The sequence below is a fragment of the Rhododendron vialii genome, chromosome 6a (genome assembly GCF_030253575.1).
Source record: "Rhododendron vialii isolate Sample 1 chromosome 6a, ASM3025357v1".
Taxonomy (NCBI): domain Eukaryota; kingdom Viridiplantae; phylum Streptophyta; class Magnoliopsida; order Ericales; family Ericaceae; genus Rhododendron; species Rhododendron vialii.
In genome coordinates, this window is record NC_080562.1 from 6,519,674 (window position 1) to 6,641,814 (window position 122,141).

At 38.7% G+C, this 122,141-nt stretch overlaps 10 protein-coding genes and 1 long non-coding RNA gene across 11 annotated transcripts; 2 read left to right on the forward strand and 9 right to left on the reverse strand.

Moving 5' to 3' along the window:
- Positions 1-5,412: 5,412 nt before the first annotated feature.
- On the reverse strand, positions 5,413-7,289 carry LOC131331236 (WUSCHEL-related homeobox 4-like). The gene is made up of 3 exons (XM_058365120.1): positions 6,887-7,289; positions 6,017-6,313; positions 5,413-5,764 (listed from the first exon to the last, which is right to left on the reverse strand). Exons 1-3 carry the CDS (start codon positions 7,139-7,141, stop codon positions 5,603-5,605), a joined length of 714 nt encoding a protein of 237 aa, XP_058221103.1. The 5' UTR covers positions 7,142-7,289; the 3' UTR covers positions 5,413-5,602.
- Positions 7,290-33,735: 26,446 nt separating this feature from the next.
- LOC131331237 (ethylene-responsive transcription factor ERF011-like) lies at positions 33,736-34,789 on the reverse strand. The gene has a single exon (XM_058365121.1). The coding sequence runs from the start codon at positions 34,553-34,555 to the stop codon at positions 34,070-34,072; it is 486 nt and encodes a 161-aa protein (XP_058221104.1). The 5' UTR covers positions 34,556-34,789; the 3' UTR covers positions 33,736-34,069.
- Positions 34,790-51,912: 17,123 nt separating this feature from the next.
- On the reverse strand, positions 51,913-55,530 carry LOC131328316 (uncharacterized). The gene is made up of 5 exons (XM_058361273.1): positions 54,988-55,530; positions 53,849-54,006; positions 52,676-53,183; positions 52,340-52,571; positions 51,913-52,205 (listed from the first exon to the last, which is right to left on the reverse strand). Exons 1-5 carry the CDS (start codon positions 55,354-55,356, stop codon positions 51,913-51,915), a joined length of 1,560 nt encoding a protein of 519 aa, XP_058217256.1. The 5' UTR covers positions 55,357-55,530.
- A 795-nt stretch (positions 55,531-56,325) lies between these two features.
- Positions 56,326-61,651, forward strand: LOC131331238 (uncharacterized). The gene is made up of 2 exons (XR_009201338.1): positions 56,326-57,584; positions 60,089-61,651. It is a non-coding gene; the product is annotated as an uncharacterized LOC131331238 (long non-coding RNA).
- A 935-nt stretch (positions 61,652-62,586) lies between these two features.
- Positions 62,587-64,498, reverse strand: LOC131331235 (uncharacterized). Its single transcript, XM_058365119.1, has one exon. It carries the CDS (start codon positions 64,242-64,244, stop codon positions 62,979-62,981), a length of 1,266 nt encoding a protein of 421 aa, XP_058221102.1. The 5' UTR covers positions 64,245-64,498; the 3' UTR covers positions 62,587-62,978.
- A 645-nt stretch (positions 64,499-65,143) lies between these two features.
- Positions 65,144-72,510, reverse strand: LOC131328317 (uncharacterized). The gene is made up of 14 exons (XM_058361274.1): positions 72,217-72,510; positions 71,420-71,712; positions 71,227-71,279; positions 70,822-71,110; positions 70,630-70,727; positions 70,332-70,521; positions 70,205-70,283; positions 69,997-70,129; positions 68,447-68,604; positions 68,247-68,367; positions 67,907-68,165; positions 67,626-67,729; positions 67,106-67,140; positions 65,144-65,261 (listed from the first exon to the last, which is right to left on the reverse strand). The coding sequence occupies exons 2-14, from the start codon at positions 71,709-71,711 to the stop codon at positions 65,144-65,146; spliced, it is 1,929 nt and encodes a 642-aa protein (XP_058217257.1). The 5' UTR covers position 71,712; positions 72,217-72,510.
- Positions 72,511-83,293: 10,783 nt separating this feature from the next.
- LOC131331239 (uncharacterized) lies at positions 83,294-86,623 on the forward strand. The gene is made up of 2 exons (XM_058365122.1): positions 83,294-84,695; positions 85,889-86,623. The coding sequence occupies exons 1-2, from the start codon at positions 83,762-83,764 to the stop codon at positions 86,404-86,406; spliced, it is 1,452 nt and encodes a 483-aa protein (XP_058221105.1). The 5' UTR covers positions 83,294-83,761; the 3' UTR covers positions 86,407-86,623.
- Positions 86,624-88,804: 2,181 nt separating this feature from the next.
- LOC131331241 (scopoletin glucosyltransferase-like) lies at positions 88,805-91,193 on the reverse strand. The gene is made up of 2 exons (XM_058365123.1): positions 89,224-91,193; positions 88,805-89,131 (listed from the first exon to the last, which is right to left on the reverse strand). The coding sequence occupies exon 1, from the start codon at positions 91,034-91,036 to the stop codon at positions 89,570-89,572; it is 1,467 nt and encodes a 488-aa protein (XP_058221106.1). The 5' UTR covers positions 91,037-91,193; the 3' UTR covers positions 88,805-89,131; positions 89,224-89,569.
- Positions 91,194-91,988: 795 nt separating this feature from the next.
- LOC131328319 (scopoletin glucosyltransferase-like) lies at positions 91,989-93,446 on the reverse strand. The gene has a single exon (XM_058361275.1). The coding sequence runs from the start codon at positions 93,444-93,446 to the stop codon at positions 91,989-91,991; it is 1,458 nt and encodes a 485-aa protein (XP_058217258.1).
- A 7,220-nt stretch (positions 93,447-100,666) lies between these two features.
- On the reverse strand, positions 100,667-102,121 carry LOC131328320 (scopoletin glucosyltransferase-like). The gene has a single exon (XM_058361276.1). The coding sequence runs from the start codon at positions 102,119-102,121 to the stop codon at positions 100,667-100,669; it is 1,455 nt and encodes a 484-aa protein (XP_058217259.1).
- Positions 102,122-104,938: 2,817 nt separating this feature from the next.
- Positions 104,939-111,594, reverse strand: LOC131331242 (porphobilinogen deaminase, chloroplastic). Its single transcript, XM_058365124.1, has 5 exons — positions 111,250-111,594; positions 107,896-108,301; positions 106,873-107,079; positions 105,891-106,068; positions 104,939-105,237 (listed from the first exon to the last, which is right to left on the reverse strand). The coding sequence occupies exons 1-5, from the start codon at positions 111,453-111,455 to the stop codon at positions 105,125-105,127; spliced, it is 1,110 nt and encodes a 369-aa protein (XP_058221107.1). The 5' UTR covers positions 111,456-111,594; the 3' UTR covers positions 104,939-105,124.
- Positions 111,595-122,141: the final 10,547 nt, after the last annotated feature.

Sequence of the window (122,141 nt, forward strand, 5' to 3'; positions counted from 1 at the left end):
TATTTTGAAAAATAACCAATTTTTAGCAAAAATAAAAATAAAACAGTTGACTTTTTTTTTTAAAAAAAAAGAGTGATTATTTCCCAAAATATTAGGATAAAAGTAATTTTTTTTTTACTTTTTAAATTTTTTTCGTCGAGATAAATCAATAATTCACAAAAATTTGGCGCAATAGAACACAATAGCATTCAAGTGCACTGGGCTTGCCCTTTGGGCTTTTTGGCGGATACAAAAAAAAGTGTACTGGGCGTCAATTTTTGTTCTGCCCTAGAAAATTCTGAAGGAGATTGATGGAAAGGGGTGGATATGAAAGCTACAGAAGCCAAAATCGGCTTTGAGTTTAGTTTTTTTTTTTTTGTTGATCCGCAAGCTTTGAGTTTAGTTTGTACCCCTAGAAAGGAGGGGGGTTTGGGGTCCAAGAGACTGAGAGCATCCGCAATCGGTGTATTATATTTGTGTATCAAAATGTTTGTTAAAGTATGTGTTAGAATAAAAAGTGGGTCCCACAAGTGTATGTTAACTTAAGAGTGTGTTAGTATATATATGAGTACCTCAATGAGTTAGTAAGAAGTGTATTAACTCTTTAAAATAACGTATCAAAACAAACTTTTATAATGGCTATATCACCAACGCTATTTTTCTGTAATGAAGGAAAGGCCAATGGCCATGTTCCTCCCACTCCACATCCCATTTAAAAGAATTATGTTCAGAGCATGAAATCCTATTATCTTCTCTATTTCGTCTAAATTCTGATCTTTGGTGTTCAACACATATATAGAAAAATAATGAAAAAGGCAACGGTAAATCAAGCTAATGGTAAGTTTTAAAAAAAGAAAGTAGTGTGGACATTTATGTTTTATGATTGAAGTTTGAAGTTTGAATTTATAGGGATATGACCCACTTATTGTTTGTTAACATCTTTGCTAAACTTGATAACCATATATACTAACACATTACTACATTTAGCATACTCTAGCGCACTCTAACACACAAGCATTGTGGCACAAAAAATACAATTTTGTTTATTAAGTCTTAACACACACAATTAACACACTAGTTAACAAACCCATTGTGTATGCTCTGACAGAGTGGAATAAAACCTAAGTTAGGGCATTCATTGGGCAATTAACCAAAAGTGAGAGAGCGCGCAGAGGAAATATCGATTTGGGGTAAAAAAAATTCATTATGCACCATAACCAAGCCTATCTAGGTTATGATGCAACTAGTGCAAGATCATGTCTAAAGGCACGGCGCAACACGTTTCTGTCATACGCTTCTTGGCGATAGGGGAGAGAACGAGGGAAATGAATGTGCTGGTCCTGTAATGATTTGATCACATTGTTACCTAGGGAAAGGGATGTGCCGGTCCTAACATAATTTGATTTGATCAAACAATACCATTCAAACGAAAGAGGAACAAAGTCCACAACAAATAAACTCTCAATTGGAATTCTTTTTAAAATGTGTTGAATTCACTTTGTCGTGTCTCCAGCATTTCCCTAGACATGTCTCCACATGTTGTTACTGTCATGGCGCCTGTCCTCAAAGTATCGGACCACAAAGTCTATCTAAAAATTAAAAAAGCTACACAAAAGTTAGCATAAAGAATTAATTTACTTCCTACTATTTTCATTCTGTCAAACATGCATTTTAACAAATACAAAGTGAGCATCTTTGAAAGACAAATAACAAAAGATATAGATAAAAAAATTCATACCCTAAATAGCAAAATCGATTTTCTTTTGAGAAAATTTCAAAATGACATATGAACTTTGGATTCAATGTCTCATAAACACTTGAACTCCACTTTATTTCAATTAGGCACTTGTACTTTACAAAACCCCTTAATTGAGGTACGGTGCCGTTAAATTCCATTCATTTTGTGGAGAAATGTGATGATGTGGTCTTTTTCTCCCGTTAATGCCCCATTGGCACATGACATTCAGCCTTTGCAACGCACCAAATCAAAGCCCCTCTTCTCCCTCCTCGCCTCCCTTCCCCTTTCTCCCTCGCCGAACAAACTGGTTCACTCCCAGTTGCTATTTTAGCAAACCTTTGATGGAATCATTAATGTGACATAGAAAAAGAAATGGGTTTCTTGCTTGCTCGCACAACTCTGTCGAGCAGAAAGAAGAATCTGTTTTTTCTTAAATTGCGCAGAAAGAAAAATCAAGTTTAATAATTTCTTGGAAATAAACTCATCATCGAAAGGCAACAGGTGAAACCCAGCTGGAATCAATGATCAGAATATGAGATAAAAAAGGTGAGATTCTGGGATAAAATAGGTGACTATCTCTCTCTGGTTTGGGGTTTATTGTTTGCATATGTTGTTGAAGTTGGGTTTACATCATTATCTCATCATCTTAGCGAAAGTTAAAGCAAACCAAACACAACGAAGAACAAAATAACACCCAAATAAAGATTTTGCCAACGAAAACAAATAGACAATTGGGAAAATGATTTTCGAATGCAAACGTTGACGTTCTTGTCCGCCCGCCGTGAGCCCGGTGCACACCACCGTCCGCCGTCGTCTTCTTCGTCCTTGACGGGAAGAACTCGAACCTTGTCGCCACGCTCGACGTCACGTTCCCATGAGAAAGGGGGAGGGAGGCGAGGAGAGAGAGAGGCGAGGAGGGGTTTTGATTCAGTGTGTTGCAATGGCTGATTATCAAGTGCCTAAGAGCATCTCCAGCCTTCACTCATATTTTTCCTCAAATTTTGGATAAAAATTCATTTTGGGTAGACACATCTCTAACCATCAAACTCAAATTTTACCCAAATATATATACATTTTATTCTTAATGGCATAATGGTAAATAAGGTAAAACAATCAAATCCAAAATAGGAGACCTGATATTTTTCTCTCTCCATCTCTGTCTCTCTCTCCCCAAGAATCAAACACAAAAAAATTTTCACACAAAACCCAGAACCGGACACAACACAAAAAAAAAATTCACACAAAACCCAAAACTGGACACAACGACAAAAAGACAACTCTGAAACTCGTTCATCATCATCGGAGGCCAGAAGATAACGACAATTCTAGAGGACCCAAGACGGCTTAGAGGTCACAATGCCATTGCCACTTTCTGCATCACCTCTCGATCAGACCGCCGGCCCTCGGCCTGCTGCCACTGCCGACGAGGTTCTCTCTCTCCCTCCTCCTCCCTCTTTCTCTCTCTCTAACTAGCTGTTGGAAAAATAGGTCAAGGCTAAAGTTGTCTCAGATTTGAGCAAAAAAATAGGTAAAATCCAAAATAAAAAAGGGTTTGGGTCAAAGATTGGAGAGAGATTTTTGTGATTTTTGTCCCATTTTTAAATTTGAGTCTTAAAATGGGTCAAGGCTGGAGATGCTCTAATAGTGCCAATTAGGCACTTATCGAAAGAAAAAAGCCACGTCATCACATTTCTTCACAAAATTGACAGAATATAACAGCAGGTGTCTCAATTAGGGGTTTTTGTTAACACATGTGTCTAATTGAAATAAAGTGAAGTTTAGGTGTGTATGAGACATTGGGTTCAAAGTTCAGGTATATATCATTTTGAAATTTTCCCTTTTATTTTTCTAAACAGCAAAAAAATTCTCATCCTAAACAACAATTTTTTTCCTGTAAGACTTCCATCAAAAAAATTCTCATCCTAAACAACAATTTAGGCCACATTATTTTTTCTGCAAGAAGACCCTAAGGATGATGAGAGTCGTACCAGAAAGGGAGAACCAAATCGATTTCATGGACGTCTGATTGGTGGGTGTGCGGGATGGCTAATTGGTAGAGGAGCTTTGTGGGCGCTGTTTTATTTTTCCGGAGCGTCAAGGAGTGGATTCTGCGGAAAGAGAGAGAGAGAGTAACTATGGAGGAAGAGAGGAGAGAAGAGGAAACACGATGGAGAAAATGAGGAGACATGATAGAGAAGAAGAAAATTGCTGGGTAGACAGGTGTGGGAAATAAGTTGGAATGAATGATTCAATCCAACGGCCGTAACCTATTAAAATTGCAATCCAATGGTTAGAAGGATGCTCATGTTTGTATGGATAAACCAAAGATCACTCTATTTTATAATATAAATATTCAGGGTTGAGATGAAACCGAACCTAAAAACTAAGGCCAACTTCTAATTTTCTAATTATTCTTCTCTTGTGGTGAAGCCAAAAACGAAACGGTTCCCTCTGGCATCATGTGAAGAAAATAGGAACATACAATTTAGACTTTGTTCCTGCTTTTGTCCATATGTTTCTAATACAAACATTGCGCACCCAAGAATGTCAAAATTTGTCAGTCATAGGGTTGAAAAAAAATCAAGCGAGCATCTCGAAGCTCGGTTCATTAGGGTTCGGTTTGATTCAATTCGTTTAGTAACTAAAGCTGAGCTTGAGCTCGACTTTTAGACTTATTTAGCAAATAAGACTAACTCTGGAATGATGAGTTCAGCTCATTTGTATACACTCGGTATGTTTATAAAGGTACACTCGGTATGTTTATAAAGGCTTGTTTGGTAAAATGAACCAGGCTCCGCTCATTTACAACCAAGTCATGCTCGAGCTAAAGTTTTTAGCTCATTTAGCAAATGGTCAAGCTTTGTTAGCCGCATTTGAACATACAAAGCTCAGCTCTGCTTGACTCGTTTGCACCCCTAGTTGTCATTGTCTCAATTTCAATTTCAAATTACACCCCTCCAAAATGAAGCGCCCTACAACCCATTTTGGCCCCCACAAACCATTACTCACCATTATAACAAAATTTGCGTGTGATCTCTTTGCTGATATGTGACTTGTCCCTTTATGAAAAAAGTCTCAAAAGGAGTATCCCAATATCTTTATGCAGTTGGTTTTGCTGTATGAAAGAGAGGAAACCTGTCTTTCCCAATTTGAAACTTAGAAATGTACACTACTCCGTAAGGTAGTGAAGAAAGGGAGAAGTGGACTTCAGTGCGTCCTTAGCTTCACCACTTTTCACCAAAAATAAAAACACCAGCTTGGTTTTCAACAAGTTCCTACAGTCAAAATGCTAAGATCACCGAAGCTCTCTAGAATATATTGATCAAGTTTGGGTGGCTTAAATGAGCGATATGGGACAAGTTTAACACTCTCCATCACGTGCAGTCTGGATGCACGTGGAGGTTGCAGAACAAAGTCTAACACTCTCCCTCACGTGCAGCCCGAATGCACGTGAAGGTGCGAATTGAGCTGACCAGAAGATTTAATTTGCTTCGGGCGATAGAGACTTTCTTATGAGAGGTGAGGTCACCCAAAACCTAGCTCAGATACCATGTTAGATTTTTTAAAAGGTTTCAATTTAAAATCAATTGATTCATTCACACTTATATTTTCATGCAATTTTAGTCGCAAGATGGCACAAAAGCATCATAAATTTCAGTTCGCGTGATTTGACCTCTAAAATCACCCCACCGAAAAACGAATAAAGATTCAATACCCATTTTCCAACTTCCAGAAGAGCACTTTGGTTCCATGGATCAAGAATAAACAAGGGGCCGGTCATCATCTTTCTTCTTTCTTGAAAGGAAAAAAGACATCGAAAAGCAAATTAATCACAACATGTTGAACCAAAAGCGATCGACGAGATCAATGAAAATAAAATCCGAATTAACCCTTCATTTTGCCTTCAGGGTGTAATGGGAAAAGCTCCAGAGTCTTGTCTCCCTCCTCTTTACAATATCTCTTGTCCTCTCCCAACCCTTCAAACGTCCACGTCCTGCACTTTCTCTTGTACGGACCTTCTTCTACTACTGATCTCTCCACTTGTCCCTGCGAAAGATTTGTCCGAAAAATGTTAAAAATCGTTGTTCTTATGAGACCCGCGACATCAAACCAAAAGGGTTAATGCTATACAAAAAGAACTTTTATACAGGATGATGAGATCCTTAACAGTAATGAGTCTGAAGAATTTCAGACTAATTATTGTCAAGGATCACACCATTCAGAGACTCTTAAACGAGATTTTTACACAACTTTTTTACTCTTCCATTGAGGATGGGTTTGGAGAGGAGACATGTTTACCCTTGTGTGATCCAAAGTTATAGTGGTAATGGGGGTGGTCGCCGTGGAAGTCCTAGGACAACTGTTGAGACCTAGAATACTGTTGCGCTTCTGCTTCTGCCTCTCCCGTGCTTTGTGGTTTTGGAACCAGTAAAACACATTCTTCCCTTCGATCTTGCCATACTTTCCGAGTTGTGCCGTGATTTGTTCTATCTGTTGCGCGTTGGGAGTGCGCATTCCGCCCCGATAGAGCATCTCTAATATCCCTATCTGTTCTTGAGTCGGGTTCCACCTTGTCCCACCGGGATGCATCTCCACCTGCAGAAATGTTTCTCAATCATTTACTCATTCCTTACGCCATTAACCAAACATTTTCACGGTTCTTTCACCGCTAGATTTGATTAAATTTTCAAACTAAACTTGAACAAGTTACGCTTGAGTCTTGACTCTTTCAGCTCATCATCAGCTTCATAGAAACTCATTTCAAATTGGTTCGACTGACAGGCTTGAACACTTTTTTAAAACTCCTTAAAATTTTAAACCATGCTTGAATAATACACCGTTCTACTTGTTCAACTCATTTATTTGAAGAAGAAAGGCACATATGTCATACTGGCCTCCTGGGAATTCCATATTAGAAGCTCTTTTTCTATCTATTCATGTTTTTATAAACACTATCCGGGATCACCTCAATATCCTACAATATATTTTTTTATATTTTTGAAGCTCGTTAAGTTCTGAACCTAAAGTTTGAACAATCCGTCCTTTGACTCGTCCAGCTCGTTATCCATTATAGATCAGTGAAAAGAAGAAAGACACATATGTCATACAGCTGCCAGGCAACTCTGTACATGGCAGTACATGTTTGCAAACATAATTCAGGAGGATCACCTGAGTTGCTTCCGTCTTGTGATCAGACGAACCGAGTCTTCGGGGGCCACTATCGGGTCTAATGAAGCTCTTCAGATCAAAAGCAGCGGTGGCGGCAGTGGCGGTGGCGGTGGCGACAGACTCGGTATTGTTGGGGAGTTTGGGAACAAGAGGGCGGAGCAGTAAGCTGCTGGTTTTGCAGCAGCCAAGCGTGAGGGAGGGTTCGTGCTCCCAAAGCCCACGTGCGAACTGGTGCACCTTCATGCTTGATCCCATATGAGTTTACTGATTTGGATCTGATTGAGAGAGAGAGAGAGTGCATGTGGGTAATTATATAGAGATCGAAGAGAAGTTTTTTTGCAAAAAGAGAAAATGAAAGGAAAAATAAAAGTGGGGAATTGAGGTGGTTGCCTAAAAATACCAAGACCAAATGATGAGGTGAGGTTGACTTTGATCAGATTTTCCATCTGAAAAAGGAGGGAAAAAAAAAAGATAAAGGCAGATAGATACACGTTGATCCACACTTTTACTATATAGCATGATTTTGGAGAGAGAGAGAGAGAGAGAGAGATGAGCGTGTGGGTGATTGTGAATTTTTAGTCCTCATTGGAAAAAGGTACTAGTAGGAAAGGGTACCAGCTATATAGCGTTTTCAAGACTAGTGTGCTTTTATCATTTTGATGGTGAAAAGTATGTGGAAGTGGAGGAAGTATTCTTTGTGCTGAAAATTTGTGTTTATGTGCCGATAAGTTTTTTGGTCGTTGGAATTAAAACGTAAAAAAAAAATCACGCAATTTAACGATCGAAAAATCCCTTAGCATATAAGTAAAGAGGTTTTCGGAACAGATGAAATTGAACCCATCGAAGGGTCGGATCACCCCATTTACAAACTTTTTCGGAAGTGAAGTGATCAATTAAAGTATCCTAACTCAAAGGGAAAGTTTGCGTACATACATCTACAAGTACAGATTTGGTTATAGATATGTATGCAACTGTTTGATATAAATCATGACTTGTAAAAAATAATGAGAATTTCGAGTGCACTAAGTGGTTCACGAGACATCTATATCCGAATCTACATGTGCACCTTCAGTTGTATATACAAATGTACCTCCGCCGCGTCCCTAGCCATGTCCCATAGGTGTCCCACCCGTGTCACTCCGTGTCCCCATCTGTGTCCCCCTCCAAAAATTAAATTAAATTATTGGACACGCCACTCGACGTGTCGGACACGTGTCCCATGCGTATCCGGACACGGCGACACCTCGACCTCTAGAGGTGTCGATACTTCATAGATTGTATATGTAACGTTGCTCTTACTAGAAGCCGGACATTAAGGGGTTCATTAGATATCCTAAGGCCCATCCTTGGATATCTTCGACTTCTGCTCATGTGGACATATAAGTCGAAGACATGAGCATAAGTCAAAGATTAGGGTTATATGCCCTCCCAAATGGCAATCAAAAGAATTGCATCCATGTTTAATTTCCTAATCTTTTTCCTCGCGCATAGTGAATCTCATGATCTTCTCTCGATCATATTTTCACGTGACCCGTATCGTTAAACAGTTGGTGATTAGAAAGAGGTTGTTAGGGCATATCCAAGAGGATCGTGAATAATCATTCCACCAGATCACATCAGAACATGCAAATTCGTAACCACATCGATCCCCCGGCCTACAGCAAACATTTTTGAAACTAATTTTTCTCGAGAGGGAAGGAATGTGTGAGATGAGAGTGTGCGTTGGCCAGTCTAATCGGGTCGGATTTTTTTCTTGCTTTCATGATAAGGTGTCCAATGCTTTTCGGTGGCCGGCCTTTTTGGCTCTCTCTTCCTAGCTAGCCTTTTTCTCTCTGCAAAGTGGGCAGGAAAGAGAATGAGAGAGGAGAGAGAGAATGGAAAAAGAGATTCCTCCAATCCCAAAACTTGAAAATGGCACTCTTTCTTGGCTTTTTCTAAGAGAGATACGGATGTGGGTAAGAGAATGCAAACAACTGAAGTGCCGTCTTTTAGTGGTAGAGCTAGCTCATGGGATGAGAACTCCGATCAAACCGTTGTTAATTGAACCGTATCGAACTATTTGGTGCGATTTTTAACCGAAATTTTAACCGTAGTTTTGGTTATTGAATTTTAAAACTTGGCCAGTTCAGTTACGGTTTTAGGAGATAATCGAATCGAAAACAATACCGAACCTAACCATAACTGAACCGAAAAATAATTACATAACTACCCTGTATGTTATGTTAGACTACAAAAACAAAAGGAAATATATCTACTAGCCTTATAGTACTGTATGTGATAGCCATGTCTCGATCATTATCCTCTTTTTTTTCTTTGGAAACTGTATGGCACTGATATCCTAAATAGTAAAAAACCACCATCTAACCTTTTATACCAATTTTATATACTACTATGCGCGCCATTGTGCTCCCAATCTTGTTCCCAACACTCAACACCCATTATATTCTATACTATTATGCGTTATTATTAATTGATTGATGATCATTGGTTATCTACCTATGTGGGGTGTAACTACGATTTGATAATTAGTTTGATCAGCACCATAGCTTCAAGTAGTTTTTGATGGCTTTTTTTTATTATCACTCAGACATTTAAGCTGAGCAAACTTGTCGAAGGCAATAATTGCATATTATTTCTCGTTGATAAGAGTCCATGTATGTTACTAGTAGTTTATTTATTTTTTAGTTATGTACTTACGTACGACTATTTCTTAAGTTATTGACATTGAGCTCAATTTAGCTATTACTGCAGGATTGTCACATAATTGATGTAGTACTCTAGTAGATCCAATGTGAAGCCATACACGGGCTCACGTGTCTCTGAATTTTTGATAACCCTGATAACAATCGTTTACAAAAGAAAGACCTCTCATATAACCCCCTTAAGAAATATTAGTCAGGTTCCGGTGAGGGATCCCGCATTTTATTAAAATGCGGGACTCCCCTTCCCGATTGAATTTCGATGATCCAAGCTGCTCAAAGTGATCAGAACGTGATTTTAAAGGTCTCCGCGAGAAATCAACAAAAAAAATGACCGGGAAGGGCTTCATCCGAGCAGTTTTCATTGAACGGTTCAAAAAAACCTGCTCGGATGAAGCCATTTCCGGTCATTTTTTTTACTAATTTCTTGCTAGGACCTTTAAAATCACGTTCTGCACACATTGAATGGTTCGGATTTTCAAAATTTGATCGGAAAATGAAAGTCCCGCATTTTAACAAAGTGAGAGATCCCTCACTTGATCCGTGGTGTGTGTTTGTGTGTGTGTGTGTGTGTGTGTGTATATAGTACTCTCTCATCGTAGTGGATCATGGAAAAAAACACTCTCAAATTTATGACCAATAGGTGCCCCTCCTGTACTAAATTTTGAACCCACCACTGGATGTAGTGTCTGGTTATTTAACTCTTACAATGTTTGTTGATATATTCTCCAACTGCTGGATACGATCACCTGGCTACGTTCGATTCGGCCGAAAATATTGGCAAGATCTAGAAGTTCAAAAGACATAATTCATGGTATAGTGCTGGCATTTGATCATCTAACTTGTATCCGGCATGCGCCTTGTTATAGATGCGCGTTCCTTGAGCATGTTCATTGTCATCAATTTGTCTAAGAAAGAGTCTTGTCATACGAAGATATATTTGGAAAATGTACATTCAGTATTGACTCTTAGGCACTTGGTAATGTATAAAGTCATGGCACGATGAAATTACCTAACCATTGATTTCAAACTGCACGGGGTTGGACAAATGTGTGGTACATGTTAGAATAACAATAGGAAATATTGTGATCATCCCCGACAAGCTCGTATATAGGTCCACCCTCTTTCAGAAGATTGTCTACAGATATCACGCGTTTCTGCGTTACCGTAATGTTTTTTTTTTTTAAAGTCTTTTCGCCCCAAAAATTATAGAAATATGACTGTGGAAGAGGTTTGAAGTTTGAATTTCGGTTTGGCAATTCTATTACTAGTGTTTGTACCAATTTTATTTTCACATAAATTAATTTTCTGCTTTTCGTTTTGACTTATGGTTAAAGAAACAGAACATAGAACTTATGCTAGTAACAAACACATGTACTTATTGATGGATAGATTATTTTATGCTCTCGAAACAATGTCACTTGCGTTATCTTTTAGCAGATGTGCCGCTTATCAATGCATGTTTTTCGCTCGGATAGACATGCACAAGCAAGCCGGTCCAAAAAAGGGGCTTTGCCTGGCCCTTTCTCAAAAATACTGTGCCGGAACCACACACTCAAAGATGAGATCCATTATCTATTGTAAGAGTTAAGAGCATGGAATAATTTGCACATATTCTTGACTAGCTAGGCCTTAATTTCTTTGTTGTTATGACTAGCTAATTAAGCTTTTTGGAAGGCAATTCTCTCTGTAAGGATAAATACTTGGACTGTTTAATAACGAAATTTCACCTACATGGGCCCCATTGATTGAAAGGCAACTTAGAAAGAATTCTGATTTTTATTATTATTTATTTGAGAAAGAATTTGAGAAGTTTTTGGGTACTAGGCGGGGACCACACACGTGGTACCCAGTTGGCGATCCTAGCCATTCAGACGTGTTTTGGATGGATCGAATTTTAAAGCGAGAACAATAGGAGAGAGAGTGGTCGAGTGAGGGGAGAGAAAGAAAATAAATCTGAACCACCAAAAACATGTTTGGATGGCTGATATTGTCGATAGGTACCGCTTTGTGGTACCCGTTTAGCACCCAGAAAATTCTGAGTTGGTTGCGAGTAATTGGACTCTCCTTCCAGCTTGAATCCCATTTCGTGGGATAATGATTTCCATGTTGACACTTTTGACATCCCATTCCACGTAACAGGATAGAGTCTGTTTTCTCGGCCTAACGTAAGAATATACATACTATACCACAGCGGATGCATATAACAAGATAGAGTCTGTTTTCTCGGCCTAACGTAAGCATATACATACTATACCACAGCGGATGCAAACGAGTAGAGCCAAGTCAAACCTAGCTTTGTAGTTCTCGTTCACTAAACGAACTCAAATTTCAAGTTCGAACTCGGCTCGTTTACAAAGTTCATTTACTAAACAAGACTGTATATATAAATGAGCCGAGCCAATACAAACCAGTCGAACTCTTTCAAGTCGAGCCAAATTTTACAGTATTGCTCTCGGCTCATTAATTAAACAACCTTATTACTAATAGCAAGCCCGGACTTGGCTCGATCAGAAAATGGGCCGAGTTGAATTAAGCCAAACTTTAACGAGATAAGTCTTGAATTATTCGTGAGCAGCTCAGTTTGTTCGTGGCATTTAAACCACGCAATTCACAATATATATCCACCAAGTTAATATCAAACCCATCAATCACGACAATAAAATGATTTTCCCTGTCCCTAAATCTCGTACCCTAGTCAAATAGGTGTTCATAATTATGCAGTTAAGTTGGAAAAAGAAAAGCTGTCGTCGTACTCCACCATTAACCCCCAACCTATGAACACAATTGCGTTTTCGATCGCTCGCCCACTTTTGACAAATTCTAAAAAATAAAAGTTAAAAGTTTGTTTTCTGAAAAAATATTTTACAAGGAAGATATTTTACATTGTAAAACATTTTACATCAAAACAAACGGAAACCTTAGATTTTTTGTTTTTTTTTGTCTAGATAAAGAGAATTACTCTCCTGTCTCTTTCTTATCCGTATATTTCCATTTTAGAATGTCTTAAAATATGTGTTCTCACTTTCAAAAGTCAAGCCAAAAGTTTTTCTAGTTGTCTGAAAATATACTAATCAAACAGGTATGAAAGTTGCAATTTTGATTAAAAATAATAATAATTAACTTTTGAGTTGATTAGAACTTATGCATTATGCATGTTCCCTTACGAACTTGGTACTTTCAAAAGAGACTGAAATTACAAGATGGAGGGAGTATAATTAAAGAGTTACAGCGACGAGGTAAGCTCCAAAAAGACGAGCTCTCTTATGTATAAGATTAGAGTGGAGGATTGATTGGGCTGAAGGAAAATCAATCGGTTCCAAACTGATTTGATCGGATTATTGATGAGTATAGCCTTGCATTCAGTGGACATCAATCGGATGAACCAAGATCAATAAGGAAATCAATTGTTGCCACTTCATCAAAATTGATCCATCGGTTTAAATTCGTTCTATCGGATTTCGCGCGTTTATAGCTAATATAAAAATGCATTTTCTTCACTTCTAGGGTTATCTCAGCAGCCAAAAAGATTGAGAATACATCTTTTGAGGAAAGGAAAAACCCTAGACCCTGTTTGTTTTAGGATTTTGAATTTTGGATTCTAATCATTATCTTATTTCTCTCCAATCATTACTCTCATTTTTCTCTCTATCTCTCTTCAATCATTACCCATGTTTCTAATCATTACTCTATTTCTCTATACACTTATTACCAACAAATCCAAATCCAAAATGCGAAAACGAACAGGGTCCTAGAGTCTGAATTCGATTTTGGAGTGTATACAAGATCTATGAATCTTTGATATTTCATTAGAGCTCCAAGAGGTTTCTACAATACCTACTCATTAATCTTGAGTTACCTCCAGTGGATTTCTTGAAGAATATTAGGAAGGCTTAAAGATTCAAGACGCACTAGGTGTGGTGAATGAGGATTAGACAATTGGTTTTGAATCAATTGTGAGGAGTCTCAATGGTTTAGTAAGGCCTCTTTTAACCACACAATAGTTTTTTTTAATAGTCTTTGATTCATGGGAAATTTTAACAAATGGTTCTCCTAATTTTATTCGAGTCTCATTTTCGTCATTCAAGTATCAATTACAACTCTTTTGACCTTCAAGTTTGGTTTTTGTACCAAATTGGTCCAATTGATAACTTCAGTCATCCAAACTGAACGGAAAAAATCAGATTAAGGGCAGACGTCATCAATTGGACCATCTTGGTACAAACTGCAATGTCCAAACTACCATCAATCTGATTTTTTCCGGCCAATTTGGCTGGCATATGTTATCAATTGGACCAACTTTGTACAAAAATCAAACTTGAAGGTTAAAAGAGTTGCAATTGATACTTGAAGGACGAAAATGAGACTCGGGTGAAACTATGAGGACCATTTTTATAAATTTTCCTTGATTCATTCCCATAACTTTTAGGACTTTTTCTTGTTTTATTTATCTTTATTCAATTTTTTTTTTCATGTTTGTTAGTTTTGTGCTTAACTTTTGTTGATTATTGATTCGTTTCGAAGAGAGGAATCGGAAGAGAATTTTTTTTTACTTTTATCCAAATATTTTCAGAAATATCCAAGAAAAAGTCCCAAAAGCCGACTTTTTGAGTTTGGAAACTGATTTTCGCGCTCCACTTTTTACTGACGCTTCACTTTTAACGTGAAATTACTAACAATTTCATGAACAAAGTGAAGTGCCATCAGTAAAAAAATAGAGCATGAAAATCAAAATCTTTTGAGTTTTATCTTGGATATTTTCAAAAACATTTGAGTAACAATCATGATTTTTTTTGTACTTTTCTAATTCATCTTAACAAGACGGATCAATAATTTACAAAAACTATACGTAAAATTAATAAACGCGAAAAAAAGGGCTCAGTGTCGGTCAAAGAGACAAAAGATGAGGGAGAAGTTTGGGAATATGGGTGGCATGATAGGAGTGGAACCCCACGGGCCACGCAGTGGAACAAGCGGTGGAAATCCATCATTTAAGGGAAGACGAATGCCATCATTTGCACGTGTCTATATGGTCCCACTTTTCCCTAAAAATTCCATTCGAATTACTGTAATTTTGACGCTCATATTAATTACAGTATCAAATTTACTGAGCTATTGATAAAAGTTTATGTGATGCTCACAGTATTAAGGCCCCGTTTCACGGGAAATAAATACTAATATAATATTTATTTTTTGAATTAAGAGTGATGTATTGTAAGAGAATTATTTGTCTTGTAAACATGAAATAGTACTTAAAAAATAAGAACCATAGCTGAACTTACCCTAATTTTAGTTAGGTTGCGTTCTTTTTGACTTTTATAAGTTTGGAGCTTATTTTGATGTTTTTTGCTTTTTGTAATTTTTTGTTTAGCTTTTAGTCGTAATTTTTGGAATTAATCGTTCGTCTCGATAAGATGAATCAAAAAAGTATAAAATTATGGACCGATGTTAAAAGAATTCAAATAAAACGACACTTTAGACAAATAGTTAAGACAAATGTTTGATACTTTTTCGGTCTTTAGTAAACTTTTTGGGAAAATGATGGCTAATGACGCGTTTTAATAATTAATACCCACCAAGGATATGCTGAGAACAATTATTAATACTGAAAATGTCATTGGCGGGTATTAATTATCAAAACACGTCATAGGCCGTCATTTTCCCAAACTTTTTTTTAGCTCTCGGTCAAAATTTTGTATTTTTTAGACTCCTCTCATCGAGACGGATGACTAATCTAACGAATATCACGCGAATCTAACAAAAATTTGAAAAAGATGAACAAAATACACAAAACATAGAAGAAACCCTTAGCCCACACATAAGGGTTTTACAGGAAATTAGCAACATTTCTATAGATCTACTAAAGCGGCACCCCATGTGATGCTTGAAAAAGTGAGAGAAAAAGATTGCAATTATAATTTTTTTTTTGTGAAAATCAATTTTGAGAAATTTAAGGAGACGTACTACTAATAAATGAGGTGGGGTGGGTTTTTCTTGATTTTTCTGAAATATTTTTCCAATTGTTGCAGGAGTTTGACGATATGATTGAGAATTGATTAAGCAATATACTGTACCAATGGTGGAAAGTGCAATTTAATTCCAGCGGCAGAAGAATTTACATTTAAACTGGAGTCTTACAATAACTGTATCACCGAAAGATTTGCCCCCTCATTTTGTCGTCAATATTGTTCACCGAAATACTATGTAGGGGTAATAAAGAGCGTATGAACGTATAGATGCACCGTTCTACAGAATGAGAAGAAACCTTCTAAAGGAGGACCAAAACCCCCAGGGAGAACTAAACCCCCGAAGGAGGACCTTATTAAAACAAATAATAAAATAAAAGACGAACCGCCGAGACATCCGTCGTCAGTCTTTCGCAACCACCTTGATAGAATCATGACCGCCACATCTGCTTCACAAAATAGGAAACACATTGTTGGGAGGTGGTCGCCCAGCAAACGTGGTAGATGGCGTCAGGTCACAGATTTGAGAAGATGGAGGCTGAGAACGGTGGTGGATAACATCTTACCCGTAACCACCGAAACCGAAGGCTCGGAACGTCACTAGAAAACGATCTGGCCGAAAAGTTCCCAATGGACGCCCGAACTTCAGTTGCGGAATTAAGAGAGAAGACGGTTCGACAGCGAGGGGAAGAAAACAGAGGAAGAGAGATCGGAGGGGAAGGATCCCTCCCCTTCCACCTCCTGAGAAGGGGGGAGGGGAAGGAGGGAAAGGACCGTTGACGGTTAGGATTTGGAGATTTTTAAAAAGAGAGCCTCGAGGGAGAGACTTCTTAGAATTTCCTCCTGGGTCAAACCGTTAGTTGTACTAGTAGAAGATAGAACAAGGCTATTATATATTGTTTACCGAAATATTTTTCGTCAATAAAACTCGCAATTCAAGAAACAAAATTCTAGTTTTAAAAAAACAACCAAATTTTTGTGTATAAGGTAGAACCGAAGAAGCTAGCACGCTTTTTTTTTTTTTTAATTCTATTTTGGTATACATTATCTTTTCTATGACCATTTATTATTTTACCTTACAACATGAGGTGTGACGAGTGAAGTGAATATATATTAAATAATACATAGCATTAGCATTTAGCACATTGCCAAGTGGTAATTCCCAATACATCATTACAAGTAGATACACATGACTTCAAACACGTGACATCAAATATCATCATATTAAAACTATGGTTACAACACTAAGTGGTTTCGCCAAGTAGGCATGAGTAAAGTAGTAAGTATTTTGTTCTTTACCAAGTTGCACATTCAAATTTAACGGAGGCCAAATATTCCATGTCCCGAGGCCATTAGATAGTTTGTTCGATCGTTAGTCGAAATCCAAGTTGATCCGGACATCCGATTAATTAAAACTACCACAATACATCTAGATATCAACGCAATGTCGTCAATTCACTCAGTTTTGCTACTGTCTTTTACGTTTTTCTATACTCTAATTTTCGGTGTGCTAACTTTGGAAACCTTTTTAGCTTGGAAATTGATGGAAAGGGATTGGTGACTCATATCATGTGCCAAATAAAGTGAATGAATGGGGTTGGCCATCATTATATTGATTGAAATTTACACCCATCTAGATTTAGATGAGCATCTTTACTCATATTTTGCTCATCACTTTTTGCTCTACAGTACCTTACGTCCTCAACTTTCCCTTTCTTTCTTTTCGAGGAAAAAAAGTCAGAAAATTACCCCTAAGCTCGAGCGGCAATATAGATGAACTGTAAACCCAGACGTTATGAATTCGGAAATTTTTAAGTTCTTGACGTCAGGCCGCAAGAGAGGTAACTCCCATATTCCTGGCGTGGATGACCTGACTTTCACTGAATCGGGGTGAAGAATAATCAAGACGTGCGTAAACTGGCCTGGACATCTCTGCCCGTCGAAAAAAAGGAAGAAAATTGTCTTGTCAAGAAAAAGGGAAGTGGGTGCAAATGTGGAGGGAAAAGGGATTTGTTATGGGGGTAAATGGATGACAGTCCAAAAACAATTTGGTGATGAATTGATGGCACTGAAAGATCCTCCCAATACAAACTTTTTCCTTTCCTTTCAATTTATTCTTTCTTTGTTTTTCTAACCTTTATTAATATTCTTCTATGTTTCTTTTAACCCCTTTGTGGTGGTTAAGCACAAACTCAAAAGAGTTAAATCTTGACTCTTTTGAAAGTCTAAAAATTGTCTTTTTCTCTTTGCTTTTGCTTCCCACTATGAAGTGCTAGTGCTGCTACTGCTGTTTGTTCAGCTACCAAGAGATCCCACGTGTTCGACATTCGTTTGGTGCTTCTTCCCAAGACTTTGCTAGCTCTCCCGCCAAAAGTACAGCAACCGCTAGGTGCTTCTTCCCAAGACTTTGCTAGCTCTCCCGCCAGAAGTACTGCGACCGCTAGAGTGCCCCCAAGCCCAAGGTCCAGGAATGGAGCCAGAATTTTTGAATTGTGAGGTCAAACATTAAAATTTTGCGGGATTTACTTTATCTATTTCTTTTTCGAAAGAAACAATTAATTAGATTAGCAAGTAAATCAAAAAGTAGATATATGATTCTGAATATGTGAAATTGAAATCAATAATTCTAACACCACACCTATTTACACACCCATATTCACAACAAGGGTGGGCCCGCACACACTGAGCGTGTAGTGTGTGCAGACTCCACCCTTGTTGTAAGTATGAGTGTGTGAATGAGTGTGGTGGTAGAATGACTCAATTGAAATTTGCTTTCAAAGTCTCCCTCAATTTGCCAAGTTATGATTCTGAGTATGTTAATTCGACAAAAGAAGAGGTTAAGCTCTAGACACATCGGACCTCTAGATCCGTTTGTGCTGTGAGAGAGAGAGGAGAGAGGGGGTAGAGAAATAGGCCACGAGAGAGAGGACGAGGAAGAAGAGAAGAATTCATCTTGGAGCTTACATCTGACCTCTAGTCAGTCTAGTGTGCCAGTGGATTTCCATCTCCATGGCAACTCAATCAGGGTACAAGGTTTGGAGATTTGTCTTTGTGGGAGAGACGAAACCTAGTCAAGCAAATTTCTATTTGCCCTCCTTAGTTTCCTAGGTACCAAACCTTTAAAATGTGTTGGGGCAAATTAAGAATTTAAAATTGGGTCAAATAAGCATATTTTGGGGGTAAACTATGAACAAAATCAATGGGTCAACTGATCCCATTTCTCTCTGAATATCTCAATCATGTCCCAGGTCACATAATATGCTTGCGTGAAGCTTTCCAAAATGTTTAAAACTATTTATAAGAGCAAGGAGCTAGTCTCGCTGGAGACTACTATAACCGAAGAGTGCTTGTCGCTGGAGCCTACTGACCATTGAGCGAAAGAAATATCAACTTATGCGTTTTGTGTGCCAATTCGGGGTTTCGACGGCACGCTCGGCGTGGCTCCCTTCGAGGATGCTGGTGGGTTCCTCGGTTTTGCTTAACGACTTGGTGAGCATCCGCGGCTCCGGCAGGTTTGTTTGGATGCCAGGTTTTGTCTCCATTTGGGTGGCCAGTGGCGGTAAGGTGGTGAACGGAGGCGGCTTAGTCTGCGGTTGGTGGTGCTGGTGTTTGTCCGGTGGCTTGCGTTGCTAGGCGTTAGCGATAGAATTTGTTTCAAGTGTTTTAGGGTTTGTTTTGGGTGTTCTTGGACTGGGCCTAGCCCATCCTAGTGGGTTAGACTTATTTTTGTGCTTAATTGTAAGATTTGGGCTTTTAGGCCATCAGATGTTATGGGTTATATTTATTTTATCTGGACTTTTTAGGCCATCAGATGTTTTGGGCTTTATCCCTTGGTTGTATTTTCCAACCCCCTATTTTTATTTATTTATTTTATCCGAGTATTTTCCAACCCTTGGTTGGAATCTCCTTTCCCCTTCTCCTTAATAAAATGTTATTTTTGCCGATAAAAAAAAACCTGATAGTCATTTACCTTGAAGATGAAACTACTTTGATGTCCTAATTGGCCAGTGTAACTAACATCTAGCTTGTTATGTTTTGGGTAGGTCTGCCCTTTCAGTATGTGTTCTACAAGTCTCCTAGGCTGAGGGTTCCTAATTCATTGGCATTGGAATTTTCTCCCCAGGGAGACCTTTTTTTGGGGCGGATTTCCTCGTTTATGGTCAGTCAATGGTTTATTGCTGGCTCGTGCCAATTGTGAACAGAGTTCAAATTTTATACTCGGAACCAAAACAGAAAATTCATTTGGGTATAAGATCATTTATAAGTTTCATTTGATGTCTAACGACTCTGAACTGGGGAAATTGTAACATCAAATGTAACGTGATCAATGGACGATAAAAGGTGTTACAAATTTTGAAGCAAGGTAAGATGTCATTCCATTGAGAATGTGTTGGTGAGATTGGCAAGATCAATTGCCAATTCTGGCAGGAAGTTTTATTCCGCCAAGCCATTAGGATCATCAATATGAATGTCACTATGTCGGTAATGGAATGGCTTCAGTAGAGGAGTTGTAATGTTATCTCACGCTGAAAACTACAACCAGTCTTCCATCTGTGAAATTGGTATCTCTTCTCATCTTGTCTAGCTCTCTATAAGGCAAAAGTTGTGTCGCATACCATGGTAGCAGCAAACTTAGCAAAGCAGGCGATAAAAACATTTCGCCTGGTGCTTTCCTTTCAGACTACAAATTTTGCGCGAGTCTTAATGTTCACTGCTTGTAGCCGATCAGAAAAATGTTCACTGCTTGTGTCAAACATCAGTGTACTGAACTGGTGTTCATTTGTTAGTGGCATACGACGCTGGGAGATTGAATTATTTTTCTTTACCGGAAGGCGGAATGGTATTAGATTTTTTTTCAGATTATATTAGACACGCTTTCTGCTGATGCAAAGCTGTAGTTGACCGACTAAAATACAGAGCAGAATACAGAGGTGCGTCGTTCATAAGTTCCCCTTCGGTCCTTGAGAAGATGAAAGTGAAGAAGGGGTAAAGTCCTGCTTTTACTATGATAACGCGATATCTGAGCCTAAGAATTTACCACCAATACTTTTCCATGTGTCGTAACATCAGTGTCATAATGCGATTCTCTCGGTGGATTTTTCGTGTTCTGATTGGCAGAGAATGGAGAAAGTGTAGTTCAAAGCCAAGGTTGGTAATAGTATGTGGATATGTGTTCCAATTCGATGTGATCTACTCGTAAGTTGTTCGAACTAATGCAAGACGAGCCTGACTTGTCCACAATATTAGATTAATTGAGGCCTGGAACCATCTTCTTTAAGAAAATTAATCAGTTATGGGCTTGGTTCGATCACATCTCCAACTTTGTATCTCAGAATATTCGGTTTTATCACTCATGACATTATCTCTTTTTCACCGGAGTATTTTTGTTGCCAAAAATATGGCCGTCCGTGCTTTTAATTTTAACTGCTTCCCCATATCATCCTGCAATCTGTTGTTCATTAATTTATGTTTGCTTCAATCTCTGTTTGACCATATGGTGGAATGGTAGAGGGAATGCACATTTGAGAGCAGGGTTGTCACTGTTAAGTTTTTTTACCTGTTCAGTACCTTTAGCAGGCAGCTTGCTTTCATGCGTGGACTCCGTGTTGTTGAACCGACCCCAACTAACTCACGTACACAATTGCAAAAAGAATAACCAGGCGAAGTACGCAAACAGAAAAGCACGACACAAGTATTCTCTGCGGTTTTTCAATCGGGTAGTTGGGAACATCTACGGCACCCATGTTGACACGCATCAATGAAGAAGAATTTTTCAAGTTGCATTGATTGCGTATAGCACATTATTTATGTCTTAGGGTTTTACACTGCTAGTCGAACGCCGTCATATATAGTCGGTGAAGTGGCAATTGATAGCCGAATCAGACTTCGCAAATCCCAACACTCCACTATTTTTCCTTGTAACCTTTTGGGTTCAGGAAACTTCAAAGTTTTGGAGGAATTTCGGTTTTTATTATGCTCTTCTAGATGTTTGATCCTAAGTACTTAATGGAATGTTAAATCATGTCATTGCCATCAACCACAACCACAACCACACCATCAATGTGAGTAGCTTTACAACAACACCATGTGCAGTGCAGAATCACATTGGGTCAATACATGGGGCATGCCAGCTAAAATATATACATGGGGCATGCCCATATAGTACTGTATTACTTTTCTGTATGAGAAGATAAAGAGTCATGGGCAAAATATCCTAGTTTAACTGCTTTTTCCCTTTTATTTTAAGCTTAATGCTCTATTTGGAACTTGCGAAAAGTGAGAGATGAGAAGCGACAACAATTAAGAAGGAAAATGTGATTTAAAGGAAGGGAAAAATTCTACTATGCTTAGAATTCTATTTTTGCAATTCTTCCCCCGCCACCCACACACACCCCCCCCCCCCCCCCCCCACCAAAAAGGGGAGGGAAATTATTTAACTTTTCCTTATGTAAGAGAGGTTGGATGTGTGGGTCAAATGTTGTCTAACCCGAATGTATGAGCGCCGGAGAGGTATGAATAATCAACAGTCAAGATGAGGAATGAGAGGATCTCTTGGGGGTGAAGGAGAAGGCAAGGGTGTACAGAATGGACTATGGCAGTCAATCTGTGTGACGTCGATTTTGAAAGCCTAAGAGGAAGACAATAGAGATATTGAGAAGAGAATATTTATCTATCAGAATCAACACTCACCAACTTCCTCTCTCTCTGGGTGTCTAATCAACCAATAACTCCGGAAAGTCTGAGGAGAATGTTTTGTATTTATAAACATCTGGGCCAAATACTCGAGCGCCAGTTGACTCTATGAAATATTAACACATGTCTTCTTCCGTAACCCTGACCGCGGGTCGCGCAAGTCTCTAGCTCGCCAGACCTCTCCTTCTCTTGCGGAGATCCCTTCTCCTTTTCAAGTCACCGCGCCACTAGATCTCCTCTAATTCCCATATAGGCAAGGTCACGACCTGCTCGGCCATGCCAATACCACGGCCAAGCCTCTAAGGGCCCTGCCATGGCAACCGGAGCAGAATAAAGAGTCTGGGTCATTTAGATATTCGGTGATCTTCTCGCTTTATCTCCCCTAATTTCTGGGGAAGCATCAGCTTATAGGTTGGCTTTTTCATATGTCTTTCTTCCTCTACGGAAACATACCAACATTTACCTCCCGTTCGGGCTGCCTTGGGACTTGTCCGTTTGGGCACCGAGGCTCGCGTCCCCCTGTGTTCTTGTGCTAGTCGCGCGGGATCGCTTGCCCTCACGGTCGCAACGTGGGGCCAGGTCACCCGCGCTGCATCTAACATTGCACCACGTATCACGCCGCTTGATCGCACGCCATATGTCTAGCGGGCTAGTCGCGGCATGTCAGCCCCGATTGGGCAGTCAATTGGTCAACGAGTCAACTATTCTTTCAGACGCCAACCTTCCCTACACCTTCTTTTTCCTCTCTTTCCCTTTGTTCCAAAAAAACCCAAGAATAATATACTTGTGATTTTTATGGAGTATTTTTTTTTTTTTTAAAGATCTTGCAATAATATCAGTCTGCACCGTGGGCCTGGGCCACTTCAATATGTCCAGCAAAAGGAATAATATCTCAGTCTGCACCGTGGGCCTGGGCCACTTAAAGTTTGTTACTTTAATCTATGTCATCGTGGGCCTGGTCTGTTTTTCTAAAAAGTAAGTTCAGAGACACCGCCTATCTAACCACACAAATCATCGCCTCTCTATCACACAGGCGGCGGCCCCTGCACAATGCGTACGGTGGTCCTCCCACAAGCTGTGTCAGAGCCGATGATTTATGGTGTGTAGGGGCCATCGCCTGTGTATGACAGCATGAGGCGACAATTATGTAGTGAAGCATGCGGTGTCGTTATTTTCTGAGAACATGACACACAGAATAATTGATTTAGGTTAAGTGGTTTGAACCACAACTAATGTCCTGTTTTGCAATTTGAAGATTGAACACGTCAAGAAATTGAAAGTCACTATTCTATTTCTAAGCAACAGTAGGACATGTATAGTACATCCCATTAATAAATTGGCTCCAAGATGATAAGTTATATTGGGAATAATAAACAAATTAGGCTAAAGCTGTCTGAGAGGTCCCACTGTTGCTGTTCTTTAATGACTTCCCTTAGTTTGAAAATATGCCAATCCTAAGTGGCAACAGGAATGAACTATAAATTCAGACATCGTAAGTTTGAAACTTGGTAGTCTCTCGTGGCCAGGTCGCAAGAGAGAAATTTCTTGTGAATTTTTTAGCCTTGACATTAATGGCCTTCTTTTGATCAGACCGGAGAGGGAAATAGTTGAGATACGCGTAAGTTGGTCCAGACGTACCTGACCTTTGAACCAAAAAAGAAAGAAAGTAAGGAAACGCCAATACCTGGTAACCACACATATGGAGCGAGAGAGAGAGAGAGAGTTTTCATGTTGCAATACTCCACTTGATTACATTTAGGAATTGCAGTAGTTTCACGTTGCTTTCAAATTGCTAAAATATTTCCTTGCTTACTTCCCAGTTCTGTCTTTTGTTAAATCATGCAAGTACAATTAAATTTTGTTGTTGTTGTTGTTGCTGCTGCTGATGCAGAGGTATAGAGTGAAACTTGCACGTGTTGAGGAGAAAGGAACTAGTACTATAAAGTGAAATGGTAGGTTAGTATACATTGTTATCCTTCTGTCGTAGAATAAGCATCATGCCATAAGAAAGACAATATTATATCCTGTATAAGATTCTTTTTCCTTTCCTGACTGAGTTTTTTTTTTTTATATTAAAGGAAGATAAGTTGCCCTTTATCCCTTTTCTTGTCACTTTTTTCCGTTTTCGCAAAAGAAATTTATTAATCTTAATTTGCTATTTTAGCTTATCCAAAAAAAAAAAAAACTTTGTTATTTTAAAAAGACTAAACAGACCAAGGACATGATATCCAAAAATAAAGAAGGCAAGACGCCAACCAAAAATAACATGGACGAAAGGACAATTACATGCAGAAATCATAGGAACAAAAGCCCAAACCAATCCCCGATACCCCATCCAACAGCAAAAATTAATAAACCACTAAACCCAATGACAATGACTTAAATTTTTTTTGTTTATTTATCACCCAACCACAACGCCTTCAGCTGCAGATCAAAAGCCATGCCAAACGACACAAAGCAGCAGAAAAACCCAAAAGCTGGAATTAATGCCCAGAACTTGAATAAAAAAACTCAGCCACATCAACGCCCCTTCTTTGATTAATTTCCAAGATTCATGCATCCTGAAAACTTTGGAACAAACCCCGAAGCTGCTCTACCAAGATCGTCTCAGAAAGCTATGATCATCCTTTGAACGTATGAAACCTCACCACGAGAAATGCTAGGTACACAGAAGATGTACCCCCAAGATTTCTCCGAAAATGTAAATCAACGATATTGATTCACTTTAGAGGATGAATTTATCATTTTTTGGGTAATTTCGGTCGGAGTACATTTTATGTGTACTTCGGGTAATTTCGGAGTACATTTTCTGTGTACCTAGCATGCCTTGGATAGTAGCGAATCAAAATGCATTTTCGTTGTGCGGATTTCTCACTCACATAAGTTGATGTGTATACTATTCTAGCAATGAATGGTTTGGGGATTTAAAATCAGTGGCAGATACACTTTTGTCAAGCATGTTGGCTTCTAGAACTGAGGTAAGTGTTAGGTTCTAGGAAATGATTTGGGAAGGAATGGAATCATCATTCCTCAGCCTACCAATGGTTTGGGGGTGCCGGTGTAGCAAATTATTAGTACTATTTATATGTGTATACATGGGGTGGTATTAGCAAAGTTGGGGGTGGCCCGGGCCTCTCCAAATCCAAAGGTAGCTCTGTCCCTGCATTCAAAATTTAATTAGGTGGCGAAGAGCTGATATCGAGATGTCAAACCTTCACGTCGATGAAAGCTCTTGGGAAAGATCAGCCTGTTATCCCTATCGTGACTTTTATCCATTGAGTGACGGCCCTTCCACTCGGCACCTATTTAAGAGTAAGTGGAGAATATTGCGCCAATTTATATGTTGTTACTTGTTAGTTTTAGTTTTCCGAAATGAAAACATTATATTAATTGTCAAAATGTACAACGATGTATTTAAGATCCCACAATAATGAGAAGACCGTAAACAGAGTCTAATTATTCAGTGATTTCTAGGAATTTTGCAGTCATAAAACCTGTTGAAATTAAACACTGGTGATCATGATCCATGATAGCCTAACTTGAATGCTAAGCCATTGTTGGAACCATGAATTTAGGGAGAAACTGAGCAATCACCAATCAGAAGGTAAGAAACTCATCTTTGGTAGCATATCCCTTTCGGAAAAGTATCCTCTTGTGTGACAATATCTCATGTGATCTCCCATGAAATGTAATATAAAATCTCGTGCTCTTATTTGATGATTTATTTGGTCTGTTTATTTTGTAGACCACAATGTGTAAATTGCCTAGTCAAAATATAAGCTTGATTGGTCCACAATAAAGGCTTCATTGAATCGGATTTATTTGAAGACCAATGGACGATTATACGTTGACTATTCGTTGATGTTACGATAGTTGTGGTTTATTCACATGGATATCCATGTTCAGTCAACTTAATTTTTGCATGGATAGCGTATGCATTGAGGGCCACAAATGCACATTTTGAATTCTTCGAATGAGACTGTGGTTACTCTCATTTTGTGTGACATTAAGAATCACACGACAGATGACCAAATCCCTAATGGAAGGTGAGAAAGCCTCTTGGGCTCCCAATTTCTTTTTGAAAAACCAGAGGTTCCCATAGTTTATAGGGTATATTGTATGAGGTATAAAAAAATTAGTCCATTATGAATGGAAATGATTGATTATGCTAGCATAGTTGCTACTTTCGCCGTTAAAAATGCAAGAAGCGTGATATTTGAAGGATCTGGCTTGTCGACAAAGGGACTGCATCGTGCAGTTGGCCGAATAATGGCTTGTATCGAGTTTATTTTCAAGATCGGAACCGTTCATGTCATAGAGCTCGTTGAGAACTTCAATCCTGTCAAAAATCATGTTAATTGGAAATTGTTTAATACCTTATTGGAGTGACTTTTTACTTTACTTAATTAGATTTAATGGGTTTGATCCAATGTGGCAATATCCATTTTCAGAAACATAAACATGGTCCGATTAGGCATTAAAAAGTTTTTAAATAAACATGATTTTTGACGTGGTTGAAGTTTTTGACGAACTCCATAACGTGAACGGTTTTGATCATAAAAATAAACTCGATACGAGCCGTTATTCGGCCAAATGCACAGTGCAATCCCCATAAAGCCAGATCCGTATTTTAATGATACTTTTACCTTCTTGTTATGATCATTACTTTCGATTTATACTGTTTATTTTGGGTGCTCGTAAATTATGAATGGACCCTAAACTTTGAAGCTCACCTCGGGCCCAAAAAAGTTAGGAACCACTGTGTAGATGACGACATGATAATAGGATGTTGACACATCATATTTCTTTAGCTTGATAAAATTTTAACAGCCTTGCTAAACTCTGCCTTTTACAGCGGATGTTAGCATTTTCTTCGGTCTTGTTAAATTTCGCCCACTACACAGAAGATATTTTTTTAATAATTTCAAACAAATAAATTCGGCTATCAATACACATTTTACATGTATTGATACACTTTTAGATATATCAATATATTTTTCTCGAATACCAATACATATTTTACCTATTATTCTTCGCCTTTAGAGCGGATGTTAGCATATGCCAATTTATATAATCCAGACGCAACATTATCGTCTTTACACCATCCAACCAGCTTCGAGAAATATGAATAGAATCTCTTCACTTTGAAGGGAAAGTCTTCAATACACACCCTTTTAAGGTGTGTACCATATGCACCTATTGTGTGGTTCATATTGTGCCACCTCATAAAAAATTACTTGTAGGACCGGTCATTCATAACATTTTATTTCGTATCGTAACTTTTATACTAAAAATTCGTAACTTTTCAACAATATGATTCGTAACTTTTTAGCAATAGATTCGTAACATTTTGGAATTCATAACATTTTGGTGTATTTTAATAAGGGTGCATATGATACACACCCAAATAAAGGGTGTGTATTGTAGCACTTCCCCACTTTGAAACATGTTTAGAGAAATGTATAAATAATGGATTTGATGCACGCACCTTATCTATTGCGGTATTCCCCAAAGACTTTCTTTCATGATCATCAATATTTTTTATTAGTCATATTTAATTGGTTTTATTTTACTGTCTCTATTAAATGTACCGGTACTGTATCCAGATCCTAAATTTTGGTCAGGTGGGTACGAGAAAATAACTAAAAAGCATGTAACCAAAGAAGTCGAGAGTTCGAATCCGACGAAAGCCTAACATTATAAATCTTGAGGCTAATAGAGGTTGGAAGTTTGCCCGTCATTTACTTCAGAACCCGGAACTAGTCGAGGTGCACGCAAGCTGGTCAGGACGTCCGGTTATTAAAAAAAGATGACTGTAATGTGTCCGAATACATCGAATTAGTTGACCAAGTTTTTGTGCCGGATTTCTTGAACAAAGCTATTACTCCTACATCTTAGCAGGAATAAACAAAAGGACGGTGTATTAGTTTAATTTGCACACCGACAATAATACTATGCTTCTTCTCTCCTGTTGTTTATCAGCCTCTCATAACTGGATATGGTCATTTAATTATCCAGCAGATCGAACTTACATCATCTTAGATAAGCCCTACCTCAGAGACCAGTATCAACAAATCCTACAAAATAACCTCAGGGGTTGCTTGGTGGTCTACGGGTCTCTTACGGGTTCGCTCTCTTCTAAGGTTTCATGTTGAATTTCACTTATTGGTAATATATAACTCTTGGGACCACCTCACAACCAATCGTTACCATGAGAAAGGGTTATGGGAGCATTGGGAGAGACTGTAGGAATCAGTCCGAGGTGCGCAAGCTGGACCGAGATGCCCGGCCTTGCCCGAAGTAAATCCTATACAGTATTTTCTATTTCTTGAATAGCTGGACAATATTGATGCAGATTGAAATTGAAAATGACATAGTTGTCCCAGATAGATTTGACCATCTTTGTCACCTACGTAAATGACAGTTGGCCTAGTAATGGTGGTTGATAAAATACTCTCATGACAACTGCTACAGACATAGATGGATGTGCACGAATCTAAATGAAAGTGTGTTGATCCTTTTAATTTTTCTTCAAACGAATTGGCTTAGGAGTACTTTATGAATTTTTTTTTCACTCACTATCAGATTCATGGTTGAAAAGAGAAATCGAATTTAGGCCTTTGCAAGAGGTGGAGAAGATCGATCCCTTCTGGGGCGCAAGCCACCGATGAAAGACTCATCTTGCTGAGTTACTGAACTGCAGGAGAATTTTTGGGTGCAATGGCCACCACGTGGCGGATCCTAGCGCCCATCTGTGTTTTGGACGGCTCGACTGAGTAGGAGCGAAATTTGAGATACCATGCAACCAACTTATTGAAGGTTTCTTGTGGAGAAATTTGATACAGGAACCAGCTGCATGTGTTGGAATCCAACAAGTGTATTTAGTGTTGCATATATTGTTGCGAAGATCACGAGCTCGGAAAATTAATGAATTTTTTTTGGTAAGTAAAATGAATGTTTTCTGTTCCTTAATACTATTGTTCAACCCAAATGTCAGTAGTTTAATTGTCTAGCCGTTAGCTTTAAGGTCCCGAATTTAAAATCAGTCGAGGTACGCTAGCCCGAACATCCGATTATAAAAATAAAAAATTCATTCCATAGTCCATTTTGAGGTTATGCTTAGGGCTTAAGACCATTAAGTATCAGAGACATTTATCAGCCAAACAACAAAATAGAAAAGAAAATTATATATATTGGAACCGAAGTGCAAAAGACCAATTGTTGAAGAAAAAATGTCAAAATCTTATTGGAGTGCTGATTGGCGGCAGAAAGAAACCATAGGAAGGAGGGGACCGGCCAAAAGTAAAATAGATTATATAGCCACTCCTCCCTAATTGTTTTGGCATTAGTTTATGTCATTTTGAATTTTTATTAAATTCACGTTAAATTTTTTGGATTAACCATTAGAGTCTAAAAGGTAAAAACTTACGAAGCAAAAAGAACTTCACAAAAGACGATTTTGTTTTGAAACATCTCCTCTTTTTTATTTCTTTAATTTTTTTTTTTGTACATGTGTTAGTCTATTTGAGTTTTTTTTTCAACTTTGGTTTGCATTTTGTACTTCTATATTTTTCTCTCGTGAGACAAATAATTAAACGTAAAAATTATGACAAACATCGAAAAAATATCATGCATATGCCTGGTCACCTGCAACAAAAAATGACACCAATCAAACACTCATTTGATTGCAATCGGGGAGTATTCTCTCCTGGAGGGCACTCTAATACAACTTCTTCTTTTTTCAAATTACAAAGATGCCGGTAAACTAACGCGAACACATTTTCAATAAAATCCTGGGTTTTTTTTTTGGGTCCATTTCATTCCTATCACGGGGTACCGCTTTAGATTTAGGTTTGGAGTTTTGTCTAGGTGTTGAGATGGTATTACATTGGAAATACTAGAAATAATTAATGGTGTCATGCTGCAATTAATTTCATGAATTGAACCTCTACGAGTAATGAAGCAAATAATAATAATAATAATAATGAAAAAGAATTTAAGGGTCTAGTGTAAAATTGTAACATAGATTCTAGAAGAAAACAATACTAAAACCGGATTTAATTTAGAAATGGGTTTAATTTAGCAGGCCACCAAAAGGGTCTTGTTATACTAATGCAAATAATTCATTCTGAAGGTCTTGATGTATAGATCATAGATTGAAAAAAAACAAAGTTAGTCTAAGAATAGTAATTTCACATATTAAGATAAATGAGCCATGAATACGACTTTGGAAATAAACTATAGGGTAGTGATTTGGCCACACCCTTTTTGATAATGCCACACCCCGCAAGTATATTTTTTGGTACAAAAATACACTTGCAGGGTGTGACAAAATCATTTCCCTAAACTATACTTCATTATTGCAATACAAATGTGATGAATTCATGTCGCTATGTTTACCCAATCAAACTTATTTATCATATAGAGATGGTCAGCGCATTGCTGTCCATTCGAGACGGATACAGAGTCAAGTGGTGTCACTTATATAACTACACGACTTCTTTCATATAATTGTAATCAAACGAAATTTTATTTTATTTTGTAAATTTGACCTAGCAAGTATGGTAAATTGGTAATTATACTAAGAATGAAGCACTCTACCCTTTTAAAAGAGACTTGTACCTTCTAATCCAACAGTATTATTAAGCCAAATAGGCCTACTATTGCGGCATTGCCTGAAGGGTGCCGTTAAGATCATCTATGTTACTTAATACTTCCTTAGTCCCAAAATAATGATTGCTTTTCACTACTTGGGACGTTTCAAAAATACTGTTTATATCTTTTTAGTATATTGTTTTTTTTACACATTATATGAGTTTTACTTGATAAATCTCAATTAATTTTATTATATAAAATTTTTAAATGATAAAAATCATATTATAAATTGCTAAATATAAAAGTTTTATAAATGACACGGCTGCTCAAAGGAACCATTATTTTGTGACGAAAGGAGTACATTATGAATTAGCATTTTTCTAAGCACCGACTCACTTTTCAGAAACCCTGACTCTATCACAGCGCCTACAACCATAATTAATACATTCTTATTTTTTCGTTAACGACATTTTTAAATATTGACCTTATTAGAGCATCTCTAATGGGGCCTAAAATTGAATGGCTCAATGGTAGTTTGTGCTAAAAATAAGACCACTTATGGATTGATAAGAGGTCATTAATTTATTGAGTGCATGGATGGTCATAAAATTCGGTTCCAGAGAGATAGGGGAGAAAGAGAATTTTATAGGAAGGAATGTGAAAAATATAGGAGCAGATTTGTTTCAATTGGGATTACACAATCCCGGTAATTGTGGAAACATTGAAATGGAGAAATTGCAGGAATTCACAATAAATAAATAAATATATATATATATATATATATATATATATATATATATATTTTAAACATAAATATTTTAAACCAATAGGATGGACACCTAAATAAGTTGGGTCAAGAGGATGGCTAATTAATTTTGTCTATATTTTAGCAACCACATTACCATTTTGAAGCTTCGATGGCAATAGGAGTACCATTTTGAAGTTTTTAAAGTACTAGAGCAAGGATTACAGTAGAGCAATCCTACATTTTGAAAAACAAAATACCTCAAAATATTTTCTTATACGTCCCAAGGTATACATTTTATTCCAACATCATTGTTTTGTTGCAACAACAATATTTTCTAAAAATTTCATTTTATCCTAAAATAATAATAAAAAGTTTTTTTAATCTAAAAATTGGACCAAAAAATGAGTGCATAAATAGGAGGCCAAATTTATAGGGTAAGTTATTGAGTTATAGATTACTGACCTAATTTATTTAAACCATTAGAGCTAGTTTTTACAACCATTAGGCCATCTACAGTAGTATAATCAAAAAAGGATAACCAAAAGTTGACACATCAGCTTTTGATTATTCACTTAAGAGGTTGCTAAGTTTAACAATGTTAAGCTTCACTATGGTCACTTCTAGTCCATAATCAAAATATGGGGTTCACTACAATTTCATTTTCTCTCCCCCTGTTATCCGTCATTCACTTCCCTCCATTTACGTTTTTTATGAGTTAAAATATATCGATTCCCTCTCTTAATTTTGAAAAAAAAAAATCGGTGACTTCCTTCTCTCCTATTATGATTTTTTCCTTTTTTTTTCGGGGGTAGGTAGTAGAAACAGGAAAGAAGAGTGAAATACCTTAATCCGGCGACGATGAATTGAATTGTAGATGATCGAGAGATATGAGTTTCACTTTTGGAGGAAAAGAAAGAGAAATAGTTTGTTGGCGAAGTGAAAAAGATATAGAGTAGCGAAAAAGCTTGGCTACATAAAATTTTTATTTTTCAATTTTATTTTTTTAACCAAAAAAAAAAAAAGAGTGGGCGAAGAATGGAAGAAGAAAATACTAGTCGAAACACATGTGTATACAAATTTTGGAACTAATTAACTTATGTGGTGTAGGATCCACAAATTTTGATTATGAAAAAATATTGTTAATTTTGGTTATTCAAAGCCCAAAATTTGATTATTTCTAAAGATGTTCCTAAGTTTGATTATACCATTGTGAGTAATCTTTTGCACCAACATTGTTAACTTTAAAAACAATTAGCATTTGATTATACCACTGTGGATGGCTTAGAGTTAGTTTTTACACATTCACTAGCTAAAGCCATTCAAATTCTTGAGTGTTTTATGGGATACATTAAAAATGCTATTTAACGTAAAATTGACGGATGTGTTTTATAGGGTCCATTAGAGGATCTTTTTGTAAGAATCGTATAAGAGTTTTCATCTAAACCGTCTATATTGGCAATTAATGGTCTGGATGTATTTGTATTTTTGACTGGTAATAATTAATTTTTACCAATCAAAAATACAAACACATCTGGATATTGTTGAAATAAACGGTCCGAATTCTATAAAAATCCTCACACACGATCCTCGTAGGGCTTCCTCATAAGAGGAACTGCAACTCGCCACCGGTAAAAAGAACACTCACCGCTCCATTAGGGAAAACAACCGCCTACCTCCCTTCACCATCATGCGCCACCACTAGTTACCAAACCTATCCCCACCTCCCACCATCTCCTGACGGCGACAACTTCCATCATCCAGGACCACTACCCCCCCATCTCTTGACGCCAACAATCTCACCCTGCCCCTGGACCACTCTCTCTCTCTCTCTCTCACACACACACACACACACACATGCCGTGGCGGTGGTGTGTCCACACTCCACACCAAACGACGTCAAAAAAACCGGTTTAAACACCCCAATCTCTGCCTTATCTCTTATCCAACTTTTCGGGCAACTAATTTGCAGCCATGTAGGCCATCTGCCATCATCATCACTGTTTCATTCTTTTCACTTCTGTTTCCATACCCGCCCCTTCCCCACTCCTCCGATAACACCCCAAAAATCATCGGAACCGTTCACTTTTTAAAGATTGCCGACAACATCAAAATCAACACAAACGGATGATATAGAGGAAGAAAAAAAAATTATCAACAAATCAACTGCATAGAACAAACAAACTTGGATCTCCGTTAAAAGCCTCTTTAATCTGTATTTGATACAACTATATTTACCTCGAGATATTTATACTAGTAGTAGTTATCTAGAGAGAGAGAGAGAGACGAAACTTTAATCGCAAAAGAAGATTCACTAATAAATCAAACACGATCCCTTCGGATCATGTGCAAAGACTTCTCTCTCGATCATGTTCAAAGACTTCTCTCTCGATCGATAGCAATTTCTGCACCGATCACGAAGTCGCTTTTTTTTATGCAAAAAAAGCCTTAATCCTCCGACACCAAACCCTAAAAAAACTCCTCTTCAATCGTCATCGTCCGAGTTTTCCGGGTCCGGGTACTCGTTCAGGTCGGGCTTCACCGACGCACGGCCCGAACGACTCTCCACCGCCTCCACCGCCGCCGCGTGGTGCTGCAGCGCCGACTCGAGCGCGTCGACCCTAGCACCGACCTCGGTCGCCTTCTTCCGAATCGACGCGGCCGACATGTCGTGGCCGTCCACCCCGTCTTCCTCGACTATGAACTCGGGGAAATTCAGCCTCGCCGAGGGGCCGCGGAGGTAGAACACGGCGGTGTCATAGGCACGGGCCGCCGCGACAGGCGAGGAGTATGACCCGAGCCAGATCCGGGAGCGCTTGTTGGGCTCTCGGATCTCGGCCACCCACTTGCCCCACTTCCTCATCCGTATCCCCCGGTACGGCTTCTCTCTCTGGTGCTGTCTCTGTTTCCTCTTCTCCGTTGTGCTTCTTGTTGTACTTGTGCTTGAACAATATTCTCCTGCTTCTTCCATTTGATTCGTTTCTCTTTGTTAGAGGAATAATTGGCTGTGTAACGGAAGAGGAGAGAGAAAGAAGGGGGAGGAGAGAGAGGAGATTCTAACTAACCTAGAAAAAACCTCCCTATAACCCCAGCTGTTGTATTTATATAGGGGGTATTGTGTGTGGGGGGTAGATGTATGTGGGTGTACGTGTATAGGAGGAGAGAGAGAAAAGGAGGAGAGAGATAGAGAGGAGGGAATAGGCAGCACGCATTTGAGATGGCGGTGGGTTGCTTGGCTAAGTAGTGTGTCGTGTGGGACGGCCGCCACGTTGATTTACCCTTAAAGATAAGTCCAAAACTGGCCGACATAATCCATCGGTCCCCTCTCTCCTCGATGGAGTAAATATTATATACTCCAAGTATTTTTCTCGAGATGATCCATTGTTCATTTATTGCAGTGAATCATTTAGTATTTTGAAGGAGTAGGTCTCAAATGGTATTCTTTCTGTTTTATTTTGGTTGTATATTTTTATTATTCATGTTATTTTTTAAATATTTATATTTCTAAATTTATAATATTTTTATTATTTTTGAAAATTTGTTGTTGTAGGTTTAATTGAGAACTACTCTCTCGGTCCCTTTTTAGTTGTCTATTATGGTTTTGCATACATTTTCAACGGCTTATATTTCTTGACGTATATTGCTAAAAATATGCAATATGGATTTTGTTTGATAGATTTTAATTTTTTTTATAAGACAATGATTTCAAAAACATAAAACATAATATACTTCGAGAGATATAAGCCGTTGAAAATGCACGTAAAATCATAGTGAACAATTAAATAGGTACGGAGGGACTATCAAATAAGATCCATGTTGTATATTTTTGGAGATTCATATTGAAAAATATAAGCGATTGAAAACTGATGCGAATATCAAAAAAGGACAAAGAAAATAGGACGGAGGGAGTAGTATCTTTTTACAAAGGTTTTAAATATTGAACCGGGTTTTAAATATCGAACCAGTTTTTAAATATCGTACTAGCTTGAGTACCGATTTTTCTACTTGCATGTATGGTACGTGTCGGTACCGGTGAACTATCGGGTACCTTAGATTTATCGTTATTAGTGTTATTTTCCACATAAAAGAATTTATAGTATAATATACACATTTATTAAAAAGAAAAAGTAGTCTGATATTTGTCCGGTACTTAAAATAAATAAATTAAAAGTAGTCCGGTATCCGGTACCATCCAGTATTGGCTGGTACCAACCGGTATTTGAGCCAGAATGAAATCGGAGGTGTAGGGTAACGGAATTGGACATTATTGGTATGTACTGGCCAATAAGGTACGAGATTCATAACCTTGATTTTTACGCAAAAACCAGCTTGATTTAACGTCAATAGCTATAACAAAAATTGAATTTTGATTTATAAAATAGATGATCATAGACAATTTAACTTAAAAGTTATTGCCACAGTCGGACCATCTATTTTAAAAACCAAAATTTAATTTTTGATATAACTATCGATGTCCAATCTCTTTAGCATAGTAATTGAATCAATGCTATATTGAAATTTGGAATTTAGGAAAATAATTTTTACACTCCACTCTAGTAAAAATACATACAATACAAGTACTAAATGATAAATTTGAAGCGCATTTATAAGGGGTGGAGTACAAAATTATTTTCATGAGTTGATGTTCATATCAAAAATTTATCTTTGATCGGTTCATTACTTTAACAAACCAATCTTGAACATTTTTTAAAGCTCGTTAGACTTTCAGAATAAGTTCAAACAAGCGATTACGAAAGAATAATTTTGTTCATCCTCCTATGATTGATGAAAATTGTGAAGGGTTCACAGAATCAATACATAAATTATTCTCAGCTATTGCTCGACTCGTTATGCATATATTATATAAGCACTTCAAGCTACTCAACATCTGCTCGTGTTTAGCTTGATTAAAACTCGTTGAAGATCGGCTCTATCATAAATACACTAAGCTCATACATACTTTTTAAGCTTGTTAAGTTTTGTTGTCCTCGACTCATTCCTCTTATTTATGAGGAGTTCTTGCACCAAGATCGCGTATTTTTAATTTTTATTTGGATCTTCTCGCATAAATACGTGCATGTATATTTTCTTATTGTATGTTAATGTGAACTTAAATTCGATCCTCCGAATTTGAATCACATTTTCATAGGTAAATATATTTTATCCTTTGGACTCCAAAGCTATCAACTCATAAAATTTCAAATAATTTTTTCTATATATGTTGGATTTGGGAGGTGACGATGATCAAGGAGCAAATAGAAAATGAGCTTTTGTTAGTTATATCTCTATGAAAATAGAAAAAACTTTTTCGTCACGTTTCGGTCGAATGTTTTAGGAACACATTTATATTAAGGTAACGGGTTAGAATTCAATGTTTCAAGCTTTATTTTTTTACCATATACGTATTCCGAAAATACATCAATCAATTTCTCATGAACATAATTTTTGCGCGATCGATGTTCTCAATGTGCACAAGTGAGAAGTCTCAAGTTTGAGCAGATTTATCCAACGTAGCGGTTTGTGGGGACCAGTGACGGAAGTTAGGCCGAGGCTCCACTTATTCTCTTACGCAAACACACAATTAATTCACACGGACCCCTCGTTTTGTTGTATGATTAGTATATTTCAAGTGGTGTCTGTTCGGCACTTCCGAGCCGTCCAATACACTTTTAAACGGCTCAGATTGAAACTTTTTCTCTCTTCTCATCCCTCCTCTTTCTCTCTCATTTTTCTCTTTCCAAATCCGAGCCGTGCAAAATCGCATCGGACAACTCGGCCCACGTGGTACCTGTCCAGCACTGAAAAAATTCTCCAAAAGGATGAGCAACAAATAATGGGAAAAGAGAAAGTGAGAAGTTTTGGATATGTTGGTGGGGATAGAATTTGAATTGTTTTTTGCGTTCTAGGTGATGATAATGGCGATGGGATCGATGAGGATGATGAATATGCCGGCTTGTTGACAAGTTGATGGGTAATTTTGGGGGTGGAAATTGAGATGGTGGGGTCTTCTGCTTTTTGGGGTTTTTAGTTTATTTTATTTGTGTCTGTGGTGGGAGGTTAATTACTAATTAGGTCGGTGGTGGATGAATAATGAAAGTTTTTTTCACCATTGGGCAGTCAAATAATTTGAGATCAAATTGGAAATGATGAATCCATGGAGTGCAAAATAAGAATGCCTGGTAGAAAAATCTTGATGAAAACGGTAATTAATTATGTTTCTCTTTTAAATGGAGTCTTTTTATCGTCTATTGAACTTGATTTAATTATTGCATATTTTTACATTTTCTAATATTTGGATCTGCATATACGTACCGAATATTGGAATATGGACAATACGAATGTGTTGTTTCTTGTGTATGCAACGGACAAGAGGTTTGTTGTTTGTGTCTCTCTCCTAAACTGATATTCAATACGAGCTAATAAAAGTTGGCTCTTTAATCGGTTGAACTCGGATTCTTAACATGCTCAATCCATCTCTATGTGCTTACCAGGCTTTAGAAGTGCAAACGAGCTCAACGGAGCCGAGCTTTGCTGTGTTCGAGTTCGGCTTGTTCGAGCCGAGCCTGACTAATTTACTAAACGAGCTGAGCTCATACAAATGAGCCAAGCTTTTGTGAACTGAACCGAGCTTTTGAGTGTCAAGCTCGACTAGTTTACTAAACAAGTCGAGTTAATGAACTAAGCCACAAGCTGCTCGCGAGCAGCTCGGTTCGTTCACAGCCCTACCAGGCTTTAACCTATCTTGTTAACTTGCCCCATTTGAATGGTTATCGAGCCTTATTGTTAATTTCACATTTTTTGGTTAATATATGCTTAGAAAAAAAAAAATTTGCACATGGAATTGAATTCCATTCTTAACTTTTTCTTAATAATTAGGTTTCCTAGTAGCCGCATGTGCAAATGAACTGTAATCCAATTACATCCTTAGCCGCAAGTGTGGGTTATGGGACACGATGTTTAGACAACTAACCAACTTCTCTATGTGTAGACTAATATATCCGCACTTCGACTAATTCTGAAGTTTACGACTGGAGACAAACTCTTCAGTATCACAAGGTTTAAAATGTTTGACCTCCGTTAGATTCGAACATGCTACCTTATAGAAAACAAACATTTACGACCTCATAGAAAACACAAATTTATATATATGTTTTCTCGTTCCTACTTGACCAAATTCATTGGAGTTTGACAACTCGCCAACTTGGGGCCGGGAAATTCAGTCGGCAATGAAAACAATTCCCAGAAGAAAAGAAATTAACAAAGCCACAACGCCTGTCCCACTTTTAGGTATGCTTTGTTCCAAAAAAGCCTCCAAAATTTGTTCACTCAAATGATAATGAAAAAAGAACGTTCCATATTTGGGGAGAATGAGACCATCTCCATATTAACCGTCTAATAATAATTGTACTGGTGATGGACCCATGACTTGAGCCACCAGCGTGCTTCCCACTCACTATCCTTTTGTCCTGGAACTCAGGCAACTGGGGGGAGTCTCTAGACCCCTCTACTGTGCGTAAAGGCACAAAACATGATGGGTACAGTGCATCGCGGGCACGTTTGGTGTATGATGTAATCGAAAACCTTCATCTTTTTTAAGCTCGTTGTCGTCGAGTATGCTATCCAAACAAAATTTCAAACCGATCAGAGATATCAATAACTTTGTGGTCGGACAATCGATCGATGCATTGAAAAAGGTCGACCGGTAAAATTATAGTCAGTTAAGACTTAAGAGTGTCAGATGCATACGCTCCAATCATGTACTCCTGCCGTCCGGATTTAATAGTTTTTTTTTTGGAATTTGTGTCATTTTTCAATCGATTATATTTTTCAATTTATAATGTTTTACGTGATTTCGAAAACTTTGTATCATGGAACTAATCGATATCTATCAAACAAGATCCATATTCGATATGAAATTCATTACGAATTCAAAGATATAATTCATTTTTTAGCCGGTTAGAATAGAACTAGGAACAATTAAATCCGGACGGAGGGAGTAGTTACCATTATTAAACCGGTGTGATTCATAAGTGAATGACCTTCGAGACGAGTTTAAAAAATGGGCTTTCTCGATTTCATGACCAGGTTTGAGACGGGCTCATAATTGCAGCACAAACACCCGTGGTGTGCCGTTGCGCACGACAAAGACCCAATTTCTTCAAACGCACCAATATATGTATGTATTTTAGACAAGGTACAAGGCAAACTCTCATAATATGATGCGACCATTTTCGTGGTACTTAAAGCTAATTAAGTAACGACAACTTTGCAGGTGGAACATCGATTATCACCTCTATTGAATTGTTAAAAGATAAAAGATGACACAGTAACACCGAAATTCCAAAGATGCTACGCGCACAACCAACACAACGGTTATGCGCCTAATTCTGACCGTCCAGATGTATTTAGACGGTCTAGATTTTAAAAAAACTCTTCCATGGAAAAGTTTAACTTTTTCAGGGAAGAATTTGAGCGAATCCTGACCATTTATTACAGCAATGGACGGCTAGAGATTGATTGTGTAACAGTGTTTTACACAACAGTGAGTATCATTTTCATTAACTGAAAATATGATGTACAACAATGCAGGTCATATGATACTCCAGGAATACGGAAATAACTGGGCCACAGTGAGGCATATATATGACCCAATAGGATCAATGGGCACTGCAAAGCTTCTTTTAGGGTGCCTAAAGGACATAAGCTATTCACCAAATTATAGAAAGAACATTGACTCTCTTCCTCTGCAAACCCCAGCTATAAAATTGGCTAACCCAATTATTTGGTAAAATTTTAATGGGTCCTCTGTATTGAAACTTGTGTGTTATTGTTAAAAGTGCTTGCTTTTGTAAGTAAACAAATATGGTAAAAAAAAAAAAAAATAGAGTCCAAAGTTAGAGTGGTCCTATTTAAAGTGCGTGTATTGATGTATGTCAATGACAACGACACTCACTAAAGGTTATATGAACAAAACAAAACATATTTGGAACCCTTCGCGCTCTCTCTTTCCCTCTGCTAGCTTGTTGCAATAAGTGAGCAATCCAACAACTGAATTAGCAATTTCATAGAAACACATTTCTCTTGTTTCATACGCCAAACTCACCAATATGTCTATTAACAACTGACCCAAAGAAACTAGCAAGTAGGAGCAGCCACATATCCTTAATGTGCCTCTAGAATCTCCGTCGCTTCTAAGGACCGAACATCATCATTGTTAGTATATTTCCGGCAGAGAGTTGCCCTTTTATGTCTAACTTCTCCATGCACTGAAAAAATACGAAATCTCCACATTCTTATCCTCATTATCAAGATTTGATCCACCGCAGTACAATCTTCCGCAGACATATCCGCCTTTAATAAAGATAACTGTATCATAATGTAAAAAATAATAATTAAGGACTTCGAAGTTTAACTCACAAATACAAGACCAAGCACACTACACAAATTATAAGACTAACTTGGAACCTAGGGGTTTAACTCACCCATGTGAAGCAAGAATTTTCCAAAATCGAAAGGATGGACTGACTATACCATTGTTACCAAAATGTCAGAGAAGTTGGCCATGTGTTATACGAACAGCTCCCCTTTCACTAATTTGTCAATTTCAAAACCTCGTAACCTCCATGTTGCATTTACTCCCAAAACAAATATACTAGCATGTAACCTCACGGTGTTAATGAGTTAAACCTCTAGGTCCCTATTTAGTCTTACAATTTGTGTAGTGTGCTTGGCCTTGTATTTGTGAGTTATGTTGGAAAGAGGAAGATGGGTTTTGTTCTCCGTAGCAAGCACAAGCATAAACCAAAGCAATGTAACAAGAGCTCATGCTTGACTTGAAAACTTAAATGGTCCCAAAAAAGCTTGACTCGAAAAATGGTCCCAAAAAAGTGGCGCCCAGTAAATGAAGTTAACAAATTCTCTGAAACAAAAGAAGTTCTGTGCGGATCAAAAAAAAAAAAAGTTCTGTAACGCCCCTGAATTTTGGTCAATAAAAATTTCGTTAAATATTTGAATTTTATTTGAATTACTTATTTTCTCTTAAGTGGCTATATGATTCTTGATAATTTTCGTCGTAGTTAGATTTTGGTCTCGACTAGAAACCCTACTTGACCAATTTAGTTAGTTTCTAACCAACTAGTTAAAGGAACCGAGCAACCAACTCACCTAGTTACTAGATGAACCTTTTGGACCTTTTGAACCTTTGCCTTTACCCATTGGTCCATAATGATTAGGGTAATCATTGTCCGTTGGACAATAAGCTTTTCATTTTTTATATTTTGTTTAGAGTACATGTAGTCTTTTCAAATCTTATTTTAAAGATAAAAGTACTTGTACTTCTTTTATCCATTGGTCTTTACCCGCTAGGAAAATTATTACCCATTGGTTAATACCATTAGTCATTCTTTAGTTGACTTGTACTTGAAAGACTTGAGATTTGACTTGTACTTTATTATTATTTTAATGAGGAGAATTCTAGCCTTTTTATTTAATTGGGGTACTTGGTACCACACCTATATTTAAATATAGGGCTTTTGTCACATACTTTAAAGGACTTTGATTATTTTAATATAAAAATTTCCTAGTAGCTATTGTCCATTGGACAATAAATGTTAGGGGATTTATTGTCCATTGGGTAATAGAGTTATTCTTTCACCAAGTACATGGGTGTATTAAACTAGTCTTTTTCTTAAACCCCATGTGATAAAGTACATAATATTTTATTATAAAAGTACTTATTAGCTTTAATAGCCTTTAAGGTCTAAGATTCTCGTAGTGCCCTTTTATTATTCTATATTGGGATTTTGTACCCGATTGGATTAATTTATTGGGGAGTTGATCTTCCTAGAGTACATTAGTACACTAGTTTATTTATTTAATGGGACATGTGCCTTATTGGAATTCTTTATTGGGTATTTGATTTGGTAAATCTAGTACTTGGTACTTTTTACTTATTCTTCTTGTTTATATATATATATATATATATATATATGTGTGTGTGTGTGTGTGTGTGTGTGTGTGTGTGTGTGTGTGTGTGTGTGTGTGTGTACTAGGGAGAGAGAGAGAGAGAGAGAGAGAGAGAAAGAGATGGGCCGAGAGAGAGAGATAGGAGAGAGAGAAGGAGAGATTTTTGTAGTACCTTCCTTGATCTTTCTTCATCTTTTCAAACCCTTGGGTGAATCTTTTTCCTAGCCAAAACTAACTCTCCTTTGTACTTCTATGATTTGTTTAAAGCCAAATCTTGTACCATTGTCTCCAAATCTTCCAACAAATCTCTCATAGTCCAATCCAAGGACTAACCTAGCTATGCAAGCTACCTTATTAGGCCTAAGTCTATTTTGCCTAAAGACAACCTATGATGGGCCATTAACCTAGCCTTTATTAGCCTAAGATTTGACTACAAGCTAGACCTAGGTTATAATTACCTAGATTCACCTAAAAAGCCTAAAGATCTTACTTGATTCTATAGCCTTACACCTAGGATATGATTGGGCAAGGCATGGCTTGACATGTGAGGTGATTTGATGACTTAATGGAGCAAATCCATGGAGGATTTGGAGAGAGAGAGGGCCGGCCTTAGAGAGGGAGAGAGAGCCAAGATTTTTTCTATAAATAGGACCCCATTCCAAGCATTGAACTCACACATTCAAGCCTTGCTCTTCCTTCTCTCTAGAATTTCCTTTGTTCTTTCCTTGTTCTTCATGTTCTTGAGTTCTTCAAGAAACTCATCCAAGACCGCCACTAAACCGCCACCCGACCACCCTTTGATCCATAAGTAGAGTAGTGTTAGTCAAGATTAGGTTTCAAGAGAGACCATTCTCTTTCGAAGCTACCGGAAGCAGACCGTAGGAAGTTACTCCGTCCGACCGCTGACTAACCTTCCGTAGCCGTTACTACCGCCAAGAAGTAAGGTAGGATCTCCTTATCTTCCACCCCAAGTATAAAGTAGGAATTTCTTATCTATATTCCTAAGTATAATATAGGTACCATATTTACTCAATGAATACGTAGGTTATTTATCATGTGAATCCAAGTATTCGTATTTTGATCTTTAATATGATTATGAGTATGCATATATGAATTGCTTGTATTACTTGTGGTGTGATAAAGCATAAGTGATTTCACTCCAAGGGCGTCCGTACATGTGGCGTTGTGCTTTGAATAAGCATAAGTGATACACTCCAAAGGCGTCCGTACATGTGGCGTTATGCTATAAGTGGTAATTTAGCGTGATAAGTAATATAGAATTGGATGATCTTGTTAGAATGATTCATGCTTATTTTTGTCCTACCGCGGAGTCTTTGCATGTAACGAGACATGAGAATCGAGAAAGTAGAAACATGACACCTAGGGTGTGGATAATAATGAGATGTGTTTTGAAACCGCAATGTGGCCGGACTTGGTAGCCCATTGTGTGTATGGAAACCCGCGATGTGGCCGGATGTGGTAGCCCATCGTGTGGATTGTGAAAACCGCAACATGGCCGGACTTGTTAGCTCGTTGTGTGTATGAAAACTCGTAATGTGGCCAGACTTGGTAGCCCATTGCATGGATTGTGAAAACCACAATGTGGCCGGACTTGGTAGCCCATTGTGAAGATTGCCAATGGGGCCGGACGTGGTAGCCTCATTGGTAATATGGCTTGGTTATCCGCGGAGAGGAGCCAATGCAAGTTTTGTGTGCCAATGGGAACCCGGGACGGCGGAACCATTGTGAGGATACTCGGAAGACCGGAACGGCGGAACCGAGGTTGGGTGTGTTAAACAAATGATTTTGAAAAGGTGATACGTTTATGAAATGTGAAAATATTGACACGGTCTACGATGAGTTGCGTAGGAGAAACAAAGAGAATCTTGGACACCAACGATAGTTGATTAATGAATGTGGATGTGTCATTGTTACTGTGTATATACGTATCATATAGAAATTGATGTGTTATTATAGCCTTGTTTGTAAGTTAAGGTTGGCGGGTAAGGATTTTTCTATTGAGCGTTGCAGCTCACGGTATTACCTTTTGGTGATCCTGACATATTATATTGGTGGTGACGCCGGTATAATGTGTCAGACCTTGTAGATGTTCAAAACGAACAGTTCACCGTGAAAGCTTTTGGAGCAGAGGAGCTTGCTAGGATGGAAGAGCAAGCAGAGTAGTGTTAGGAACCCTAGTTTCCTTCTTTGTTAATGTACCCTTATTTATGAAGTATTTATGATGTAATAATGAGCCAGACTCTTTTTATTATGTAATAAATGCCTCATTAACGTGCCCAAAATTCGAGGCGTTACAAGTTCAGTTAAAATAGAAATCTACCAATCAAATTAGATACCCCATGCCCAATAACCATTATTTGTGCTTTGAACTTTTTATTACAAGATAAGTGTCCTAAGGGACAACCTTCAACCTTTTCGCCTGAGGGCGACTGCATGTCCTGGTAAAACTTTGCAAGATAGAATTAGAAACAAAAACCTTTGTGATATGATAGGGTTGCACTGATAGAAGATAAATGCTTGCGACCCAACGTTGCGTCGTAGTAAAGGTTGTCCCAAGTGTAAGGCTTCGGTTGTAGCATGATAACTTGGAAGTCCGAAGTATAATCCACAGAGTAACAATGGTGGGTGTTCGTGTTGGAATGATTTTTCTGAAGAGGGAAGTGTACTTGAGAGTTGAGAGTTGAGATTAGAGTGGGGAAGTAAACATTTTGTATTACACTTAAACACAAATTTTTTGGCACCCATCTATATTTATCCTACCCCATGGAAGGTTCTAAATTTCTTCTATATTTATCCTTCCCCATGGAAGGTTCTAAATTTCTTCTGTACAAGATTTAGGTATGTTCTAGATTTTATACATGTGATAAATACTTAAAAACAAATATTTAGGATATTTCTTAAGACTTTTCTAAACTTCTTCTAGAATCTAGATATTCTACAACTCTCTTAGAAATGATATACTTATATCTCCTTTTCAAATATCTTCTGTTTTGGACTTCTTTGAACTTTATTTTCTTGGACAAAAATACTAAATCAAGTTTATGTTCCAACAAGTTGAAGTCAAGAACGAAGTTTTCGTTTTATACATGCAAAATCAAGGATAACTACTACTTCATTCTGATGATCAAGGATAACTACTACTTCTGATGGGTAAATCAAAACTAAACCCAATCGACTAATCCAAAAATCTAAAGAGGAATTTAGCAATATTGTTCTCCATCTATCTATAAGAAAAGAGTTTCAGCATTAGTACCAGACCGTAGTTTTTCTAGAGAGGCCAGGCCAAATCACATCCTCCATGATTGTGCACCTGCACCTCCCACGGCAACCCCACTAGGAGAAAGAAAAGGTAAAAAGCTATCATCATGTACTTGTCGGCCTTCCCTAGCTAGTGGGCTGGACTGTTTAGTCAAAACCTGGAATGACAATGTTTTCTCTCACTTCAGGGGGCACTTGCGCTTAGAACGGTAGAACCCCTTTGACAAGAAACAGCAGCCATACATAGACCAGCCAACAGATAGGTATATGGATATGAAAAATGTTGACCACAAAAGTGGTTAGGGGTCTACATGCGTTGGGTGATGGAAAAAGTGTTTGAAGGTGAGGACTTTGGGACTAGACCGGCTTGAAGCCAAAGTTCCCAAAGTCTACATTCTTGGGTCGGCTTCAAGAATCGAAGATGTCCATTTTTTAGAGCTCGTCTAAAACATCCAATGGACTTGCAGACCCTTTGGGCTAACTTGTCAATGTCTTTTTTATTATAACATGACACCCATGGATGCACAGAGTTGATGCCAAATTTTCGGATAACAAGTCTGGTGATAAAACTGAGGATGCTAGGGATGGTAGATTTGAGGGTCTTTCTAAAAAAGCTCGTCGTAAATCTAATGCTGATGGCTCCACTGCAGATGGGAAATCCAAAGACGATGGTGGCACGCCAAAGACCGGCTTGAAGCCAAAGTCGGGTACCCGAAAAACTAACTCTGAAGACGCCCAAAAAACTACCGCTCCGAAAACAGCCAGCAAGTCCATGGGTAAAGAAAACATAAGTGGTAAGAAGTTTAAAAATGGCTCTAGTGAGGTGGAAGAAACTGAGGGAAAGGAAGAGTAGTCACCTGAAAGGCCAGCAAGTAATGCAAGCAAGAGTGGTAACAAGTCTAAAGCTAATGGTTCTGGTTATGGCATGCATCTCTGAGGACTGTGGCAGGGCCAAGCATCATCACTAGAAACCAGCCAACAAACACCCCCTTTTGGATGGTGAGAAAGGAAGAGAAAAGAAAGGAGAGCCATTTCTTTCCAAATCTCACCATTTTTGGTGAGATTGGATGAGAAAGGGGAAGGGCCAATCAAAACGTTTCATTTTCATTCTTTTTTCTCACCATTTCTCCCCAAAATGTTAAATCCAAATGAGTAATTTCTAATGAAACCATAACTCTTTCCTTTCTTTTTCCATGAAATCACTCCATCCAAAGGGGCTGTAACTACTCTAGCAATATGAGATTCCCAACAGTGTGAGACAACATTTGAAGTGCACTTCCAAGCGTTAATCCAGGAACAGGTCATTGGCTTCGAAATTTTCATGCTATTACTCGTATTTATTAAACGCATCAAAGCATGGAATAAAAGTTTCCATCTTATAGTTCTTATGTGAAGCACACACATCCCTGTTTACCATCTCAAATTCCCAATAATTACCAGAAGTAGACCACCTAACAAAGGAAGCATTAGACAATTTACACCTACCATGTAACCAAAAGATGCTAACCGGTATGTTTACCTCCCGTGAGAGAAAACTAGATATTGAAAAGCTTATGCCGATGGTTGTAAGCTCCCCGATGAACCAAATGGAGTTGACCGAGGAGGTGGTTCAACTTCAGCCCCTGACCTCAGTGGTTGCCTCAAGGGGTTAATCTCTCTTGCTATTTTATTGCGGAGAATATATGTTTCCTATTATTGTGAGCCTTGATATTCAGTGAAATGAATGTGAGAAAATTGATGATGACGACAATGGGAAATGATACTTATTAACACTACAGAGAAGTAAAGCAGAGGCACCATGGCTGTTAGTTTGAGTGTTATCTCCCCACCACCAAGAGGAGGTGTCTGTTCAAGTCCAAGTGGGGCAGATACGTGAGTACACAAAGCACATAGTTTGTAGGCCCCACATAAGTTTGTTCTTCTTCTTCTTCTTCTTTTTTTCTTGATATGAAAGTTTTTTGCTACTAAGCAAAGTCCTTCTATTTTTATAGAAGGAGTCTTCCTTACTTTTGGCCTTGTAGAACAACTGCCAAGCGCCATCCCCTATCTCCAAGTTTTAAAAGCAATTAATTCTTGAATTTCCTTGAACGTATTGAAAAAATTCGATGACCTTTTGGCCACTGCATCTCAATGAGACAATGGGTTCCGCGTATGATTGTTCACCTTTTATTGGCACTTGGGAGTGACGATGTCAGAGTCTCAACTCATTAACAGTCTTGTCCTCAGGACTTGTTGGATGGAACCCAATGTGACCTATCTTTCCTACTTTCATTGCCTAAAATTGAGGTTTTTTTGGTTATGCGATTATTTTGGCATCTCTCTAATCTGAGACCTTAAAGAGGGTCTTTTTCCTTAGCAAGACAGCCCTCTGCCCAGCCTCTGAAAGAAAGATCATGGTTACTCCTGCAAAAGTCATTGGGCCTTTCACTAGTAGTGGGCTCAACTAGTAAGTCTGGATACCAGTATTTGCATCAAGAGATCTCGCTGCCTCCTAATCCTTAAGTTTGGCAATCCGTTGGGCATAACATCTTTAGTTTTGTATAAGAAATGCAACTTCTTGAGAAATTGGAGGTCTTCCTGTGGTAGTGTGTAAGTGGTATTACTTTTTCCAGTGAGAATTAAAGGTAGTGTGTGGGTGTTTGGCAAGATTTAGGAAGGAACGGAATCATCATTCCTTGGCTTGGCAATGGAATGACCCTTCCTATAAGTGTGAAGGATGATTCCTTTCATTATGTATGCCATTTTCTTTTAAGGAACCAAATGACGGAATGAACATCCCACTATAGTGAACCAAAAACAAACGTAAGTTCTTTATCTACTAGATTAACCTCGATTTCTTACATTGCCCACCGTGTCCTAGAAAAGTGGAAAGGCTCAGCCACCTAAAATAGTCAATGATGATTCCATTCATAACGTGCATCTAGTCATTTTCGTTTAATGAATCAAATATTCAAATGTCTGAAAGAACATTCCATTCAAGTGAACTAAACACATGATATTTATCTGCCAGATTAACCCAAATTTCTTGTGTTTGCCTGCTGTAAGGAGGAAAAGTTCCTCCACCTACTTGTCTATGCCATTTATCTCAACTTATTTAGTGTGGTTTGAATGTCAGAGATTTGTTGCTGCATTGCTCTCATTCGCTTAAACAATAATGATAATTGGAAGGCTTGAATTAATGTTCAGAGTTTCAACTTTCTAGTTCTTGCTACTACTTTTCTCCAATAAGCACGGGACTTCTAGCCATTTCTTTCGCCGTCTAAAGGGCTATTATGTTTCTAGCTGAGTTAGAATACATACACACTAATAGTCTAATCCTGCAAATTAAACTCTGTGCACCAGTACTCAACTTTTTGCTGAGGAACCATGTTTCTAGCAAGATATATCTGTTCAGCGCTTCATCTACTAGCCCTTTTGAAGGCACTTCTGGGGCTTGATTTCAACTGAAGCTGTTTTTTATATATGTATTTTTGTAACTTCAGTTTCATTTCATAGCTAGGAGCTGCTTTGTTGTGGTGGTTTGTTATTCCATTACTGTTCTGTTAGTGTCCATTGGTAGTTTTCTTCTTTGTGATGTACCTAAACGGGTAGATTTTACTCTTCTATCAATGAAGTTCATGAACACGTCGAAAAAGAAAGAAAAAATACTCCATCCCTTTCATAGTTTTCCAATTTTCAAAGATCCATCTACCGCACGGAGCTACTACAAGAAGATTACAGACATTTTGTATCTTTAATTCTTTGTTTTCTCCCCATCTCTTTTTTGGTGGTTGGTGTTTTTGTTCTTCAAATTTCTAACTTCTTCACCAGTCTACCACTACTTATCTGAAATAGCGATGCTGCCCTAATTGAATCTAAACAATTGAAACCACATCTTGGAAAGAGAGAGGTCAAAGGTAAAAAAGGTCAGAGGAAGGGATTTTTCTGCTGACAAGGTAAAACATCCTCATCTCCTTGAGGCATGATCAGATTGATTTCATGTTTACAAAAATGCACTGACAGGTTGCAGATTGATATCATGTTTACGCAAATGCATTGATAAGTTGCGTAATTTGAGGTTGTTTTGTTGATTCTGAGTCTCTGACGACCAAATGTTGTTACTTGGGACACCATAGTCATCGATCATTCATTTTGTTTTGTTGGATACAGTTTCGCTTCCTTAGCAAGCGATCTATCATGGAGATTTTGGATTCGAAGTCATGTTTTACTTATTTACTTATTCCTTTGAGTTTCTGTTTTATGGTTTCGTTTCTGCACTCAACCTAGCATCAAGAATGTCATGCACTGGAATATTGGACCTATATTTATTTATCATCTCAATTCACTTTCCTTTCTTCATAAGTTATACTATCTCAACTCGCTTGTGGGTTACTTTGTTGTATCCTGATTGATCAATGTATCGCTTCAACCTTGCGAACTTCGTAACCCAAAATATGCAATTTCTTCATAAATATCTTTTTACAATGATTTTAGAACTATTAGTTTGTATTTTCTTTCGTTGGATGGTGGACTAATTTAGTTTCCCACTTCCATATTTGAAATGGTTTCTATTTTCGTGCATGCAGATAAAAAGAACTACTGTACCTATTCACGTGTTGTCATGTCCATGTTTGACCGTGTCCGTCTTGAAAAATTACTTGCCGTATTGAGAACTTCAATTTAACTACATGTCACCTTTACCTTTTTTCTGGCATACGATCTACTTGAGGAGTCTAACAAAATAAAAATCAGAGATAAAATGGATATAATTTTGTGCTCTGCGATCGGTTTTCTAATTCGGAAGAACTAAAGATCCCCACAAACGAGGGGAAATGGGATCACATTATTCAACATTATAACTCAATTGTTCATTTTGAAATTGGTCTTTATAATTGTGTCTCATGCTAAAAATCGGATCCTGATGTGGGAAATAACTACAGAATATTTGTGTGATGAGATGAGAAATGAGAAGGAAGAGAGCGTGTACTTGGGATCAGCTCCCTCAAGATAAGGTTACTTCTCCAAATTTCTTATTTTCAAACTTATTTTTAAAACAAAAATGCCAAAAAGCATCTTTATCGAACGAACATTAATAGTCTTGTGAGCACCACATATTTAACCGACCGTTAAACATACTTAGCTTGAGCTGTTCATTATATAAAATATATTATTTTGTAAAAAGATAAATTATTTTTGTAGATAGATCACTCTGAAAAATGTATAAGATCAACAGTTTGGGTGATGCAATTCCAAAATAGACCAAAACGAGGTTTAAAAAAAAAAATACTCTTTTCATTCCTAAATGATTTTTACTCATATTTTTACTTGTAAAGGCTATGTTTGGTAATACTGTCACTTTTCTGTTTTCTGTTTTCTGTTTTCTAAAATCAATTTCTACTTTTCCTAAAAAAAAAGTGAAAGCAGAAAATATGTTTGTGTCAACCTGTTTTTAAAAAAAAAAAAGAATTTCTAAAACCAGTTTTTACTTTTCTTAAAAATGTCTTGTAATTTCTCCACTAATTCCCATACGATACAACAGAGAGAGAGAGAGAGAGAGAGAGAGAGAGAGAGAGAGAGAGAGAGAGAGAGAGAGAGAGAGAGAGAGATACGGGGTAGAACAATTCTACCATTGGACAATTCAAATTGAATCACACCAATCTAACGTCAAACTGAATCAAACCAATCTAATGTCAAATTGAATCAAACCACTCCGATCACTCTCATAGTCTCATAAAAGCAAGCAAGGAAAGTACAAAAACATGAGTTCTACCGATTCTGTGGCAAACGAAAGCATTAAAAAATTGCCCACAAACCTGTCCAATATTGTAAGCACTCAATGATGGAAGTAGAAGAATTGAGAGAAGGCCTATTGCCTGGGAAGGTCAGTGAATCAGAATGCAACTATTAGGAACAAGCATTAAGCCTGTAAATCAAAGACAACAAACAGGACTGAAAGGAAAATCACATCACCAATGCATCAAAGCCTTTGGCTATTAAAGATTTGGCGGGCAATAGTATTGCGAACTCTAGCCATTTCTCGCAATTGAGCGGGGGTTACATTGATTTGTTGAGAAGAGCTCCTACGGCCTTGTTCACTCTCAACAATCAAATCTTCCTTGTTGTGTGGACGGTGCAACAAGCGGTTGGCAAATATTTTTGGGTCCGCACACTAAAGCCTTTAGGCATTTGTTTCAAGATAGGAAATCGCGCCTTCAATGCACCAAAGCAGCGCTCTATCACGTTGCGAAGGGACGAGTGACGATAATTGAACCATTCTTCTTCTTTCGTAGGTAATCGTCTACGTCCACGGAACAAGGACAAGTGGTACCGCTCACCCTTGTATGGCGTTAGAAACCCAGGCATATTTTGATACCCCGAATCAACCACATAATACTTACCTATAAAGTAGGTGACAAATTAATCGATCACATGCCAAAAATAAGCCTGAAAAACTGAAAGAACATGGCAGCAAGACCTCATATGTGTTCACAATTTACTAATTTGTCACTAAAAAAACTAGAGAAGTACTTACCTAGAGGTGCCATGGGAAATTCCATTGCTGGATTATTCGCACACTCACAAAGCACTCGTGAGTCATTTGCCGTTCCCACCCAACCCGACAAGACGTAAGTAAATCTCATATCAAATGAACATGCAGCCATTACATTTTGTGATGTGGTCTTGTGCCTCCCACGGTATGGAATTTGCTCACGAGCAGGAACCTTTGCATCGATATGTGTACCATCTATAGCACCAATACAATTCTATAGCCAAGGACACAAGTAAACGTAACTATAATGTTAGACAATTTTATAATACCATGTGCAATATGAAACAGAGAAGGGATTAGTGAAACTTATCATAATACCTTAAAGAATGGCCAGTACTTTTGATTGTTCATAATCTCTGGAGGGACCTCATCAAATGGGGGGGGTTGAATGATAAGCTTCCCAAGCTTACACACAGCCTTTAATACTCGTTTAAAATACTTAGAGATGGTTTCCCCTGAATGCTGGAATCGCTCTTGGATTATGCGATTTCTACTGTTGTGTCCAACTACGAGCAAAAATATACATACTTGCTCTTGGACTGTTAAGTACCTTGAATGCTTTAACCCAGTGTGTACTTTAAGCGCCTCACAAAATGCAATAAAAACATGTGTTTCCATTCGAAAACCTTCGTCACACCTTGCATCATGACCATTTAAAACCTCTAATACATAATCGTGTCCTCTTAATATAGAGGTTCGACATGGAATACGATTATAGTATTTCTGATGATGTTCATGTAGTGCAAGGGTAACCAATGTGATTATTGTTTCATCGTCTGAATCAGACTCCAATTCCTTGTCACTGTCATCGCTAGACTCCATTTGGCTACAAAAAAGATGATATACATGCTGCTATTAAGGTTGCCCCAAGCAAATTTTTGCATAGAACAATAGCTCATTCAAACGAATTCATAGAACAGTTCATACACTCATCTTAGAATGAATGAAAGCCAATAATTACCAAAGCCATTCTGTGAAAAAACAAACGACACAAAAAAGAAAATAAAGCACAAGCAAAGTCCAAACAGACTCCAAGTATAGCAGCAGCAGCAGTTGATCAAAGCCTCCAATTATAGCAGTATATGCAATGACAGCATCCATTAATTGGTCGCAATATATGCTAAATGTCAAGTGTCAAGATAATGAAAGCTTTGCCTTATTCCATCTATCTTTTAGAAGTCATAATTCTTGGCTAACCGATGGAACAAATTCAGTTCTTATTAGGCAATTTAAATCATTAGGTACACAGCCAACAAAGCTATCTCAGCAAAAGAAACGAAAAAAAATCTACACAGCCAAGAACTAATCAACAAAATGAAAACAACCAATTTCTGCCACCCTAGTAAACAGTTCATCTACTACAGAAGATCCTGACCAAAAATTCAGAGCAATTGCTATTGGGAGGATTACTATTTTTTCTATTCCAACGCGATAAAAAAGATGCTTCAAACTTCAAAGAAACACGACATAACTTTCAAGAAATTAACTAACCCCAACTTGAGAGAGATTGTGTTTGAGCTTTCATAGTCATGTACATGGCCGGCAGACTTGCATATATTGTTGACAGACTCTGATGATTGGCCTTCTTCAAAGACCATGTTATCTGAGTCAGCAACGACATCGTTTCGAGCATTAGATACTTCCATTACCTTCAATGAAATGTTACATTAGCCACATAAAATCTTGTGTAGAACATAATTGAAACAAAGAAGGGAGATAAATATAGGGATAGAATTGTATACTGCAAAAAGGCCAACAAAGTACTAAAAACTGCTGAAAAAGAAGATTGCCCAGTGCCATTAACAGTAGTCTAACAAGAAAACAAAGCACAGAAGTTCCATATCCAAATAGTTGTCCAACAAAAAGAGAAAACAAACCAACCACATAAGTCTTACAATCCACAAAAGCTTACAAACCAACTATATAACCATGTCCTAAACCAAACCACCCATAAACAAAAGTTCACACATATGAAATGAAGTCCTTCTTCCTTTGCTCTGACATGCCAAGGAATATTGATCTCCATGAAGGGTCATCCTTCAGTAGTTTCATCCCTTTCGTATACGATGCTCCATCTAGGTCTTCCATGGCATTAAGAGTTTTTATGCACTCAGCCAACAAACCTTGTGGCTCACCATGGTCTTGAGAAGTCACACTAACACTAGTGCTCTTGGCATTATGCTTTGCTTCAAGGATATCCACCTTCCTCTTGCTACTTTCTGCTAGAGCACTTAAAGATGCACTGAGGTTTGCAAACAATGAGTCCCTCTTCTTACTCTTGCTACTCTCCTTTGGCTCAGTGGTCTTCAAAGCCTTCATATCAAAAACCTTTTTGCCTTTTCCACTAACCACTACATCCGTTACTTCTATTTCGGCATCGTCTTTGTCCTGTTTAAGTTGGAATGAGGGATCAGAACTATCTGTTCCAGACGGGGAATGGACTGATGGGTGAGCATTGAATCCTGTTGCAGTGGTATCTCCAAGTATTCGGGTCATCGCTGCATAGTGTGGGAAACCTTTTTTCCTGAAATGCTTGGCCTTCTTATTAACCTAAGTGAAGAACAAAGTGGCATGTATCAGACTTAATTGATAAGCATGAGTTAAATAAAAGGGAATAGGTCACTTCTAACCTTATATAGCTTCTCCCAGAGGGTATCATCAGCAGTAACAGTACCTTTTTCTGCACACCACCCAACGCCACTTTGGTCACAAAGGCTCTTAAATTTGGTGTGCATAGTGCGTAGCTGGTTGAACTTATTTTTTATTTGCAGTTCAGAGTATTCGTATTTAGCTCTAGCAGAAAGACTCTTCCTCATCCTAGCCCAACTTTTTATCTGAAAAGTCCCGGTATCTCTACTACCCATTATTTTCACCTCCTCCTCCATAATGTCAATAAAAAATGCTTCATTTTTCTTCGACCACAGGGAATCGGCTACACCTCTCACTTCAACATCATCACCATCCTCAATCTTGATACTTACATTGCCTTTGGTAGCCATTTCCTATTTATAAATCACCCCACAATTGGTCTAAATAAGATCTCAGATTTATTTGGGCGAAGTAGAACTATAGATTCAAGAAATCTCATGAATAAGTCAAAGGTGTCCGCAACAATAACCATCTTACAAAATCAGGTACATGATTCGACAAATTACCAAATCCAAATTTCAAAAAATAGCTAATAAATCAATTTTAGAAAGCCAATTTCTAATCCAGCAAAAAGAAAATATGAGGCAAATCCACATCAATTCTGCAAACCTAAATACAAGCAAAGTACTTGGCAAACAACATTTTCACGAAGCAATAGAGTAATATCTCACTCGAAGCCGACAAAAATGAATTAGGCCACTAAGTACGATTACAAACAAACTAGACCATAACATTGGAGAAATCAGGTGATTATTTACATTTCAATACATGAACGGCACAACCAACGACAGCGGTACAGTACAACAAAAGCAGATTCAGTTGCGTTCTTTATATATAACTCTATATCCGTCCTACGCATGTACGCACATGGTTACAAATATATATGCAATGTATCTAGAAATACGAATCAAAAAATCGATCAAACGACGAAATCCGAGGAGTGTTGTACAAAGATCGATCGATCGAGATCGATATCGGGATCGAGAGAGAGAGAGAGAGACCTTTTCAGCCGCTTGGGATCGAGAGAGATCGATGGATCTGGGGAAAGACTCAGATGAGATAAGGAGAAGTCGCCTGTTATATCAGAAGCGGAACACGCATTCAAGATTTGGGAGCCGGTTTTTTATTTTTAGAAGAAGTGAAAGTAGACTTTTGGTACTTTTTCAATTTTCAAAAATTTAGAAAACTCATTTTAATTTTTAAAAATGAAAATAGATAACCAAACAAACTTTCGGTTCTAAATTTTAAAAATTTTGAAAATGAAAACAGAAAACAGGAAATGAAATGGTTACCAAACAAGGCCAAAATATGCATAATTTTTACAAAATTTTCTTGATCTCTCCATTTATCACAAGAAACCCTAGAAAGAGAAATCTTCCGCAAAATCTGAAACCCTGGAAAGAGAAGAAGACCATCATGTCCGACAGTGAGGCCATGGACGATTCCCTCTGGCGCCACCTTCCACCGGAGATCATCGCCCACATACTCTCTCTCCTACCGGTAAAGTCTCTCTGTCGATTCAAGTGCGTCTCCCCTTTGTGGAAATCCCTAATCTCTTCCCCCAAATTCTTCAAAACCCACCTTCACATGACCATCACTACCAACAAACCTCAAAAAACCCTTCTCAGGTCCCGCTCCGACGCTCTCTACTCCCTTGATCTCGCCGACGCAAATCCAGCTGCTGAAAAGCTTGATTCTTTTTCGGCCGAGCAGTTTGGCGAGTGGCGCAGGGTTTCAAATCCCTGCTATGGCTTGCTTCTAGTTCACGGTAAAAGTTATGAATCCAATTTCTTGTTGAATCCGTTCACTGGCGAATGCAAGAAACCCCTTCTCTGACATCAATTCGCCTGAAGGGTTTAGGCATTCTGTACGTGGGTTCGGTTATGACTCGGGTACGGATGATTACAAGGTTGTGATTGTCTGTACCCCCCTGAAGTTGATACTGATGTGGGCCATGTGGCTGTCTATTCACTGAAAACTGATGCTTGGAGCAAAATTCAAGTTTCACACGATCTCTTTCTGGAAGCTGACTTTGGGGTTTACCTTAATGACCGTCTCCACTGGATTTGTTCGGATAGTGGTATGCATGCTGTTGCTTTCAATTTTTCGGATGAGATCTTTAGAAAAATCGAGCTGCCTGATTATGTGTTTGACAGTTCACACATGGACGTTCTTCGGGGTTGTCTCTGTTTGGTTATTTTCCCGGATAGTTACGGAATTGGATTTTGGATGATGAATGAGTATGGGGTAACAGAGTCGTGGACTAAATTTTCAATTGCTAATCCTAGGATGTATATAGATAGTGTGTTGTGTTTGTCAGCAGACAACGAGTTTGTGCTAAGAACGCACAGAAGGACAGCAGATTTTAGCGGAGAAATATTAGTAGATGAACCAAACAGACACCAACTAGTTCTGTACAATCCGAAAAAAGAAATAGTGAGGATCATGATTGTTCCTGGCATTCCAAGTGTATTTTCATTTTCGGGCAACTTGGTTGAGACCCTTGTCTCTCCTAATTGGAGGACAGATTATGAGACAATGTGAAGCTTCTTCCTGTGAAAGTTCAAAGATTTATCAGGTATATTTCCAACATAGAAATGACGTCGTTCCTTCTTTTGTAGATTAGTAATAGTGTATATCGTGTGCTACGTGAGCTTCTATATTTAAGGTTTTTGGAGGTTGCAGATCCCCGTATCCCTTTTGATAATTATTTATGTTTTGTAGTCTGAGGTATGTTGGATTGAGATTATGTCCTTGATCATACACAAGTGTCTAGGGTGCACTCATAATGGTTGGAATCTGACCCATGAAGCATGACTTGCTTGATTACTTGTATAGATGGGTGTTATATCCGTGCCATGTCCATATAGGATACGAATGCTCCTTGGATACTCACTGGCAGGTTTCTGATAATCCTTAAACGTGTCCATAGTTTGTAATTTAATTTTCTTTATTCTTGAAGTATCGGATACTTTTGGATACACTTACATCACGCATCCGTACTTCTGCTTGTAATGTACTTCTAGACAAGTATGACTAGAACTAGAATGCTTGGTTGATGGAAATGTACAGAATGCAAAAAAGGTGGGTTCCATTGTATAGGAGTTCATTTTTTTTCCTGGTATCCATATCGATGGTAGCATGAAATCATTTTTCGGCACATTTCTGAATTCCCATACACTTCTGAACGAATTTTTTTTACCATATGAAAATGCTGTCAAGCAATGTCACGAGTAGGAAAGAAAGGAGGATTTAACTCATTTAACTTGCAAGTTGTTTGCACGCAAGAGACCCAATTGTAGATCAAGGCAGAGGGCTATACACAAGCACAATGTCAAAGCATTCCAGAAAGAGCTTTTTGGATGTTTATGGTTACGTCGGCATAAAGATCAACTGAGTGTTCTAAAACAAGGAATTTATCGCCGATAAATCGTTGGCGGGGCCTATCCGATTAGGTTGGATTAATGATTATTCGCATTACTAATTAATATGCACCGATTAATGAAGAGGGGCCGACCGCCCGACTAACGCCTAGCGACTTCTAGAACATTGACTAGAAGGTGCTCTCAGTATTTTGGGCAGAAGCGCCAAGTATGGTATTCTACGGGATGTTGATTCATGAGGTGGTCCTAAGATTTCAGGGCCTTGCTGCTGTGGACTTTAAGAGAAGCAGCCCATAACTGCATTGGAGTAGGGGCAGCATCGTTAGCCCCTTACATTTCTGATTACTTTCTTGTTTTGGTCAGGGTTAAAATTAAGATTGGCAATGGACGAAACACTGAAAAACTCTTATGCCTCTTCTACTATGTCCACGACTTTGAAATCAAGTGCAGAATGGCTTATATACTTTTAAGGACAGGTGGACACGACAAAATACTAGGGATGGCATTCGGGGCGGAAATTGGGTTTTCCGTCCCCGATCCCCGAACCCGAAGTTCCACCCATATCCGTCCCGATCCCCGAACAGGGAGGGAAGAAGGAAACCATTTCCGAGCCATTCGGTTTTCGGGTAATCCCCGAACCGAACGGATACCCGATTAGTATTCTGATCCAAACAAAAAAAAAAAACTGAGTCAAAACCGATGAGTATTACTCAATTTCTGTTCAAACCAAAGACAAAAAATCAAATGGTAAATCGTAGACCATTATGGCAGGCATATTGAAGAACAAATTGAATATATACATGCGTAATAAACCAAACAAAGATTTGATCGAATAAAACAAATAACAATCAGTAGTCAAGGGAAAAATAGTCAGATACACCGATTCATTTTCAAAACAGCAGTTCTTCACTTCAAAATGACATCACAAAGTTTGATGACTTGGGGATTGAGAAGAGAGCCGGAGATGAGAGAGAGCACGTCGTCGCTGGAGATGAGAGAGAGAGAGACTTACGGCAGAGAGAGCGAGATCGACGATGAACGGCGGAGGGTTGTGACGATGGACGGCGGAGGGGTGATGAATGTGTTCATATAAGGAGAAAACGGAGCACTTGATTATGTTGAAAGGGTTAGAGTTTTGACGAGGTTGGGGAGAGGGCCAGTGATCGAGGAAAACAGAACAATGAAGCTTCCTGTGAGAGAGAGAGAGAGAGAGAGAGAGAGAGAGACCTCAGAATCTCAGATCTGAGAAGTGAGACTGAGAAATGCAAATAGGACTAGAAAACCCTAAACGTAAGTGTGTATATATATAGGCAGGGGTAATTTTGTAATTTACTTGTTCAATTCGGTTCGGTTCGGGTATCTACTGAACCAGAACCGAACCGAACCCCGTTCGGTTATCCTATGTGCCAACCATACCCGTACCCACGGGGAAAATTTCGGTTATGGTTCGGGGATAATTTCGGTTATCGGTTCGGGTACCCATCGGTTCGGTTCAAATTGCCATCTCTACAAAATACTCATCGTTTGGCACTATATAGGCTTTCTATGTGGTCATTTGACGTGTCGCTCTACCCTCGTTTCCCCATTTGATGTAGATGAGCTCTCACTTCATAGATTGGGCATATTTTGTAGTTGTGAAACTTTTAACTTGGTAACTTTCTTCATGTTTCTCCTTGATCATATGCAATCTTTTGGATAGGTTTCCTAGAACATTGGATGAAACCAGGAGCTGTCAATCGTCTGTAAAGGAAGAAAGTTGTGAGGTGGAACCGAGTTCATACTTAGGCAACACTGAGGCTTCAAGTTCAAGCGGCAATTTCGCCATTAAAGATGCTTGTTGATAGGAAGATGTTTTTAATTTTGGTGCAGATCCTGTAGTGATTAGCTATGGTTCTGTTTTGTGGGTGAATCTTGTGGTTTTTTGGTTGATTACTGGCACACTGCTCTACTTCTTTTCATGACATGACCTATCTAACAATTGAATCTTAAAATTAATGTTTGTTGTTTTGTTTGTGGTCAGATTCCGAATGATGCTGTTTTTTTCCCTTTTAACTAAGCATATGTGCAGTACTCATTAGTCATTAGCAAGCGCTTCGTATATGCCCATCAAAGGCGTCGTTCCCCATCCAGGAGCGACTTTACCATCGATCATCATCTCAACTTGTTTAGTAAAGATCTTCCTCAATTTTGAATTTGATGAGGACAGCCTCATTGTGTTCGAAAGATTTGTTGCCGCATTGCCCTTATCCATTAATGATAATTGTTGAATTGATGTTCCAGTTTCAGCTTTCTAGTTTTTGATGCTGCTCTTCTCCGTTATGGGGCTTCTAGCCATTTCTTTCATCTATTTACTAGTGCACATAAATTGAATTGGGTATCTAGGCTTGCCCTCTCTGATGCCATTTGGCTTTAATTTGGGGACATGGTTCCGCAACAAAATAGGTATAGAGGGCCACTATTTCGGTGGTATTCTGAGAGCACAAAGTCTAGGCCTGCCTTCTTTGATGCCATTTGGCTTTGATTTGGGTGCATGGTTCCGCAACAAAACAGGTATAGGGGGCCATTGTTTCTGTGGTATTCTAAGAGCAGCCACTTTGTGCATATTGCCAAAGGTTAGGTTTATCTCCAATCCTTCCCCGCCCATACCCCCAATGATTGAGGACTACATGGGTTGTGTTGTTGATGTCTTTAGTGGTGTTAGAATACATGCACATTGATTGTCTAAATTTTATTTTGCAGCTGCCAGTGAAGGAACATCCAAGCTCTAATCCTACAAATAAATTATGTGCAGCAGTACTCAACGGTTTACCAGGGAACCATGTTCTATCTAGTTATGCCCTTCAGCACTTCTTCTCCAAGCCCGTTTGAAGGTACTTTTGGGGCTTGATTTCAAGTGAAGCTTCTTCTTCTTTTTTTCCTAGTATTTATTTTTGTAACTTCAGTTTCATTTCTCGGCAAAGAGCTTCTTTGTTGTGGTATTGTTTGTTATTCCATGAGTGTTCCATTATTCACCTTGGGATGTAATGAGGACAGCTTTAACATGGATGACTTGGGAAAGTTCCTGGTTCCTCCTGTCCAAGAAATTGATACTTGAAGCTGAAGCTAGTAGTAGTATTAGTATCATTTTTGTCATCTTCAAATTGTGAAGCCCTTGTGGATGGTCTGTGTTGGAGTTGTCCTCATAAGAATCTTTACATAGATTTTTGAAGTAGTTGTTAGCAGTGGCAGCAGTGATATAAAGTGTTGGAGGTATTCTTTGAAAGATGCAGAGATTGGGAGCTATGGAGGGGGCGGTGATGAGTATGACTAGGACTCTTGAAGAGGAAACTTTGTTGGATGGGTCGTCTTCTCTTGGACATTTGACAGTTTGATTGTTTGACAGTTTGGATGGGTCCTCTCTCTCTCTCCAAACGTATTCTGGGTACCAGAATACATCTCAGCTCTGTTGATCATATCTTCCACAATGGCTCGTGTGTAAACCACCATGTCTTTCGGATAAGACCGTTATCAGACTTGTACTATGCCTTCATATAGACTTGTACTATGCCTTCATATACGATCAATAGAGCGACATTTATCTATACCTTCATATATATCGGAAATCCTATACGTACCGACCACTTTTGTAGGGAAACCGTACCGACGGCCGCGCGCGGCCGTCTTCGGCCACCGGACGGCCGATCCGATCCGTCCAAAAATTTAATAAAAAAAAAACCGAGGGGCCCAGCGCAGGAATCAACGACATCCGATGTGTGTAGGGTGCTTGAAATAAACGCCCTATTTTTCGTGTAAATTTTTGGACGGATCGGATCGGCCGTCTGGTGGCGGCCGCGTGCGGCCGTCGGTATAGTTTGGTCGGTGTAAATAGCAGTACTCCATATATATTGCTAGAGCGAAGACTGTTATCAAACTTTGTACTACCAAAGATCGCATGGTCCTCTTCTCGTTTGCATCCTTTCTTCTTCATCTTGATCCGTCATAGAAGGAAAAAGGAAAACAAGAAGTATGAATGACAAGTAAAATTCATTCTGTAAGGTTTTAAAACATCTCCAAGGCAACCAAGTGGGCATTTCGTCTACTCAATAACAACAAACGCCTAAAAAGCCATATCCTCCTCCAAAAAACTCAGTTTGACATCAAGTTCAACTTCAACAAAGCATGTAAACAAGTTAACTACATAAAGCAAGACGAAGAGAGTACCGAAAGCAAAGATTTTTTACTCTGTACAAAAAATTCGTCACACAGAAATTAAGAATGGCATCAGTTTATTCCGAGTAAATCACGATCAAAATGTAAGGACTAAAACTCAGCATACCGTGAGTATCGGCTTTCACAAAGAGAAGATGATAAAACTGGGACAATTCTCTGGTGGATGTATACTGCCCATGAGTTGAAAACAAATTAGGGACTTCCAAATGCAGAGTCCAGCCAGATACATTCCTCATGGACGGCCGATAATGCTTTTCAAGATAACTCCTAGACCAACAAACTCCAATTCAAGAAAACATCTCTGGCACCAATGTAGTCCCATATCATCTCAATAATCTACTGTACAAAATGGACAATGGATTACTATAATTACTTGTATTTCAAAAGAAACCATCATCCTCTCCTCCTCCTTCCTCATCGTCGCTATCCAATACAAACTCATCATCTTCATCATAATCCTCGTACCCTTCCTCAACTACCCACTCTTCCCCATCCTCTTCCCCATCAAAAAACCGATTATTCCTCCCCACACTATGAAAATCCGTCCTCACCGAAACAAGTTCCTCAACAACACTATCCAAATCCCCCACACCCACAGAACCACCCCCTCCGCCGAACCTCGTAACCTCAACAAACCCATCCTCCCTCTCCACAAACCTCCTCCTCCTCCTCCCCAAATCCTCCTCCGACACCTCCCCGCTCTCCACCGCTCTCCACGGGATCCACAAATCCGCGTGCCTCCCCAACGCCCTATCCGCGTCCCCCACCACCACCGTCCCCAAATCGCACCCCCTAGCCCTCCTCAACATCTCCCCGAAATCTGAATCGTCCGAGACCAAAACCAACCACCCAATCCCTCTACTCAACGAACTCTCCATCTGCCTCTTCAACGCCCAATCCGCCGCCTGCGGCTTGTCCTCCACCGTCTTCACGTAAACCCCCGCCCTCCTCAGCTCCGTCGCCAGCCCGTACCCTACTTTCGGTGTAATCAAAACCCTAGCCGCCTCATTATACTTCTCATTCCCACTAATAAACCTCTCCTTAAACCGCTGCCGTTTCTTACCCTTTAAGGATTTCATCCTGTTGAGCTTCTTCTGTCTCTCCCGAACGTGCAGCTGCTTGAAGTGCTTTTTGAGGTCTAGGTTGGTCTTGCACTTGCGGCCGCAGACGGCGCACGAGTAGGTTTCGGAGGGGGGTTGGACGACGCCCTTTCGCTCGAGGGCGTCGAGGCTGCGGCGGTCGCGGCGCTGCTGGGCGACCCAGCCGGGGAGGTGGGTGAAGGCGTGGCGGTTGGCGTAGGCGGAGATGTCGACGACCTCGCCGAACCGTTGGGCTACGAGTCTCAAGGACATGGCGGCCTCGTAGGGAGGGCCGCGCGGGGGCTTGTTGTCGAGGTCCCAGAGGACCACGACTTTATCGGACTTGGCGGCGTAGACGCCTTCTCTGTCCTTGACCATGTCGATATCGTTTTGGGCGTGGTGGTCGGCAGCGGCTTTGATGCGCCGGGGCGGGCGGGAAATTGTCATGAGGGTTTTGAAGGAGAGGGCATGGGGAGGGAATTGGGGTTTGATTTTGTGGTGGGGAGTAAAAGGGGGAGAAGGGGGTTTGAGGGGGAGGAGTTTAGGTGGGTTGAGGAGAGGATTCATAGTGGGTTTTTGATCTTCATTCGGTGTTGAGAGAGAGAGAGAGAGAGAGAGCGCGCGGGGGGGGGGGGGGGTTTATTAGTTCAGTTCTGCTGTTGCAAGATGTAGAGAGCTGTTGTATCGGAGGAAATGGTCAGGGCGTTTTTAGGACAGGGAGAGAAGATGATGAGGCTGCAAATATCATCATCCAGAGTCCGATAGACTCTTCACTGGGTCTGGATACGAGTAGTATGATTCCAAGCCCCGTTCGTGAACAGGCTCGGTTTTGGGTTCGTTTGAGCTCGATTGGTTAAGTTTTTATTGAGATTTTTTTTTTTTTTGTCAATCGATAAAAGAGATTATTTTTATATCATATATGGAGTACAAAGTACAAACTCGGGACACTACATCAATTGTAAAAGTTTACGAGACAACCAAGTCCAACAACTGAACCAATACAAAAAATAAGCCCATATATGGTAGAGACATAAAGAAAGGAAAAACCCTCTAAGGGAAGAACACCCACAATCAGGTTGGAAGATTTAAACTCTTGACCTCCTAGTAAGATGCAAGAGTCCTGACCAACTGAACTAACTCACGAAAAATTTAAGAGAAAAGCACATTCTCGGCTCTATAAGGCTCGCCTTCTTTTAACAGAAGGGGATTACTTGCCTCTTATCGATTCAAAAGTAATATGTTGCTGTAAACTACAGCAAATTGTATCACTATTTCGAAATAGAGGTTTTTTCTTGTGGCATGTATAGACAGAAGACATGCACAATTAAAATTTCCTCTACTATGCAAGTATAAATATAAGGTTTTTTTGTTGGCTCGTGAACAAACTCGAGCCCAAGTTAAGCTTCGACTGGCTTGGCTCATTAACAGTGCAGGCTCAAAGATATTTGGGGCCTCAAGTGGAAGTCTTAATAGGGGCCACCTATCTTTGCATCGTAATTTAAACTAAAATTTGCAAAATGTTGAGGAATACTATTAAGGGGTGGAGATTCGAACCCAGCTCCTAAAACATCTAAAGAGTCTAAGCTGTCATACTACCAAGAAAATGTTACTCAAAAGCAATTGAAACTTGTTATTTAAAACTATAAATTGTATTTTTTGGGCCCTCTTCGGGCCAAAAAAATTGGGGGCTGAAAGCGATGGCTTCCTCCCTAAGCCGGCTCTGCTCGTTAAGCTTACACTATGTTGGAGCTCGAGCTTGCCAAAAATTAATGAACAAGCTTGAACACGGTACAACTCGACTCTGATCATTTGGTTTTAAAGGGTGAAAGAACTCGAAATTTCATCTCGCCTATGTCGAATGTATCATTTTTTTCGAATTCGTGAACCGACTCACTCTGAACGTGACCATCAGGGATAACAATTCTCAATTTAAAATGAAAAAAAAATACACCAAGCTTACTATACTTCCATGAAGATTGTTGATCTCGAACCACGGCGACTCATACCTCTCATTCTTGGGTACGATTGAAATTGTTTCAGACTGCCCTAACATACATCTCTTAGCCTTGGGTATAATGATCATTTGGTTTTAAAGCTGAACGAACTCGAAATTACATCTCGGCTATGTCACAAATATCGTTCTCTCTGAATATTATCGCCGAACTCGAAATTACATCTCCGCTATGTCATAAATATCTTTCTCTCAGAATACTATCTATCGCCGATCTTCTCACTCTGAACTTCACCATCCGGCACTACAATTAATGGGTTCTTCTTATGTGGTGTTTCGGGGTTGATCTCGACACAAGCCATTTCAACGATATGCATCATCGGTGTCTGAAACTATTGTCACTGGCAACACAACCAAAACATAACCAAAAGGTTTTTTGTTACTAAAATAATAACATATGAGAAATTTTTGGGTGCTGAACGAGACCACGTGGCAGTACTCGTCGGTGATCCAAACCGTCCAAACGTGTTTTCAACGGCCCAGATTTATTTCCTATCCCTCCCCTCACCCCATCACTCTCTCTCCTCTTTTTCTCTCACTAAAATTTGGACCGTCCAAACTTGATTTGAACCGCTTGGATCGCCGACGGGATACCATGTGTGTGGTATCCTCCCGGCACTCAAAAGCTTCTCATAACATATAGAACCAACTCACCGATAGTCCAGAGTCCAAGGGTCCAACAGTTACGGTTTTCTTTTGGGCCCTGGGCTAAGGCCCAAGTTACTCAGAAGGGGTGATGTATAATTGACGCATGCTGACATATATTCACAAACTGACATGGACTCCTGTTTTTTTTTTTTTTTCCCCTCCGTCGATGGTGAATCTGGGCTATCTTATGCGCATTTCAATTATTCGCCGTCTATGTCAAGTCAAAGGAAGACCATCAATGTCAGGACTAGAGGATTCCTAAGAGATTTTTTCGCTTACAACCTGGCTTTAAGTGATTGTCAAGTTTCAAACTCAAAATGTCTAGATTTAAAGCTCATCTCAAATTACTAAGAGCGGGTAATGAGTATTCACAAACTGACACGAACCCCTGTTTTGGGCTTATTCGGTTTGTGCCCCAAATTATCGTATTAGCCGGGGGCTGTCCTGGAGCAAAACAATATCGTCTCGAACCTGAAAATTTGATTTGAAATGTTCATTTAAAAAATCTTATTGTGTACTATGGCCGTGCAAAAAAAGAAAATTGAATTGATTAAACATCAATAACCTAGCGAACAAATAAAGAGACAACAGCTCCCTCCCAAATCCTTTAGCCGAACAATAAGAACCACACCCAACTCATACACCTTTACACACCGACACACACAAGTGTGTGAACTCCGAACAAACTGCATATGAAGTGTGTGTGTTTGGGTGTGTAAATTGGTGTCTTATTTGGGTACGGTTCTTTCATTTTTGTTAAACCAAAAACCTTCCGCCCCAAATCATTTCTTCGGGGAACCATGTCTGCAAAAAAGGAGACAAATGGGATGAAGGAGCTCTTACTTATATGGTTTTGCCTCGTTTGTTAACCGCCCTAAAAGAGATTTCTTCATTTCCCGCACTTCTATCATGTTATCCTAGGTAACCCTATATTTCCGTGGCCCTATCTTTTTGGTTCGCCTTTCTACTTTCACTTTTCATTTGAACCAATGCCCTTTTGTCATTCCCATTCCCCATTGTTACAAAGACAGACAAGTCATAGATTATTTGATTCTTGGATTCAATCATGTTAGCAAATTCTGTGGTTAGTGGCCTACACATATCTTTTATATATACTAGGTGCTCCTTCGTGCGCAGCACGAATGGATGCCCGTTGAAGAGAAGAAGTTTTGAGGTAGGTCAGATATATATTGTTTGTAGTTTTATAGTTGGAAATAATAGAAGAGCTTGGAAATAGGTAGAGTATGTGAATAGACAGGTACGTATATTACATAGATTGTTGAAAGTACCAAAAGCATTGGTTGATCTACATACGCAGATAGATTATACAGATTGATTAGAGTATCAAAAGCGGCAGTTGTTTTGGATAGGGAGAACGCAGCGTTTGGTTGATCTACACACATAGATATATTACATGAGCTGCAGTTGGAGTAGCTATATACAGGAGAGCAAAAGCAGCTGGAAGGCGGATCAAAAAAAAAAAAAAAAAAAGCAGCTGGAAGGCGATTTTCGATAGCAAAATATTGTTTTTGCAATCTTTTGTGGTTTCAGTTTAACTTGGGTTTTTTGCCTGAATTTCGTTCGGCTCCATGGGTGGATGCTGATGTAGCAGTGCTCTTTTCATTCTTGATCGGTGTTGCAGGAGGCAGAGCTAGTGGTTGTTGCAGATTTTGATGGTCGTCCAATGTTGGTTCAGGGATGGCGGACATTGAATAGACACTGAACCTGCACTGGGAAATTCCAGCGTAGGTGCTCATGTAAGCTTTGAGGGTGACGTTGCATTTCTTTGGCTCCGCAAGCTGGTCAAGGAGTTCGAGCGAGAGAGGGACCTGAATTATGCATTGAAGGAGCAGCGGTTATTTATTTATTTATTTATGCATGTTTGGTGTAAAGAGGAATAGCATTCCTACATCAGGTTCGGTTGTGTCTATGTTGGCTCCTGTAATGCCATAGAATTGTTCGGCAATTTTTGGGAAGATTGTTGCGGCAATTGATGCTGTTGGATCGCTGACTTGAACGTTGAATTTGACCCTGTGATTTTCCGACATAGCAGGAAGGTGAAATGTGGATTGTATATTGTACATTTTTTTTGGGAATGAAAACTTTTTACCTGATTAGCGGCGGAACTCGTCGGGCACAATAATTGCACCAGAGTTCATCATTTTCATAGGCATTTGATGCTTTGTTGCACAGTGAGCAAGCCAAGTAATGGAAACGTTGATTGAAATTGGTGACTCTTGCTATGCCTTTGACATTTATGAGCCGGACCTGCAATGGACTTGTAATATAAGCCTCTTTTTTTTTTCTTTTTTCTTTTTTTTTTTGTGGGGGGGGGGGGGGGGGGGGGGGGTGTGTTGTAAAGTGGAGCAAAACCTAAGAGTAAGTAAAAAGAGTAAGTAAAAATGGTAGGTAACATAAATTTTGAGAATTGTGTGCAATTTTGGTAATAACTTTGTCGAGTGGCTGTGAATTAATTTGACGCAAGAAAGAAAAGCTGAAGAGTATACATTTTATTGGCAGAAGTTCATTGTACTGAAAACAATAAAAAGGAAGAATGACCTTAATGGGAAAGTAACTATATGGTACATTGTCTATATGAATCATGTATGAGCAGTAGTTGAGTTAATACAACAAAAACGGAACCATAAAGAAGATGGAAAAATGTGATACCAGAGAGTTAATGACAGATGTCAATGACCTAATTCAACAGCTTAGGTAGAATAAGTCCATTAAGTATTAATCGAAATCAAGGTTGGAACAAAAAAACTGACTGTCCTTCTCATAGTAGATTCAAAAGAAGTCAGTTGGAACTTTGAACTTTAAATGTTGCATGAAATGCATTCTGTTATTGATTGAGCTAAATATTAGTATGGTTTTGATTGGTTTCTAGTTCATATCATGCACGTTTCTATGTGCTTCTGCAAAGGTGCAGATATTCAAGAAACTAAATATAGCCATCTAAAAATGCATACGTTGAGATAATAATCCTGAATTTTTTCTCTACGCCTATTATGATGATCACAACAGATTATAGAAAAATGACCATGAATAGAAAAGGATCTTTTGGAAAGGGTTAGTTGTGGATACTTTCATTTTTTCATTTTTGTTCTTTTGGGATTGAAAATGAGATCTGCAGCTAAGCAATTCTTTGTTATGGATTCTTCTCTAGATCACATACAAACTACCATTGTTAATTGATAAATTTGGTCAAGAAACCCCATAAATGGAGATGTGACAGATAAGTATCAAACTTAATTGCAAGAACTTTTTTGCTAAATTTAAAAAAAAAGGACTAAGATAGGAAAAGTTGGTAGAAATAACATATCTATTTCACCCAATTTCCAATTAGCTAAAATTTTGTATACTTCAAACACAAACTATCAAAAAGAGACATGAAGGAATCGTTGGCATAGGTGGCTTTTGCTTTTGCCCTTATGCGTAAAGCTTGACACTTTCAGATACCACCATGGACAAAGAGATGTATAATATTATCACCGCCAAACAATCACATAAAGTTGTATCTATGTTTAATGAATAAAGACAACAGATGAAACTGGTGAATAAAATCAGCCATTTGAATTTTTTTTACCTATTTGGTTGCTTGAAAATTGGCCACAAATAAAGACAAAAGAGGTCTGCACAGTTTTGCATTACTATTACCTTGTCCACTGATGTGGGAAGATTGATAACGTTGATTGCATCAGTTGGTGGAGGGGCAGTAGATCTGACCATGAGAGCTTGCATTGCTGTCATTGGTGGTAATTGTTTTATTTTGGTGGCATTTGCAAGGCACCTGAAGGAGTTTTTGTATTGTGAAAATGAACTATTGTTGGAGTCAGAAGAAAGTATATTGGAATGTTATAGGTACCAGGATTGCAGTGCTGCACTTTCTGAGATCTGTGGATTGAGGATAAACGATGAGGTAATTTTGGTGGCAAGGGAAACACCTGAAAAAGAAGATGAATTTAACTTTTTATCCACTTGATGAATTTAACAGTAGGCAGCATGACAAATCATGACATGATTGAGACACTGAACAAAGAGTGCAGTAGCAAACTGATTGAATGCTTCAATATTCACCTGCAAGTTTTGAACTGGGATAATCCAAGTTCGGCTACCCATTTTGATCTCCATCTGCTCCAGTGCAAGCATCCCAAAAACATGCCTAAGCCGAAGGTTGAACTCCTGGGGAGGGGGCAACAAACACATACTGGTCAACACAAACGAATAAGGTTTTGAATGTAACACACAACGAATGGCAGCGAACACAGCCAAAAGAAAGGCAAGACATACACTGCGCAGGTCAGGCCCATATACATTGAAGTAAATAAACTTAAGCACTGCATGAGAATCGACAAGGATTGAAGGCAAGCAAGCAGTATGTAGATTGCCTAAAACAGAAAAGACGAATCACATAGATATTAGCCAAAACCAACGGGACATCATGCACAAAGACAATATTTTTGAAAAGATTGCACTGCTAACCTGAAGGCGGGGGCAAATCCTGCCAACGGCCAGCTGGGCCAGACCAATCAAACAAAAGTTCATAGCCATCTTTACCAAACATAGCCGTATGGAAGATCCATTTACGCTCGCATGAAAAAACAATCCTATGGTCAACTTCTAACTGATGGGCCTGATGGAACTCATTCCAGTTTCTGCGAAACTCATGGCTGACAATTTCCACTGACCAAGCTTTCTTGCCATGGCGCAGGACAACCCAGGCACTTGAACCATCAGCGGGGAAGTACTGACAAAGAGCACGGGGCAACCTCTGCAAAAAAGCCGAACAACTCTATTACTGTGTGTAAGCATCCCAAGGGATAACCGGGGGGGGGGGGGGCTGGGGTGGTGGGTATGGGGGAAGGGTAAGAGAATGCTATACTTAACCTCAGTGACATCAGGCATGGAAAGTTTCTTCAAATACCAGCATTGATCAACGGCTCTGCAGGAAAATTTCAAAAGTAAATACGACAGAAAAAACCCAGAAATGAAAGGCTTTGTAAACGTAAGATGGTAACCAACACAATAGAAAACACCGCCAAATTGGTTAAGTAAAAAAATAATCTCGGTCAATATATACCTTCCTCGCTGTACCTCACAAACGAATGGTACATAAGATCATCCAACCACACATTCAACTGGAAGCCATAATTCCACTCATTGACATCGCCCAAATTGAAAACACCGTGATAGTCTTCAAGAAACTCATGAAATGGCTGGTAAACCATACGATTCTCAGCACCACGCACCACAAAAGCAACAATAACCTGCTGGCCTTCAGCAGTTTCCAGATAATACAAACCCACTGTCGAAGATAAGGGTGAAGGGTTGGGAATCTTATCCCAACGCAGAAACGGAACATGAACCACCATCCTGCAATAAAAACACAATCAGAAAGGAGAAAGTCATGTCGAACTATGAAAAGCATAGCCAAACTTAACAGCATTAATCCACTCTGAGATAACACAAAAATAACTCTACGGATAAATTTGAAATTGCAAACCGAGGCAACCGTACGGAGGACACAAACGCAGACAAAAACTCCGAGCATATATAATAACTAAAGCTGAGAAGTCAACACAACCCAAAGAGCAATCACAAATTAGCGGAGGAGATAACTGCACGAAACACCTTTCACATGGAAAAACATAACAAAATCACACAAACACTCTACACCTGTAAAAGGGAAATACATTCATCTCATCTTCTCACCACCACTATTCACCACACACCACAACCCAAAACACAGAGCGAATCCGGAAGCCATGACCAAATCGAGCTCCTCATAACAGCAAGTAGAACCCAAAATCGACAACAACATCGCAAACCATACCAGAGCCGTAGGAACGAAGAAAGAGACCAAGGCAAAATCGTTACCCGAAATCACGCAGCCGAAAGCCCTAGAAACACAGAGGAGAAGACCAGAAATCAACGGAGCTTGCTGCAAGAAAAGAATCGAAATGCAAAGGAATGGAGATAGCGGACAGGAAAGACAGGAGAACGAATGGTCAAGATACTGCACGCATCCCGCAGAGCACTCAGATCACGCCAGACAGCCCACCGCTCCAGGCCCACGGGAAATTACCATTTTAGACACCCAATACCGTCCAGCTTGAAACCTCCAGGGACTTTATTGGAAAAATTGGACAAAAAATGGCATCCCACAATCTGGTTCTTATTATTTAGGAGGATGGATATCAAGCATCGTACATTATCAAATAATATGAGTTAACGAATGTTGGCAATACAGTTTGAGATGTGTTGATAATACATGTTGTACGTGATCAATCCGGACATACAATCGAGTGTGCAATACTTTAGGAACAAATGTATTTTGGTCATATCATGTGCAGTTGGTGCGAACTAATTATTGTGGCTAAGATTGTTAGAATGAATAAAAGATCCAATGTAATCACATTTTGATAGAAGAGATCATTTTTACGTCAGATATGAAGTACGGAGTACAAATTCAAGACACTACATCAACTGTGAGAGTCCACGAACTAACCAAGCCCAACAACTCAACCAATACAAGAAATAAGCCTATTATTAGGGTATAAACAAAGAAAGAAAGAAATGAAAAGCTCTCTAAGGGAAGGACACTCACATGCAAGTAGGGAGACTCGAACTCCTGACTTCCTATTGAGATGCAATAATGAATTCTGGCCAACTGAGTTAAGGCAAAGTTAGAGTTAGAGTTGGAGTTAGGGCTAACTCCAAACCCAAGCCCCGTTCTCATGGGTACCTCAACATCATTTTGTTAGACGAAAGATCAATACAAAGAAAAGAAGTCTAGAGGTGAAAGATCAGTACTAGTCAATGACTAGTAGTCATGTAAAGATGTCCATACTTCACGGGGGAATAGATACACATCTGGCATAATTTTTGTCACACATATGAGATCGATGTTGCCAAAAACCCTTTTTTCTAGCCATGAGATAATCCGTCAATCGTAGTAGGTAATTCCAAACCCCTTTTCCCATGATTTATATACATTTTCAACCACTTTTCCTTTTGTCGTCTCCTATTATTATCACCACTTTTTCTTTTGATTGTTTGCTTAGAAGGAATGCTTGATAATTGGCAATGGTCAAATAACTTTTTGTTTATCCTCAAATTAAGTGTTTCTTCTTAAATCATGGCAATTATCTCCGTCCTAATGGCGTCTAGTCATCCTCCTAAACTACCAGTAAATGGTCTCAGGTTGAGAATTGATCATTTAAAAAAGGGGTAAATTACCAAAACCACCCCTAAAGTTTAAAATAATTGCAAATTGCCCCCTCATATTTGGGAAAATACGAAGTACCCCTTGTCGCAAAACAAATTACTCATTTGTCGTGATATCGCCGGTACGGAATTCGGCACAATTTATCATACATCATCAAATCTTAATTATAATATACCAAACGGTCTTTCTGTAGCATGTGAAACAGTGAAATGCTATTTTAACACTTTGCAACCTTTCACAGGCTACAAAGAACATTTTGGTCATTTGTAACAAGGATCTGATGATATTAGACAGATTCCGTCGAATTTTCTATTGCCTACATCACGATAGAGTTGTTATGCGATAGGGGATAATTTGTAAAATTTCAAATATGAGGGGCAATCTATAATTTGTAAAACCCTTGGGTGGTTTTTGGTCATTTTTCCAAAAAAAAAAAAAAACCAAAAAACTAAACAGAAAGGTTGAGAATTGATGGCTTACATAATTGTCTCTTCTGTTTGTTAATCATATCACTATCTGGTGATGCCAACAATTAATAAATTCGGTAGCTCAAACTTTTGTGGGGCTACTTGATAAAAGGGAGAAAAAAAACAAACAACAAAAAAAAAAGTTTTGTGGGACTACTGTGGTTGTAGTGCAATTTTCATTCATTTAAAGGGGTGTTTCCACTGACAAAAATCACAAAAAAACTTCACGCGTTTTACCATTTTGTTTCCACTAAAAAAAAAATTAACATTTTACCATCTCGTTTACATTAACAAAAAAATTGTCAACAAAAACTTTTTTTGTTACAGTAACTCTACTCATAAATTCATCAACAACCTATTCACTATCAGAAACAACTTGATATTTCTCAACAACTTATTCACTACCGGAAACACCCAACAACTTCTCAACCACAAATAAAAATTTATAAATTTTTCACTACCGAAAACACCTTTTGCAAGGTTGTATGCTTTTTCTACAAATGGGCTCTAGGCCAGTTAGAATCTCATGGTTCTCTCTTTATTGGAGGGGTTAGAGTTCGAGCCCCGTCGTGGCCGTTTGGAATTCAGGACTATAGATAGCCTCTAAAATTCTCGTGAACTAAACTACTTACTCTTCACTGACTCTTGTTGATGTATACAATATTGGAAGGTGTTATACCTTTTCTCAGTGTTGTTGGTTGAGAACTTGAGATAGGATATTGGGAGATGCTGTCATCCTTCCACTACATAAGTGAGAATACATTTTTTGTTTCTTGTGCACCTTTTTTTTTTGGCTCTAGCAAGAATTAAGGAAATTTTTATCCTTAATAGTAAGATGTGAATTTATAACCATACGTAACCCGTAATTCAGGGCATTAGCTTCATAATTTGATAAACATAGTGCAACTCCAAATGGCCTATTGTCTCTTTTAGCTTGGAGTGGCAAATTGAACCCAGACCCATTAACAAACTCAGACCCATCAACTAGAAAATAGACCCAACCCAACTCATTTATTAGTTGGGTAAGAATGGGTTCAAACCCAGCTAACCCATTATTAGTTGGGTCATAATTGGGCATCAATTGGGTCAACTTAAATGACCCAATGGGCAATGAAAGTAACCCACCAAATTTCATCTTTTAATTGGTCTCTTTTCCAAACCCAGACCCATCAATTGGTCTATTCTCTCTCTCTCTCTCTCTCTCTCTCTCTCTCTCTCTCTCTCTCTCTCTCTCTCCGCTGGTCTCTTTTCCCTCTCTCTCTCTCTCTCTCTCTCTCTCTCCGCCCCCTCTCTCTCTCTCTCTCTCCCCCCGAACCCCCAGGAGCATGGCCTTCTCTCTCTTTTATTCAATTGTTTTGTCCTAAATCGCACGTGTCCAAAAATATTTTGAATGGTCCGAATTAAAAATCAATTGTGACCGGTACCAATTATTTTGACCAGTCAAAATTGAAAACACATCTCATCCATTAATTGCGCGAATGGACCCATGAAATTATGCTCCACCGTGAATAAATTTCTCTCATAGTAGTCCCGCAAAAGGTTTGGATTAAAAAATTGACTTATTTTTTTGTCCTTATTCAAATTTTTTTTTCATTTTTTTTTGTTTTTTGTCATCTTTTTATGACTTATTAATTTGTTTTGATGAGAGAAATCGGAAAAGTAAAAAAATTTGATCGAAACTTAGAATTTTTTGAATAAAGACAAAAAAAATTACTTATTCTCGTCTTTTTGAAAAAATTTATGAGTTTCGATCATAATTTTTTTTTACTTTTCTAATTTTTCGATCATAATTTTTAGTATATATGTAATTGGATTAATGGGCGGGGCGGGTTTGCTTTAAAATAAATGGGTCGGGTTGGGTATGGGTAATTAGACTCATAGTTAATGGGTCTAAATGGGTCAATGACCCATTAAAGACCTAACCCACTAACAACTTACCCAATTTGACTCAAACCCGCCCGTTTGCCACCCCTACTTTTAGCATAGAAGCATAGGTAATTACTAATTACGTATCTCCAACAGGTTATCCTAAATGACTGTAACGACCCGGATTTTTGACCCAATTTTTTTTAATACAAATTTATATTGTTAAATTTCTAATTCAATAATTAATTAGATTGAATAATTAAAATATATTATTATGTGTATAATTGATATTATTTACACTATTGTATAAGATATGTATTTAAACTTTAGATATACGAATCAGTGATTCATATTTATCTTTTATCTTTCCTATCTAAACCCTAAGTAGAACTCTATTCAAACTAACTCTTCACTTCTCTATCTCTCATCTTATACATAAAAGCGTCCAGATACATTCTCACCATGTACATACATGCGTCCACATACATTTGAATTGAAAACCCCCCAAATGTGGCACTTGTCCCCCATCTTTTTATCATTATCAGTATCACTCTCTTTCCTCATTCCACCACTTCTACACTTATCATCTCACATTCTCACTACCTTATTCTCTCTCATTATACATACCCACATAATCCGAAAATTGAACACCAGTATATTATTTTACTCTCAATTATATTGTTGAGTCTAGAATAGAGAGAGAGAGAGAGAGAGAGAGAGAGAGAGAGTTGTGAGTTTCGTGGATACACCGCTGCTACGGGCCCTGTTGGAGTGCCACCGGATGCTGCCTTGAGATTTCAGAACCACCATGGCGATCTACGAACACTGTACAACACTTATCCGGACTTAGAATCGCGTTTGAGGTAGTTTTCCGAAAACCCAAAACCTTTATCTGCATTTTAATGGAGTTACTTAGATTTAAAGTTTATTGAAGACGATGATCTGCTGTTAAATTGTTAATTTATTTTTAGTCCTGTTTATATTAAAATTTAGTCTGGTTGTGCTGGAATGATTAGTGTTATACCCTATGAAAATTTATGATCGTTTAACAAATGTTTGATTGTGAAATTATTATTGATGTTGCATTGTTAATTTGTATTTGAATGGACGTTTACGTGGTTAATAAATTATTGGAGTAGATAAATATTTATGAAACATTAACAAGAATATTTTATAAGTAAAACTTTATTTAGATTGTAAACAAGAAATATTTTAGATTATATATTAGTTAATCTTTAACTCTAATAAATATTGACTAAAATAGCCTCGCATAATTTTGTTGTTATAAAAATCTCATATTAATATTTAATATAGTTAGTAAATGCTAAATTTAGCAATAAGTATTTTTCAATAAAAAAATTTGTTTGTAAAATCTATAAATAATATGAGAGTTAAAGAAAATATTTAAATAGTAAAAATGTTTTATAAAATTTCTAAATGAGAGAAATAGACTTAATTTTAAGTGTAGTGATTAATTATTTAACTGAATATTACTTTGTTACTCACATGATTAATTCTATGGTAGGATAAATTTTATTGCATGGTTATGTGTTGTTAGCATGTTAGTACTTTTAGTTGAAATGTTGAACTGTGTGGTATTTTGTTGTGATTGTAGATTGAACAAATAGATTCCCGGGGTGGTTACGAGTAGTGAATCATGTAGACGATGATAAGTAAATGGAAAATGGTAAAGTGTTGGAAGTGTGATTGTGTGGATTGTGATTTGAGCCATGGTGATGGCAAGGGTAACCTATGGGGCCCTGTGTTGAAATGGGTTACCTGAGGGGCCCGGTGTTGTGACACTAACGTATGATACGTCATGGGAAGTTTCTCTTCGAGGAAGAGAATGGGTCCCATGAGACGGTTATAGTTAGTGAGTCGCTAATGTATGATACGTCATGGGAAGTTTCTCTTCGAGGAAGAGAATGGGTCCCATGAGACGGTTATAGTTAGTGAGACGTTAATGTATGATACGTCATGGAAAGTTTCTCTTGGAGAAAGAGAATGGGTTCCATGAGACGGTTATAGTTAGCGTGGGGTAGTGGATGTCCGACCCTAATGTACGATACGTCATGGGATGACTCGATCCTCCTGTTATGGTCTTAAGTGAGAACATACTCGGTACATAACTTAGATGCGCTCACCTAGGACCCTGGTGCAGGATAAGCAAGAGGAAGGGTGGACCCATGAGACGATTGTAGTTAGTGGATGTGGGAGGAAAGGATCTCGCGGAGAGAATCCTTAGATTACATGTAAGATGATGGATAGTAAAGAAAAAGACGATGTGTTATTATTTTGTACCTTCGGTGTGTTATGAATTATTATATTGTTGATCTGCATATTGTGGTATTGGGTTTTAGGATTTCTACTTAGTGAATTATCACTCAGGATACGTTTGTATCCTGGCAAATCGTTTGCTTCGGCGTTCAATTTGCCAGAGTGTGCAGGATTCCACAGTGGAGCAGTTGATACAGGTGGGACCCCTGGAACGGAGTCTTGGCCAACGTTGCTTGGAATTCGTGTCAAAATTAGAGTCGCTCTGAAGTTGCTTTTATTAAGTAAATGTACATAGATTTTTGTATTATTTTGAAATTGTAATTTTTGTATAAGGATAAACATGGGCCTAATAGTTTGTAAAATTTAGTGTATTTTTGGGTTAATGCTTCCGAAATTCTTTGAAAAATCGGGGCGTTACAGAATAGGTATTTTACCTTTATGTAAGGGTTGTTTTGGCTTAATAACACTTTTGGATTAGCATTTTGTCTTTGTTAGTTTTGTTTTAAATTTTTGTAAATTATTTATTTACCTTGATGAGAGAAATCACAAAATTCAAAAAAAAAATTGAAAAAAGTTTTAGAAAAGAAAAAATAATCCAAAAAATCGTATTGCAAGTAATCCAAAAAAAATTGACACAAAACTAAGGTAAAAAATAAATTGAATTAAGACAACAAAAATTCAAAAAGATTATTAAGCCAAAACACCTTAAAAACACGTAGTCATTAAAGGCTAGACAATTATTTTTAACCAATCAAAAAGTGCCACGACACCTAGGCAAAATGTCTTTTAAAAAAAGGGCAAATCATATTGCAAGTAGTGTTGGAGAACATTTATATAAAAGATTAACATGCTTTTTTTTGGTAAGTTGTATTTATCTAACATATTGCAAGTAGTGTTTTTTGTTTCACTAAACGTGAATGTAGTCGGGCTGCACATAATTGTGCTCAGAGAGCCATTTTTAGTAGTTTGTCTGTGGACATACTTGCTCTCATGGGTTCTCAACTATCTGATGTTTAGGCTATTGCCTACCAGATGAACGAAAATTTCTCTCCATTGACACACACATACACAAAAAAAAAACATAGTAAACAAAAGACAAAAGTATGTATTCGTTCAAAGAATCTTGAAAATATGGACAAAAATACAGATAAGAAGATAAGTGGACACGGAGTATTATTTTTTCTCATTACGGTTAGTGGGAAAATAAGAAGACATTGAATATATGTCCCCAAAAAATGAGAAATAAGAGGTCGGTTTTTTTTTTTAATTTCTTCTTGCTAACATGCAAAAATTAAGATGAAGAATTATAAATGTTATTCTCTTTGGAGAAGTATATCCAATCATTTTTTTGAGTCATTTTGAATGTTCTATTAAGTGGGGGTGTGTGAAAAATTATTTTGACAAATTTTTAGATTCTAGCTTCTAAAAACCAATTTAGAATGTTTGTCAAAAATTCTACATAACTGATTGTTAGAATCTATAGATTTTGAAAATTTGAGAAAGGAAAGAAATTCTCAAAATTCACAAGCTGGATTTGGGTAGCTTTTGAAATTAATTCTGCAACACAAATTCTAAAAAAAAGGTAATTAAATTCTCATAATCTCACATTTGTTTCGAAATCTAAAATCTGCAACAGAATCTGAAACTAAAATCTGTACCCACAGCTATCACAAACACACCCTAAATCACCCAAAGAAATAAAAGAAATCATATGATTAGATCTTAGGATATTTTTCCGCCATAAGTATCATTAGCAAGGGTTGAACTTAATGGTCAAGACTTGAGACTTACCGAGTTTGCTCCATCGAGGGACTCAATTTGAAACCTCTTACGGCTCAGTCTAGAAACTCGATCAAGGGCTAATTCATACGAGGCAAATCCTCTACTCTAACTAAATCTCTTGCTAGTAAACGATGAGATTATTCCCTAAAGATTACTCGAACAACCCTGAGTATAAAATAAATAAATAAATAAACCTTAGCAAATTAGATTAGTATGCATCATGTAGATACTCGTACATCGACTCAAATTTTTAATCTCGAAGCTTCATTATCAGCCAGCCTGCCTATATATATATATATATATATATATTATGAGAAGGAATAGAAAATGTACTGAGAACTCGTGTGAAGTCCATTCCAAAATCTGTACTCGTGACGCTTACTTTGTAGAAATTAATAATCAAAGGTTTACAAGTGTACGAATTAAGAATACATCTATCTAATATCGAATTTAGAATATAAATTAGTTCAATCAAATAGTATATTTATAAATGTATGATGAATGCTTTTGAATTTTTAATTGAGAAAATTTCATATTAGCACCTGATCTTTTACACAAATCACACATAGATACTTGACCTTAACGAAATATCACATAAACACCTGACGTATTAAAGAACTCATCAATTAAATCCCTACCGTCAATCTCCGTCCAAAAACAAACGGAAAACATGTTTTTCTCTCCAATTTTGCTACCTGTACTGACTTTTTTTCATAGATTCTGCACATTTTTTTTGTGCGGTCCATTTTTGGGTCCGAAACATATTATCCGATCCATTGATTAAGTCAAAAATATTTTTTCAAGAACACTTGCAAAAAATTAGCTCCATTGGATAAATGTAAATGTATAATCCAATCGTATAACTTTTTATTCAGAATTTCAGATTAAAATTCTGCATAAAAATTGTAAGATTGGATCAAATTACATTTACCCTGTTGAACTGATTTTTTTATAGGGTCATGCAAAAAAAAAAGATTAATGAGCAGATCGGTTCACTTTTGGGTCCCCACAAAAATTTTTTGTTATACAAACCTTTTTTCTTCTGCATTATTATTTTCCTTTTTTTCTTTCCTGCATAGTGCTGAGTTGTTTTTTTTTTTTTTTTTTCGCCGGAGCAACTAACAGTACCCAATGTACCCACACAGATTATTATTACATACTCCCTCCGTCCCTTATTTTGTGTCCAGTATTCTATTTTGGGCTGTCCTTTAATAAGTGTCCATTTTGTAAAGTTAGTGGGTAAAAGTTTGTGTATTGTCTATTTTATCCCTAAAAGTAGATTTCATTTTGAAAAGTAAGTGAGTAAAAGTGTAATGATGATGGGTAAGTAGGAAAGTGGAGAAAAAAGTTGATGTGAAAGGTATAATGATGATGTCTTTTTAATAAGTTGGAGTTACGAAGCAGGACACTTAAAAAGGGACAAATGGAATAGATTTTTGTGGGGTCCACTTTTGGGTTCCTAAAAATGATCCGATCATTTTATTAGTTATAAAATATTTTTTGCTGACCGTGTAAAAAAATCAACTCAACGTAACTGTTTGATCTAATCTTACAATTTTTTATTTAAAATTTTAATCCAAAATTGTGAATGAAAAGCTTCGTTGCCGGTACATACCCCCGTGGAATGCCAGTCAGTCATTGTCTTAGGAAATTTAGAAAGGCCAGAAATCAAGGATTTAACTGCCGAAGACAACAACGAACTACCGGCGCCCAGATCGATAGAAATTCCGTACGTGTCTACTTTTGCTTTCTTTAATGAATTTCCTCAACTTCCATTGCCGCAGCCTACAACTTTTGTCGTCCCCTTTAATTGCCTCACATGCCAGTTGCCTCCTCTCTACGTATTTTTTAGCCAAAAATGTTACTCTCTCTATTCTATATTGGATGATAATTTTTGATATTTATGTTAATTTTAATTTTTTATATTTTTCAAATATGAATTTTAAAGAATATTCAATAATGAATTTTGTTTGATAGTTCTCGATTACTTCTATTATACAAAATTTTTAAACTCATGAAAAATATTGTAAATTAAAAAATATAAGTAATGAGAAATAACACAAATTTCAAAAATTGTCATCATTTTCGGGACAGAGGGAGTACTATTTCTCTATTTCACTATGTTTGTCTAATTTTGATAGTTTAACTTTCTTGATAACTCGGATGTTTTGGAAAACTTACATGCATTTTGACTAATTTTGAAGGTTCAATCTTATCACTCACTTAAGCAAAACCCAATTAAGGTTAAAGCAAATGCCCCTCGTTGACTGACCCCAAAAAGTTGATAACACATATGAGGTTTCGATTCTGAGACCTTATGAGGAAGCGAATATTAAAGTCACAGGCAGGTCAGAATCATATTTATTAGGGAAACATAATCATTATAATTTAAAAAGTTCAACTTCTAAAATGCCATTCAATTCAAATTACACTTGTCACTTCAAAACAAGAGATTAAAGTAAAAAAAAAGTATTTTCGGATGACTTTTTCGTGAAGTTTTCAAAATGGACGAACAATTTGAGAAACTTAAAATTCAAAAAATCTCTATTATAAAACAAAAGGGTGTGGGCCATCACACAAGACAAGTTAATCAAAGAGCTGAGATTGATTTGATCCAATGGCTGATATGTGATTTTCAACTCTCTTAAGAAAGCACTCACATTCTTACAAATATATTACAAAAATGTCCCACTATCAAGATTCAACTCTCTTAAGAAAGCACCCACATTCTTACAAATATATTACAAAAATGCCCCACTATCAAGATTCAAAGAGAAATTCCAATTCCAATAGAGTGGGTAGTGCCGTAGGCACGGACAAGCACTAGTGGAAAAATAATATGAATGGTTTAGTACAATCGATTTGCACAACTTACACAAATGTATCTAAAATTAATTAATAGTATGTACAAACTCTATACTTACTGCGTAAAGACATACTTGTCTCAAATAATTTCATACACATCTGCATCTAAATTTGCGTATAGCTACCTATTTCTGTATCATTACTTTATTCACGGTACTTCATAAAATCTTTACTCTTAGGAACTGGAGACCCTGCCAAGCAGGGGTGCTTGGCAGGGGTGCCGAGCGCATCTCGGCCGTCCAAAAGTGTTTTGGACGGCCCGGATGCAAAGATGCCGAACGGATTTTAAAAAAAAGAAAAAAAAAAGGAAAAAGATGTTTCGATCCGAGCCGTTGATTCTGAGATGAACGGCCGGATTGGCCGCTTGGCACCCGCTCGGCTGAGGTGCCGCTCCTCTTCGTATTCTTATGAGACACTTCACACAATAAAATTATGAGTAAGACTAACTAATGACTAATCGAATTTGGAAAGTCATTACCGTCTTAATTTTCTCTCTCTAGAAGCCCTTGCAATCAAAGCATTGACTCTCTCTCTCTCTCTCTCAATTTCATGATATGGAATCAACAAACGCGTTCTTTAATGTCAATATGGGTGTCGGTTTTCTATCTCCTTAAAATATACAGTATGCAATAAAGATGGATGTCTTTAATAACACCCCTTCCCCCATTCCTTCTTCCATTTCCACCACTTTTGTTCAATTCTCCCCCCTCTCTCTCTCTGTCTCTCTCCCCCCTCCTGCCTTTCTTGAACGAGTCTTTTAGTCCACCCCACCTCTCATAAACTTCTCCTCCTTCAAATCCCACCATTACAATCTATTCAAACGCATTTCTTTTTCTTTCTTTTTTTTAAACTCAGGTGTCCGCCCAATTTACGTGGACTTAGACTAATTTGAAGATAAAAGAGGTAAGGGGGAAAACTTTGACTAAATTCTCAAGGGATGCATGAATGGCAAAACATAACGGTGGCGGTAGTGGTGGCCGTGGCGGCCGTCGGTATCCTAATCCTCCTCGTCCTTCTCCGTCGCCGTCTCTCTCTCTCCAAAGAAACAGACTCGGGCGCAACCGATTCCCCGCCGGGAATACAAGACCACAAGCAAATCGGGATTCCCAAACTTACCCCTCGCAACCTCCACAACCTCGATCTCGACATCAGAACGAGATCAAACAGCTACTACGTTCTAAAACCGGAGGTCTCGCCCGCCCCCCGGTTCAACTGGGCCGACCACCCGTCCCTCATCACCGACGCCGTCGAAAACGGATGGTCACGATTCGCTTTTGCACCCTCACACACGTCATCATCGCCGTCCGTCCGATCGACCAAGTCAACGCTTCTGGGCGCGTGCGCGGCAGGTGATCGAAGAGAATCCGACGTGGAAACCGGCTGGGAAATCTGCCCGGGGTCTGCCGACTTCCTCCAGAAAATCCGGCTCAATTCCGGCCTGAAGAAACCGAGTTGGTGCCACTCCTTCATCAGGACCGGGCTGCCGCTGCCCGGCCCGCAGCTGGGGAACTCGTCGTTCCCGCAGGAGGCGTATTTCGAGATCACGATTCTGGAAAACGATTTCGATTACGACCCGTTTGGGAACAGGAGGAGGAGTAGCGGCAAGGTCGAAGGGGAGAGGGCTAAGCTGATACAGGAGAACATGAACGCGAAGTTGAATTACTCGGAGTGGCTTGTCCATGTCAAGAATAGCGGGAACGGGAATAATAATGGGAATAGGAATTTCGAGGAACTGAGAGGCGGTGGCAAGGAGGAATCGTCGGTGATGTTGACGATGGGGCTCAGTACAGGTGGGTCTGCTCCGTTGAGGGTTCCTGGTAGCTACTGGGGATCCATTGGGTTCAACTCAGATGGGTCTGTTTATCTTGATGGTGAGTTCTATTCTCTCTCTCCTTGTATTTTAGGTAATCATATTGTTTAATTTTTAGCACATTTTTTTTGTAATCCCGGTGCAGTTACGCGCAGTCGATTAATTTTCAAATGATCAATTTCATCATCTACTAGTGGGGTGATTAATCGGGGACAAAACCCGTATAAACTGGCCTCATTAAAATTGATAGTAGCACCTCAGATGTAGTAAACTCCTAGGTTGGAAGTGAATAATTTCTAGTATGATTTTGAGGGAGAGGAGTTTCTAAACAGCATAAGCGGGTGGAGTCGCATAGGGGTGTATATGCATATTAGCTAATGAGGCGCTATTCGTCTCGCCCTTCTTTTTATCTCAGACGAAAGCCAATATAGTTAGTTATAGTTAGTGCAATTTGAACTCCTGTCAAATGCACGAGAGCATACAGTGACTTGCAAGGTTTCGATCACCCATCTTCCCAATGTTCCCAATGGAAGCGCGGGGGACATGTCCTTGGGAGTGCAAGCCGTTGGTAGTAATCATGTTGTTTAAAGATAGTCTTAAAAGTGAAAAGTGAGCTTCATGTCTTTTTGTAGACCTTAGGGTTTGTCTATTAATGGAACAGTACTAGCAACCACATCAGGATTAAAACAAGGAAAATGCCCACCCACTAGGTTGTGGATAACGGCCATGACTACATAGTAATAGTAACAACAAGCTCAGCAGAGTGAACACAGATAGTTCCAACGGCTCATAGGTCATTGTTTGTGCACAGTACGATGAAAGTTAAGTCGTAAGCTGTGTGAGGTAGCTTGGCGAGTTAACTTCGTTTTGTTTTTGACATTGGAGACTCCGAGGGAAAGCGGAGGCAGAGAGGGTCGAACCCTGGCCTTGTGATCGCTGAGCGAGCTGTACACAAGTGTGATACTGTGACTCTCCCATACGATATTACGGAACCTTCCTACATTTGATATTTTCGAGGGAACTTTTAAGACAACATTGGCTACATTATTAGTTAGTATAGTTTAGTGCCCCGACCAACCTGACACTCTCTTTTGCTAAATATTTTGGAGACACTTGAGAATGAGAGAATGAGTTGTTTTCCCAGTGAGCCCAATAATGAGATACAACAGCTGGACTATTCTAAGCACATATTAAGGTTCTTACTTATTAACTAATTCCTCTGTCTTATTCCTCTTCCATTGTGTTCTTTCCCAGGGATTAAGCTTATCTTCAAATCAGAGAAGGCAGAATGGGGAAAAACAGACAAGGTAATCGGCTGCGGGTACAACCCAAACCAGAGGAAGGTCTTCTTCACGGTAGATTCAGAGCTTGTGCACGTAATAAACTGCAAATCCGAGGAATTCGATACTCCGCTCTACCCAACTTTGGCATCGAATATTGACACCACAGTTCTGGTGAATTTCGGACAAAGTGTTTTCAAATATGCACCAGCAAATTCACAGAGGACTCCAAATCCTTGCTTCATCGGCCCCCTTGCCAAGTCCCCCGCTCTGAGCAACGAAGACAGCAAAGAGCTTTTTTCAATGGGGAGACTCGACAGCCAGTGGGCGCTAAACCGAGCAGCAACTAGAGCCGGACACAACGCGGCCAACAACAACAACAGTGGTAGTATCCACAATAGGGGATTGGATTTCGATGCCGAGTCTGAAGGAGATTTGTTTGAGATTGTGTTGGATAGTTCCGGAAGATCGCCGAACCCGGTTTTGAAGTGAGACATACCTTTGGCTTGACAATATGGCAGATATATCAAGCTGATTCTTTGGTTTTTATCTATACATATAGTCGCCCACAGGAGAGTGTTCATATTTGGAGACTTGAGAGATTTTGTTTTGCTTCTCTGAGTCTTGAAAAGCTAGATGTTTGATGAACTTTTGCCCTTTCCTACATTGTATTTTTTGTATATATAACAACACAAATTTTCCGCCGATCCTACATTTTGTCTCTCTAAATTCAGGAGAAAGAAAGTTTGGCTGAAATATAATTATAGCTTGGAGTATATAAGGTGAACCTACTCCTTCTTGATACTGATAAACTGTCATTTTTGGTTATTATAATCCAAATTGAGATTTTTACAAGATTATTTGCATTATCAAATCATCAAACCAGAGCCTAGGGCTGCAAATGAGCTGAGTTTTCTTGAGCTCGGCTCGTTTACTAAATGAACCAAAAATTTGAGTTCGAACTCGGCTCGATAAGATTAGAGCCAGCTTAGTCATTTACTAAACGAGTCTCTTTAATCAAGCCGAGCTCCCTTAACGAACCGAGCTTTTTTCGAACAAGTCAAAACTCGAACTCAAACTTGGCTCCTTTACTAAACGAGCCGAGCTCGCGAGCAGCTCGGTTCATTTGCAGCCCTAACCAGAGATAAATCAACTTGTAAGTGAAATATTTTATTGTTTACTTCTCTTTGAGACTACCCAAGTTTAATAGTACAAAATCTGCATTGCATTACATGAGCAGATTCCTTGTGATGTAAATATGATTCAGAAGGTCATACGGGGTGAAATAAAAGTCAAAACAAGAGGGGAAGGGGTAACTAAAAATGATAAGCTGAGCTAGAGAAGATGTGGATCTTTATTTGGTCGAGAGTCAATGTAGGGTTACGAGACGGCTAACATTGACTTCAATTTTACGCTCCAATGAAACTACTAAAATCGTCGTAAATGTCACATTCGTCGTCGCGGGGCAAGATAAGAGAGATAGAGACTGTCCTTGAGAGATATTTCAGAGTATTTTGTAATCTATGGGATGAGGAATATTATGTGCAGGATAACATGTAGCATCGTATCATATGTTTTGATTATTTCGCTCCAATTTTCTGCCATATCGAATTCTATATATTCCGTCTCCGCATTCGTGAGATATTGTAACATGTTTTGTCGCATTATACCGTAGTCATAAGAATAACGAATTCAATTTCACCGCTTTTGTTCTCTTCTCTTCTCAAAAAGAATTTTTCAAAAAATTCCTCCTAGATTCCCCCTACTTTCACTATTTTTCTCTCTATCTCTCTCCACTTATTACCCCTACCATTTTTCAAAAAACTTTTCAAAACACAATCCAAACATAGCAGATCGTGCAAACAAACGAGCGATAGAGACGAGCTTGTTCTCTTATCAGAAAGGGGAAGAGAGATAAAAGAGAGAATTTGACAATCCCACCTACGCATTCTAATAAAAATTTGAACATCTAGTTCCCGAAATTCAGCACAAGTAATTAAACTATAGGAATATTCGTTCAAAGGAATAAAACTGAAGAATGGGCCTAAGTCCAAATGCCTAGTATAATGAGAGCCTCATGGACTCTTGGGCTAGTTTATAGTTTGAACCTTCGGCACACAATTTTTGGGTACCGGGTGGGTACGACGTGGCCGTGCTCGAGCCGAGCTTAGGAGTGTACCGGTTCGATTCGAACTCGAGCCGAGCTTGAGCCATATGAACTCTGATCGAGCCGAGCTCGAACATGCCAATATTCGGTTCGACTCGGCTCATTTACACCTCTATCTGTTAGTACCCGTTTCATAATTTTAGTTCTTGTCTGAACATTTTAGAAAGTATGAGTTTTCAAAATTACTTACCATTTTTTAATAGGGAGATACAAAGCTCTTTATTCCATTTCAAAAGAGCAAACAGGCAAGGGGACATCGAAAATTAAAAATAGTGAAGACGAAGGGAGAGTTATTCTTTCCCGGCTATGAATTGGCATTTTTTTTTCCGGTTCGAGGTTAGGAGTGTCTGGGTTACGCCAATTCACAGTCGGGAAAGAATATAGCCTCCTTTAACGGATTGGAGCCCACCTCGACTAATTTGCTCTCTAGTCCGTTGGGGCCAGAGGATTTACAAAAACTTACTTTATTGCGGTCTATGAATTGGCTTTGATGGGGACAATAATTAAGGTTCAATCTTATCTATAGCAAATGGTCGAACCAGACCAAAGCCAATTCTTTTTAATCCGTGAACGCGCCATGTTTTGTCACTTTCTCGTTAATGGAAAATGAGTTGACTGATACAGAGCATGGGGAGTTCCTGTTTTTTTTTCCTTATAGATAGACATTTCAGTTATCTGAGGGTCTGAGCATAGGGTTCTACTGGCTGAAATGTTGGTTTATTTGAAAAGACAAGAATGTCTAATGTGTCCCCCTCCTATCTTTTTCCTATAATTTCGCTAAGAACTAAAGCGCGAAGACCGGTTCCATGAGCGTGAGGCTATGAAAATTTTGAAATGTGCTGGAGATTTTGGAAAAGATCGGTCGCCCATGAATTTCTACCATCTCTCATCAGGGCACGAGCAGATTAAAGCTTCTATCACGCGATATTTGATTTACATCATGTGACCACATGAGAAGTAGCAGATACTTGAGTCTAGCTCTTTTTCCAACTCGTCTACTACCAAGGTGATTACACCTCTTGGAACTTGCATTTGCATTAAGAATGTCATCTGGAAAAGCCAATAATGTCATACGTACGTGAGGAAAAAGAAGAAGAAAGAAAACAAAAATGATGAACTGACGAACATGCGTAGAAACGTACAGTACAATTTTACGACAGAATTGCTTCAAAATCGGTGCTTCGACTGGAAACCACCAACCAATTGTCCTTTTGTTTAGTCAAATTTTGTAAAGAACTTGTCTGAAAGAATCCTACCCAGATCCTACTGGCAGTCCCGTTTCCGGCCTTTCACCGCAGCTAATAGAGAAATTTTTATCATAACCCAAAGCCTATTTCTATTCGGCTTCTTCCACGCTACACCATAAAACATCAAGTTTATAGTTCTAATCTTCCAAGAAAAGATTTGCCAAAATTTGTCCTCCAAACGATTGCTGAGAATAGTTTCTACAAATAATTGATAACCAGCACAAGGGCATAGAACAATTTCTTATTTTTGCCTGTGCAATTTGATGTCTTGTATGAGGGTGTTGAGATCATTGCAAGAAGAACCCCCTTCTTCAACAGCCTTCTTTGCTGATTCGCTGAGCCGTTTCGCTACGCTTCTCATTTCCTCGGCCTCATTCCCACCGTTCATCACCACGTTGATCGCCCTACTAATCTTCTCTCTCCCAATCACCGGTGTCTCCTCCGTAGCCCACACCTTCCAATACTCGTTCCCCACAGGGACTCCGAACTTCAACACCTGGGTCACAAGCTTCTCGTTGTAAAATTGGTCCGCGATGGTTGGCCAAGTGACCATAGGCACGCCCGTGGTTACCCCTTCGAGTATCGAGTTCCATCCACAGTGAGTCAAGAACCCTCCGATGGCAGGGTGCTCGAGTATCAACACCTGCGGGGCCCAACCCTTAACGACCATTCCCTTGCCTGATTCCTCCGTCCTCTCCACAAACCCTTCTGGCAACCACCATTCTTCTTCCTCATCTTTGTCGTTCATTTTCAAGACTCTAGGCACAACCCAGATGAAGGAACAATGTGTATCTTCGAGGGCACCGGCTATCTCCGCAAGTTGAGTTTTGTTAAATCGGGTTAAGCTACCGAAACAAACGTAAAGAACTGAGTTTTGCGCCTTTGAATCGAGCCAGTTGAGGTAGCTGTCTCTGTTGATTGTTGCCATGTCCCCCCTCTCCGTTTTATCGGCTTCTTCTTGGTTGAAGAGGGACACAGGACCTATGCTCCAAGCCTTAATTCCTAAAGCTTTTCTATAGTAATCGGCGTAAGCCGATTCCAAAACACCAAAACTATTCACAACCATCCCATAACTCTTCCCCTCAGCCAGTTTGAGTTTATGGAACATCTCCGAAAACTCTGTTTCTGTTTTCACAATATCAGGTAGTTGTGATCGGGTGAGCGAAACCTTGTCCGGAAGGCTGTGGACGAGGAATGGCTCGCTCTCCCAATGCACTTTGTCGTGGGGCCGGTAGCGTTCGACCGCCAATGCTACAGAGAGATTGAAAAAGCCGCTGCCACTAAATGCAAGCCTCGGAATACCTAGCTCTATCGCAACGTCGACAGTCCATTGGAAGAGGACGTCGGAGAAAATGCAATCGGGACGGGTCGCGCGCAAGAGGTTTTCGATTCGAGGTTGGAGAAGGTTGATGGCGCCGAAGAGGCGCATGGTCATCTCGGGGGTCGGAGTGTCGCTTAGATTTTCGCAGCCTTCGGGGAGGCCTGTTACGGGAGCGAAAGAGAGGATCTCGAGGGCGATGTGCCTACCGGCTCGAATGTCGCGATCGATGGTAGTTTTGAAGCGTCGGGCGTTCATCGGGGTGGTGATTATGGTGGCACGAACACCGTGGGCGGCGAATAGCCTGGCGATGTCCACCATTGGCATCATGTGGCCTGGCGCCATGTAAGGAAGGAAAATCACATGGATTTGGCCTTCTGTGGAACTCATGACACCCTTCTCTGTTTTTTATGTATCTTTGTAATTTGATTCTCTTACATTTTTTTGATAATCATAATCGCAGCGATCTTCTAAATAAAAATAAAAATAAACGAGAGAGAAAATATTACATGGTTCTGAGAGAAAGAGGGAGAGAGTGAGATTGATTCTAAATATAACTAGTAAGAAGTGTAACTAAACACTAAAACAAAGCCCATTTTCTGGAAGGTTAATGGACTGAGATCAAAGGAGATGAGATTTTCATGTCAAATGATCTTATCATTCCTTTGGCCTGGTCAAAACCACACAAAATACAAGTAAATGAGTCTTTTTTTAAGCAGTTGTCTGGACTACCTAGCTAGTGCTCAGTTTGACTAATTCCGACTCTTTGATATTATCGATCAAACAAGTCTTCAATAGTCCCAAGATTAGAAAAGTTTGACTTTCATATACGAACTTTCGGGAGCAAGATCCTTAGTTGTTGTCTCATATCTACTTAGCCAAACCCTTAGGGCCAAGAATTCACATCATCACACGATATTCCATATTCAGAACAGTTAAAGGTAGATTTTTCATTTCTAAACACTCAGAAAAAATGGTCGTCGAAGGCTCCTTTAAAAGCTTTTCTCACCCAAAATAAACTTCCTGACAAAAGTCACAATATTAATAACTTCAATCACATACATAGGTAACTAATTTTATTACCGTACACCTATTTATAAGGGTACCACAAAAACTCATAACTTAACAACTGATATAGGAGTATCCACTGAAGTATCCTCCTCCTTTCAGTTTTATAGGTACTGAAATTTCTCTCATGTTCTATTTCTAGTGCCCAGCTGAAAACACTACAATGGTGGGCAGGTGCAAATTTGCACCAATTAACTTGTACTACTTCATAGAAAGAGGGACTCCGGGGATGCAGCTTGGCAACTCCCTCCCTAAGACCCAGGGTCATAAAAAGTTAGTCATGAAGAACATAAGCATTGATTTCCTTAATCAAACTATTCAAATCAGAGGAACAGGATCCACCCTCTTCCACAGACTTCTTCATCATCACACTAACCTCCTTCGCCCGCCGCCGGATCTCCTCTGCCTCCTCCGACCTATCCATCAAATGACTCAAAGCCTTCACTATCTTATCTTTCCCCACAACCGGACTTCGAATGTCCAGGCTCCCGTTCCACACACCCGACCCGACTTCCACACCAACCTTCAAGACCCGCGTGATCAGCTTCTCATTGTAAAACTGCTCCGCAAACAGGGGCCACGTGATCAACGGCACGCCTGCTGCCATCCCCTCCATCGCCGAGTTCCAACCGCAATGTGTCACGAACCCTCCAATTGCGGGGTGGGCTAGGATCGAAATCTGCGGTGCCCATTCTCTCATCATCAGTCCCTTGTCACTTTCCAGTACTCTCTCTCGGAACCCTTCCGGCAACCAGTCTTCGTCTTCCTTCTCGCCTGTCTTCCCAATCTTCCTCACCACCCAGACAAACGGGTGCCCCGATTCTTCGAGCGCCAACGCGATCTCGGTGAATTGGGTGTCGGGAAACCGTACCACGCTCCCAAAAGAAACGTACAGAACCGAACCGGGTTCCTGATCGTCGAGCCAGTTCAAGCACCTGTGTCGCTCCGTATCCGTTTCGTTATCTTTCCCGAGTAACAGGGATGGGAGGCCAACGTGCCAGCTCTTCCTTCCCATGACGTTCCTGTAGTGCCGAACGTACTCCGGTTCGATCTCGGAGTAGCTGGTGAAAACCATTCCATAGCTCCGAGTCTCCGCGTCTTTGATCACCTTTATCAACTCTCCGCTGCTCCCGCACTCTTCCGGGGTCTTCAAATAGTCCTCTAGTTGAGCACTGGTCATCTCGATCGCATCAGGTAGCCCGGGAACCACGAAACTCTCCGAGTCGGACCTGACCTTCTCGTAAGGCTTGTGAATCATCAAATGATGGTAAACACAGTAGTAGAAGCAATTGGTGGTAGATAAAATAAGTCTCGGGATGTTTAACTCCTCGGCTATATCGACAGTCCACGGGTCCATCACGTCGGACACGATGCAGTCGGGGCGAAGGTCGCGAATCGCTTGCGCCATCGGTTCTCGGAGGAGGGAAATGGCGCGGGTGACTTTCGGTATCATGTCTCTGGAAGCGACGGAGCCGTAGTTCTCGATGCCTTCGGGTAAGCCCACTTCGGCCGCGGGGAATTTTATGGTGTGGAATGTGATTCGGTGGCCGGCGGAGGCGGCGCGGTCGACGGGGGGTTGGAACGTGAGGGCGTTGGATGGGGTGGTGAGGATGGTGACCGCGACGCCTGGGCGGGCGGCGAATAGCACGGCCGTGTCTACGAGTGGAGTCATGTGGCTAGTGATGAAGTATGGGAGAAAGAGGGCGTTGAGGTTTCTGTCTTGGGCGGCCATGGGATGTCTGGAGCGGACAGGTTAGAAATGGGAATGGAGTTTGCGGGAGTAGGAAGTGAAGAAATAGAAGAGGTAATGGCAATGTAGGGATATTTGGTGATACTCCTAGTTTATACTAGTATTTTCAATGAGTGTAAATTGTATCCACCTTTGGTGGAAAATTTGAATTTTCCACCACCATCAATTGTAGGTTTCACCATGCGTATATTGCAAAAATTTAAATCGTTCATCTTGTAGGATTCGTAGAGTATTATATCTTCACAAAAATTCAAATTTATTAGACATGGATAGTTATATAAAAAATTGAAGTTTGGTTTACAAAAATGGACGGTAAGTAAGTTTAAAGTTAAACTGTCCACAACCGTCTATTTAATAAACTAAAATTTAATTTTTGAAAAACTTATCGATATCCGATAAATATGATTTGTTGTGGGAATGTACTAACTACTATGCGGATCATACAAAATGAACGGTACAAATTACTAGGGGAAAAAAATTACTGTGGGACCCGCAATGTATGGTGAAAACCATAGAGTTTAACTCATTATTTTCAATACTGCAAGTTCAATAGTAGTATAAGTTAAGAATTTATGTCTAATAATTTGCTGAAAGTCTTGAGCTATCTTATCACTTATGAACGTTTGTAAACGGTGGGGGGACAAAGCGCATGACTTTAGTGAGAGACCCATGAAAGAGAGGGCATACGGGGGCCACCGCTCCCCGTTAATTCAAATTCTTTTTTGTTAGAGGCAGCGTAGGAAGGACGTTTGAATCGGTTTGATAGCTTTTTTCTCGATGCAATTTTGTTCATCCTCTTTAAAATAGGGTGAATAATATTCTATTTTTTATTAGTTAAAATGATGATGTCATATTTACCATGCAATACACTTTTTGATAAGCATGACATCATTTTGTGATGGAATTCATACTATTTCAACCAATAAAAAGAAGGGTAATATTCACCCTCCAGATGGAGAGATCATATGGATGAGTTCGAAGACTTTTTCTATGGATTGAGTTGGATTCCTATTACATTAGTTTAGTAATAAAGGAACAAAAAGAAAGCCTTTTGACTAAATCAACTGCTCCCCCAGAATGTCTGGTAATACCACCTAAGGGCGGATAGACCGTCCACCCAGTGCCGCTACCCACTTCTACTAAGGCTGAGCTTAATAGGGGCAAGAGACTTGGTGGCAACGACCTTAGGAGGGTGAACAAAACTCAATTTTCTTAGAAGAGAGCTCTCCTTCCTTTTCTTTTGTTTTAATATTGAATATAGGAGTATCTCTAGTGACACATGGTGGCTCCGAGTAAGAAATTGGAAACAATTCTTTTTTTTTCCCTCTTCAATCGCACGACTAAACACCAGAAGGGTGGTCCCTACTAAAATTGAAAATTGTAGTTGTAAATGAAACTCCACAATAATTTAGGGCGCACACACATGTGGCGCGCTCTCTCTTCCACGGCTTTAGGGTTTATTTATAAAGGAACAAAAAGCAGGCACAGCCGTCTCTGGACGGTCTCTCCCACCTCTGGCTTTGGAGTCTCTGGATCGAGTAATTTTTGCATACCAATAGGGTACCAGCCTGGCATGTACATGTGGTGCCGTAAACAAATAAGCGCGCGACAACTTTCGTCCATGTCAGAACACTGTGACAGAGAGGCAAATGCCTAGTGAAACCAAACGGAGGAAGTGAATTTCATTGATATTTTTGGGAAAAATTCAAAATACCTCCAACCTTTACACCAAAATTCAATTAGACTTTCAATTTTTTAAAAATTTCAATTTTACTCCCAACGTTATCTTCCGTTAATCAAAATGCCCCCTTCCGTCCGAATGACTAACGGATTTCATTAAAGGCTCCGTTAAATATCGTCTCAATTGAATTTGATGATCCGAGCTGCTCAATGTGTTCTAAACCTGATTTTAAAAAAATCCTCTAGAAATCAGCAAAAAAAATGACCGAAAAGGGCTTCATCTGAACAATTTTTTATTAAACTATTCAATAAAAAACTGTTCAGATGAAACCCTTTCCGATCATTTTTTTTATTGATTTTTAAAAGGTACCCTTAAAATCACGTTTTAATCACATTGAGCGACTCGGATCATCGAAATTCGATCAATAAAGGTAGGTGCAAACCAAAGCAAAATCCAGATGTTCAGATTTGAACAAAATCCGGATCGATCCGCACCTCCCCTTTTCCAATCAAATTTTAATGATCCGAACCGCTCAATGTGTTCAAAACATAATTTTAAGGGTACTCGGGAGAAATCAGCAAAAAAAAAATGGACGGGAAGAGATAGTTCAATAAAAAACTGTTCAGATGAAACCATTCAGTTCAATAAAAAAATTGTCATATGAAGCCCTTCACATTCATTTTTTTTTGTTGATTTCACCCGGGTACCCTTAAAATCACATTTTGAACACATTAAGCGGCTCGGATTATCAAAATTCGACCGGGACGGTATTTAACGGAGCTTTTAATTAAATCCGTTAGTCATTCGGATGGAATGGGGCGTTTTGATTAACGGAATATAACGTTAGGAGTAAAATTAAAGTTTTTGAAAGATTGAGAATCTAATTGAATTTTAGTGTAAAGGTTGGAGGGTATTTTGAAATTTTTCCGATATTTTTCTCTCTCATTACCGCTCCCAACAAAACCCGGTATTCTCTCACCTCTCTCCCACTCTTCCCAAAAACGCATCCCCAGTTCCAAATTTTCTTGCATTCTTAAATACTTCTTCGATCCTCGATCTTTAAATCTTGGTTTCCTACCCTTTTTAAAAATATATATATATCCACATTTGGTTTCGTACCTCTTGGTTGAATTTATTTCTTATTACAATCATTCTACAATTACAAACACATGCACAAATTCATTCACATTTACATTGGATCCCATCAAAAAACGTGAATGTGTATAAGTGTTTGTGGTTGAATGATAGTAAGGCTCCGTTCCAGAAATCTTCTTAAAAAATAAGCAGCTTATTTCACATTTTCAAACTCAAAAATAATGTAAATGAAAAATATTTTTAAAATTTTTTTTGCATCGTATAAAAGATCTCGATGAGATCTTTCAAACAAAATCCATATTGCATATTTTTAGATTTCAATAAATCCATAATTTTTTAGCTTGAAATTGTCTTCTTAAAAAATAAGAGTTTTTTTTACGTTCCGAAACGGGGCCTAATTGTTCTTTTACAATTGTAAAAAGAGGTAAACGTCAATCTGTCCAGTGTTGCAGTTTTCTCCAAATTAAAGAGTTGTTTTTGGCAAGTATAGAACTTCAGTATTTGTCTCTTCCACACATGTAGATGGTTGGTGTCGATCAAGTTTGACTTTAGCCACCGTGGATCTGAGAATTACTATAAATATTTGTTATTTTTTTATCTTTTTAATTAATTAATCCACCAATCAATAAATAAGTTAATCACACAAACGAGAAGCAATAAAAAGATGAACACAAGATATACGTAGAAAACCCTAAACGGAAAAAAACCGCGGGAAGGAATCAAATACTATAAACATTGTGTAGTTACAAGTAATCTTACCTTACGATTTGAACCTCACAATCAAACCTAAGACCTACTTGCCGAACCTACGTTCACTACACCCAGTGCTTGATCGCTGTTGCCTTGAAGCCATAAGCCTTTCATTTGCCTCCCGAAATCCATCTAAGGACTTTGCTCAGGGATTAACTGAGTTGATGTTATATTGAACACTCAATGATCCATTGATCTTCTTTTTACTCCAAAATTCAAAACCAAAGAACCCTCTTAAGTATTTCTCTAACAAAACGTGTTTTGCTGTTGTATTGAACGCTCAATGATCCATCGATCTTCTTTGTACTTCAAAATGCAAAACCAAAAAACCCTTTTAAGCTAACTGAAGAAATATTTATAAGTTACAGTAATCTCCACCTTCCTTATTTTCTTCCACCTAAAAATTCAAAGTCTCAATTACACCATATTGATTTCTTTTCACTTCCTAAACAAACATTCTAGAAAAATAAATAGAAAATAAATTACAGACTCGATAAAATATAAGGATACAAATAAATATGTAATTTGTCATAAAATTGCCAAATAAGAGAGACCGCGGAATTTGGATCTTACAGACCCAATCGATCTCCGTTCTCTTGAACTTAACTTAAATCTGGGAGTTTTGTTCTTATTTGAAATTTTTTCATATTTGTTAGTTTTGCCCCAAATTTTTGTGGGTTATTGATTCGTCTTGACGAGAGGAATCGGAAAAACAATTTTTTTTTACTTTTAGCTAAGTATTTTGATAAATAACCATTTTTAAGCCAAAAAATAACATTTTTGCACTAAAAAATAGTTATTTCTCACAATACTTAGGTAAAAATAAAAAATAAAATTACTTTTCCGATTCTTCTCGTTGAGACAAATCAATGACCAACAAAAATTTGGCGAAAACTAACAAATGCGAAAAAAATTTAAATAAGAACAAAAATCTTAGATTTAAATTAAATTTAAGAAAACAAGGCCGTGTAGAACTTTTTTTTTCTTTTCAAAATGTTATTCTGGAGAAAGGGTGCAAGTATCATATGTTGAGTAAACGTAGGCTTCGTAAATTAATTAGAGAAATTTGGTCGCAATTAGCCTTTTAAAGTACCCTGAATTAATTGATGTACACCCAAACAGGGGAGGAGTTAAAACTAAAAAATTGCAATATTTGAACCGGAAGGTTCTACCCCCTCCCCTCGTTTCATACGAGAGAGAGAGAGAGAGAGAGAGGGGTTAAGAAATGAGAACCTCCGTCTGTCCATGTGTAGGGGGCCGAAATATCCAAAGGATCAGAGGGTTCACAAGGTCTAAAAGGGGAATAAAGGTTCACACGCTGTTTGATCCGTCGTCCAGCTGTCTCAGTTCATCTGTAAATAAGTTTGGGCTTCAGCCTGATGTGTCATTAGTTATCCGAAGGATAGACGGAACCACGGGTACTTCACCGAACGTCGAATGCCTTATCCGAACGTACATATACTTGAGCTCGCTCGGTGATCTTACCAAACGCCCGGGTAGGGACATCCTCTCGTTCGGTAAGTTGTTCTTCGGAAAAGAACACTAATCACTCGGATACTCTTCGTGTGTCAGAAGTGGGCTCCACCGAGTACAGTCATTTATGGAACTTTCCAGAAGTATTTCTTGATAAGTAAGCTGTCATTTCTGATATTCGAAGTGACATCTCTGAGTGAAGTGACATTTCTGACATCGACTCATGTGACTCTGTAAGATCTAGGAAGTGATGCTCATTAAATAGCCCTGCTGCAGGGCGCCATCCGAGCATTACGCGACACGTGGAAAGTAAAGCCAACTTGCTCAGCACTCTACTCCTTCACCTATAAATAGAAGGGTAATACCATCAAGAAAGATGATGAGAAAAACCTCTTCTGAACTGAATTCTCTCCTCTTCTAGCTTATTTCTTACCAAACTTCTTCTTCTTTCTCCACCTACTGACTAGTTCGTCGAAGCTTCTTTCCGGAGGAACACCCCCTCCAGTTCTACAGGAACAATAAGACCGGCGTCATCTCTCACGGCCCAACACACGGAGGCAGCTACATAGGAAGGATCACAAAGAAATCCACCCCCACACCATGTTTCTTCCTAGTTAGTTATCTTGCTCTGATCTGCTTTCGAAAGCTTGCCGAAGACGAGAGAAAACTGAAGCAGAGAACTTCAAGGCTTGTTTTTGCCTTGAACCCAAAAAAGTTTATGACGTTATGGGTGACGAAAATTTTAACGGAACAAAAAGCCTCTCCGTTAGTTTTAGAACCGCTGGTTGTCGTGTGCATATTGGTTTACGGTACCACATGTACTTGCCAGGCTGGTAACCTATTTAGTATGCAAAAATTTCTCGGACAATGGTGGTCAGGTGCAAATTTGCACCAATTAGAGTATGTACACCAAGGAATGTGTACTTTAGCGACCCAAATCTCACAATTTTTTTTTTAATCTTAAATTTTTCTTAATCTCACACCAATCCTTTCTACTATCATCTCTATTCTTATAAAATATTATCCATCTCATACACAAACCCACACTTTATTGGAAGAAAACTCAAGAATTGAACCCAAAAGTTGATTCCGGTGAGGAAGCCGATCGGAAAACTCTCTGATTTCGGACCCAAACCCACAAATTGACCCTAAACCCAAACTCTCTGATTTTGACGAGAAATCTATTGCTCGCCAATCGAAAAAATTCAGCTGCTACTCCACCTCCACACACAGAGAGAGAGAGAGAGAGAGAGATTTGGCTTTGTTTGGTTGACATTTTAGTTTAATTTTGGTAGTGAATGGAGAGAGAAATAGGAAAATGATTGAAGAGAGAGGTAATGATTGGAGAGAGATAGAAAGAGATGTGAAAGTAATAATTTGGAGAAATAGGGTAATGATTGAAGAAAGAAATAAGATAATGATTGAAAAACTAAACTAAAATAGTAACCAAACATAACCAAAATAAAGGATTGCTGGTGAACAGTAGCTCTATAAAAGTGTCGAGCAATTGAAGCAAAACTATTTTTCCTATGTGTTTTGCTATGCTGGTGCAGAGGATTTTTGTGGGTTTTCCTCTGTATTTTACCTAACATATCTCATATACTTAGAAGCCGTTCAGCTAAATAAGTCAAGTGGTTTATTTTTTTGTCTTTATTCAAATTTTTTTCGTATTTGTTAGTTTTTCGTCAATTTTTTGGGAATTATTGCTTCGTCATGATGAAAGGAATCTAAAAGGTAAAAAATTACGATCGAAACTTAATTTTTTTGTATAAAGACAAAAATAAGTCAATTTTTTCGTCTTTATTCAACAAAAATTAGATTTTTGATCGTAATTTTTTACTTTTTAGATTTCTCTTGTCATGAAGAAGAAATAATCCCCAAAAAATTGACAAAAAACTAATAAATGCGAAAAAAAATTAAATAAGGACAAAAAAATAAACCAACTGGCTTATTTAATTGAACGGCTCATTAGTCTTGCGTACATGCTTTCGCAGTACTTCATAGAAAAAGAATCAGGATCATAATACGGCACCTCCGCTGCTCTATTTCACTGCTCCAATCAATCTCGGTGTTCATCTCAGAAATTAGTGGTTTGGATTTTAAAATCCGGACCGTCCCAAACTCTTTTAGAGAGTGAAATTAAAAGCGGTGAAAAAAGTGGTGAAATAGAACGGTAGAAGTAGACGTTCTAAAAAAGTTATTACTAATAACGAACATAAGCTTTGAGTTCCTCAATCAAACTATTCAAATCAGAGGAAGAGGATCCACCCTCTTCCACAGACATCTTCATCATCACACTAACCTCCTTCGCCCGCCGCCGGATCTCCTCTGCCTCCTCCGACCCATCCATTAAACGACTCACAGCCTTCACTATCTTATCTTTCCCCACAACCGGACTAAGAATCTGCGGACTCCGGTTCCATACACCCGACCCGACTTCCACACCAATCTTCAAGACCCGCGTAATCAACTTCTCATTGTAAAACTGCTCCGCAAGCACAGGACACGTGATCAACGGCACGCCTGCCGCCATCCCCTCCATCGCCGAGTTCCAACCGCAGTGAGTCATGAACCCTCCGATTGCGGGGTGGGCCAGGATCGAAATCTGTGGTGCCCATTCTCTTATCATCAGTCCCTTGTTACTTTCTAGTACTCTCTCTCGGAACCCTTCCGGCAACCAGTCTTCGTCTTCCTTCTCGCCTGTTTTCCCAATCTTTCTCACCACCCAGACAAACGGGCGCCCCAATTCTTCGAGCGCTAACGCGATCTCGGTGAATTGGGTGTCGGGAAACCGTATCAGGCTCCCGAAAGAAACGTACAGAACCGAACCGGGTTTCTGAATGTCGAGCCAGTTCAAGCACCTGTGTGGGTTCGTATTCGTTTCGTTCTCTTTTCCAAGGATCAGAGAGGGGAGGCCAACGTGCCAGCTCTTCCTTCCCATGACGTTCTTGGAGTGTTGAACGTACTCCGGTTCGATCTCAGAGTAGCTGGTGAAAACAATTCCGTAGCTCCGAGTCTCTGCGTCTTCGATCTGATTCATCAACTCTCCGCTGTTCCCACTGTCTTCCGGGGTCTTCAAATAGTCCTCTAGTTGAGCACTGGTCATCTCAATCTCATCAGGAAGCCCAGGAACCACGAAACTCTCCGAGTCGGACCTGACTTTCTCATAAGGCTTGTGAATCTTCAATTGATGGTAAACACATTCGGAGAAGCAATTGGTGGTAGATAAAATAAGTCTCGGGATGTTTAACTCCTCGGCTATATCGACAGTCCACGGGTAGAGGACGTCGGAGACGATGCAGTCGGGGCGAAGGTCGCGAATCGCTTGCTCCATCGGTTCTCGGAGGAGGGAAATGGCGAGGGTGACTTTCGGTATCATGTCTCTGGAAGCGATGGAGCCGTAGTTCTCAACGCCTTCGGGCAAGCCCACTTCGGCCGCGGGGAATTTCAGGGTGTGGAATGTGATTCGGTGGCCGGCGGAGGCGGCGCGGTCGACGGAGGGTTGGAACATGAGGGCGTTGGATGGGGTGGTGAGGATGGTGACGGCGACGCCGGGGCGGGAGGCGAATAGCACGGCCGTGTGGACGAGTGGAGTCATGTGGCTTGTGATGAAGTATGGGAGAAAGAGGGCGTTGAGGTTTTTGTCTTGGGCGGCCATGGGATGTTTGGGGCAGAGAGGTTGGAAATGAGAATAGAGTTTGTGGAAGTAGGAAGTGAAGAAATAGAAGAGGTAATGGAAATTCACGGAGGTAAGTTATTCATGGAGGTGCATAATCTTATCAGTTCGTTACGTCAATCAATAAGTTAGATCTGTTTTTAAACTATAATCGATAATAATTTGTTTTAATATGCATCGTTCAAAATACTATTAGATTGCGCAAGATTAAACTTCGTAAAATTTATTCACGCTCCTCCGTAAAACTTTTAAGAATTTATGTCTACAAAAATTGGCTGAAAGTCTTGTGCCAGCTTCTCTTATGCATGTTTGTAAACGGTGGAGGGGACAAAGCATGTTAGGTGGTTAAAAGTTCAAGGAGTACTGGGAACGAAGAAAATATTCTTAAAGTATATATGAACAATTCAGATTTACTGTGCAGTACATCTGAGCATTTCATATACACTTTAAGAGTATTTTCTTTACCCATTTTTTTGCACCTAGCATTTCTCTAAAAGTTCAAGTCAAAAGAGAAACAGACTGATTATTGTAGTAGTTGGTGGTTACAAAAGCATGACGTCTGTAAATGTGGGCAAGTTTTTCCTAAATTTTTGATCTGGTACTTTTTGTTGGTGTTTTTTGTCATTTTCTGTTTAGTTTTTCATCTAAAAAATGTGGGATTAATCATTCCTGTAGACAAGAGAAATAAGGAAAGTATGTATGAAAATATGGACCGAAATTGAAAAAATTCATGTAAGAGTTACTATATGCAAAAAAGATATGGGATGTTTGGTATTTTTCCAACTTTAGTGAGCTTTAAGTTTTTATTATAATTTTTTTCTTTTTAAAGTCTTCTCGTCGAGATGAATAATTAATTAAAAAAAACGTGAATCTAACAAAATTTCAAATAAACTAATAAAAATATCAAAATACAAAATACAAAAATTTAGGGAAATCTCACCTGGACTGAATAGCAAATCTCATTAAGGCCAAGTTTTCCTAATTGTCAGTATAAACTAAGCGGTCTAAAGTCCAAAAAACACACAGATTTTTAGACAAGTCTTCTCTCAAGTACATCAACTAAAAGTTCAAATAGAGAAAAATAATTTGTCTAAAGACCATAAGATATATGCAAGTGTGCAGAAAGAAAATTAATCAACAGTTCGGTCAACGGTCAATAGTCAAATGGTCAAACATTTAGGAGTTAACAAAATAAGAAATTCACTTAGGGCTTGTTTATTTGGAGGCTTTAAAATCTCTGCGCACGGTCCCCACTGCATTTCATTTATCTATCTCTCTACTCAAACCTCCTTCAAAATCCAAAACGAAAAAACCCTTAAGAACTTCCGATTGAAAACGTCTATCACAGCAAACATTACGGCCTCCGTCCTAATGCCACTTGATGGTCTCAAGACTCTTAATCCTCTTTGTAGTCCCCGAACCAAACAAGGCCTTTAAGAATTGTATGGGACCAAGTGAGTTGGTGCGGGGAGGAGAAAATAATTTACTGGGTGACGTAGACCAAACTATTACAATCCAAAAATCATTGTGGATGTGGCCGTTTGACTGGCCAACCCTAGCTCGCAACACGGCGCCATACCAGCGTGGCATGTGGATCATCGCGCGGGCGCGCGTAGCCCCGCACTACCCACCTGACACTCATAAGATCGCGGTGCCTGAACAGGATGCGCCAATCTTTGGGACTCTTGGACTGCTAATGTGGGTGCTGGTCCCAAAGTAATGAAGACGATGGGTTTAGAGTGCTAATGTGGGTGTTGGTCCCAAAGTAAAGGAGACGACGACACGACGTATACACATTGCCCAGGCAAATCATCGAGAGAGATACTCAAACTGACAATCTGTATCCGAGAACAAGACAATTTGAAGAAATAAAATCCGCCTGCACATTTTTTATCTCAACTATTGGAGCTCTCTTCTTTGAAAGCCGTGAATAGACTGAGATTGCAGCTCGAGTATTTCCATTTTCTGTCCAAACGGCCCATGAGAAATTTCACTGGGACTCTTATTTGCGCAATATGTCGTCGCTTCAAGGGATATCAAACCCTACTGTGACTTGCTCACAGCACCTCTCCTGAGTCTCGGTATCAAACTGCTAGTATCAAGAGTATGATGTTGTGGGTTGTGAATCTTTTAATGTTGTGAGGACAGAAAGATTGTACACATGGATCGAGTATTGGGTTTGGCTGAGAGGTCGAGCTGAACTTAATGGGTCAGATGGGTCGGCTTAGAAATGTAAAGAGCCCGGTGAAATAGTTCTGGTAAGTATGAATTGACAACCGACCAACACAACTCAGCTCAGACTAAAGTCAGCTCAGGCTAGCCCTGCATCATGTGTTCATCCATGCAGACAGTCTTCAAATGGAGAAATTTTTGGGTGCCAAGCGGGTACCACACTATAGGTGATCTTAGATGTCCAAACGTGTTTTGGACAGTCCGAATTTTAGAGAAAGAGGTGAGAGAGTGGTCGGGTGAGAGGAGAGAGTGGAGAAATTTCCCCTTCAAATGATGTTCTCTTGTTCCGTATCCCAAAAGAAATTCCCAAAAGAACAAAAGCGTCTCTTCAGAGTGTCGCTTAACTCTCAAAAAAAGGAGAGTCGCTTAAACTTTAAACAAGTGCATTTTCCGTATTGTCAAACGCGATTAAGGTAGAACGACAATGATAGACCATTTTGGGGTTGAAATATCTTGTTGGATCATAAAAACGTGAATCAGGTAAATTTTAGTGATGCAGTTTTGCGGGCCGTCCATTTTTCACGTTGAATATAAGAAAATACAGTGAACTGCTGTTTTACCCTGAGAGAGAGAGAGAGCAGCCTCGCTAATTTACTCACAGAAAATAATGAGATCCCTTACAATGTTGAACTGATCGGGCTAAACTAGCAAACAACTAATGAGAAAACAAAAATTACCTCCACTACTGCTACAACAAGAGGACACTGAATGAACCTGAATGTCAGACAGAGGAACCCGAAGCTTCGATCTCTCTCAACAATCAAAAAATCCTGGCCCTGCACGAGATAGAAGCTCGTTGCCCGCATCTTTCCCCATAAGCATCATATCTTCATAAGCATATGGACCTTGTCTAGAAGTTTCAAGCACTGAAAGAGGGAGAACACAAGAAGAGCAAACACTAAGGTGACATTAGTAAAGTTCTCGTTTTCTGTTTTTTGTTGACAAAAACATTTGAAAACTACAAACTAGAGGCATGTGTGGGAATTGTCCACATTTTCAGAATAAGGGAGTACTGGTTCTTAAAATGCTATAATCTATGAAATCTTTTTGTTTTTTGTTTTTTGGAGAATGATAATCTTTGAAATCTACAAAGAGGTTTTTTACTTGTTTCCGAGCGTTTCACTTTTTCCTCCACTCGCTATCCCAACCTCAGGCTACCACCTCGGCAACCCCCTGGCGGGTTGGCACCTTCCTCCAAGTCTCTAACCACTGTCTCAGATGACCTCTCAGGGAAGTGCCCCGCCTCTATCCACCAGACGGCGACACTCTGGTAACTCCCCTCCGCCTCTGCTCTCACATACAATTGACCAACGACCCCCTTTCTTTCAGCAACTCCTTACTAGATTTGAGATAGCTTTCCAACACATACGCATCAATCAGGTTTTTGTTTATGTTTTTTTCATAAAAAAGAAAAGATGCTTTACTTTAAACAAAGGAGTTAAATGATACGTAAGTTAACGAGGAAAAAAGAAGTTAAATCCGTAGTCACAAATATGTCTTCCCAAAAGCACTGTTTTACCTCGGGTTCCATCTGGTGAGGCCACCAAGCCTTTGAAAATGCAATTTCCATCCTCATCTCGACACGCATATCCAGCAATTGGAGTGCGACAAGACCCATCCAATGCTAAGAGGAATGCCCTCTCGCATGCCACCGCTAATCTTGTTTCCTCATGATTCAATGAGGCCAAATATTCAGCCTGCATAGAAGAACTGGCATTAGAAAAGAATCCTAAAAATTTCATAAACATGCTCTGAAAGTGTAAAAGCGGAGTCAAAGGAATGCATGCCCATAAATAATGGAATGAAGTTCAATATTGGCTCACAGTAGAGCTGCAACACCAAGCACCTGATAAATTGTAAATAAAGAGTGCAACTATGAAAAATTTAACCAAATCTAGATATGAGTGGGGTTGCATAACAACACAGCAGTTAGTTTATAAAGGATGACCAGCAGTTTCTCTGCACAGGGTTGTACTAATTGGAATTTCAAGAGGAAAATGAATTTTGACCTATCCACTGTGGGTTTAGTAGCATAAAGATTTTGCCTATCAAATTGCTAGCCACCTCTTTTTGCAGTAAATGCTTCACTATTAGCATTAAATGTTATGATCGAGTGAAACAAAAATAGGAATAACAAAAACTTATGGGAAATTAACATTCAGTGGACCTTGTAATGGCTACCTCACAATGCTACCCGCCTCTCACTGCAATAATTAGCCATTAGAAAGAAAAGTACTTAACCGACTGAATTAGCTATATGGTATCAAGACGCAACCAGGAAGTTTTTGAAAAGAAATAACTACTAAAAAGGATAAGTTGATAGGCTCCTCGTTGAATAGACAACGAGATGAAAACCAACCATGTACAAGAGTGAATTTGACAGCTCACAAACTGTCACAAAGTCTCAAGCGTCCAGCATCACTAGTGTTATTTGTGAACAAAAATGATGTTCCGAAAGTTGACTTGAAAGAACTCATCTACTTTAGACATCAGAAACATACCATCTTATCATCATTGCTTCTACATGCAATTCCAATTGCACCTTGTGCAACAGCTGGAAGCATATCATCCATGGAAAGAATGGAAGTCACATTTTCAGTCATATTTAGACGTTTGAGTCCTGCTAATGCCAACAATGTTGCTTGAACTACTCCTTCATTGAGTTTTCTTAACCGTGTCTGAACGTTACCACGAAAGTTTTCCAGCACCTACAGATGCAACCATCAATCAAATGAAAGAGAGGTAACAAAGAGACCAATTAAAACATCAATAGACCACCCGGAAAGAATTATGTGCACAAATCCAACAGAGAACTTGAGGATTAAAAGACGTATGGTGGACCAAAGCAAGCTCGAATATACATCAGTGACAGCTCTAAAGCTTAAAACAAAAATACATGTCTGCCTCAGCAAGCCTGGTATGGAAATACTCTACCAGTAAAATATTGAGCATTTTAGAAGAACCTGTTTGGCAATCACCAATGGTCCAGATGCAGTAGCATTTTACTAAACAATTTGTTCAGGCTGTTACTCCACTCGTGCATGGAGGTTTTTTGTTCAAGTTTAGTAGTTGCTTGTAGTTTGGTTTTTTCGTCAAGATTGGGTTTCTTATTAGAATCAAGAATGTGACTTTTACAATATCTTCCTGAGAAATTATTGCTGCTGCATAATTTTGCAATTTAAGGCCTGTGAAATTACCAACCCTTCACGGCAGGTAAATTAATACTATGTGGAAGCAAAACATCCAGGAGTTGCTTATTACCTACGAATTCCATGTTTCTTCACTCAACATGTGCAGCACATCTAACAAAATGAATATTGTGATCCAGCTAAACTTGAAAAAATTTCGAACAAGCCCACTCAACATTTTCCTAAGCAGACACCAGATTATGTTCATATATACATAAATGGACCCAGAAGTTAATCAACAGCCTGATCAGAGACTTCCTACAAAATAAATAATGAAAAAATTACCCTGTTTGGGCAAAATTGCAGATTTTATGAAATTTGAGAGAGTATACTCACATTGAGTGATGGATATCTGTGGAGAATTTGTGACTTTCTTCTGAGTGATGCAGTTCCTATAGTGCTTCCAGCTGGCAGCTCTGCCAGTGAGGCTGAACCTAAGGAAATAAATGCATCGCGAACATCCTCGCGTGGGAGATTGCAAGGCAAAACTGTCTTTTCTGGTAAATAAGTGGGAACATCTTTCATTGAGTGGACCGCAATGTCGATTTCACCATTTATGAGCGCCTCATCTATTTCTTTTGTGAACAAGCCCTTCCCACCTATGTCTGCGAGTGGCTGACTTTGTATTTTATCACCTGTTGTCTTTATTATAACAATCTGAATAGCATCCTCTTCAGCCAACTCTGAATGTGTAGCCATGAGTTTGTCTCGTGTCTCATAAGCCTGAGCAAGTGCTAGTGGGCTGTCCTACACAAGGAAAAAATACAGAAAATTCATAAGAGAAGACATACACCAAAAATAACTAGCTTAAGAAATCGTGTTTACCATGTGACTGGCCAATTGTGTTGACTCCTGAATTTGTTAGGCATGAAATGTGCTCAAGTCTATTGAATGTGAATAGTCACACAAAGAAACTTTTAATGTGTTACAACAACCTCTCTAATCCACCTTCATCACTTTTTGCGCATATTTGGTAGTGCTTTTCCACAACTTCTTTTCATTAAGTAGCTTTTAAGCAACCTTGTAATGTGATCCAGGACCCGTATGGTTGGTTGCCTACCGTTACATGCTAAAAGAGATGTCTATAGACCTGGATCTATCATCACATAATAAACACATAAAGGCTTGATTTCCACTGATTGCATATCAACATGTTTTTACCGGTCTGTCGTACCATATATATACATTGCAACTGCAGGTGAATAGCACAAAACCCTCCACAGATTTCCAAACTTTTCTAAATAAATATTCATAATTTGCACAAATCTTATTTGTCATATCCAACCTCCACAAATCATTAAACTATTTCCTATCACATTTTCTGCAAATTAAAAGCATCATGCATTGGCAGACAGGGATTATAGACTTCATTTATGAATTCCATAGCAATTGAATTAGGACTGAGACGATTAGGGATGCTAAACGAACCAAATAGGTTGAACTTGGGTTGACTTGTGGCTTGTTTAAACGTGTTTGGACAAAATATAAGCCAAGCTCAATCACCTTTTATACTAGTTTGTTTACAAATTCAAGCCAAGCCTAAGCATATGGGTGTTTGACTTGATAAGCTTGTGAGCGGGGGTCATTCGATAAATATTACAAATATAGGGGTAACTCAATATTGCAAATATGTGAGATCTTCCCTTCCGTTTAGATCTTTTCACCAATTGCATTTCCAATACTGTTGCATCCAAATTGGAAACCTATTAGGTATGATATGGAGTAGAATTTAGGGCTTTGTCATACCCTATAAAAAATTCCATGGAACAATTCACAGGGTTTAGTGTGAAAAAAGTGGAGCTTCCAGATTGCCCTCTCTTTTGCTTTGTTGGTTGCCCTACGTTGCTTGCTTTTTCTAGGTACTTGTTCTTTCTGTTATTCTTCTTTAGTTTTTTTCTTCTATGTAGTTAGAGATATTAGACACAATATACTCTGTTTTTCTGTATCAGTGGTTGGAGTTCTAGCATATGAAAAGTACCATGATATCTCCATTTAATAAAACCTATTCCAGTTTACATAATACATGTACCAATTATTATATATTTTTTAGATTGAATATAGTCATTGCTTTAACTACATAATTCATGCAGATAGTATGGCAGATTCTAAAATGCCGGATTCCGCCTCTCAAAACCCACTACCTAATATTGTGGAGGATGTTGATGAGAATGGTGATGATGATGTTCAGGTTACATATGTGGAAGTTAACCCCCTTCAAAAGAAAGAAAGGAAAAGAAAGTCACCTATTTGGAAGGGATTTACTATAGTGACACTTAAAGATGGAATCAAGAAAGGTCAATGCAATTTAGTCGAACTAGATTGGCTTTAGGTAATGCAACAACTCAGTATCACAGACACATGAACAGTTGTACGCATCATTTGGCTCTAATAGGAAGCAGACAACTCCAACAACCGAACCTTTAAGTGTTGAAGAAATGGCTGCCATTGCAGGAAATTAGCACATACAAGTACGAAAAGGACAAGGTCAGAGAGTTCATAGCAAAGACGATTATCGTGCATGAGTATTCCTTTAGAATGGTGGAGCAGTGTTTTTTCCTTACTATTGTGTAAAACTTTGAATCCAGGATTTGAGAAAATATCACGTTTCACTGTGACAAATGACTGCATGAAGCTATATGCACTTGAAAAGAACAAGTTGAAGGAAGTGGTAGCTGGTGCCTGGTGTGGAGAGAATTAGCCTAACAGCGGATTTATGGACCTCAAATCAAAAATTGGAATACACGTGTCTTACAGGTCACTTTCTAGATTCCAAACGGAGGTTAAAACGCATCCTGAACTTCTGTGCTTTAGCCCCTCCACACACCGGAGGTGTTATTGCAGATAATATTTCTTAGTGTCTTCTCCATCAGGGGATTAGAGGATAATGTGTCCACAATCGCACTTGATAGTGCTTCCTCAAATGATGTGGCTGTAAGGACCTTGAGGGACAGACTTAGATGGAAAAGGAAAATTGTATTTCAAAGGTAAGGTTATGGATCGAGCGAGATCCATAATGTGATTCAAAGTATTAGCGAAAATGTTAATGCCAACAAAGACGGATGTAGGAGTTGGCTATTGGGGGCCAAAGCCACCCCAATTTTGACAAACCCATAATTACCCAAGTAATTTTTTTTTGTTCAAATAGTAAAATATATTTTGTTTGCCTCCCCATAATTTTACGAAGAGTTGGAAACTTAGACTACAACAAAACTTCACACACAAACACACGATCTTTTCTCAATTTCTCTCTTATGATTGGTTTTATTTGTAGATTCATGTAAAAACATCGAAATGGTGTATACAGTTGATGGTATTCTTAAAAAAAATAATGCACATTGTTCAACTTGAGAAGACAATATAATGTACATCTTCCAAAGTCAATATTGGCCACCCCGCATTAGAAATCATGGTTCCGTCCCTGAAAGCCAACTCCAACATTAAATACGTTTGAGTTCCAAGATACGAGGAAAGAGATGAGAGATCCATACTACCAGTAGCTACCATCTTATAGTGAGTACGTAAATATGTAAATTTGCCAACTCTAGAGGGATTTGAAAGTCAAAAGTTCAGACACATATGGTGCACACTGTATCAATCTAAGATTTACAAAAATTTACCTTTCACTGTAGCCAATTGAGCAAATAAAACCAGTAGCGAAAGAGGAGATTCGAAAAAAAGGAGAAAGATTACCTTCCTCTTGTGCCAATTCGAACGAGGGCGACCTTGGGGACGGCGGCAACTGAGGCCCTCGTGCCCGTGAGTTTGCGGCGGCGATTGGTGGCTGGAGGGTTTAAGGACGGCCGCAGAGCTGATACGGAGCTGGTGCTGAAATTACCATTGAGGATCCCAAAATTTGCGGGAAAGAGAGTTTGGTTCAGCAAGGACTTGGTCTCCATGGAAGTAGAATGGAGAGAGAGAGAGAGAGAGAAGAGGAGAGGAGAGAGACGTTGGGACTTGAGGGAGGGAGATCTTATCTTCTATGTATAGATAAACTGATTAACTCGCTCCTCTCTGCCATTGGGGTGAAACTGTAGGGCAGAGGCGTTGAAGAAAAATGTCGAACCGTAAAACCGGTTCGATTCAAATCAAATCGTCATATTTGGTCCGGTTCTGCGGTTCTACGGTCAGATTATAGTTCCAAAAAAATAAGAATTGTTAATTTTGATTTGGTTACTAATTCTCAATTAATGAACCGTAATTAGAACCTGACCGGACCATTTAGAACTAAGATAAATATAAAAATACATATGTGTGTATAATTAAATATGTATTTGAATTTGATAGGTTAATCTTTTCCTTACTAAATTTAATTTATTTAGAGATGAAATTTCATTTGTTAGGAAAGCTTTTATTTTCTTTCTTCCTTTTCCTATTCCAGCAGATTATCTTCCTATTTCTTTAATTTTATGAGTTCATCGTTTTGTAAATAAGTGTTTGGATACTTATTGGATAGAACCGGAACCTGGATAAAACCGGAATCGAACCAAAATCGGACCGGTCTTGCAATTTGGTTTTGGTTAGGTTCCATGCATATATGGTTAGGTTCTGGTTTTCAATTTTCTAAAACCGTTTGAAATGGTTCGGTTACTGATTTTTTAGATAACCGAATCAATTCGGACCGTGTGCACCCCTATTGTAGGGGGTGCAGTTCACCCCTTTCCGTCCTGATTTCGGCTGTAATTTTGTAATCCAAATTGTTTATATTTCGATCTCTTCGAGACGCTTGTTTTGACATATAAAATTATTCTAATCGGATATCCGTAAGTACGTGATCCAAACAAAATTTGATCGATAAGTAGGGGTTCCAAGCACACTAAATCGGAACTTAAGAAAACCCGGATTTTCGCATCTAAATGTTTTTCATATGATGTATTTATAGACGTCCGATTAAAATAATTTCCTATCAAGACAAGCATCTCAACGCGATCTGAAATATGAACGATTTGGATTACGAAAACTACGGCCGAGATTGGGACGCAAAGGGATCAACTGCACCCCCTGCAGTTTCACTCCCAAGCCCTAATTTGGCGCCCTTTCCAATTATCCTCCACCTCAGCTAGAAATAGTGCCATGTCAGCAGGTCAAAATTGAAAAATGAGAGACCAATTGAGGGGTGGAAACGAGCCGAATTGAACTTTAAGGTATTTGTGCTTGGCTAGTTTAAATTTCAAGGAATTCGTAGCGACTATTGAGTGCAAATATTTGAGCTAGAGCTCAATTAAGTATTCAAAAAAGTTAGGCTTATCTATATGAGTCGATCTATGGTTTGCTCTATCTCAACTCATTTATTAAATGAATAGAGCTGAGTCAAATTGAGCTTTAAGATGTTTGAGTTTGGACGGTTTAAATTTCAATAGATCCATACAGAGTCCAAATATTTTAAAAGTTGGACTCGATTCAAGTACTAAACAAACTAAGCCATGCATGCTAGTCAAACTTATCTATATGAGCCAATCTACGGTTAGCTCAATTGATCTTAGCTCGTTTACTAAAGAAACCAAAAATTCTATTTGAGCTCGATTCGTAGTTGAATGGATCGAGCTGAGCTGAGTTTCGAATTGATTGGAAGAGCTCGATTTGTTTGTATCCCTAAAACAACCCGACTTCCATAAAATTTGTGTCAAAATCGAAAGGATTTCTTTGTGCTTTTTAAATCAAAATAGATATGTAGATAGATTCCTCCTTTTATTCATCAAAAAATATTAGTCTCAACCCCACGTCGTCATCTATATGAAATTTTACCATATCTATGTCAAGATCAATGTTAAGATTTCATTGCATGCTACGAGCCAAAAAAAAGTATCCATAGCCACACCAAGCAACTATGAAGTTGTACCTAACTATAGAGCGAGAAGCTCAGAAGGGTATTCCATCTAACAGGTTTACATCCCCCTCCTCTAACAGGTATTCCATGAGAAGAGGGAATGTATCCCCCTTACATACAAAACTTTCACCTAAATTCCAAAAGATTATAACCATCAGAATAGAGTTACTCCGGGTATCAAAATGGGCATCTAAACGTAGCTTAAAGCGATATATTGTTTAACACTCCCCTAGGCCTAAATTCATTTTAGGCCCAGATTACGGTAGTCCTGGCCTTTAGAACCTCTCTGATAAAGCCCAGCCCTGCATGTGATGAAGTTATAAGAGGTTTGAATGATTATTACTTTAACACTTCCCTGGCTAAATTCATTTTAGGCCCAGAATATGGCAGGCCCTGGCCTGAAGGCCTCTTTGATGAAAGCCCCCACCACTTTCTTCATAATTACTAGCTGGTTTTGCATTTGCTCCACTGGAGAGTGATCACTGATCACGACCAGAAAACAGAAGAAAAAATGGCTTCCGTTTCTCACCACTTGAGAGAAAACGAATATACTGATTGCGTTGGCTCATGGACCCGTGAATCTGATACTTGGACACGTAATCACATCCAATTACGACCACCATACCCCATGAATCTGATACTTAGATGCGTAATCACATCCAACGTCCATAGTCGATTCTATGCAAACATAGATAATGGGACACACCTATTAGTACTGGCCTCTTGCAGTGGTGCACGTGATGGGTGTCCACTGCTTTTCTTTCTTGGAGCCCCAAACAAGGCAAAGATAGAGATTGGAGAAAGAAAGACGAGCTCGAAAGTCATTGCCAGTTTTTAACCAAATTAGACAACATATGATGGAAGACAAAACCAAAAGCACAGCACAATTTTGACAGGAAGCAAGAGGCCCACACACAAACCATAAGCCATAACGTTTTAATTTAATAATGTACTTGTGAGAAAAACAAATCATTGCAACGATTAGCAAAGCTGCATGCGGCAATTGGACCTAAACACAGTTCAAGTTAGTTTATGAATTTGGTTAATTATGAAAGGAGGGGTTTTGGGGGATTGATGCAATGGGAGGGGACAGATGATGAGCAATGGGACTGCAAAAGAATGATGGAGAATGATGTTTTTTTTTTTTTATAACCAAATGTCCGAGCCAGCTTGCGCACACTCCAACTTATTCCGCGGCCCTGAATTTAACAGCCTGACAAACCTTCCAGTGGTCTCAAGGTTTGAAATGTTTAACTTCCGTGGGGGTAGAGCATGATATCTCATGAAGTAGGTACAAAAAATTTATTTGCTTTCTCGTACCCGCTTGGCAAAACCCTTGGGTTATGATAGAGAATAATGTTGTGAATGTAAAAAGAGAAGAGAGCATGTGAGGTGGAGCTCCCACATGGGGTTAGAACAGAAAGGAGAAAAAGGGTTAGAGTGAATTTGGGTGGGGGAATAAATAAAGTATGCACAGCTGCTGCACAGTGCAGCAGCAGCAGCTTTTCCTTCTCTGAAAACTTGGGTGGAAAAAAGCTACTCCATTTTTAACATAAACTTCGTTTACTTTCAGTGAGTTTGATCAGTAATAAGTATTTGGAATTTATCGATTGGTGCGGCCAAACTTACTATTTAGCGTTCGAAATCGTGGGTAGGGCCTAAATTTCGGTCTCGATAAAGGTTAGGTGGAATTCCCTATAGAGAATTGTGTGGTGCCGAGAGCAATAGTAGTGACGGATATACAGAGAGTTGCCTATCTGCGTATCATGAAGTGATCACAAAGGAAGAAGCCATGAAATTAGTTTGGTAAATCAGATGGGGTTGTGATTTTTACAGTCATTGGATTGGGAAGAATCTGGGGGTGGCCCGAAAGCTGTAAAACGTCTCGTGGCCAACTAGCTAGAAAGGGGTGGGGTTAAAAAAGGAAAGAAAGTGGCTGTATTGAAAACTTGATCGGTGAAGAAAAGAACCTTACTTTGTTACTAAAAGAAAAGGCTAATTAATAATTTACCCAAAAAAAAAAGGGCTAATTAATTAAGGAGCAATGAAAATCATCGATTGGTCGGTCACCCGCGCCGGCTAATAAAGTATAGTTTAATTAACTGTTCTTTTGGGGGCTAGTTAATTAAGTTCCACTGTGAAAATCTTGCAGTGGAGAAAGCCCACTTCTTGCTCTGGTTAAATTTGGGTTTTGAGGCTTGTATTGTAAAGGTGGTGTCAATACACTAGGATTGCCTTCACAGGCGGCCACCAACTTTCCCAAAATAAGGGGAGATCTGATTGTGAAAACAGGTTATCGAGACGTCATTGAGTGCTCTTGGAGCATTGTTTCACACCATTCACAATGCACCGCGTGTTATTTTGTTTCTTAAAATACCAACTGCAGTCATGAATACTCCCGCGGCATCTACCAACTCTAATACACTCATCGATTACCACATGACGTTACGCCATGATCATTGATGAATAATTTTTCCACGGCGCCCCCTACCCTAAGCACACGTCCACCACTACTAACCACTTAATTTTTATTTTTTTTTATGCAATGCAGCGAATTCCCGAAAAAGAAAAAAAGCATAACTGTTAATTAGAAGCTTCTAATTGGGTGATTAGGTTGCAATTCTACCGACACTTAGGTTTGGATTATTAAATGTACATTGTTTGGTAAGTTGAGACTATCACAACAACATTAATTATTTTGAGCCATTTTTTTTTTTTTAAAGGTTGCCAAGTTGTTTTCATTCAAATGTACAAAATTAGAAAGCACCTATGAGGCTATGATGACCAACGTTGGACAGAAATACATTTCCCAAGGAAACTTAAGTGGGTCCCCTTAGGTAAAGGGTTTGCATCCAATCTAACGGTAGGATGATCCAACAGGAATTAAATGGGTTTGGTCAAGTGAGTATGAGAAAACTAATTAGTATTTGTCATTTACAAGGTCACACGTTCGAATTTCATAGAGGTCAGATATTTTCAAGTCTTGAGGCCATTGGAGGGCTTACTCGATCGTTAAATTTAAGGTCCTAAAATTAGTCGAGGTACGCGAAAGATGGCCTGAAAATCGAAACGCAATGGATCAAACTGTGAAGTTAGGTTGAGAAAATGAAAACTTGGAGGTTAAATTAATTAAGTAATTTTCAGTCAGCTTTCATCCTCTTTTCACGTTCTTCCTTGTGAATCAAGAAGTGGGAAGAACAGAAGAAAATTGTTGGTGGCTTTATGCTTAGCTTGTAATTGTAGTCTACCTCAACAAGAGGGGGGGGCGGGGGGAAAAGGCATCAACCAACTGTTCCAGTGGCTAACCGAAAGAAATCATGAATTTCTGTTCCTGAGACTGAGACTTCAAGTTATTTGAGGAGTTTAACTGTGTTTGGAGTACTTGAGGGACTATTGGTGATGGAACATATATGGACCACGGGCGTACTGAACTCCTCAGTGCACACGTTGGTGTCAAGATGACTTTGCCGAAACTATGTATGACTTGCTACATTGTCAAAGAGCCCAAAAAAGAAACATAAGAGTAAGTTCACTGTCAAAATAGCATTGTTAAAGTTAATTTTTTGGCTTGCTATAGTGTCGAAAATCCAAGAAAAGAATAGCAATGTCGCTCGCTACACCGATTTGGTGTAATTTTAGCAAGATTTAAAATCTAGACCGTTGAATTAAACTCATCTTATTTTTTTAACGCGAATTAAATGACTTGGATGACGTGACAAGTTTGACAATTGCCAAATTGGATGCCAAATCTGGCACAAAGAATGGCATTGCTAAAACTAGGCATTAGGTTTGGCACAAGAGTAGAGAGGGTTTTGTCATTCTCAATGCTAAACTTCGGCTTTGGCGTGAGATCTGGCACACAAGTGGACTTGCTCTAATGCTGCATCAGTCTAGTGTTGTTTTGGCTCTACCTTATATTTGGACCATTGTTTTACGCTCATCTTATTGATTGATGTTTAGGTCCCGTTCCGTTAAGATTTTTATTTTTTAAGTATTTATTTTCCGCTTTACGGGACAGGTCATTCTCTCACTGTACATCACATTTAATTCAAAAAATAAATAAGTACTTATTTCCCTTAGCGGAACAGGGGCGATGTGGCAGATTTCGACATCAAATTTGAATTATGAGTGGAGCACCATTTTTGGCATGTCATATGTGTCGTTGCCGAATTTTAATCAGGTCGGTAAACCTTCATGATTTTACAGGAATTGAGACTCGAAACCATAATGCACATGCAACTGTCTCACGTTACAATTAAAAACCAAACCCAAAAAAAGATTTTCCACCAAACTAATCGAGCTGGAAATTGATTGAAAAAACTTTGCATCCATTGATCAAATGCCCTTGCATGGTTTGGACCACTTAACCAAAGTTTTCATTGAAGTGGTCCTCGCACTGTTGTCTATGGAGAGAGAGAGAGAGAGAGAGAGAGAGAGAGAGAAGAAGACGAAGCACAATTAAATGGTCCTTTGAAAATAGAAAACATTTCATTTCAGGCCACTAGCAATTAATAAACAACAAATAAAAGTATAAGAACATTAAAATGAAACACTAGATTAGAAGAAGATGAAAGGAAGATCAAGACCCTCATCCGGACCAAATTCAAATAGAGGAGATGGTGCTTTGCGGGTGGTGCACAGCATCGTGTTGAGCACCATATTCGAGCTGTCCGTTCGACAATACAATGGTCAGAATCTCATCTCCACTGTTTAACATCCGAGCCGTTTATTGCTGAGATGAGATTTAGACCGTTGGATTGCTGAACGGACGACTCAGATGGTGCACAACATTGTGTTGTGCATCGCCCACACAGCATATCCAAGAAGATCTTCTATATATTTGTGTATGTAATCTGTATCTTTAGGTAATTGCTTTTTCGTTGGTACTATAATATTTGTCCTCTCTTTTTTTTTTAGTCACGCGTATTATTTTTTAAACAAACAAGTAAAGTAAATTTTTTGTACCAATTTAAAAATGGGAGATTTAGTAATAGGTCCACTATAGACATTTCATAAGCCCACAAATCCACCTAATAGTTTTGTAAAGCCACAAGTCCACACAACCTAAATCCTAAGGTACCCTATGAAAGTGCTAAGACCTATGAAAGTGTCTAAATTACTAAAATCCTATAATAGAAAAATGCACCTTAAAATCCTATAAAGTACCTAAACCCTAGGGTACCCTATCCTATAATAAAAAAGTGAACCCTAAATCTTATGAAAGCGCCTAAACCTTAAGGTACCCTACCCGAAAAGATTCTTTTAATTTAAATATAGGCAAACTTTACCCAAAAAAAAAAAACCCAAACAAACATTTGGATACTGAGGAAGTAGATATAGTACATCAAGGATATACCATAAGGACAAAAGTCAAACAAAATTGTTTTGTTGTAGAAGTTGAGTAAATAACAATTCCCAATGGATGTATTCATTACGTTTTCGGTGGAGAGACTTCAAATTCTAAAATGGGTGTTAACTAATAAATAACAATTCCTCAGTTGTAAGCCACTAAAATCAGTTTATCTGCTTTTACTAGAATCGAAAAAATCAGTAATCTAAAGCAGAATATGCAACGGATAACTTAGGCTAAAATCTGTTTTCACAACTATCACAAAACATCATTAATTAGTTTTATAAGCCCAAAACTCAGAGACGATTCTACGTGGCAGAATTTTTGGTTCAGAGTATCACTTGTTGCATGGGGCCTTTTCTTTGGTCATTCTACATTGTAACTGCGAATATTGTTTAATAATATTACATAATTATTTTGTACATGAATGATAAAATAACCACTCTATTTCTTTAAGCTCTTAAATGAATTAGTTGTTAATAATTTGACAAGACGTTAGAACAAACAACATATTTGATCAGAGTAATCGAAAAAACAAAAAATTATGATCAAAATGTAATTTTTTTTGAATAAAATCAAAAATAAATTAAAAAATCTATCTTCTTGGCTTATTTTTTTTCTTTATTCAAAAAAATGAAATTTTGATAATAATTTTTTACTTTTCCGGTTCCTTTCATCAGGACAGACCAATAATTTGACACGAAACTAACAAACGTAGACAAAATTAGAATAAAGACAAGATACTAATAAGCCAATTAAGTTAGCTTAATTACTAGGAGGAGTTGTTAGTAGCTGAGCTGGATTAATGAAAAGAGGAACTTGATTGACTGCCAGAAATTCTGTGAAAATGTAGGACCCACTCAATTCATCTCCATCTAGGGTGTTGAGTCTTGACTGGGAGAAGTGAACTGAAGGTGGTGTGGTGTGGTGTTGGTCCACCGGATTATTAGACTCTTAAACAAAAGGCCATGTGAGGTAGGACACCACCACCACCAGCTGGCTTTGTCTTAAGAAAATTTGTGGGCCCCTCTCTCTCTCTCTCTCTCTCCCTTCACTGCTTCCCCCAACTCCAACGTCCCTTTCCTCATCTTACATACTTTCACGATCTTCCGATAGAACCCTTCGATCGATCTCGCTCTCAATTATCGACATACGCTCTCGCTCTTACTTTTATGTCTCTCGCAAATTCTAATCGTTTGAGATGGCTTCGAAAAGATGTTTTCATGCTTATATACGTACTCACGCACATGCATACACATACGCAGTTTTTGATTGTGCGAAATCCAAAATTATCTTCTATGAAAATTGTTCAAATGAAATACTGCACAATTCGAACCGTTTATTTGTTAGCTTTTATGCTAAACGTGTGTTTAGCATCTCGAGTTTAATTTCTTTTATCGATTGACAAGAAAAAAACCTGTATTAATCGGTTCAGGTCGCCCGATAGGCCTCACTGGATTTCATTTTGCGTCCAAAAACAAAAAAACATGAGGGATTTTTAGACCTCATGCCACTCTCCTCTTCCCAAGTACTTTTGTTTCTCTCACGCTACTTGATCACATGCATTAAGGCAATTAATATGCATTGTTTTCGTGTTTTTTAATGACTAAAAAGTCACACCTTGAATCCACATGTTCAAGTTTTGAGCACCACATCTCACATGTGCCGTGCCACTGAAAACAAAATAGTTCCACCCTAATCACTCTTGTGTTGATTATGACATATGGCAAATTAGTCTTATTTTAGGTTAATTACTTCTACTCGGTAATACTCTTCTTCATGTTATGACTTGGTTTTATTTTTACATGCACCTCGGCTTATTTTGGAGAGTCCAATCTCACTAGCGCGGGTTCAATTAAAGTAAGGGTTGATAGCACAGTTATTTGAATCTAAGGTTTTTAAAAGAAACAAACCCCTTAATCTTAAACATTGACTGCCAGACCAACCCCATATATGCTATTTAGTTGGCTTGACGTAATCGTCGTCAACACGATAGAAGGGTATAAACAAATCTAGAGGGGCTAGCCCGGCCTCTCAGGAATCAGGATTTAGAAGAATGTGGACATGATGTTCTAATTAATGAATATGTAAACCGAACCGAACTTTGAGAATATGTTCTAATGAATGTGTATCTGTATAAATACATCAAGAATATAAAATGCTTTGATATTTATGTAGTTTGTCAAAGGGTTGAAGGTTAAAACAATCATCAAAATTGTTGTAGAATTTAGAATGAGAATCCAAAAGTAGCTCCGAGCTACTATTTTTCAGATTGTGGCTCTCTAGGCCTGTACATTCTCCGAATCTGCACCAACAATTTCAGAATGTAGAATTAGAATTTAGAATGCAAAATCGGCGTCAAACACCCACGTAGGGGGTAATTTCTCTAAATTAAATGGACTAAGGTCTATGTCTTTTACGAATTTCTAGGCAGATCGTTCTCCTCACATGCATCAACTAAAATATATTGTATTATTTAGCATAAACAACTTTACTATTGCCATTACCATGTAGTCCAATAATACACCCCTGGATTAAATGTTTTATTTGATTGTAAATTTGTAATTAGAACCGTCTTTTTATTTTTCTAACACAAATTAACCCTGTGTCTCAATGAACCGACTGATCTCCAACCGCACCATGCGCCAAGGCAGGGAGTTTCCTTGAAATGTTTTGTTTGTTTCCATGGGTATAGCATTTTCTTCCTGTTTCAGAGGTGTTTGTGGAGATAGTACCTAACATTATTACTAGTAAGATATGGCTCCATTTAGAGACGCCAAGTAGAAAGTGGAAAAAGATCATAGAGGACTTTAATAATACAACTAGATTTGTTATTATCGAAGACTACTTTTTAGCATAAATAGGCTTTGAATTGGATTCAGCTTTTTAATCAAAGTGGTTAAGCATAAACTCCAAGGTTACGTCAAGAGGGCACGAGAAAACAAATAAGTATTTTTTTCTTTCGTTAGATCTTATGCTCGAATCCCACAGAAGTCAAGCATTTCAAGCTTTGGAGCCACTGGAAGATTGGCCCGATTGTTAACTTTAGTATGCCGAAATCAATTGAGGTGCGCACAGACTGGTCCGGACAATCCGTTATAAAAAAAATGAAAAAGTGGTTTAAGCATATGGTGTATGATGGCTAGTATGGTAGTAGACCCCCAATGGCCAAACCTCCCTCTCTGCTTGCGTATTTTATACCTTCCCTCGTGCCGTAAACAACCTCCGTGTGTGCGTTTGGATTCCACATCACGTGGTTTTGCGCTGTGTTTACAACCTTTTCCCTGCAATATTCTTGGGCGTATAACAAACTTTTGGCAAAATGATAGTTTGCACCCCTAGAACTTGTCTTATCCATATTTTGGTTTGTAAACTTCAAACATTTTCTGATTCAGTTTTTCAACTAGG

Coding starts and splice junctions, on each gene's coding strand:
- LOC131331239 (XM_058365122.1), top strand. CDS start 83,762: ATGCATGAATGGCAAAACATAACGGTGGCGGTAGTGGTGGCCGTGGCG. Junction 84,696..85,888: donor TGGGTCTGTTTATCTTGATG/GTGAGTTCTATT, acceptor GTTCTTTCCCAG/GGATTAAGCTTATCTTCAAA.
- LOC131331237 (XM_058365121.1), bottom strand. CDS start 34,555: ATGGAAGAAGCAGGAGAATATTGTTCAAGCACAAGTACAACAAGAAGC.
- LOC131331236 (XM_058365120.1), bottom strand. CDS start 7,141: ATGGGATCAAGCATGAAGGTGCACCAGTTCGCACGTGGGCTTTGGGAG. Junction 6,314..6,886: donor ACAAGACGGAAGCAACTCAG/GTGATCCTCCTG, acceptor ACATTTCTGCAG/GTGGAGATGCATCCCGGTGG. Junction 5,765..6,016: donor TAACTTTGGATCACACAAGG/GTAAACATGTCT, acceptor AATCTTTCGCAG/GGACAAGTGGAGAGATCAGT.
- LOC131328319 (XM_058361275.1), bottom strand. CDS start 93,446: ATGGCCGCCCAAGACAGAAACCTCAACGCCCTCTTTCTCCCATACTTC.
- LOC131331235 (XM_058365119.1), bottom strand. CDS start 64,244: ATGAATCCTCTCCTCAACCCACCTAAACTCCTCCCCCTCAAACCCCCT.
- LOC131331242 (XM_058365124.1), bottom strand. CDS start 111,455: ATGGAGACCAAGTCCTTGCTGAACCAAACTCTCTTTCCCGCAAATTTT. Junction 107,080..107,895: donor ACAGATATCCATCACTCAAT/GTGAGTATACTC, acceptor TTGCATCTGTAG/GTGCTGGAAAACTTTCGTGG. Junction 106,069..106,872: donor GAAGCAATGATGATAAGATG/GTATGTTTCTGA, acceptor TCTTCTATGCAG/GCTGAATATTTGGCCTCATT.
- LOC131328316 (XM_058361273.1), bottom strand. CDS start 55,356: ATGGCTACCAAAGGCAATGTAAGTATCAAGATTGAGGATGGTGATGAT. Junction 54,007..54,987: donor TCTGGGAGAAGCTATATAAG/GTTAGAAGTGAC, acceptor ATTTCATTGAAG/GTAATGGAAGTATCTAATGC. Junction 52,206..52,339: donor ATTTCCCATGGCACCTCTAG/GTAAGTACTTCT, acceptor CCTACTTTATAG/GTAAGTATTATGTGGTTGAT.
- LOC131328320 (XM_058361276.1), bottom strand. CDS start 102,121: ATGGCCGCCCAAGACAAAAACCTCAACGCCCTCTTTCTCCCATACTTC.
- LOC131328317 (XM_058361274.1), bottom strand. CDS start 71,711: ATGGTGGTTCATGTTCCGTTTCTGCGTTGGGATAAGATTCCCAACCCT. Junction 70,522..70,629: donor ATGGGCCTGACCTGCGCAGT/GTATGTCTTGCC, acceptor CCCCCTCCCCAG/GAGTTCAACCTTCGGCTTAG. Junction 67,141..67,625: donor TAGATCAACCAATGCTTTTG/GTACTTTCAACA, acceptor CCTTTTTTGCAG/ACATGGTTCCCCGAAGAAAT.
- LOC131331241 (XM_058365123.1), bottom strand. CDS start 91,036: ATGAGTTCCACAGAAGGCCAAATCCATGTGATTTTCCTTCCTTACATG.